The 140723-nt window shown below is 39.9% G+C and overlaps 2 protein-coding genes across 7 annotated transcripts; both read right to left on the reverse strand.

Moving 5' to 3' along the window:
* Nucleotides 1-21721: 21721 nt before the first annotated feature.
* LOC131197121 (retinol dehydrogenase 8-like) lies at nt 21722-32266 on the reverse strand. 2 transcript variants are annotated; one of them, XM_058180772.1, is made up of 6 exons: nt 31986-32266; nt 28695-28856; nt 27335-27514; nt 25817-25910; nt 23125-23308; nt 21722-22601 (listed from the first exon to the last, which is right to left on the reverse strand). In XM_058180772.1, exons 1-6 carry the CDS (start codon nt 32080-32082, stop codon nt 22362-22364), a joined length of 957 nt encoding a protein of 318 aa, XP_058036755.1. In that variant the 5' UTR covers nt 32083-32266; the 3' UTR covers nt 21722-22361. The 2 variants fall into 2 exon arrangements, with proteins under 2 accessions (XP_058036755.1, XP_058036756.1); XM_058180773.1 differs by lacking the exon at nt 27335-27514.
* Nucleotides 32267-32888: 622 nt separating this feature from the next.
* On the reverse strand, nt 32889-101720 carry GRB7 (growth factor receptor bound protein 7). 5 transcript variants are annotated; one of them, XM_058182950.1, is made up of 15 exons: nt 101636-101720; nt 67289-67466; nt 65287-65428; nt 50908-51064; nt 50099-50220; nt 49307-49387; nt 44462-44599; nt 43567-43677; nt 42194-42292; nt 41613-41693; nt 38488-38604; nt 37138-37198; nt 35810-35897; nt 34900-34993; nt 32889-34142 (listed from the first exon to the last, which is right to left on the reverse strand). In XM_058182950.1, exons 2-15 carry the CDS (start codon nt 67456-67458, stop codon nt 33996-33998), a joined length of 1608 nt encoding a protein of 535 aa, XP_058038933.1. In that variant the 5' UTR covers nt 67459-67466; nt 101636-101720; the 3' UTR covers nt 32889-33995. The 5 variants fall into 5 exon arrangements, 4 of the variants coding, with proteins under 4 accessions (XP_058038933.1, XP_058038931.1, XP_058038932.1 ...); XM_058182948.1 differs by lacking the exon at nt 101636-101720 and adding an exon at nt 89598-89709; XM_058182949.1 differs by lacking the exon at nt 101636-101720 and adding an exon at nt 73659-73714.
* Nucleotides 101721-140723: the final 39003 nt, after the last annotated feature.

Below are 140723 nucleotides of genomic sequence, written 5' to 3' on the forward strand. Positions count from 1 at the left end.
TCCTCACCCCTACACATTTACTTATTTGACTTTTACCTTGTCCTTGCTTTTTTTGTAAACTTGAGACAGCATACATATCTAATAGTCCTGCCTCCTATTTTTCCAACAACAACCCCAAGAGAAAGAAGGATTGGCCTAAAGCAGAGGTTTTCACAGACTCCTAGTTATTAGCCCAGCACTTTAGCACCAGACTAAACTGCTTCAGGTTCATCGTCTCCCATCCCAAATATTTTTAGGACCACAGCTTTCCCCCATGTCTTACATTTTTATTCATAGGTCAGCTGGCTTTAGCAGGCTGGAAGGTAAGTGGGCTCTGACATAGTACTTGATTGTCATCCAAGAACTTGGAATGCAAGGAAGATCTCTAATGGGATGAATTGGGCATCTGACATAGTAAAGTAGAAGCAGGACTGATAAAGGAGGACTGATGCAATGGATCCCAGAAGTAGGGTTGATGAATTGTTTTATGCCTTATCACTAGCTTAAATGTTACAAGTTGCACTTCATTTCTCCTAGCTTCCCCTGGTCCCTGTGCTGATGGATTTTCTGCTGAGATGTTAAGCCCAGGAGTAGGTAGGAAGAAAAAGGCTGCATGAGACCATTCATTGGAGGCTACAATGTGGATATAAATCAGAAGGTTATTATCTGTGAAACTGAAATGACTCATTTCAGTTTTTTTCCAACTCTGAAGTCCTCAGATTTCATTTGTCTTCGTGGTCAAGTTTGCCCTTTCTTCTTAAAACACATTCAAGCCTTCAGTTTCTGCGTCCAGAGCAGTAATACCTCCACACACATCCTGATCGGTAGTGGGCTCCACTTACTTTCGCTACCGGTTTGGAATCGAGAGCGCACATGCACACATACTTGCTTTGCTTGCGCGCGGTGCTTCTGCACATGCGCAGAGCATCCAGGCCGCTGCCTCTACTACTGGTTCACCCAAACGGGCCAAACCGGTAGAAACCCACCATTGATCTTGATACTTTTCCTTGGCTCCTCACTTCCTTTTTTCCCTATACTCAGCAGTGTTGAACCCGTTGTCCCAAAAGGGACTAGGTTGACCCCCTCCTCTCTGTGATAGTCCCTCCAATATTGGAAAACTGTGATCATGTCACCCCAAGTCCTTCTCTTTGTTAGACTAGACATTTATTGTATGGTATAGCTACCAGTCCCCTAATCATCCTTAATGTTCTTCTTTGCACTATTTTTAGAGTGTCAACATCTTTTTTTTGTATCATGGTGACCGAAACTGAATGCAGTATCCTAAGTGTCATCTTATCAGTGCATATAAATCACTGCTGACATTTCATGTGACTTTGATACTAGGTCCGTAGTGAATAAAGCCCCCCTGATTTATGATCTTATACAGGGGGCGGGCTGCGGACCTTATGGGCATTTCGGAGACTTGGTTGGGCATTGAAGGGGGGGTTCCCCTGGTGGAGATGTGCCCACCGGGTTTCCAGGCATTTCATCAGCCGAGGGCCCAAGGTAGGGGTGGAGGGGTGGCGGTGGTTATTAGAGAGAGTCTGGAGCCGATGGAGGCCACTGTTCCTCAGATAGCCGGTTGTGAATCCCTTTATGTGAAGTGGGGGCGTAGGATGCAGGTGGGCTTGTTGATCACGTACCGGCTCCTTGCTGCGTGGCAACAGCCCTGCCCGAGTTGCTGGAGTTGATATCCAGGATGGCAGTTGATACCCCTAGGCTTATGGTCATGGGAGATTTCAACTTGCCATCAGCCGGTGTGTCATCAATGGCGGCTCAGGAGTTCATGGCCTCCATGACGGCCATGGACCTGACCCAATTAATTGACGGCCCCACCCACATCGGGGGAAGCACACTGGATCTGATTTTTGTCTCTGGACAGTGGTTGAGTGATCTGGAAGTACAAGAATTAGTCATTGAACCTTTGTCATGGTCAGACCATTCTCTCCTTCGTCTGGACTTTCAGACCGCCACTCAACACCGCAGGGAGGCGGGACCAATACGCTGGTTCCGTCACAGGCGACTGATGGACCCGGAGAGGTTCCTGATGGAGCTTGGGCCGCTCCCTGGCGATCTGGCCCACAGCTCGGCCGAGGAGCTTGTTGCGGCCTGGGAACAGGCCGCGGTGGGCGCTTTCGACCGTGTCATGCCTTTGCGGCTTCTGACCCGGCGTAGGTCTCAACCAGCTCCTTGGTTTTCCGAGGAGCTGAGGGAGATGAAGCGCCAGAGAAGATGCCTAGAGAGCGCGTGGAGGTCCAGCCGTTCTGAAGCTGACCGAACACTAGTTAGGTCTTTTACTCAGACCTATCTAGTGGCATTGAGGGAGGCCAAGCGGGCCTATGTCTCTACCCTCATTGCGTCAGCAGAGAACCGCCCAGCCTCCCTGTTTAGGGTGACTCGCTCCCTCCTTCATCAGGAGGGTTGCGATGATCCCTTGCAGGGTTGTGCTGAGGATTTCAGCAGGTATCTGTTTGACAAATTCGCTCAGCTTCGGGATGGTTTGGACCAAAATTGGATAGTTTCGGGTGAGGTGACGGAGGCTAGTCTTGTTGTGACCATCTGGGAGGAGTTTGATCCTGTGGCTTCCGAGGACATGGACAGGTTGCTGGGGCGACTGAATGCCACCACATGTTTATTGGACCTGTGTCCCTCCTGGTTGGTGTTGGCCACCTGGGAGGTTACACGAGGCTGGCTCCAGGGGATTGTCAACGCTTCTTTGAGGGAGGGTGTTGTTCCTCAAGAAGCCCTCCCTGGACCCAGCTGTTTTGGGCAACTACTGTCCAGTCTCCAACCTTCACTTTGTGGCGAAGGTTGTTGAGAGTGTGGTGGCACACCAGTTACCCCAGTACCTGGATGAATCTGTCTATCTAGACCCGTTCCAGTCCAGCTTCCGACCCTGTTTATAAGTCCTAAGACTCCTTTACAAGGAGTGGCAGATGTGAAACAAAGGTTGTCCCTGGCAAATTTACATGCAAAGTGTTAGGTTCGGGCAATGAAGAGGCAGGAGACCAATGAGTGGCAACAGCTCTTTAGTTTATTGTGACCCAGCAAAACACAACCGGCAAAAATCCCTCTTTAAATACTCTTTTGGTTGAGGCTTCAACCAATCAGCAACGTGCAATTTTCCCGCCCAAAATTCCCTCTCAAAGTTCAAAATACATTACACTCCTTCCCTCCCAGAACGCTTTGTACCTCTATTTACATAATATTTACATGCTATCTCTCTACGTAGTCACGCAGGTAGACAGGGCGTCTCCTAATTCTTTCTGACCTGCGCAGTTCATTCTCTGGGAGAGAGTCGAGCTGGTCGGAGGGACTGTTTGTTCCTCCCAGCTCCTCCTCTAGGCTGTCCGGCCCTGGATTATTGGCTGAATCGTTCCTGTTGCCTTCAGGAGGAACCGGTTGGCGTCGCTGGATTTCATCGGAATCAGATAAGTCCTCCGCTCGCCTCGGGTTTGAGTCAGCTGCAGATTCAAACAATTGGTAGTCAGGGCCTGGTTGTTTGGTTTCTAATTTGTTTGGTATACATTTTCTTAACTGGTCTATGTGGCGTTTCCATATTCGGCCGTCCTCCATGTCTACTACGTATGATTTGGGTCCGATTATGCCCAGAATTTCCCCTTTTAACCATGTTGGGCCCTCGCTATAGTTGTGTGCCCATACTAGGTCACCCACTGTCATTTCCCTGGTTTTTCCTTGAATACCCTTGTACCCGTCTGGGGTATAAGTTGGGTTTAGTCGGTCTAGCGGGCACCTGAGTTTCCTGCCCATTAAAAGTTCTGCTGGGCTGCGGCCAGTTGTTACACAAGGGGTCCTATGTTGGACGGCCAGGAAAGTGTCTATTTTCGTTTGCCAGTCGCCTGGACTTATCCTAGATAGCGCTTCCTTGGTGCTCCGAACGAAACGTTCTGCAAGTCCGTTCGTCGCCGGGTGGAAGGGCGCCGAGAGGACATGTCTGATGCCCTCTCCCGCTAGATACCCCTCAAACTGATTTGCCGTGAATTGCGGGCCGTTGTCAGAAACTAGGGTGTCGGGCAGGCCGTGTGTTACGAATAGATGCCTTAGGACTGTAATTACTGCTTCGGCCGTTGTGCTTTTCATGAGGATTATTTCTAACCATTTTGAGTAGGCATCTACCACAATTAAAAAGGTCTGCCCATGGAACGGCCCCGCAAAATCTATGTGAATTCTGGACCAAGGCCCCTGGGGTTTCTCCCACTCTCTAACTGGGGCTGTAGGGGGTAGCGACCTCGACTCTTGGCAGGATTGGCATTTCCCTACCTTGTCGCTGATGTCCTTATCCATTAAGGGCCACCATACATAACCCCTCGCTAAACTCTTCATCCGCACAATCCCTGGGTGGCCCACATGCAACAGTTCCAACACATTTTCGTGTAATTTTTCTGGGATAACTACCCTATCCCCCCATAACAGACACCCCCCTTGAACAGACAGTTCTAATTGTTTTTTCGCAAAGTCTTTGAAACGCTCACCCGGCGCAGCGGGCCAACCCCTTTGCACCCAACTGATCACAGTCCGAATTGTAATGTCTCTATACGATGCCCTAGCCACCTGCTTGGATGTGACTGGGCCAATGTCCAAAGAGTCAATTAGTAAGACGGGTGTCCCCGGGGTGGGGTCCTCAATTGTCTCTGGTAGAGGGCATCTGCTCAGAGCATCCGCATGCCCTAAGTCTTTTCCTGGGCGGTAGAGCAATTTGTAGGAGTATGCTGCTAGGAAAATAGTCCATCGGGTCAGCCTGGGAGAAAGTGCCACGGGTGTTGGGCGGTCACCCGCTAAAAGCCCTAGAAGGGGTCTGTGGTCCATGACTATCTCGAAATCTCGTCCGAACAAGTATTCGTGAAATTTCTTAACCCCTGAGACTATGGCCAACGCTTCCCTATCTAACTGGCTGTAGTTCCTTTCCGCAGAGGACATAGTCCGGGAATAATACGCTATAGGGGCTTCTGTTCCATTCGGTAACCTATGGCTGAGCACCGCCCCCACCCCATATGGTGAAGCGTCGCAAACTAGTACTAGTGGCAACGTGCCATTGTACTGGATGAGGAGGCTATCGCTGGACAAAAGGTTTTTTACCCCCTCAAATGCCCTAGCCTCTTCTTTGCCCCAGGACCACACAGTTTTCTTTGCTAGCAACTTATGTAGCGGCTCGGCTACTGTTGCTTTATTCTTCAAGAATACCGCATAGAAATTAACAAGCCCCAAGAATGCCTGTAATTCTGTTTTATTTTTGGGGGCTGGGGCCTTTCTAATGGCCCGTACCTTGCTCTCCATGGGGTGGATCCCTTCCCTGTCTATTCTGTATCCTAGGAATTCTACAGATTTCACCCCAATATGGCATTTGTTGAGCTTAACCTTAAGCCCCGCAGACCTAAAAATGCCCAACACCTTCCTTAGTTTTACCCCGAGTTCCTCTAAGTTTTCATCTGATACCAATACATCGTCGAAGTATGGTACCACTCCTGGCAGGTCCTGTAATAATCGCTCCATTAGGTTCTGGAAGAGCCCTGGGGCCACGCTAACTCCGAACTGGAGTCGCGTACATTTGAAAGCCCCACGGTGCGTGACAATTGTCTGCGCCTCAGCTGTGCTGCTATCTACAGGTAGCTGCTGGTAGGCTTGGGCCAAATCGAGTTTGGCGAAGACCTGCCCTTGCCCTAATGAATGTAGCAAATGTTGCACCACTGGAACGGGGTATGCACTTTTCTGCAATGCTTTGTTAAGCGTTGCTTTGTAGTCAGCGCAAATTCGGACCGAACCGTCCGGTTTGACTGGGGTTACTATGGGTGTCTCCCATTTTGCATGGTCGACTGGGACTAATATTCCCTGGCTTACTAACTTGTCCAATTCTCGGTCAATTTTAGGCTTTAGGGCGAATGGGACCCTCCTAGCCTTTAACCGGATAGGGGCGACTTGGGGATCGAGGTTGAAGGAAATAGGGGTCCCCACGTACTTGCCCAGGCAATCCTTGAATACGTCCTCGAACTCCTTCAGTAGTTCGTCTCTGAGGATGACGTTGCTCCTGTGGACCCCGGTCACTCCCATGCCCAAAGCTCGGAACCAGTCCAACCCTAGCAAACTCGGTAGAGTTCCGTTTACTATGGTGATCGGCAGGGTCTTTGTGAATTGTCCATATTTGACTTGGACGGCTGTGGCTCCTCGAACAGGGATCTGATTCCCCTGGTAGTCCTGCACTCTCAGCTTCTGGGTTTGTAGCTGACGTTTAGCGATCGCTGGCAAGTCTCTCAGGATGGTGTCCCAGGACAATATTGTGATTGACGACCCAGTGTCTACTTCCATGGGGCACGGCACCCCTTCAACGTAGACTTGGGTAAATATTTTCTTCTCTAGTCATGTCGATGCGTGGCCCACTCTCACAGTGGTCTGGTTTAACTTCGCGCCCTTTTTAAATGGACCAATCCCGGGCCGCTTCGCTGCTCCCGCGCTCTGATTGGTCGGTTTGAATTTTTGGCGGGAAGGTTGGGGGGCTCGGCAGGCCCGAGCTATGTGTCCTTTTTTTTCACACCGCCGACAAACCGCGTCCTTGAATCTGCCATTTTGCCGTTGGTGTTGCCCCCCACAACTCACACATTCGTCCCGGTCACCTCTCTCCAGTCTCCCGGTGTGGAACACCTCTTCCTCTTCCTCACCTTCCGATTCGGCCTGGACTTCCTCACTGTGGACCGGTGTAGTCTTTGTCCCGGCACCCTGCGTGTTTGGCTTTTGCAAGGTCTCTGCCGCCTTGGTGGACATCTCATGAGCTCTGGCTTCGTCCAGGGCTATCGCTAGAGTCAGGTTGCTTTTAGACAGCAGCCGCCTTTGTAGTCTGATGTCTATGACCCCACAAATGAGCTGTTCGAGTAAGGAGTCCTCCAAATCTCTGTACTCACAGTGGTTTGCGGCTTTCCTCAATGCGGCCATGTACACACTTATTGATTCGCCTTCTCGCTGTACCCGTTGCCTCAATTCGAAATGTTGGACGAACTTTGAGGGTACCGGTGCGTAGTGCGCTCGAAGTGTTGTTTGTAGTGTCTGCCACGGTACCGATTGTACCGGCGTTGGCTCTGAGAGTGACTCCGCCGTATCGAAGACCTCTGGACCGCAGTGGCTCAGGAAGTATGCTTGCTTCCGATTGTCCGAGACTCCCTGTAGTTCGTTCGCTTCGAGGAAACATTCGAAGCGAGCCATGTACGACCCCCATTTCTCCTTGGCTGGGTCGAATGGCGCTGGCGGCGTGTAGCTGGACATCGCTACTTTCCGCCTTCGCAAACTGGCTGAGTTTTTGGAATTCCTGGTTCCTTCAGCTCTTTCTTTCGATCTCACTGCCTCAACATCCCACCCTCGTCGCCAATGTTAGGTTCGGGCAATGAAGAGGCAGAAGACCAATGAGTGGCAACAGCTCTTTAGTTTATTGTGACCCAGCAAAACACAACCGGCAAAAACCCCTCTTTAAATACTCTTTTGGTTGAGGCTTCAACCAATCAGCAATGTGCAATTTTCCCGCCCAAAATTCCCTCTCAAAGTTCAAAATACATTACACAAAGGATCTTTCAAATGTCAACATGCTGTTTATATGGGAAAACATTGCAGGGGATTGTTTCATCACAGGGGAAATTCTCCAACACTTTATTGTAACTACCAAGCACTGTCAAAGGCAGTATAGGTAGTCCTCAATTTACAACTTACAACCATTTAAAGCTACAATAGCACTGAAACTTGTGACTTGCAACTGATCCTCTTTATTTACAACAGATGCAACATTCTCACAGTCACGTGATCAAAATTCGGGTGCTTGGTATCCAGCATGAATTTACAATGGTTACATGTGATCGCCATTTGTGACCTTCCCAACTGACTTCTGACAAGCAAAGTCAATGTGGAAGCCAGATTCATTTAATGACTGCACGATTCACTTAACAGATGTAGTGATTTGCTTAACAATTGGGGGGGGGGGAGGAAAGGCTGGAAAAAATAAGCATGGTTTAACCATGGAAATTGTAATCTCAATAGAGGTCATATGTCAAGAACGATCTGTAAATAATCCTCTTTCTTTCCTTTTGGGGAAAGAGCTTCCTAAAAAAGATATAATTGCACAGAGGTCTTCCCCCCCCCCAAAAAAAAGCCTCCATCACTATTGTTATTCTGTAGCTATATCTCAAAAAGCATCAGTTTGACTTATGATCCCTCTGCCTTATAAGCCACAAGTCTTGTCCTGGCACCTGCTTTTACCAATCCAAGCAGTCACAGAAAGGAAGTGCAGTGCTTCTCAGTCATCTCTTTTTTTTTTTGTTTGTTGCTGAGACCTCATCATGACTAAAAATATTGTGTCATGGTCTAATAAATACCTCTCACTGGAGATATTTCTGTCTGGGACTGGGAACTGAAACTCCTATGGCAAGTCATGGGCTACCTACCTTAGGATCATGTGAGCTGTTCAACCTAATGCAAGCCTCTCTCCCTGCACACACTTCAGTTCACACTCAAAAGAGACGGCCACAATCGCCGCTACTACCTCCCCCGCAGTGAAACTACTACAGGAAAAGTTGGAACATAATGATTGCAAATAAGACTGAAAGCAGCAAGCAGTGAGGGAAGTAGAGTGAACGAACACAATGTACTAGGAGATTATATTTTCATATGTTCAACCTTCAATTACTACAGCAAAGACAGGGGCAGAGAGGCAAAGGCTAAGGTTTTTCAGCTGCTTCCATATTTGCTGAATTCATGCATTATATGAATGCTTAACTGTAGTTTGTTTAACTGTAGGTTTGTTTAACTGTAGTTGTAAAATGTCACAGTTAAGGTCGCCTAAAATGGAAGTAATTTGGTATTGTTTAAAAGCCATATGCTTGGAATCACACTTTGCACAAAGCTAAAATGAAGAAATCATTTCACAGTTTAGTATACAGGCCATAAAACCAAGTTATAAATCATAGTTTTCAAACTGTAACTGTTGGACTTACTTATGTAGTATCAAGGAAATCAGATTATTTTTTGGTGCAAATGGTTAGTCCTCTGATTCTAGAACAGTTCTAGAATTAATTCTCTAGATTCTTCAAAATGGAGTATATATACACAACACACACAACATTATGTGCTCCCAGAGAAACTCCCTGTTGTGTCTCTGACTATTACTCTGAAGATCCACCCAGAACAGTGATTCCTTAAGAAAATTTTAGGTGTACTGTACTCTATGTACTTTCTGTAAATGGAAACATAAACATCTGGAGATGTGGGAGCACCATCTTCATTCTTAAACAAGTCTCCACTAGGACAAAGTAATCTTATGGAAACAAATATTTGCACAGATAAACTTATTCAAAAATAGGATAGATCAACTCCTCTGTATGTGGAAAAGTTGAACTGTTGCTCCACCTAGCTCTGCCTTGAAGTTTAAGAGAAATACAGCTCTAGTTGATGATTTGGCTGGAAAGTGCTAAGTTCCAAATATATTACTCATTTAAGATACCGAAAGGGAGCAAAATCTGATAATCCAGTGACTGTAATGAAAAAAAAAATCCATGTATGACTCAGATCTTAACACATTCTGCCTGAACCATTTATAATCAGCAATAACAGGGACTGAACCTATGACTGTGAACATGCAAATATATTGGCGGTAGCAATTTTTTTCTGGTTGCAGGCCTCTCAGAAGTTTTGGGATGACAACTTGATCTTGGAATTTTAGTAGATGGATAGGAGATTTTGGTGAATGCAGCCAGTAGTGTTTACTGTTGCTTACTATTCCAATTTCTTTCTTTTTTATTTTATTTTTTTATTTTGTCACAACAGTATATATAAGCATAAGCATGAAATAACTATACAACATATAAGCGTATATATAATGAAAGGAAACAATAGGACAGGAACGATAGGCACTTTTGTGCTCTTATGCACGCTCCTTATAGTCCTCTTAGAAATGGGCTGAGGTCAATGGTATTTCCCCTATTTGCACTATCTTTAATTTGCACTTTGACTTCTTAGAAGTAGTACAGATATTCCTCAATTTATGACCACAACTGAGCTCAAACTTCCTGCTGTTAAGACATTTGTTAAATGAGTTTTTCCCCATTTTACAACCTTTTTTGCCAAATCTGTTATCTGTGAACAGTTGCTAAGTTAGTAACTAACTCAGTTAGTTAAATGAACCTGGCTTCCCTATTGACTTTCTTTGTCAGAAGGCCACAAAAGGGGATCACATGGCCCCAGGACACTGCTACTGTCATAAATGTGACTCAGTTGTCAAGCATCTGAATTTTGATCATGTAACTATGGCGATAATGCAATGAACATAAGTGTGAAAAATGATCGTAAGTCACTTTTTTCAGTGCCGTTGTAACTTTGAATGGTCACTAAACGAACGGTTGTAAGTGGAGGACTACCTGTACTAGAAATCCTAATGTATATATGCACCTACATCTACATATATATTGAAAAAGTTGGATAAAAAATTTATAGTAAAGGTGGGATACAAATAAATAAAATAAATAAAGTATACTACCTTACAAAAATATTTTAAATCAATATGCTAAGAAAATGTAATCACGAATGAAAAGTTACCAAGATAGGCCATTAGGTGTCGCCACTTACCCAAGTATTCAGTGTTGAAGACCTGGAATTTATTCCAGGTACAGACATCTTACTTAGCTCTCTCAATGCTGCCATCTAGTGGTCATCTGGTTTTTTTGCAGCCCAGTTATAATATCCCTAGTTTTATTAGATGTGTTTACCTTATCTCTCATCAGATTTAATTGAACATTAAATTTACATTACTTTCCCTTTTGTGTTGTAGTTGTGATGGAATGTCTTACAGTTAAATTAAGATTGTCCACTTTTTCCTGCATTAGCAACTTTTATACCCAGTAGATCATTGCCATTGGCTATAAATGGGCATCAAAGAAACTACGCAGCACATAATTTTCTTAATTTCTACACTTTAGGAAAAAGATGCACATTTTGCAATGAATTAGCAAGCTATTGTGGGACATGGAATAAGGGAGAATGCAGATAATTATGTAGAACTAATGCTATGAACTCAGTGACTTAAAGAAGGAAACTGCTATTCAGTTATATTAATCTTTAGGTTATTGGACTAGAATTCTCATTAACCCCAAACAACATAGTTGTCACATGGGAAAGGCATTCAATTAAGCATAGTTTTCATCTCTTCTTCATTATTTCTCATTGTTCATTATATCTCTTTACATTCTTTCTATCACTCTTGGAGAAAATGAAACCAGTAGCAACTGTCTTCTGTAACTTGAGTTTTCCAAGTGCTTAGAATAGCAGCTCCATTCTTAGCGATGCTGATTTGGTACATTGAAAGCTATAGTCCTAACATATCTGGAAGAATATGTAATAGAGTACATAGTAGAGAACATTAGAATATATTTTGTGGTGACTTGAGGTAGACCAAGAGATTGAACTATATAGTCCTTACTAACGAATAGTAAGTGACTATTCTTTTCCATGCTGTGCACATGTGACTGAAAACTTTTGGAAATGGTTAATAATCAGAATTTTTTAAAAAGTGTGAAAACCACCAAACTAAATTGAAGACAATATTATTTAAATTCTTGTGAGAAAGAGGGATTTGATAGAATGAAAAAATTGAACAATCAGCATGAGAAAAGCTTTCAAAAGAGTCAAAAACTTTAAATTTATCTGGGAAGTAGAGCAACTTATGCACATGGTTATAAAGTAGTCTCTTTTCCCAAAGCAAAGGTAGGCATTAGTGAAAATTCTGGATCCCTAAAAACTTTATCTTAATTGTCATAATATAAGCATAATTAAGTGAAAACTTAAAAATTATATTATCATCCAAAAATTAAAATCTATCCTTATACATCTCCCCATATCAACTCTGTTTTTTAAATAAAATAAATAAAATATCTTCAATTGGAAAAAATATTGACTACAATACAGTATGTTGATCATTACTGTTTTTAGATATTCTGAAAGCTTTTGTAGGAGCAGAAGGTAAATTTAAAAAACTGGATTGGGAAACAATTAGTTGATTTTATTATTAATCAGTTATATTTACTCACAAAAGCAGTAATTAAAATAAGTGGACTCAGCAAAAGTCCTTTTAAAATAAATAGGATTACTAAATTCTCTACCCTTCTTTGACCTCATTATTAAAGTATTGGCAAAGAGTATCAGGAAAAATATTCAACAGCTTAATAAATTGCTTGCATGTACACTTTCTTTGTTGCATATAACAAAGCTAGATGGTTGCTAGGATCCATTTAGAAAATAGTTAGGGAAAGGCCCATACCCTTTGAATGAAGGGTTTGAAAGATCTAAATTAGAGATTGGACTTTATAAAGTGAAGCCATTTGATGCAAGAAGAAGTCAAGGATTCTCTGGATACCCCTTTATCCCTATGAAAAAATAATAAAGATCATTGCAAAATCCTTACATTTGGTGCCAAGTGAGCATATTAAAAATACTATCTTCTTAATGTTTTGCCTACTTTTCAGGGGTGAAATCCAGCAGGTTCTGACAGGTTCTGGAGAACCAGTAGTGGACATTTTGAGTAGTTTGGAGAAGCCATAGCAGAAATTTTGAGTAGTTTGGAGAACCGGCAAATACCACCTCTGGCTGGCCCCAGAGTGGGGGGCGGGGAATGGAGACTTTGCAATATCCTTCCCCCTGGAGTGGGGAGGGAATGGGGATTTTGCAGTATCCTTCCCCTGCCATGCCCACCAAGCCACACTATGACCATCAAGCCACACCCACAGAACTGGTAGTAAAAAAATTGGATTTCACCACTGCTACTTTTGTTTTGTTTTTGTAAAGTCTCATACTTTGGGAGAATTTGTATTTTGACTTTCTGAATTTTAAAAAAACCTGAAAGTTTTTTTAAAAAATAGTATTTTCAATGACAAGTGATGAATGAGACCTGTGGATATTGATGCAAAAGGTTTGGCAACATGAAGAGAACCAGGGGGAGAAACTCCAAGGAGTGATCAGCAGAGGTAAAAGCAAACTATTTTCATAATGTTTTCAAAGATGAAGATAATCTTGGAGAGATAATATGATAGCTGAGTAAACCATAACAGCCAAAGCCTCAAGAAACTAGTAAAAGTATGGTTGGGCAAATCCCTACGGATCTCAAAAGGATTGTGACCAGCTGGTTGATGGAAAAAGGTATAGCTGAACTCCTTTAGATTCAAAAAGGCATCATGGGCCATTTAAACTACCCTTGATGCAGAAACTTAGCCAGAGGAAATAGAATTTTTCAATGTGTTATTAGCCAAGAATGCAGCAGGGTAGCATTGAGAAACAATAGACAAAAGTTACTGATCATTAGTTATATAGGCCTATGAAGATGATTTTTGAAAGAAGAATGCCATGGCAGAGCCTTGCACCTACAGTCTTTTGCAGTGTTGCATGAATGAGAAGACAGTGCTGTCAACAGTCCCTGGAAGCAGGAAGATACAAATGATCTGTCTTAAAGGTTAGCAGTCTTGGCTCAAAGCGTAAGCAGGACTACGGATAACAAAAGGCAAAATAGGCTTGTTGCAAAGCCTACTTCCATACTGTAGTGCATATGGGCACTGTCATATAGAGCACGGGTCTCTAACATTGGCAACTTTAAGACTTGTGGACTTCAACTCCCAGAGTTCCTCAGCTAGCAAAGCTGGCTGAGGAATTCTGGGAGTTGAAGTCCACAAGTCTTAAAGTTGCCAAGGTTGGAGACCCATGATATAGAGCAAACCATTCTAATTGAAAAGGAATTAGACCAGCCTGGTATCCACTATAAACTCAGTGGAATGAAGCCACATATAATGACAAGGGCATTTGAAATTGCAACTCAAATCTTTGCCAACTCAAGTGTGTGATGAATCGTGAACTCTTGTTTAAGAATTTCTACAATCGAGAGGAACCGGAAGTGTCGCGGCGAGACTGGCCAAATATTTATTTATTTATTTGTTTGTTTGTTTGTTTGTTTATTTATTTATTTATTTATTTATTTATTTATTTATTTATTTATTTATTTAGTCACAACATCCATATAAAAAGATTATATAGTACATAAACATATATATAAGTAAATATTAGGAGGTATAAACATATATATATATAAGAAGAAGAAAAAGAAAAACAATAGGACAGGAATGGTAGGCACGTTTGTGCTCTTATGCACGCCCCTCATGGTCCTCTTAGGAATGGGGTGAGGTCAATATTAGAAAGTTTTTGGTTAAAGCTTTTGGGATTATGGGAAGAGACCACAGAGTCAGGTAAAGTGTTCCAAGCACTGATGATTCTGTTACAGAAGTCATATTTGTCAAAGACCTTGGAGTTTTTATATCTAACGATCTAAGTGCCAAAGCCCACTGCAACTATATAGCAAAAAAGGCTCTAAGAGTTGTTAACTTAATTCTATGTAGCTTCTTTTCCAAAAACACCACGCTACTGACCAGAGCATATAAAACATTTGCTAGGCCAATTCTTGATTACTGCTTGCCTGGAACCCATACCATATATCTGATATCAATACAGTTGAGCATGTCTAAAGGTATTTTATGAGACGAGTTCTCCACTCCTCCGTATCCAATAAAATACCTTATTCCACCAGACTTGATATCCTGGGTCTAGAAAACTTGGAATTTCGTCGCCTTCGATAGGACCTGGGTTTAGCTCATAGAATCATCCACTGTAATATCCTTCCTGCCAATGATTACTTCAGTTTCAACTACAATAACACAAGAGCTACCAACAGATTCAAACTTAATGTCAACCACTCCAGTTTAGATTGCAGAAAACACGATTTCTGTAACAGAATTATCTATGCTTGGAATGCATTACCTGACTCTGTGGTCTCTTCTCATAACCCCAAAAACTTTATTTAAAATCTATCCACTGTTGACCTCACCCCTAAGAGGACTTTAAGGGACGTGCATAAGAGCACAAACATGCCTACGGTTCCTGTCCTATTGTTTCTTCCCCTATATATATATATATATATATGCTTATACTACCTTGTTTTCTCCTCATATATATGTTTATATATTATATAATCTTTTGTGTTATGCTTGTGTATATTGTTATGACAAAATTAAATAAATAAAATAAATATTTTCTGCAATCTAGATTAAAGCGGTTAACATTAAGTTTAAATCTATTAGTTGTCCTTGTATTATTGCAATTAAAGCTGAAGTAGTCTTTAACAGGAAGGACATTACAATAGGTGATTCTATGAGTTAAACTTAGGTCTTGTCGAAGACGACGGAGTTCCAAGTTTTCTAAGTCTAGGATTTCAAGTCTGGTGGGATAAGGTATTTTGTTGTTTTCAGAGGAATGGAGAACTCTTCTTGTAAAATATTTCTGGACATGTTCAATTGTATTGATGTCAGAAATGTGGTGAGGGTTCCAGACAGGTGAGCTGTATTCTAGAATTGGTCTAGCAAATGTTTTATATGCTCTGGTTAGTAGTGTGGTGTTTTTGGAAAAGAAGCTGCACAGGATTAGGTTTACAACTCTTAGAGCCTTTTTTGCTATGTAGTTGCAGTGGGCTTTGGCACTTAGATCATTTATTTATTTATTTATTTTATTTATTTTTTGCATTTGTATACCGCCCTATCTCCCTAAGGACTCATTTGATATGAAAACTCCAAGGTCTTTAACAGGGTGGGGGTCATCTGTAAGGTAATGTCCATCAAGTATGTACTTAGTGTTTGGATTCTTTTTTCCAATATGTAAAACAGAGCATTTGCTGGTTGAGATTTGAAGTTGCCAAGTTTTAGATCAAGCGGTTAGATGATCAAGGTTTTTTTGAATGGTAGATGTATTGTCTGTGGTGATAAATAGTTTGACATCGTCACCAAAGAGAACACAATTACTTGAGATATGGTCACAAAGATCATTAATGTATAGTATGAAGAGTGTTGGTCCAAGAACGCTGCCTTGAGCAACGCCACTCTTGACAGGAACAGGATTTGATAGAGCATTGCCAATTTTGACCACTTGTTGTCTGTGAGACAGAAAAGCAGATATCCATTTGTGAAGGGGTCCTGAATTGCCGTAGGATTTTAGTTTTAGGAGAAGTTTATCGTGTACTACTGAGTCAAAAGCTTTGGAGAAGTCTATGTAGATTGCATCTATTGTTTTGCCTTGATCAAGATTTGTAGTCCATATGTTTTTACAGTGGAGAAGTTGAAGGTTGCATGATAATTTTTCCCTGAAACCAAATTGTTTATTAGAGAGTAGGTTGTTTGTTTCTAAGTGTGAGATAATGGATTGGTTGATGATTGATTCCATGACTTTGCAGGTGACGCAGCACAGAGAGATTGGTCTGTAATTTTCGACTAAGCTGGGGTCTCCTTTTTTGAAGATTGGGATTACTGTGGCTAGTGACCAAAGTTTGGGAAGGGAACTGGTAGTGAAAGCTTTATCAAAGATTATGCACGTAGTCCATCGGGTCCAATAGATAGCAATGGTTTCAAGTTATGAAGAGCTTTTCCAACATTATCTTCTGAGAAATCTATATGTGTTAAGTCATCATACTCGTTGCTGGTATGTTTTGGGAATGTCAGATATGTGTCATTGCTGTTGACAAAAACTGAGCCAAAGAAAATGTTGAAGAGGTTTGCTTTAACTGTTTCGTCATTGCATTCTTTGCTGTTAGAATCTTTTAGTGGTGGGATGGATCTTGAGTCTTTAAGGTTATTGTTAACAAAATTATAAAAGGCACGATTGGAATTTGTGCGCAGAAGGTCCTCTTCTTGTTTGGTGTGGTAATTTGTGCATTCAGTTTTTATTTGGTTGCATATATTTCTGTAGCGGTTTTTGAAATTTGCTACATAGCCTTTTTTGTTTCTTTTCCAGAGGGATTTTTTTTTTATTGAAGCTTTTTTATTGATATGGGTAGTTTGCTTTTCCTGATCATGGTGGTCATTTGTGGAACGTATAGTTTAATGACTCTATTGATTTCAAGTAGGAAAGTAGTATAGTGGTCTTCAGCAGTTATACAGATTGTGAACAGATTTTGCCAGTCCAGAAATGAGAGATCGTTGTTTATAAGGTCATAGTTGGCTTTTTTGAAGTTGTAGTTAGGAATACTATTGTTATGACGATTTAAGTAAGGACGTATATTGAGACGAAAGTCAATCATGCAGTGGTCACTGTTGGAAAAAGGTTCTTTAATTTGTAGTCCATAAATTGAATTTGAGTTGTTGCAGAAGATGAGGTCAAGGCAGTTGTTGAGTCTTGTATTGTTAGTTACAAGTTGTTCAAGACCTAGGTTTGTAACAGCGTTGTATAGTGTAGTATGGATTGGATCAGTTGTACATTCATTAGTTATCCAGTTAATGAGAGGTAGATTTAGGTCACCCAGGAAGATGAGAGGATATGGGCAAGCGGTAGCCCATTTTTGCGAAGCTCCAATGAGCTTCGGAAAAATCCAGCCAGACAAACCACTGCTGGAGGGGTCTTCGGGCCAGAACTGTCTTGGAGGGATGGTGAAGAAAAAGAGGCACCTCAGAAGACCAAGAGGAACAGGCAAGTTCCTCGAAGGTTTGGAGGCAGCTCTTTGATCCAGCCGTGGAGTTGGTGGCCATTAAAACGACCGCTGTAAGCCGGGGCAACTGGACTAAGCTTTGTGCAAGAGTGATGTTTGTATGGAATATTGTTATGGGATGAGTGATTGGCCAACTCATAGATAAAAAGATTTTTTTAAAAAAAGAGGTCCCAGCATGAAATAAGTGGTTAATTGGCACTTGGGAATTTTAATTGGAGGGGAAAGAACAAAGAAGTTAAAAGACTAAAGCCCAAAACAGAAAATTTTCTACCTGAACTTAAAATTGGATTTGGAGAAATTAGAAAAAGAAAATTGAGAGAAAGCACTTTTTAATAACAAAAGGGAAAGCAATTGAAGAGAAAATACTTTCTAAGTGGATTTAAAAGTGATACTTTGTTGCCTGGTGATTTGTTGATTGGAGAGAGACATCTGCTGGTGGAAAGAAAGCACTACAACGAATGCTTTAAACATTGAAGAAACAGTAAGAATTTTGGCTACCATGGGAAATTTTAAGGAGTACTTGTTTAAATAGCCGAAGTCCGACTTTGAAAAGAAGTGAAAAAGAATAAAGCTTTAAAGTGGAATGGTCTAGATAAATATTTGAACTGGATATTACTTGGAAATTTTAAAAAAAGAGACACTACATGGATTTAAAACTTAACTATAAATAAATTAAATAAAAAAAATTGAATTGACACTATGGAACATGGGGAATATGAGGAACTAATGGAAATGTTTAAAAAGGTGCACGAAGCATTTAAGGGTGATAAAGAAGTGGAAGTCTGGTTAGAACACAAAAAGAAAAGAAAAGAAAAAGAGAATACAAATGAGAAACAAGAACATAATGTTGAAGGGAAAATAACTGAAGATAAAAAGATAGATAATTACACAGGGATTGACAGTGAAAAAAAAGTGGAACAGGGGGAATATCACCCAAAAAAGAAGGGAAGGGAAGAGAGGAGAGGAGAAGGAAATGGGAAAAGACTGAGGGGGAGAATTAAGAGGGTAACAATTTTAAAAATTAGAGAAAGGATTCAGAGGAAAAATTACAATAAATATAAAAAGAAAAAGAAGAAAATAAGAGAATGGGAGAAAGGGAGAAAAATATTAAGAAGTGGAATTTTGGAGAGACCAAATGAAAATGGTTAAAAGGGGAAGAATAATGGAGAGAAGGAAGGGAAATAAAGCATTTATTAGTTGATTTACGGGAATTGTGTTAATAGTAGAAATTGTATGTAAGAAGCAAACAAGAAGTATATTGTTTATTGTAAAATGGATCAGCCGATATTATATGAAATGTAGATTGGTTTAAATATGAAAACAATTAAAATTAAGATATAAAATTGAAATATTAGTAAATGATGTACCGTATATACTCGAATATAAGCCGATCCGAGTATAAGCCGAGGTCCCCAATTTTACCCCAAAAACTGGGGTAAACTGGGGACTCGAGTATAAGCCGAGGGTGGGAAATGAGGCACCTACCGGTTGGGGAAACCCTCCCTCCCTCAGCTGAGAAGGCTGGCGGCTCCCCCGCCCCGCCCTCTCACTGCACCGGCAGGGCTTCCGTCCGGTAAAATGTGAAAAAAAGAAAGAAAAAAAACTCGAGTATAAGCCGTATATACTCGAGTATAAGCCGAGGGGCTTTAAAAAAAAAAAAAACTCGAGTATAAGCCGTATAGACCCGAGTATAAGCCGAGGGGAAGTTTTTCAGCACAAAAAACGTGCTGAAAAACTCGGCTTATACTCGAGTATATACGGTATATAAGAAGTAAAAAAGAAGTATATTGTTTATTGTAAAATGAATTAGCAGATGTAATATGAAATGAAGATTGGTTTAAATGCGAAAATAATTGAAATTAAAATACAAAATTGAAATGCTAGTAAATGAGGAAAATAATTAATTGATGTATGACTAAGAATCAGGAACTAAGGAAAATAAGAGATGGAAGGTTTATTTAGTTGAAAGGTTTCAATGTAAAAATGGAATAAGCTGAAATACATTGTTAATAATTAAAAACTGTGATGGGGATTTTGAAAAATATAGTTAATAAATGGAGAAAAAAATTGGAGTTGCCTGGATACCAGTGTGGAAAATATTGAATTGAAAATGAATACAACAATGGAGAGAGAATGGAAGGAGGAGTAGAGGAAAGAAGGAGGAGAGAAGAGAGGAAGGAGAGGGCGGAATAGAAGAAAGGAAAAGGGAGAGGAAGAAAGGGAGGGGAAATAAGAATAGGAGAGAAGGTTAAACGGGGAGGAAGGAAGGAGGAGGGGGAAGTAGAGAAGGAATAGGAGAGGGGGAAAGAAGAAAGTAGAAAAGGATAGAAGAAGGGAGGGAAGGGAAAGAGAGGAGAAGGAGAAGAATAATTGTTGTAAAACAAGGGAGATGAAATGGTAGAAAGGCAACCCTGAACACGCTTAAATTTATTAGGATGAAGAATGAATTAATATGGAAGTTAAAAGAAAATATATATGATTAACAATGGATAACTAATTGAAATAATGTTAATAAATTAGGATTTGAGGCGGATGGTGATGCTGTTTATATAATAAGTATAGAAGTATTAAGCTAAGATAAAAAAGTGGGGGAAAAGAATATTTTGCCAAAAATTGAATTTGGATATAATAAGTTGTATAAGATATGATATGGCCAATACTCTGTTCATAAAATATGTATGTGTGTGGGAAAGAAAAAGTCAATAAAACTTGATTTAAAAAAAAGAATTTCTACAATCTTTGTCTGGAAATCCAGGATATCTAAAATGGTCATTTTTGGCCAGGGTGTGAATCATCCCTAAGTAACTTCCTTATTCTGCTAAAACAGTGAGACCTGGCGATGTCATTCAGTGGTGTTAGAGGGCAACCAATGCAGAGGTGGTATTCAACAGGTTCTGACTAGTTCTGGAGAACAGGTAGTGGAAATTTTGAGTAGTTGGGAGAACTGGTAAATACCATCTCTGGCTGGCCCCGCCCCCATCTATTCTCTGCCTCCCAAGTCCCAGCTGATCAGGAGGAAATGGGGTTTTTGCAATAACCTTCCCCTGGAGTGGGGTGGGAATGGAGATTTTACAGTATCCTTCCCCTGCCACGCCCACCACGCCATGCCCACCAAGCCACGTCCACAGAACCGTCAGTAAAAAAATTGAATCCCACCACTGAACCAATGGTTTCTTGTGCCGAATTGATCACTCTCTGTAGTGGCTTCCTGCCCTCAGCTGTTAAGATAGCACACCATCCTGTTATACAGTATATGAGGACACTTTCTATTGTAGACCAATAGAAAGAAGTCATCAGCCGTTTTTCCACCTGATTTTTCTGCAGGATTATAAGGAAATGAAGTCTCTGTTGAGCCTTACTAACCACCAGGAAGGTGTTGTTTTTCCAGGTGAGATCTTGATTAATGAGCAACTCCCAAGAATTTAAAAGAGGAAAGCCTCTCTACACGGGCCCCCTTGATATACAGTGGGGCAGGTTCCCCTCTGTGCTTCGGAAATCCAGCATCATCTCCATTGTCTTGCTGGTATTAGGTGTAGGTTGTTTTTTGAACACCATGTAGAAACTGTTCCTGTCCTATTGTTTTCTTTCATTATATCCAATTAGTATAGTTATTGCATTCTTATGCTTATATGCTTATATATTATATAGTTACTTTCATGCTTATGCTTATATATACTGTTGTGACAAAATAAATAAATATATAAATATAAAAATATGTATAAATAAACCTTCTAGATTTCTTCCATGTATGCTGATTTGTCCCCTCAAAGGGTCAGTAGTGGTATTACACTCCATTAATGTTACATTATATACATTGTGACTGTGCTAGATTCAGTTCAATTGAATCAAGTCATAGGCTTACCTAGCATATCAAAATAAAAGAAAAGTATAATAAAATGCCACAAAGCATTGAAAGGATAAGAAACAGAATTAATTGAAAGAGTAAAATACAATAAAATGAGATAATGTTCTAATACTCTGTACTATATAAACAATACTCAATTCCAAATAAATTTGCCGTTAGAAGAGTATGAATTCTTCAGGCTAGAAATATAATTGATTGTGCTGTCTGGTGTGCAAATGAATTGGTACATATTATCAGCTTTAGTGGTAATGTCTAATTAATTAGTGCTTTGGTCAGAGGTTTTTAAAGAAACCAACAAAATTACTTGAAGTCTTTAATAGTGAATTCTGAGATCGTTTTACAATATAACATGGATTGATTCAATTTTTATGGTTATCCATTCAGTTGACTATTGCAATATATTGGAAAAGTAAAATACTTTTTTATTTTATCAATAGTGTTTTAAAATGTAGAATGTATTTCTGTAAAATTACTAATTTAGCAAAACTGCAAAATTATTTTAAAAGCAGGAAAATTTAATCAAATTCATTTACCATTTGCAAGTTATATTAATAATTGTTCTAATATATCATTCTTGTCAGAAATATTGAAAATGGATGCTTTCCCCCCCTTCTCCTTAAGATTGTTTATGTGTATGATATCGTTATGTGAAGTTTGGCAAATTCCCAGTTGTGAAATTTTTTTTCCAGCTATGCTTCTTGTGTTTGTAAATTGCTTTCCTGTTGGGGGGCTCTTATTGATGCTTCTTTGCTTTATCTTTTTGCTCTGTTCTTTTTTGTTTTGCAAATAATTATATATACATTGCAATTAATAATGCCACAGTGCACATAAAAAAAGAATTGGAAGTTAAAAGAGTTTAACAGGCATAAAGTATAAGTTCAATAGTCTAAAGCTAATACATTAAGCAATTGCTTGAAGAGTTTCCTAATTGTCTTGCTGATTGTGCGGTCTGGGGTACCATCACAAAGGACTTTATCTGAAGCCCAGCAATCGGACACCTTGTTTCACTTTGCGTGCTTGCCAGCGGAGGAGCTGGATGGCCCTTAGGCTAATGCGCAAAAGGTTGCCGTATCTGAAGACCAATTTATAGAAGGAGTCAGTCATCAGGGCCCCAGTAGGATCAGCTTGCTTGAGAGCCACCATGGGAGTATACATGGCATTAGTCTGGTAACGGAAGGGCGGCCTGGCCATACAAATGACCTTTAGGACATGCTGCCAAGTGAATCAGAGGACATTCGTATGAGTATTATTTCAAAAGTCAACTTTAGGAAACAAAAAGATGATTTCTTTCAACAAAAGCAAATGAGGCTCTATGATGTAAATAAACAAGGGTCCCAAGGTGACAAAGAAGAGCATACGAAGTTTTTCAATATTGTACGAGTGCGTAAAAAATTACATGTATACAACCTCCTTTCACACACATTCCTAAGACATCTATAAGGGGCGTGCATAAGAGCACAAACGTGCCTACCGTTCCTGTCCTATTGTTTCCTTTCATTACATCCAATTAATATAGTTATCACATACTTATGCTTATATATATGCTTATATATTATATAGTTATTTTCATGCTTATGCTTATATATACTATTGTGACAAATAAATAAAATAAATAAATATTGTAAATGGACGGTAGGCAGGACACAGGGAATGGAGCTAGTGTGGTGAGATCAAGGGGCATCTTTGAACCTTTTGGTTCTACAGTATCAAACCCCAAATGAGAAGAAATTATCACCTCAGCTACATCTTCAGGTGTTTGACTCAGGCTGGAGAAGATAGCTTTGGAATTTTTCAGGTAGATCTGAGAAAATATCTCAGCAGTTTCGGAATCTGTCTGGGAATAATCGGCTTTCTCTGCATCTTCATAGATTTTCATCTCAAACTCAGTCACCACTGGACCAGGCTCTATCAAGCTGACGCTACAAATAAAGCATGAAAAATCATAACAGAAATGGATTTTTAGAAGGTACTACTACCAGCAGTCCTATTCTGGAGGACATTGGCTACAAAATTTCTGTTTCCTCAGTTTTTAATTTTTGTGAACTAGTCATGTTCATTGGTACTTTCACCAGTTATCTTAAAAATCATTGAATGAGCTGCATAAATCTATTCAATAATACAGATCTTGCATTTATACAGATTGGAATTCATACTAGACACTGGAACCAATCAGGTAAACTTCCCAGGAAAAGAGTGAAAGTTGTTTGCATTGATTTATTAAGAAAATGTTGAGTTATCTTCTTCAAGACTCAAGAAATGCTGAATTTATAACTCACAAAATTCCAGTGTATTCTTTTATTATCTCAATAATTTGGAGGACACCAGGACAAGGAAAATCTGTTTTAGATTAGTAATGTCCCTATGGAATAGCTTTTAATCAAAATGTGTACTGATGCTATAGCCGTTTTTTTCTATTTAACGACACTCTGAATTTTCATAGCTGAAGGATTGGGCAAATACAATGATAACTGATCTGGAGGGGAACAGATTCCAAAAGCTGATACAGATTCCAAAAGCTTGATTTATGACCACAATTGAGTCCAAAATTTCTGTTGCTAAGAGAGGCAGTTGTTAAGTGAGTTTAGCTCCAGATTGTGATGTTTTTTGCCACAGCTGTTAAATAAATCACTGCAGTTGTTAAGTTAGTAACACGATCGTTAAGTGAATCTGGTTTCCACGTTGACTTAGCTTGTCAGAAATTTGCAAAAGGTGATCACATGACCCAACACACTGCAACCGTCATATATACATGCCAGTTGCCAAGTGTTCAAGTTTTGATCAGGTGGCCATAGGGATGCTGCAATGGTCATGTGAAAAATGGTCATAAATCACTTTTGCATTGCCATTGTAACTTCAAATGGTCACTAAACAAACTCTTGTAAGTCAAGGACTATCTGTATAGAGCAGTGATGGCTAACCTTTTTGCCATCGTGTGCCAAAAGTGGAAGTCACGCGCGTGTGTACCCACACCCATAATTCTAGGTGCCACCAGTAATATAAACATCCTGGTCCCTTGCTCAGATGTACCCAAATAGCTCCACATTATGTTGGAAGGGTAAAAAGATATATGGAACATATTATCATTTATAGTGGACATGTCCAACAGTGAACAAAATCAAAAAGTGGCTGGAAGAAATAACTGATCAACATATAGACTGGAGACCAGAGACCTTCCTGCTGGGAATACTCAACACAAAATATAGTAAAGTAATAGGGTACCTAATTCTACATATAATAACAGTTGCCAGAATAGCATAGGCACAGAAGTGGAAAAACGAGAATATACCAATGAAGGAGGAAGTGATAATGAAAATCTTGGACTGTGCTGAGATGGACAAATTAACGAAGGAGTTAAAAGAAAAAGAAGAGTCGGAATATGATATAGTATGGAATAAATTGTATAATTGGCTAGAGACTAGAAATAGTAAATGATGAAAAAGGTGAAAAGCTTATATATACATGTATATAAAATGGCAATGTATGAAAGAAAATGGATAGTTAGAAGGATAGATAGGATAGAAACAAGGGAGAATGGGACAAAAAAAAGTATAATTAAATGAAAAGAGAGGGGGAATAAGGTTGTAAATATGAGAAGAATAAGGAAACGAAGCTGATGTAAAGAAGATATATATGTTTTATGTCAATGTATGTTATGTATTGGTTTTTTTTGTTTTTGTTTTTTGTTAAAAAATAAAAAAATTAAAAAAATTAAAATAAAATAAAAAACACATCCTGGTCTTGCCGGAAGTTGGCAAACAGTCCATTTCCAACCTCTGGGGGGCCTCCAGGGCAGTGGAGAAGGCCATTTTCGCCTAGAGAGGCTATGGAGCCTGGGGAGAGCAAAAAACAGGCCTTCCGGTCCCATTGGAAATTGGCAAACAGGCTGTTTCCAGCCTCCAGAGGGCCTTGGGGTGGGGAAGGCCTTTTTCGCCCTTCCCAGACTCCTAGAAAGTCTCTGGAGCCTGGGGAGAGCAAAAAATGGATCTTCTAGTCCCACTGGAAGTTGGCAAATGGGCTGTTTCTGGCCTCCGGAGGAATCCGGGGAAGTGGGAAAGACCATTTTTGCCCTTCCTAGGCTCCTAGAGAGGATGTGTAGCCTGGGGAGAGCAAAAAACTGCCCTTCCCCACCCCTCAGGCCCTCTTGAGGCAGAAACAGACTGTTTCCCTACCTCCGGGTGGCCCAGAAGGCCCAAAAATCAGCTGGCCGGCGCATGCTTGCACGCCAGAGCTGAGCTTGCATGCCACCGATATGGCTCTTCGTGCCCCATGTGGCACATATGCCATAGGTTCGCCATCACAGTGCTAGACTATTCCAATGAATACAGCTGCTTTTCCTGAATTTTTCTTTGTAATCCATTCATTAAAACCATACAGAAATAAGCAAATCTGAGGGGAGTTTATTAGCATCACTACTACTACCCACTCACAATATATTAAATCTGAGTGCTTGGATAATAAGGCTTTCGCAGAAGCCTTCAATGGCAAATTTGGATGCAGCATAGATGTCGTTGAAAATGATGCCTAGAAGACAAAACACAATAGATTATGACTAAGTCAAATATCTCTGTATTTTGCTAATCAGAAATGGCCAGCAGGAATTTAACTTGGGATGGTAAGGTCCAGTTGACTGTTTTCCCCTTTCCAATGCAATCTATAAAGGCCCAAATAGTTTCAATTGTTGTATAGTTCTCCTTTGAACTGCTGCTTTACTTTATGCTACTGATGTGATCAAACTCAAGACAAGCCTGAATCATGTTGGGCAAGTTTTCCTCACATTTTAAAAAAAGGAATTTTGGGTGTGTGTTTGTGTATTGTTGAAGGGGTTTTGCAAGTGAAAATTGAGGTGAATGGTTTCCCACAGCTTTTCTTTTCCCATTTTCTTTCCCCAAAGTTTAGAAAAATGCATTAAATAAGTAGAAACCATTGAGCCACCTCGCCTCTGAAGATGCCAACCCACAGTTGCCAGAAAAATATAAAGAAATTTGTTGTCTAAACTCTGAAGCTCAACACTTCCCACAAATAACTAGTTGTGAAAGCCTACACTAGCTAGAAACATTGCTTCTATCCTTCCAGTGATGTTACTTCAGGTCCTTCAATGGGAAGATATTTTCCCTTAACCCAGGGAAAATAACCAAGTTCCTGGGATAATAGATTATCATGGCTGTCAACAGGACAAGATAATGGCTAGGTTCCTATAACATGCTGAACCAGATATTATCAAACTCTAATCTGATGTATTGTGAGAATCCAACCAGTCCCTGGTATTGGCATTGGTTTTATTTTTATTGTTAATTTTAGAACCATGGATGCCTGAAACTGAGTTTTATGCATTTGAGGAACCAAAGGAACATTTCGAGAGACTAAACATAGAGCTGAAAATAAAATGTGCCTATTGCTTTTACAACAAAGGTTTTTGGTCACTCCAATTTGGATATATTTATTACTTTTCAGATAGGTTAAACATTGCTACTTGCTGTATTGTTTATTTACCATGATATACCAATTAAAATATCTGCAAGATTTGTCCCAAACTAGCATTATGGAAATAACACAAGTGGATCTATGCAGACAGATTATATGTACAGAGTATTTATTTTGTAAATAAATACTTGGTATTTATAAAGCTTAGTGCATGAATGATCCATGATATCTCTACCTCATTCATGATTTTAAATGTTCATGAAATTTGGTAGATAATTTGGAACTTATTTTATTCAACCACATTATTTTGAAATCATGTATCCTCCAGATATCTTAAGAGGAAATTTCCCACAGTTTATTTGCTCATGCTACATGGAAATTTGTTGTGGTATAATATACCTGAAGAGTATCATGTTGGGCAAGAAAGATTGTCCTAAACCATATGCATCTAAATGAAATGCCTTATCTGCTGCTTCTGAATTGACTACTGTATGGATACTGAAGATAAATTAAAGTCAGCTTACCTTGCAAACCCAGGACACTACTGATGACCACAATATGCCCACTCCTCCTTTTCTTCATGTCTGGCAATACCTCTTTAATCATTCTTACTACACCAAAGAAGTTGGTTTCCATTATAGCCTTCATCTCTTCAATTGATTGACACTCAATAGGACCAATGGAGCCCAGCCCAGCATTGTTGACTATAAGAAGTAGTTAAGAATTTTGTCTGTTTTACCCACTCACCACACAATAAGATAAAGCATGAAATGGAAAAGTCAACTGAAAATGACATTATTGAACTTTGAAAATTTGCCACTTGGATCAGTGGTGGGTTTCAAAAATTTTTACTACCGGTTCTGTGGGTGTGGCTTGATGGGCATTGCATGGCTTGATGGGTTTGGCCTGGTGGGCATGGCAGTGGAAGAATACTGCAAAATCCCCATTCCCTCCCCACTCCAGGGGAAGGATACTGCAAAATCCCCATTTCCTCCCAATCATCTGGGACTCAGGAGGCAGAGATGGGGGCAGGGCCAGTCAGAGATAGTATTTACCAGTTCTCCCAACTACTCAAAATTTCCACTACCAGTTTTCCAGAACTGGTCAGAACCTGCTGAAACCCACCATTGACTTTCCATAATATTTGTCAATGGCATTATTGTCTCAGTTCAAGTAATGTGATGTATAACTCTTGCCTTGTATTTCCTTTGCCTTTTTAACATAAATTTGGCCTATAGGATGTGTTAGTAGATAAAGGTCTATTCCAAATGACCATTAAATGTAACTGAAATATTCCATTAGCCATTTTTAAAAGACAGGATATTTCCCAAGACCCCACTCCCTACTAGTCTTGATTATGTTACTTAGTCTGATACATCTGCAAGAAAACCACCAAACCCAAACAGTAACAAGGACCCCAGGTTCAATCCTGAGCTACAGATGTTCTCTTCTATCAAGATATGTCATCATGATGTAGTAATTATGGAAGAATAACTTAAGTTTATGATTAACTGTGGCAGTTTTAAAGGACCATTTTCCAGGTTCTCCTGAAAAATATCTTATTGTATGAATGACTTAAGATTTCTCTGCTTCATTCATTATCTTAGTGATTAACACTCAGGGGCTAGCATCTGCCAATTCATATTTTCTAGTTGAGGCTGCTGCAGGAATGCCTCTTCTCTAGTCACAAGCACTTGCTTTCCATGGCCATTTTGGTCTGGGCCATAAGAGAAACTGGATACTTGGCTTTCATGGAGGTATCTGAGTGAGACCCATGCAGACACACACGCACATGTACACAAAATCACACACACACAGGGGTTCATGAAGTTTGTTTTATGACCCCCAGAAGGCTGATAAAGCTGCAACTCTCTGAGTACTCACTGAGGATATCAATATGTCTCTGAGGAATGCTGTTAATGCAGTTGTGGATGGATTTTTCATCACAGACATCCAGCTGTTTGATCTCTAGAGTCTGGTTGAGTGCTGGCCCTATGGCTGCTTCCAGCTTTTCTTTCTTGGTAATGTTCCTCATTGTGGCAATCACTAGAAGACAGGTGATGCTTGGTCATATATTCTTTTCAGCTTGGCTGGCCAACTTTGGGACTGGATTCCTTTCTATTTTATTTCAAATGGCCAAATGCTTACAATTTTCTTAAAGTATGTACCCAATAATAAATAAGATTGTCAATTGTACAAATATATGCATTTTAGGTAAACATCAAGTTACATAATTAGTAATTAGTACATTAGTAATTTACCAACTAGTCTTGTGATGTTGCTTTTCATGAGTTCTTCTCCAAAATTTTCTCAACCTGGTATCTCCAGATTTGCTTTAAAATACATATTTACTGTACTTCATATTTATGTACTGTAATGTATTTCCAGATTATTCAGCAATAATTCCCTGGTACCAGAGCTTTTGGAAGCACAAATGTGTTCTTGAGGCATGTGCTCACAAAGCTGAAGCAGACTCTCATCACACACTGAATCTATTTTCATTGAAAGAAAGGTCTACAGCAAAGTTGGCAGTTTGCTAAACATTGGAAGTTACAGCATGCAACATAGTCTATTATGTCTTTGAAAATGCTGGTACGGGACTCACCCTTTGCAATATGATTGTTAGCCTTGGGTGTAAATCCACTAACATTTGGCATGGGCAAGAAGGGAAGAAAAGTCTTTCCATGATCAGAATCAGGATGGTACAGGACCACATGACCAGCTAATATATATATATATAACAATCTCAAGGTTCTTCAACTATAACTTTTCTTAATGTAATAGTATCCAGATGTTTCCCCACAAGGTGATGGCTGATAAATCAGGAGACTGTGAGTTCTAATCTCGCTTTAGGCATGAAAGTCACATGGGTGACTTTGAGGCATTTACTCTGTCAGTCTAACCCACTTCACTAAGTTGTTGTTGTGGAGAAAATAGGAGGAGAAAGGAGTATTGTTTATGATTGCAACCCTGAATTATTTATAAGGGGATAAAAGTAAGATAAAACTCTAATAAATAAATAAAAGCCTGCCTTGCAGAATACCAATATTTATTTGTAAAAACCAGTTGTTGGTTGCTTTTTATCAATGCTACTAAAGGCCCAAAGACTTAGATGTTTTATTCTCACCAGTTGATGACCCTAAATACAGGCAAGTATTCTACTCCCAAAATATCAAAGTATTATTTTATGACCCAAGATATCAATGTTTTGAAGATCATGCAGTGGACATCTGTATTTAGAGCTGGAACAGCAAAAGAAAACAGTAGCATAAATCAACAGCTTTTGATCAAACAGGAATTCTGAGGCCAGATAAATTGCAGCAAATAAATTCTCAAACTTGCACACCAGAGATCCATAGGTCTCAATTTTGCCATAAACAATTTTGATCCTCAAGAGGACAAATCTACAAACTGTAGTTCTTGTATATCCCAAAAACATTTGTATGCTGGCAACTTATGCAAACAATTAAATGGAACTGCAGAATGTTCATGCAGAGTCTCAAGATGAAGAAATTATTCCTTATACCAACATTTGTTAAGTTAAAACTAACAGAAGAGAGAATTCAAAATTTACAAGAGATAGATAAGCAAAGTTTCCATGAGATCATAACTTCTAAAATTGGTGTTATGTGATATTAGAATTCTCATTATTCTATTTGTTAAACACCAGTAATATAAACATATTTTAAAAATGTAATCATTTCTGGCAATAAAATATAAAGGCCAAATAAGAAAAAGGATCTAACTATGGCTAAATCTCATCCTAATATTAATATTTTCACAATTTTGTCCTTTAATACTGTTATCTGAAATGGTGCTTCAATGCAATTTATGGCTTGTTAGTGAATACACATACAATTACTAGGAAGGAAGTCTGAACTCTGAAAATCTTCAACATTTACCACAAATCAGCATTTCCAATACAACAGAGCATGCCTGTCCTAAACAAATATATAACAGTTTATAAAGATGGACCAGGCAACTGAAACGAGGTTGCTTTTCAGTACTTTGCACTTTTAAACATATTCTTATAAAATTTAAGTCCCCATTTAGCAGTTTATTGTGTAATTCATCAAAACCTATTTGATAAAGAAATTGTATTTGCTCCCACTGCTAAATAAATACTCTTAAAATCATTTATATATGTTCAGATTTTAATCTGGTTACTGAAGTTATTCCTGTATTAATTACATTTATATCCTGCTTTTATTTTTACAATTCAAGGTAGGTAGTATTCTCTATTATACTAATATACTAATGTGTATTATACTCACAGAACTCCTGACCACTAAACATATTTATCATAACTAAGCTGGTATCAGTAACTGTATGTAAGATTTTGTGCAAATACTTTTGTTATATCTGTAACTGGCCTGCTTAACCACGTTTTGTGAACAGTAACTAATTTATCATCTGTATAATTATTATATATAACAAGGATAGCCAATATGTGGAGATAATAGACAATGTTGGAATAAAGAGAGCTTGTTTTAAGCTTGCTTGCAAAATGATTGTCGAAAAAGCTGTAACCAGTCACATAACACTCATATTTTGAAAGGTAAATGAAACTCTCAGCTACGATATTCAACATTTTGTTTTCTAAGAATGCTTTAAGTATTTTAAGGATGTGGGAGGCATTGCTGGAAATAGTTTACTTTGGCTGATATTTCCTTTGTGTTTATTTCCTTTGTGTTGCTTTATAATATACCAGATTTTTATTTAACTGCAGAATAATTGATGGAAAGATAGATAGATAGATAGATAGATAGATAGATAGATAGATAGATAGACAGACAGACAGACAGACAGACAGACAGACAGACAGACAGACAGACAGACAGACAGACAGACAGACAGACAGAATTATAATAAGGTGGGAGCTTGGAAGTTAGCATGGAACATGTGAGCAGAATATAGAATGATAATGGTGTGTATTATACCTGTTAAAAGCAGGAGTGTTAAAGCAGAAAATAATTGAAAAAGTCAACTGATTATATCATTTTGTTCTTTGTGAATGCCTTGGAGTAAGTAAAGTAACATTGGAGAATACTTACCTACATATATACATACATACATTAAAAAATTACTTATGAACTTAATGAACTTAGTTATCCATGGTTTGTATATACACTATTTACACATACACACACACACTTCACAATTTTGAAAACTCACCTTTGAACCTCTTCTGCTTATCTTTTGCTAGTTTAGCAGCCAAAGCCAGCCCAATGCCAGATGAACAACCTGTTATCAGTACAATTTTAGGAGACATAGTGTCCTATGTGAAGGAGAGAAATGCAGACTCCCCAAAAAGGGACTTTTAAAAATATTTTGAAAAGACTTGAACTTCCTAAAAACTTTGTACCCTTACATCTTCTCCAAAGGGTTCAAAGGGCTTTAAAAAGGCCAGCTTAAGACCTAATTGGCTAAAATGTAAACTCTTAATCTCTTGAATTTTGTTAAACTCCAAATGGATTTGCATACAAATCCCATCTAATCAGTTCCAGGATCAGCCACTCGTGATACATAAACAAAACCATGAGACTTGGCAAAGTATTTGGAAAAAACGAAAATGGCATTTCCCAATAACCTTTGTAAGGCACATTACCCAGCTTGGTTTGTTTGTAGACAAAATATTAAAAAATCATCATAAACTAATCTGGAATGTAGTGATCTTTTTTTCCTGATACAATAATTTTTAAAGTGATATTTACTGGATGATTTTGCAAATGTTATTTAGCTCTCCTCTCTCCAAGGCATCTGGAAAGTTCCTGGGCAGTCAAATTTTAAAAAATGGCAATGAAGGAAGTCTATTGACTTCTCTTATCATTCCTGCTGCAGACACTGTTTAGGATAGGAAAACATGTGGATGAATTACATTTATATTTAATTATATATTAGAAATCTGGTGGGTTATATATGGAGATTTTTTTTAACATTCTCTAAGGTATCATTGATATCTTTTTAACATTCTATAAGGTATCATGTCAAAGGTTGCAATTAGCTTGTTTGTTTCACAACTTGATTTGAGTAGAAAACCAGCCTGAGGTTTCATAAAAATAAGATTTATTACCAGCATTTACATATACAAACAACAAAACATCACAGTACATACTGGCCTCAAAAAGTAGCAGAAATAAGAGTGTCACAGCCTTCTTGCATCATCCCTTCTCGCTCCCACAATATTTTAAGCCCTTAACACAAGGAGGAAAAAAAACAATTCTTCAAACCTCAGTTTCTCATTTGTCACATTAGTTAAACTTAACCAAAAATGTTTCAATCTTTGCTCTGTTATAGGACTCACAATTAGAAGAATTCATGGGTTTTGTAATTCTCAAGAGCCCAAGGAGATTATTCTTACTAGGCAGACCACTATTCTCAGATCTGACAGAGTCACAAGAAATTTCAGAGCAGTCTTTGGGCTTAATGTGAGTCTTCCTGCTGTGGATTCTTTCAGGACAGTCCCAAAGACTCTTATTGGATCTTCATAACATTGTAGCCCATCCCTTGAACAGGTTGCATTTACTTTCATAAACTGTGATGCTACTAGGTACCAGGGAAGAGATTGAACAATAAAAGAACTAATTTTCTAACAAAGGTGACAGCACCCATAAAATCTTGGGTAGAACTAGACAATAGTTCTTAAGAGAGTTAATAAGACAAAAATTATTTGCAATACGAATCAATTCTTACATCTATTTTTTCTAGTCAGTTAGGATTTTGAAACAATGCGTAAGTCTGGCATATAACATCCAGACTATTGGAAATTGGCAATCACATTAGAAAGATTAAATGATCAATGCAGCAAAATTTCTGTAACATGGTGACAAAGCAAACTCTGTATTAAAACATACATATAGAAGGGCACTCGAGAGGTAAAAAAAATGTCATATGAAAAAAAGGCACCAGCCAACAATGTTCTGACTGTTTCCAAACTAAACTACTATACTGTGACCTGAAATCCTTCTTTGATTCTGAAAAAAAAAATAAAAAATCTGAAGGCTTACTGATGGGTAGCCTCACGGGAAGGTTAAATACTGTTCTTTTCTTGGTTGGCTGAAGGTAAGGTGATAGAGAGGTTGAAAGTCTGAAGTAGATCTGATGAACGCATTTCAAAAGGACCTACATATAAGCCTTAGCCAATGGTAATTCAGGGCCCAGGAATGGCCAATAGGTGACAGTCTATCATAAGGCAACACATGTGCAATAGTGCTTCAGCTTGCAAGGCAGGATGCCACGGTTGATTTGGTGAAATTCCACTAGCTGAATCAAGTCAGCAAAACGTGTCTGACCATCATCCATGGAATAGTAGAGGCGTCCTTCTTCTTCACACTGAAAGGCATAAAGAATTAGAAAACATTGGCATAGAAATAGAGGCAAAAGAGAACAGAAGAAGTGGAAGGTGATATCAGGCTACATCTCAAGAATTAATCTCAGGCAGAAGTGGTCCACCCCATCCCAGCCCATTTTTTGCTCTCCGGCAACAGTGCTTCCACAAGTTGATCTGAGTGTAGTACAACACCTTTTTTTTCCTAGAAAGGAAACAACAGAGGAATTGCAGATCTCTCAAGAATTCCTTATGCATGACTGTTTAGCTCTGCTAATGTGATGAAACAGATGAACTGCAGAGAATTTTTTCCTGCTTTGTCGCTTTCATATTTTCCAACAATGAACTGGAATTTAATTTTGTCATATATTTATGTTCTGTTTGGTCAGATTCTATCTATATTTGGTTTCCCTAAATTTAGATGACCTTGAGCTAGCTAGCAGTTGGGAGTTGTATGCTCTATCGATTCCTTATACATCCATAAATGCAGATTAAAGTAGATTATGTTTTTAACTGTTTTTTTCTAAGATGCCATAAATATGGCTAAAAGAGGCTAGGAGTGATACTATTAAATAAAAGTCATCTTTTGTGGAAGGTAAAGTACAACGGAAGAATACATGCAGTACATTTAAACATAATCCCTAGCACACTGAAACAATAGTAATATAGGTAAAAAACAAAGTAAAATTCCTGCTTTGTATTTGGACACCAAACTAGGCTGGATGGATGAAAGCAGCTCAGCCAGTTTCATGGTTTACTTACCGGAAGTATCAGATAGTGTTTCACTTTTTGTGTATGACTAAGGGACAAGACAAACCCTTTGGGATTCCGCTGGCTTTCACGCACCAGGAATAACCTGCAGTTAATAAGACCCCAAACAAGGGTTAGTTTTCACCACCTAGTAACCATAGCCACTCCCCATACACTGTTCCAATTTATGCTATTGCAATACTTGCAAATTAAACTTCTTTGAATAATTTGTCTTTTCTCATACTAGTCTCTTCCAGATGTATTCAGATTGCAGATCTGAGAATTGCAAATGTTCTAACCCAGCTAAAGAACCATATTGTAGAAAGCAGCTAGAATTTATCTGCAGAGTTGGGAGATGCAACTCTGTCCGAGTACTTGGACAGATGATGATTCCTTCTCCTTGGAAGTCAAAGCTTAACAAAACTTCTGGTGGCTATGAAGGTGAAGAACAGTGACTGCTAAATTTCCTTGCCTGTCTCTCCCAGATCAAGAAATACATTTTTCTACTCTCTTACAGTGGTGGGTTTCAAAAATTATTACTATTGGTTCTGTGGGTGTGGCTTGGTGGGCATGGCTTGGTGTCGTGACAGGGGAAGGATACTGTAAAATTTCCATTCCCATCCCAATCCAGGGGGAGGATACTGTAAAATCTCCATTCCCTTCCCAATCCAGGGGATTGGGAGGCAGTGAATAGATGGGGGCAGGGCCAGTCAGAATTTTTACTACCGGTTCTCCAAACTACTCAAAATTTCTGCTACCGGAACTGGTCAGAACCTGCTGAAACCCACCTCTGCTCTCTTACAATGTTTTTATGGCATGATTTCAGGTATCCCTCTCCATCCTGGCCAATTTCTACAGCTTTACATCCAAATATAGCCGTATAATTAATATTACGAACTGGAATGCTACTCAGGCAACATACCCATCCACAAGTCCTTGTTGAATTATAAGGCGCTGGGAATCTTCTCTAGAAATGTGACCATGGAACCAGGGTTGAGTTTTGTGGATGGCTAGAAGGAAGGAAGGAAGGAAGGAAGGAAGGAAGGAAGGAAGGAAGGAAGGAAGGAAGGAAGGAGAAAAAAAGGAAAAAGAAAGAAGAAAGGAAAGGAAGGAAGGAAGGAAGGAAAGAAAGAGAGAGAGAGAGAGAGAGAGAGAGAGAGAGAGAGACAAAGGTGGGTTTTTTAGAAACAAAGCATTAAAAAATATTCACAAATAACTTCAAGTGTAAACATTAACTTCTACAATGAAAAATATTAAAGATCATGATTGAAGGATCCGTTTTTTACCCTGTGAATGTTGAACTGCTGAGAATAAATTGGAGCTGACAACAGGGAAGAATAATTAATCAATAATCTGTCAGGAATTAATATAATCAGTATGAAATCCAATTAAATTAAATGGAAGTTCAATAGAATAGAATAGAATAGATTTTTTTATTGATCAAGTGTGATTGGACACACAAGGAATTTGTCTTCGTGCATATGCTCCCAGTGTACATAATTAATTGGAAATCCTATCATTTCTATCTCCCTTCATTTCCATTCTTCGTTATAGCATCATGTTATCTACAGTGCTGTCAACCAACATCTCACAACTTTCCATCTTTATCTGCAAGTAAATAGATTGTAAAAACTATCCATCATGCTTATATATGGGACTATTATGATACTGCAGATTTCCCTAAAGAAGAAGTTGTACCAAATAATGTTGGATAGTATTTCTAAGACACCTTTCCATTTTATCATAAATTGCTGAAAGGAAGATATTAATATCATAACTGTAAATGTTCTATGATAATTTGGAATTGTATGCTGTTTTAGTTATTTTGCTACTAGCGACAAGTAGGAAAGGACAATTTGTGCATCCTCAGAAGCATTTTATTGTTGCCCTGTCTTATTATTTTCTGTAGGCCAGTACAATAATCAAATACTGAAACAGTTCAACTATGCTTCAGTCAAAAAAATCAGATAAACACAGCTGTAATTCAGTCTTGTCCTACATACTGTGTTTCAAGACAGTGGATTGGAGTTCTATTAAAAAAAAGTCATGCTGATTGTATTGTGGGTTTAGATGAACACTATAGACTTTGTCTCCATTATAGTAAATGCCATAAGAAAGAGCATTATTTTCCCCTGATGACTAGGCTTCATTCATCTCTTAATTTGCTACCAACATCGCCAAATAGGTGTTTGGCTAATGTTGCAGCTATGAAACTTGGCTACATATCACGTCCTTGGGACAGGCACTCACCAGCACTGAATGGACAGCTCTGGAATGCAGTGGGCAGACTATATCGCTGAGATGTCTTCTTCTGCAGCATAGAAAGAAGAACACCAGAAGTTGTTCAAGCGTTATAACTTTGCCATCACATCAGACAACAACATCAGTAATTGTCCTGGCTAATTGCCATACACTTTTTGATCAATTCCAGTGAGCAACTATATAAACATTTTACAAAAATTGCTGTCCTAAATTTACTACATACTGTAGAGTGGAAGCTTCTTCAGAAAAAATGTTGAGATTGGACTATAAACTTCCCTGGAGAAGGGTTGGTTTCATCATATTCATCTGACAAAGCCTGCTCAGTTTCACAGAAGCCAGTTAGTATGGTAAATGAGTTAATTTTGTGTTGCCTTAAATTATTTCAGATTTACTTGTCTAATAATGTTCTTGTATCACCAAAAGAATAAATGTGTTCAGGAATATCAATGTTGGACATTTTTTGCTTGGCATAAAGAGAAAAGGAAATAAGGAGGGAAATAATGGGATGCTAGAGGTGTTTGTAACCGGAGGTTAGCTGAGTTTTGCTGTTGTCCATGTGAGTTGTTTTGTTGTTGTTGTTTTTTTGTGTAAGTGGGGCCATTGTTTTAATTAGGGTTCTGTCAATGGTTTTTTGCTTTTCATGCTTGTACACCACTCAGACTCATTCTATGTGAGATGAGCAGCTGTATAACTCATATAAAAACGAACAAACAGGAATTTAAACAAATAATGAACATTACTATGTGTTTGGTTCAGGTTATTTGCTAATAGGAATGGGAGCCTGATGGTGTTTAAAATCTTTATTAATACAAGAATTACTGTTTAATTACTAGATCAGGCTCCAAGAGACTCCAACATCAGGCTTTTAGGCTTCAACTCTGCACATCCTTGCCATTTGCCCTAAACTCTTAATTTCTTTGCTAGCAGTCAGCCAAGACTGGCCTCACAAATGGTTGTTGCTTCCTTTTACTTAGGATGACTGTAGCTCTTATGGGACATTTCGTTTCCTAAAGACACGTTGAGTTTATTCACACACAGTTACACATACAGTACACTCACAGTTTGGCTACAATGAAATGCATTGTAGAAACTGTGTTATTTTCTTAACATGTTGAATAAAGTCTTAAAGACTTTAGTAAGTCTTAATACATTTTAACTTTGAGGGCATGTTATAATATCAGAGTAACTGGGTTTTGCTATTCCAAGTTTATGATTAAATATATTATGTGTGAACCCTGTTAATCTGTTGCCACCATAAATTAACCCAGCTCTCTTTCTGTAACATTTCTATATTAATGTCCCTGAAATTTCTAAGTAAGAAATAAATAGTAGACTTACCCTCCATGCCCGAGCTTCCTCCAGAGCTACAGTCAGTGCCTCATTGGGGTTTTCAATCACTCGCCCTGTACAACCCGAAAAGTCCATGGCCACGAGGGTATTGTCAGACACGCTCCGCTAGTGGATTTTTAAAACAAAATTTAGCAATTTATCTCCTCAGTAGTACATAATCAGTTCCTACTGACAGCATGGTAAGGTGAGAGTAATTTAGTAGCTTTAAAGAAGTATTTACAAAAATCTTTTTTAAAAAAGAGGGAGATACTTAGCATAGCAATTAGCAAGTTTTTGTACCACATATCAAAATTCTAAGGTTTATGTCAAGTTTTGATACTGCATACCAGTTTCTAAATTCTAAGCTTCATTTAAATATACATTTAAGCTTCTTTTCTTTAAAAAAAAACCTTTGAGGAATAAAATAAATGACTGCACACACAAAAAAGAATATGAGGAAATACATAGTAGATAGAACTTAAATTGTAGACAAATTTTACAATTGGCATAAAATTTAAAATTGTTTCATTATTTCAATGATTAAATAATTTATCTAAAATTACATCATCTTCAGAAATAAAATTTAAAAAGTATTTACACCATCTAAGAAGGACATAAGTAAATACTATCCTTTTTGCATTTTCAGGTTATCAAAAGGAAATCATTTCTTGAACATGTTATGAATCTTTTGACACTGATAACAAATTTGATGTTTTTCACACTTGGAAACAAACTAGGGTTGCAATAGTGCTGAATATCTGTAGCTCAGGTGAAGGTTCGTCCTCTGAGCTTGTGGAATGGTTTCTGAACATTTCGTTACCAGGCTAGGTAACATCTTCAGCCGAGTTTAGGAATCCCAGTGGTGGGATTCAAATAATTTAACAAACGGTTCTCTGCCCCAATGACTGGCTAGTTAGGCAATGGCGAATGTCATGTGACTGGGTGGGCATGGCCAACTCGACATCACTCATTACATCCAGCCCTGCCTCCCAGCCACTTACCTCAAAGGCCTCAACAAGATACAGAGAATGAACCTTCACCCTCACAAACTAGAGTATTTATACAAGTTTTCTTCTGGCTACAATTTAGGAGGGAATTTAAAAATTCTTTACTCAGGTATTTTTATTTCTTCTATCTTTTAATAACTATGTAAATGAATTGTCTCCTAGACTGTTGAAAACTACCTGGAGCTATAAAGGAATGAATAATAGATACTTCTCTAAAAATATAAAATAGAATAGGACAAAAATGGTGATAGACAAGAAAATGAATAGTATGTACATCAAAAATCAAAATCACAATCTCTGAAAGAAAACATTTTGAACTCCAAACTAAACTTCTTATTTTCAGTGTACTTGTCTTCCTCCCTCCAAGACGGAGTGGCTGTGGATGCCGGCACCCCGGTACAGTCAGCTGCAGATGCGGCTGTCTGTTGGGGGCGAGTCATTGGCCCCAATGGAAAGGGTGCGCAACTTGGGCGTGCTCCTGGATGGACGGTTGTCCTTTGAAGACCATTTGACGACCGTCTCCAGGAGAGCTTTTTATCAGGTTCGCCTGATCCGCCAGTTGCGTCCCTTCCTGGACCGGGATGCCCTATGCACGGTCACTCATGCTCTCGTTACTTCTCGCTTGGACTATTGCAATGCTCTCTACATGGGGCTCCCCTTGAAGAGCACCCGGAGACTCCAGTTAGTCCAGAATGCGGCTGCGCGGGTTATTGAGGGAGCAGTTCGAAGCTCCCATGTAACACCTATCCTGTGCAGACTGCACTGGCTACCTGTTGTCTTCCGGGTGCGCTTCAAGGTATTGGTTACTACCTTTAAAACGCTCCATGGCTTAGGACCGGGATACTTACGGGACCGTCTACTGCCGTCCTCTATCTCAACGTCCTCAACGACCAGTGCGTTCTCACAGAGAGGGACTCCTCAGGGTGCCGTCAGCCTAACAATGTCGACTGACGGCCCCCAGGGGGAGGGCCTTCTCTGTGAGGGCTCCTACCCTGTGGAACGAACTTCCCCCTGGACTTCGACAACTATCTGACCTTAGGACCTTTCGCCGCGAACTTAAAACCTATTTATTCCGCCTTGCTGGACTGGTTTGATTTTTAAAATTTTTTATTTGATTTTATGGGTTTTAAATTTCTGTCAATTTTATAGGGCGTTATTATATTTTAAATTTGGCCATTTGAATAAGTTTTTTAAGGGTTGTTTTTTAGTATTGTATGTATTGTTTCTTTTGTATTTTATTTTGGCTGTTCACCGCCCTGAGTCCTTCGGGAGAAGGGCGGTATACAAATTAAATTATTATTATTATTATTATTATTATTATTATTATTATTATTATTATTATTATTATTATTATTATTATTATTCCAACAGCGTCTCATAGGTAAACTTTCTCAGCACAAAATAAGTATAAAATATAAAGCAGTAATTATAAAAATTCCACTGTGTAAATTTAATTTTGCAACTTGTCTGGAAATTCTCTCAATTTTGTCCTTTTTTACTCTTGAAATGGATGTTATCCATTTATAGACCAGTATTTATATGTTCATGCTTTTAAAAAAAACAAAGCTAACATATTGATCAGTGCTGAATTGCATAGGAAACTGAGCAGAAGAAATATGATTGAGATCTGGTGAAGTACAACTATTCCTCATTTAATGACTATCTTGATTATCAACCATAATACAATGAAATTTATTACACTATTTATTATGACAGTAGTAAGAAACTCGTTTTCAATCCAATGTGTGACTAAATTTCATGTGCTGACAACAATCACACACAGGAGTAATAATAATACTGGCATAGAGACAACTTTATCTGGATGAGAGGAAAACAACCAGTAATCTTTGCAGAGTGCTTCTTATCTTCATCACTTTTTTCGATAGGGACCATTTTGCTTACCAACTTGGTCACTAGAACTCAGTCGCTGAACAGAAAGTGGGTGTGTGAAATTAATACATCTGCAGAAAATTTTCCCATTTAAAATTAACTACAGAAAGGGTTTCATCCACTCAGGAAATGTATGCTTATATGATGAAGGTATTTCTAAAATGCCTACACCCCCATAAGCGATCAAAATGTTCACCCAAATAATAAAAACAAGTGATTTGTTATCAGACTACTTACCAGGGGCACAGCGCCAAACCAAGCTGGTTCCTTTTGGCGTGACTGACATTGCTGGTAGTTTCTGTAGAGCTGTACGCCATACTGAGGAAAGATTAAAAATTGTTAATATATAAAGAGCAACTCCAGCCCATGTAACAGTCTTCTACTACCATAGTAAACCATCTTTTCTCTAGAATTCATAGTACTGAGACCAGGCAAATTATTAAAAGCTACCGAATGCAATTGCAGATCAGCAATATAGCAATACAGCAGACAAGATTTTGTTTATTGTTGTTTTATCTGCTGTACACCGCCCTGAGTCTTCGGAGAAGGGCGGTATAAAAATGTAATAAATAAATAAATAAATAAATAAGATTTGAAGGATACTAGGGTCGGAGCTGAAAACCCCATGTCAAGCTAAATGTTACTGAAATGCAACCTTTTGATAAAGGAAAAATTAAATTTCCAAGGTGAGATTGCAGTAAGGAGGAAGAGAGCTTTCTTTTTCCTTCCCATTTAGAGGAAGATGGTTTCCTGGAAGTTTCTATTTATATTGAGAGAAATTTTCTATTATTTCCAGTGCCAAACCAAATTGCTCCCACCTTAAAGAGACGAAAGGCAGCCATCCAGCATGTGCGACTTTGTTCATCTTCACAGCAAAAGAGCTTCAGTCCTTTGAGTCCACTGCGTGCTTTATGTGGCTTTAAGAGAAAGGAAAAACTGATAAGAATGTACACAACATGATAACTCTGGTAAGACCTTCCTCTTCCACATTTGCAAAAATTCTACATAAGTTTGGTCTAGTTTCAATTATCATTAAGCCTCCTGTTTTAGGGGTACCTTGACTCGGGAACCATTGTCCTAAATCAAGATTCTTCCCTTTGGAAGAAACATATTTAAGAAAATTAAGTAATGTGTCAAAAGCAGGCTCTTTTATGCCCAAAATGCATATCCATAGGGTGTTTTGCTCTTGCTTTACTTTTTGTTTATTTTCATCAGCCTTTAAAGAATGATAGTTCTATTCTTTTTATATTGGACTTGTCAAGAAAATTAAGTTATTCCCAGTTGAAACTTCAAAGTGGATGCTTATTACAACTCTTCCTGATTTTGGGCCCAGGATTTTTTCCCCCTATAATACGGAACCATGTTTAGGTAAGTGGCTTATGGAGAAACATTTCGAGTGACAGCCAACTATTAGGATGGCAATCTTTTTTAATACATTCAGAAGAGAAGTGTGCCTTCAATTTAAATTTGAAAAAGTATCACCAGCTTTCAAATATTGATCAGCATTCTAAATTCTATTTATAGAGGTTCAAGTTCTGGTTTATTATAGTAGTTGAGAAATGTTTTATACAAACATAACATACATACATAAAATTATAAAATACAAAGAAATTAAAAACCAATTAAAAAGATAAAATAAATATGCAAACTGTGTAGAAAGAATTTAAAAGCAAATCTTAAGATACTAAAAACAGAATGAAACATTAAAAGAAAATTATTATTATTATTACCCTGTTTCCCCCCAAATAAGACATCCCCTGATAATAAGCCCAATCAGGCTTTTGAGCGCATGGCAATAAGCCCAAGCGCTTATTTCAGGGTTCAAAAAAATATAAGACAGGGTCTTATTTTCGGGAAAACATGGTAGATTTTTTCATGCCCCACTCAGCTCAATAACATATTAATAATATCATATTAATAAAATATAGTTATTTGACTTTTGAGAGTTAAATTAAGAATTCTCAAAATATTAAGAAAAAGTTTATAAACCACAACTTCCAAGAGAATCAAAAGTTAAAGTTAGGGTCATACATTGAATTACTTATTGAAGAACAATATTCATTGTGCCTTTTACCTGATCCATAATTCTATGGATATTTTAAATGAACCTGATCATTTAAAATTAAAGTTAAAGAGAGATTAAAGGGATTAAAGGTGGAATGAACCCAAGATTAATTCTCACTTGTCTTACCTTGATACAAAAGCCATACTCGGTGGGTGTGTTATACTGTTTTTTGCCTTGGGTTATATAATAGATGACTGATTCATTTATGTCAACACAGTATTGTAGATGCCGGGGGTCCTAGCATAAGGGAGGCAAGAAAACATACTGTATGTATATGTACATATTTATACATATAGAAATGAATTTAGCATCTGATGCAAAAGTCAGTATCCTACTAAATTAAAATATTTTTTTCTTTGGCCAGAAAAAACTAGCTTTCATAATTACTAAAAATAATAAAAAAAATTATGGATCAGGAGGACTATGTTTAATTGTTTTGTGTAGTCCCCATTCCAGTACTTTAAATAAAAGAAGAAAATGTGCACATGTCCATAACACATTCATGTTTTTAATTTCTGAACAGACACAGCATAGCAGTCAAGAAACATTCACGTCACCAGTTCCTTAAATTCACTAGTAGATTTTAGAAATGTGGGAATAATAATTTTGAATACTTCAAACAGGGCAATAAGGATTACTGAGAAACTGAAGACAAAATGTATCATTATCAAAGAGGAAAGTTAATATGTATCTTATATTACTTGGGCTTAAACATATTTTACATTCAGTGAATTCCAGAAATCCATAACGTTTGAAAAGCATACTCTAGATTTTACTTCCATTAGTCTCTGATTTTTATGGCAGTTTCTGCTTGGGCATACCAAGTCCCAGATCACCAGGTTCTGCTATCAAGCTTCACACAAACACCATTCTTCTAATGTTGCTAATACCTAATACCGATTGCTCTTTCCCTTTCTGGAAAAACTGTTGCAATACACACTCAGAAATGTTGTCCATAGCAAAAAATAAACCCAACAAACCCAAGGGATTCCTCTGTTACATCTTGCACTCACAAACTTACTTTTGACATGCCTTTTGTTGAGTAATAGAGCCCAGAACGCCGGAGAGAAAAGTAAAATCTTTTCCAAGTTTTGCGCCCAACTTCCTTCAGATGCAGAAACCCTTGGATTTCAGGGCAGCTTCCTGAATTTAGAACATTCTGGGGGAGAAAAAATGGAATTAAAGATTCAGGCTGCATTACAAATTTACTGGTAGTTTTCCTTGATAATGGCTCTAATTGCTTCTTTTTGAGTAGTGGGGAATTATGGGAGGAGGGAAAATTATGGCAGAAGTTCTGTGTTGCATGATTTAGATTTGTAGCATGCAGCCCTGGGAATATGAAATGTTTTTAAAATACTTGTTGACATCCTGCTGTTTGCTGAGCTTAGTTTTCTTCTTGAAAATGTTTCATAACCAAACTAGATAATATCATTGGTACTTTGACACATGGGAGTCTGGTTTGTTTTACCCTGTTTCCCCCAAAATAAGACATCCCCTGATAATAAGTCCAATCAGGCTTTTGAGCACATGGCAATAAGGTCAAGCCCTTATTTCAGGGTTCAGGGTCTTATTTTTGGGAAAATATGGTATTTTTTCCATAAAACTCCTTAAAGATGTTTTCGTTGTCAAAAAAACTACAGTGGTAACTTGGTACTCATTGCTAATTCATTGTGGGCAGAGCACCAAGTACTAAAAATGATGAGTACCAAGCAAACCATATGAGACTTACCATGATCCTTTATTTCAATAGGAAGGAGTAACAAGTTATAAGGTAGCCAACGCAAGCAATTTCTACCTTGCACGTCAAATACCTGAAGAAAAATGAGCCCAAGGGCAAGATTTTCTCTTCAAAATGCACTGAGTACCAAATTCAGTGAGTTTTGAAGCAGTTGAATACCAAGATACGACTGTTATTTCATCAGGGATAGAGCAAAAAAAAAAAAAAAAGTATTATATATTTTGAAAATCTAGGTGTACACAACATGCATCCTCATGTGATCTCTGTTACTCATTCTGTGCCCCCCCCGAACACCCCAAGTCATGTAATCATCACAACTTGCTAGCAAAAATGCGGGTTTGGGACAATATGGTTGGTTAGATCTACTCTGCCTCATTTAAAAACGAAACACAGAACTATCGTACCTGAACTATGAAAATTCAGATAACTACTTTATAGCAGCAAGTCATTTGCTACTATCTAGTGGTCATATGGATTTTTGTGGACCACATATAGTAGCCCTAGGTTTTTCCAGGGTTTGGTAATGGATGCAGAGGGAAAATTAGAGGGCAAAATGTATATCTGAAGCCTCTTTTCATCTTTTAAATTCTCTCCGAACTCCCAGAAATCACTACCATACCCCAGAGGCCATTTAATTTTTAAATAAGTACCTTCCAGAAACAAAAACCTGAATATCCAACTATAAAAAGTTGACATAGTTTAAGTTCAAGTGGTATTTTAAAAAATGGAAAATATAAGAAGCAATAATATATTTAACACATTAATTAAGTGTAACATTAAGTATTACAGAGTAATTTCTGGAAAATTATTGTCCTTTATGAATTTGTCTACTGTTTTTAAAGCCACCCAAAATTAAGACAATGGATTTTTTAAATCTAATTGCATGCTGCGTGGAGAAATACATTCATTTCTCTGGCTGGAATTGGTTGCCAATAAATAAATAATTTTTCCAAGAAAAGATTTGAACAATTCATTCATATTGTTCTTTTACAGATACAGTACATTCCATTTGTTACCTTTCATGATGGGTAAATAACTAAGGGAATATAACTTATATTGCAAATTTCTGTCTGTTTTCTGCCCAATATAAAGTGTCAGTAACTAGTTTCTGTATCAAAGCATCCAAGATCTGTTTTCTCCTTTTGAATGAAAGAAGAACTGAAAAACCTCTGAATGAGTAAAGAAGGAATGACCCAAGTTCCCTTTTTGCGTATCCCAGATTGCAAACATTTTTTTTCTTGTAAATGTGTGACAAACTGTCAAAACAGACACTTGGTAGCATGATTTTTGAAGAGGGGGAAATGTTGCCGAAATGTCAAATGTCAAAATCTCTGTTTTACATAACCAAAGCCCCCAGAACAAAAACAGTCAACCAAAGGCCAGTACATCTCTCCTCAGTGATATTACCAAATCGCAATCATACCTCCTGTGGTCTATATTTTAGCAGAGACAAATATAGATAATATTTGTCACATTTCCTCTTGAGAGTGAATATTTGTCTGAATATTTTATCCTCAGTGTTGGGAATTTTGTTGCGATTCTATCTATAGAATACCTTTTTTTTTTTTTTTTTTTTTTTCCTTTTTTTTTTTCCAAAAAGTTTTTATTGGTCAAAAAAGGTTTATACAAATACATATCAGGTATGGTAAATTTTCATTTTTCTTATACAAGATAAGAATTTTACTCAAAATTTTAAACACATACAACAGCCATATGGCAAGCAGGTGATACGAAGTAGCTAAGTTTATCAATCTTACATACGCAATAAAGAAGGGTCAAGAATAATCAAAATATCATACAAAGGAGAATAAGGAAAACCAACACAATACCAAATATCATTGTCACTTCCTAGTTTTGGATCTCAGAACTCTGGGTTCAGCCTGACCCAACTCCAGGGCCGCAACAGCGGCAGCCGCCTCCTCCCATGGTCTATAACCTCCCTTCTTCAACTCCTGGGTCATCTAATTCCAGGAGGGCTTTGTGTTCCTCCACGTAGGCCGCAGCCTCCATAATTGTACTAATTTTTTCGTAATGCCCTCCCGGAAAATCATCAATCCCTCTGGCATCAGCCATCTGAAGCCTACTCCTTCTGGTACAATTTGCTTGACAAAAGTAATATTTCTTTCTCATTTCACGTACCTGTCTGGGAATCTGCCTCAGAATGGCTATCTCCTGCCCCTATAAGTCAGTGCCCCACTCCTATGTTTTCTAAGAATTTCATCTCTCGTCTCTCTTCTCACAAATTTGACATGAACCTCTCTAGGAACTGCATGCGTGCGTGCATATTTTGAATTAACTCTATAAGCTCGATCCACATCCCAATTCATAAAATCAACACCTCTCCCAAGAAATTCTCCCAACAGTTAGTCACAACATCTCTCAAGTCTTCTTGGTCCACTTCTTCCAGATTTTGAAACCTAAGGAAATAAGACATTTTATCCATCTGTAGTCCAAGCACAGCATTGCCTGTCGTCTCCTCTCTTTTCTGCACTGCCCGCATCTCTCCTCAGACCTTCCACTTTCTGCTTGTTTTCTGCTGAGACTTGTTGAGTGTCCTTTAAATCCTTTTGGATAGTCACAATTTCTGCTCTTATTTCATCCAGTTTCTTGTCCATATTAGATAACTTTTCCAAAATTCTCTCCATTTCTCCAGCAGTTGGTCTCTGACCTTTTGCCATTTAAAAAAAATTTTTTAAAATCCTCAGGCAAGCACAGTATCCTTGTAATTTCCTCCGGATCCACCAGGGGGCACTCACAGGAGCAACGAGTCCAGAGTACAGTTAGTCAACCAGGAAGCCGAAGGGAAGTGATGTCATCAAGATTCTCATAGTGAAGGCGGAAGCTGGACGCCACCATTGTTCCCCAGAGGGAGGGGGGGCCTCAAACCCTCCCTCCTAAATTTCTCCATCACCTCTTCTCTCCAGAGCTCCACAAAACCGGTAATCTTGTTATTTTAAGTTCTCCTCTCTCCAAAGTGATTCGTGCTCCTTCCAGTCGCAGGGGAGAGAAACCCCCCCGCACTCCGGAGCAGTCCACTCACATTTGCCGATATCTCCTTCCCTTCTCCCTTCCTCAATTCTTCTCCGTTCCCTGTTCGCCACCAGGCTGCTGCAATTATAAATCCAAAGCCCCGGTGTCACCGGGCACAGCGGCCCAGGCGACGACCAAAGTAATGGCCGCGGCCTGAGGCCTCCGAACCCCTCCGAGCCTAGGACGCGCCAGCATCGGTCCCCCCAGTCCTGTATGTCGGCTGGGAGACCCCTGGCGAGCCGTCCGTGCGGCAGGTGTCCTTTTCGGAACACCTGGCCCCTAAGGGCCTCGGAGGCGGCCGGATTCGGACACTGGAGGCAGGAGAGGCACCTCCAGATGTCCGTTGCCGCCGGATACCGGAAGTCGTCTCCATAGAATACCTTTTTAATATTGTTTTAATCTCATTACTGATCTATATAATCTTACTACTAGATCTATAAGCTATTCAGAATCATTTATGACTAATAAATATATTTAAGCCTAATAAATATAAATATGTGCATGCACAAACAGGAGCTTCTGAAGATAAACACACACAAACACATTTATATGCCTTTTTATATACATGTATGCAGTGGTGAAATCTTCCATGGGTTGCCACTGGTTTGCTGCTCATGCATGTGAAGTGCGCGCCAAATGCGCTGTGAATGCACGAACATGTGCAGTGCATGCCAAATTAATGCTGCTCGTGCATGCGCAGTGCATGCCAAATGCACACTGCACATGCATGCATGCGCAATGCATGCCAAACGCATACTGTGCATGTGTGCATGCGCAGTGCGCACCAAATGTACATTTTGCATGGAAAAAGGAGCCTTTTGAAGGTAAGTAGAACAGTGAGGTGGGAACAGCTGCGCTGTGCTATTTAGATTCATTAGAAAGCTGGATTTCCTGCTTTCTAGCGAATATAAATCATGTGGCACATGCGCGGCATGATCATCGGAAATACCAGTTTGGATGAACTGGTAGTTTTTATTACTACCTGTTCGCCCAAATCAGTGCGAACCAGTAGCATTTCACCCCTGTATGTATGTATAAGTGTCACCCCCCAGCATAAAAAGATTACTTGTTTCTTAGGTAAAGGAAAAAGATAATTACCTGTATGAGTTCTAAGTGGGACATGCCTTTATTAGCTGCATCCTGACATCTGGAAACCATAACTTCAGGAAATATTGATTGCTATAAGGAAGAAAGGAAGGCAGAATAATGTCATGCATTTGGACTGTCATATACTGTATCACAATGCTCTTAAACATACTGTTTTAATACCAAAAGGAAAAAGTGGTATGAGTGCTATAACATGGATTTATTTTTAGATTTTAAAAAAAGTTTTCTGTGCTTATACTTGTAGTGGAAACCCCTACTAAAATTGTAAAAGTTTGGCTTTCGATTTTCCACAAATGATACTTTATGTTTAACTCTTTTTGGATATTTTTGGGTCAGCATTAATTCCTGTTGACTACCTGGACTAGTCCGTGCATTTTTTTTTTGCCATTTTTTTCAGAAGTGATTTGTTTGTATTTTAATAGCATGGAAGCTCACTTTGGGGAAGGAGGTAAATAAATTTGCTGGAATATAGTGCACATGTTGCTTGTATTATTATCACTTCTTTGCTTTAGTGAAAGAGTTTTCAGTTTCTGTACTGATCTATTTTCTCAAACTAATAGTGTTACAAGGCAAGCAGTTATTACAGCAGGGTTACTGGCGAGCCACACTGTGGGAATCATTATTTTTGGGATTAACATTAGAGATGTAAAATACAGACTTTTTACTAAACAATAGCCTCAGGGAATACTATTTCATTTCTGAAATTTGGAATTGTTTAAAAATGAAAAAAACTACAGGAATAAAATGGTGTTTGTTGCTACTTTTAAGGTTGTTCCAACTTACTGGTGAGCTCCTGAACAGCTCATATTTAGCATAATTCTTCCGGAAGACAAACCGACTGTCACCTCCCACAGGCCATGTGGCCTGAACCTCTACCACAGACTCATGGTCTTCTAAGATCCGCTCTGGAGAAAACAATGGGAGAAAGAAACATACTACATTAACATCATATCTACATTCAGAGGGTCATTCAAAATGCTAGATGCATATAGACAAGCAACTGGAAAAATCTGTTAGCCATCATGTTCAATTACCTGATCCCACTTTGTAACCTAGTTTTCCCCAGTCTCTGAACATTTTAGATTTCAGGTAGGGGAATCACATAGGAGTTTTGATTTCCTTTAATAATCAAATAATAGAAAATAGATAGTTTTTACTCCTTTATATTCTAATTGTTTATGTCCTAGAAATTATTTTATATGGTGAAGCATCCTTTTACATGGGACCAACACAGGGGTGGGTTTCACTTACCTTTGCTACCAGTTCGCTCACTCGCGCGCCACTTCTGCACATGCACAGACTGTATTTGATGACGCCCGAGCAGGTGGGCGGAGCTCCCGCCATTGCTGCTACCAGTTCGCCCAAACCAGGGCAAACCGGTGGTAACCACCACTGGACAAACCTATGTGAGAACTAGGCTTCCCAAGTCTTGAGCAGACTTGCTTTTCATTGCAAAAAGTTTCATTTTTATTTTATTATTTTCATTTAAAACGTTTCTGGACATATGTGACAGAATGTGTGTTCATGGATATGAATGAATGTACATGCACACGTATACTCGCAGTCTGGACTTTCTTTCTTTTCCTCCTCACCTAGAGATAAGTGATGATAGACCTCGACCAAAGACCAGCAGTCATCATGTAAAGAATGGGTTTTCTGCACCAGCATCTCACATACATGACGGGCCGTGGTCCCTGCTGTGACTTCCAAAGAACAGCAAGTTCGATCTTCACTGTAAACTTTTACTACCTGTAAGAACAGAAAAGGAGCAGAAAATAAGCTCAAACACTTACTAGGACTGGTCTGCTCAATTCTGTGAGCAAAGATATAAGAACAACTTTTAAGAATTCTTACACAAATACACATACAATTCATTACTCAAATTTCCTGGTTTTTCTTCTCCAAGTTTTTTTTTTAAAAAAACTTCTAAACAATAACCATATATAATAATTTATACTTCATTCTTTGTAAATGGTACTGCAGCAAAAATATTATACCCACAAAGAAGGACTCTGAAATATATGTATAGAAGGTTAGAGAAGAGGATTTGCAAAAATGGCTAAATTGACTTGCTTGGTTAGGAAAAAGATAACAAATACATTTGACAGTGACTGGAAATCCTTCCTGGACTTTTTTCTGAAAATGGAAAGAAGGAACTTGTAATGTATGGGTTTCACAATTAGAAAGAATAGGATATGGAAAGAAGGGAGCCATGATATAGCTATAGAGAGAAAGAATAAAATATAAATGCATGTATAATTGCTGTAAAGAAAATTGGAAGTCACTTGTTTATCTTTTTTCTTTTTATTTCTTTTCTGTATTTTCTCTTTTATTTTTTACTTATTCACTTATCACTTTACTTTCCCTTTAAATTCGTAATGTTTTTATCCTGTTAAAAAAATCCTTCATTAAAGTTAATATAGCTTGTACTTCATTCTTAGGTTCAGTTTTTTCCTGCTTGACATAATTTCTGCAGTCAACTACAGATGGAAAAACCCAGCTAACTGATGGTTCCCAAATTAATATGCAAACTGACACAATTTATTCACAAAGAAATTATCTGAATTTTACAATGTAGCTTTCAACAACAACAAAATGTGCATATAGAAATCTATCATGGGGGAAAACACATACTAATAAAGAATACAGTGAGATACATGTGCCTTGTTACATGGACATCTTATTAAAAGAATCATAAAATTGTAGATTTCAACAGAAATGAATATGTTTTTCAAAAATATGAAAGTTGAAGGAATCAAAAGAGACACATTCATTTGTCTTTAGCTATGATGGCAATTTCAACATGATTGTCCATTGAAAAGTGATGACTATCAAGTTCAGTGAATAGTGAATATACAATAAACTATTGCACCAAGGAAAGTCCCGGATCCAGAGCCCTCAGCAATGTAGAAGATTCTATCAGCTTGCTGAGAAAAGAGAGGGATAAATTCTTCAACACATGAAAGTTGGGGAGAATTTTTTTTTTTTGTTTATTCATATTCCATGTATTTTAAATGTCCATATTGTTTCAGCAATCTCATTTATCATTAGCTATTACAACCTGATTTACAGGTGAATCAAAATGGACTGTTGGAGGCTTACATACTACCATTTATCATGCATGAAGGCAACAGCCAAGCAAAATAGGAAAGGATGTTGCTTTCCTATCTCCCTCATTCCTCCTACATGATGGAAACAAGATGGCTACTGGCTGGTTACTGGTTGGCTACTGTTGGAAATAAGATGTTTAAGACATGTCAAATGACCAGCACTGATTTTATGTTTTTATGAATGAGTCAGTTCTGAAACATCTCTGCAGTTATTCCACAAGAGGGAGTAAATCTATTATTTAAGTAACAGAATTCAGTTAAATATATTTTGCTTAAAGATAATTGAGGATATATTATTCAGTTTATTAAATAAGATTATCCAGAACAATTTCTCATAATTATTGATACTCCTGTATTCTAATTCCTGATGACAAAGGTGAAATGTATTATAAATATACTGAGATTTTCTCTTTATTGTTATTTTAAATAAACACGATATTCAAGAGAAATATCTTAACTTATTTAAGCTCTTAAAAAAAGGGATTGGATGGGATGTGTTTTAAACATTCTTCCACAGTGAAATTCAAATTCCCAGGCTATTTAAGATGGAAAAAATAACAAAACTTTTTCTGAATCGTGTAAACACTCAGTGCATATTTTTAAATATATTTTATGTCCATTTAATTATATTGTTTTCATTTCAACTCTTCTATATTTGTGTTTTTGTATAAAGGCTGTTAATAAAGGAGTTAAGCCCTCTAAAGAACTGGATTCTAGTTCATCTAATAAAAATCCATGTTTGAGATGCCAGTAATTGAATTATCAGACTATCATTATTATTTTCTTAGTCTCATTCCCCCCCCCCCGGAAACATATGGAGAAAGAAAAAGAGAGGGAGGGAGGGAGGAGAGAAAGGGGGTGGGGAGAGAGAGAGAGAGAGATTGATTGATTAAACCACCATTAATTGGTGGTTTTGATCAGAAAAATCCTAAGAGCAGTGTTTTAATGTATTCCTTACTCCTCCTTCCACGGTCCAGGTGTGAGAACGTCCCTGTTGCCATCATTGCATGCCATTCCATGCAATCACAATGTCCCACAATCTCATGTTTGCTACTTGTGACTTCCTGCCAACTTCTCCATTAACTTTGCTTGTTGGCAGTGGTGGATTGCTACCGGTTCGCCCCAGATCAGGTGAAGTGACAGTGGTGGCAGTAGGAGGCTCCGCTCACCCACCCGGATGTCTCTTCAAATGCACAGAAGCATTGCACGTAAGCACGCCCATGCTCACGAGCAAATTGGTAGCGAAATTGAAACCCACTACTGCTTGTTGGAAACCAATAGTGAAAGTCGCAATTGGCGATCACACATGACTACTGCAATGTCATAATTGTGAGCCAATTGTCCAGTCCCTGAATCATGATAATATGGCCAGAGCAGGAATACTACGATAGCCACAACTATTGGGAATCAATCATAAGTCCCCTCATTCAGCACCATCGTAATTTCAAATGGTTGCTAAATGAGTAGTAATTCAATGAGACTAGCTGTATACTCTAAATTTTGTAGCTACATGGTAGCTAATTGTATACAGATCATTTTGTTAATAGCCTTGGATGCAAATTATATTTGGCTGATTTAAAGGAGTGTAGCGAGGCGTGATAGCTCAGCAATTAAAGATGCTGAGCTTTTCAGCTGGAAAACTGACAGCCTGAGTTCGATACTCAAGTGCCACTCAACCGGATAAGCTCCCATTCCTGCCCACCTAGCAGTTCGAAAGCATGCAAATGCAAGTAGATTAATAGGTACCACTTCGGCGGGAAGATAATATTTATTTATTTATTTATTATTTTATTTATTAATTTAATTTATATACCGCCCTTCTCCTGAAGGACTCAGGGCAGTTCACAGCCAAATAAAAACAGATTACACAGAAAATTAAAAACATTTTAAAAATCTAATTCAATTAAAAATTTAAAAAATTTAAACAAAAAAGTTTTTAAACAAAAATTTAAAACTATAATAAAACCATAATAAAACCCATGTTAAAATTACGTTAAGCCAGCCCTGCGCAATAAAACAAAAAGGTCTTTAGTTCACGTCGGAAGGTCCGGAGGTCAGGGAGTTGACGTATCCCCAGAGGCAGCTCATTCCAGAGGGCAGGCACCCCCAGAGAAGGCCCTCCCCTAGGGGGGTCACCAGGTGACATGATTTGACTGACGGCACCCTGAGGAGACCCTCCCTATGGGAGCGCACAGGTCGATGGGAGGCAACTTGTGGCAGCAGGCAGTCCCGTAAATAACCCGGTCCTATGCCATGGAGCGCTCTAAAGGTGGTAACCAACACCTTGAATTGCATCCGGAAGACCACCGGAAGCCAGTGCAGCTTGCGCAGGAGAGGTGTTACATGGGAGCCTCGAGTTGCTCCCTCTATTACCCGCGCAGCCGCATTCTGGACCAGCTGGAGCCTCCGTGTGCTCTTCAAGGGGAGCCCCATGTAGAGAGCGTTACAATAGTCCAGGCGGGAAGTGACGAGAGCATGAGTGACCGTGCATAGGGAATCCCGGTCTAGGAAGGGATGCAACTGGCGTATCAGGTGAACCTGATAAAAAGCTCCCCTGGCGACGGCTGTCATATGTTCTTCTAAGGACAGCCGTGCATCCAGGAGTATGCCTAAGTTGCGGACCCTCTCCATAGGGGCCTATGACTCGCCCCCAACAGTCAGCAATGGAGTTAGCTGGCTGTACTGGGATGCCAGCATCCACAGCCACTCAGTCTTGGAAGGGTTGAGTCGAAGCCTGTTCTTCCCCATCCAGACCCGCATGGCCTCCAGACACCGGGACATCTCTTCAACGACCTCATTCGGATGGTTGGGGTGGAAATGTACAGCTGAGTATCATCAGCGTACAGATGACATTGCACCCCAAAACCACGAATTATCTCAGCCAGGGCTTCATGTAGATGTTGAACAGAAGAGGTGAGAGAACTGACCCCTGTGGAACCCCACAAATGAGGTGCCTCGCGGCTGATCTCTGCCCTCCCACCAACACCATCTGCGACCGGTCAGAAAGATAGGAGGAGAACCACCGAAAAAAGGTGCCCCCACTCCTAAACCCTCCAGCCGTTGCAGCAAGATACCATGGTTGATGGTATCAAAAGCCGCTGAGAGATCTAATAGGACCAGGGCAGAGGAATAACCCCTGTCCCGAGCCCTCCAGAGATCATCTACCAATGCGACCAATGCCGTCTCCGTGCTGTACCCAGGCTGGAAGCTGGACTGGAACGGGTCAAGATAGACAGTTTCATCCAGGTACTGGGGCAGCTGTCACGCCACCACACTCTCAACAACCTTTGCCACAAAACGAAGGTTGGAGACGGGACGATAGTTTGATAAACAGCTGGATCCAGGGAGGGCTTCTTGAGGAGGGGCCTCACCACCGCCTCTTTTAAGGCGGTAGGGAAGACACCCTCCATCAAAGAAGCGTTGACAATTCCCTGAAGCCAGCCTCGTGTAACCTCCAGTACCAGCCAGGAGGGACACGGGTCCAATAAACATGTGGTCGCATTCAGTCTAAACAGTATCCTGTCCATGTCCTCGGGAGCCACAGTGTCGAACTCTTCCCAGATAATATCCTCAAGATCTACCCTCGTCATCCTGTCTGAATCTACCCAGTCTGAGTCCAGACCATCCCAGATCAGAGCAATTTTATTGTGCAGATATTGTCTGAAATCCTCAGCACGCCCTTGCAAGGGGTCTTCCCGAGCTCCCTGATGAAGGAGGGAGCGAGTCACCCTAAACAGGGCGGCTGGGCGGTTATCTGCTGATGCAATAAGAGCGGAAAAATACTCACGTTTTGCCGTTCTCATCGCCACTAGGTAGGTCTGAATTTAAGACCTTACTAGTGTTCAATCAGATTCAGAATGGCTGGCCCTCCATCCACTCTCTAGATGTCTTTTTCGGCGCTTCATCTCTCTCAGCTCCTCAGAATACCAAGGAGCCAGTCGAGATCGGCGCCGGGTCAGAGGCCACAAAGGCACGATGCAGTCCAAAGCCCCTGCAGCTGCCCTTTCCCAGGCAGTGACTAGTTCTTCAGCCGAGCCATGAGCTAGATCCTCAGGAAATGGCCCAAGCTCTGTCAGAAACCTCTCCGGGTCCATCAGGCGCCTGGGACGGAACCAACGAGTTGGCCCTGTCTCCCTGTGGTGTGGGATGGCGGTTCGAAAGTCGAGTTGAAGGAGCGAATGATCAGACCATGACAGAGGTTTGATAACTAAATCCCCTAATTCTAAATCATTCAACCACTGTCCAGAGACAAAAATCAGATCCAGAGTGTTTCCCCCGATGTGAGTGGGACCATTAACTAACTGGGTCAGTCCAAGGCCGTCATGGAAGCCATGAACTCCCGAGCCGCCGTTGATGCTTCACCGACTGACGGAAGGTTGAAATCCTCCATAACCATAAGTCTGGGGGCATCAACCGCCATCCCGACTATCACATCCAGCAGCTTGGGGCAGGGCTGCTGTGATGCCACAAGGAGCCAGGTATGCCGCAAGGAGCCAGGTACGTAATCAGCAAGCCCACCTGCATCCCCTGACCCCCCCCTGACCCCACTTCACAAAGAGAGACTCACAACTGGCTATCTGTGGTACAGTGACCTCCCTTGGATCCAGACCTTCGTTAATAATAACCGCCACTGCCCCCACCCCCCCAATGCACCAGAAAGGTGCATTCTGTGCACCTTTGGTGTATAGCCATGCTGGCCATATGACCACAGAAAATGTCTTTGGGCAACCCTGGTCCCTCGGCCAAGAAATGGAGATAAACACTGCATCCTAGATTCGGACATCTGGACAGGAAAACCTTTACCTTTTACATGACTGTAACTGTTAAGGATTGCTGTCAGCACATTTAAAGCTCTTGAAACAAGCATTCTACTATTATATTAAAAGATCATTCTTACCTGTTACCTATTACCTAAAGCCTGAAAATATCAATAAATATTACAAGCTTTTTGAAATTAAGTGTATCTCCTTTATGTCCCTTATTTATAGAAAGACAAACATCCTGCATCATTATTCCTATATTTTCCCCCTTTGTTTTTATATTTAAGTATTATATTATTATTTCACACAAACATAAAACCTATCATACTGTGTTTTTGCAAAGTGTTCTGGGCATCTGTCAGTGGAAATCTCATATTTAATTTTTAATGCTGCTTTTCCTATTATGATTTCTGTTGATGTTACTGTTGATAACACTATGCAATGTGCGAAACAGTATTTATACACTAGCGAGTTGATAGCTTTTATAAAAAATTCCCATTATCATCCAGGTTTTAGGGCAAACAAATTTAGAATTTGCTAACTGAGGGCTGTACCAAAGGGATAGCTATAGTCCTTTGGTGAGTCGCTTTTGCACAGGTTCCCAAAGGTATGCCACCAAACAGCAACACAGCACATTCCTTGCAGGTATTTAAGATGAAAGGCATCCTTCTTGCAAAGACTTGGCAGCTACAAAAAGTAATTTAAATTCCATGAGAAATATTAGATTTTAATAGCTACACTACATAAGTAGTAGGTTCTATGCCTTAGTTTATTACATTAGCTAAAGGTATGCCTTTAATTGCACTGAAATCTAGAAAATTATTGTTTAAATTAGCATTGATGGCTGGAGGTTAATAGGCAACCAATGTCCACTGATCCATGCAAAAGCAGGCTAAGAAACATTTAGAATACAACAAACAAATAAGAAATAAAGTGGTTTTTGCCACCAGCGCTAAGCACTAATCTTTGGAAAGGAGAGATTATGCACTTACAGAATGTATTTATTTATGATGGCTATAACATACAAGCTATAAAAATGAGTAACATCACTGGATGGCAGCAAGGATTTAGAGTTTTCTGTGTGAATTGGCTGCTATCTAGTGGGCATCAGCTTTTTGAAGCCCAGATATAGTACACCTAACTTATTTTTCAATAATAATTTTCAAATTATTGCTTTAGGGTATTACAACTTTAATAACACCTTGATCAACAGAAGCCATTGAGTGAAGAGCAGTTTTGTTTTTGTTTTTATAGTTTGCAGTTAAAAAAATCATCGTGAGTTAAGGGGGGGTGAGGGTGTAACGTGTAAGTTCCAGAAGGCTACTGAACTTAGCTCCCATGGCTTCTACAAAATTGAAGTTGCTAAAAGTTATACTTCAGAAATATTTGGAGAATCACAAATATTTGGAGTTTTCCCATTGCTGCACTGAAGACTGCAAATGAAACTTCCCTTAATACAAGTATAGGGCTTAGACGAGAAGGTGCTTAGTTTATAAAAATGTATGGTCACTGGTCACTTTCAGAGATGAATAATAATGCATGGCGGTTTTATCACATCTTGTCTGTCCCTTAGTACTTGGAAATAAAAAATGTAGAGAGTGAAATCAATGTGTTTCTGAATTGTGAAAAAAAATCTTCAGTGTTGCTTTCTAAATTCAGTCTGTGGTTTCTTATCACAGACAACTTGGCCACTACTTTCCATGCTCTTCTATATTCCATAGTAAGTTATTGTACTACAATACATGATATATGGAGCTTCTTGTGAATATTTAATATGTCCTTTTAAAGATTGGGGTGGGGGAAATGAAATCAGTTCCTACAAATGAAGCAGAGTTAAAGTATCATTTAAAATTTGAAATTGTCAGCTGTTTCAGTACTTTTCACTGAAAGCAATAAATCTAATCAGTTACAATATAATTTAAAGAACTCTTTGAGGATACCAGTCTGAGAAAGGGTGGTCTATTTATCAGAATGACTATGTAAAATTGAAAGAAAGACTATCCTCTCTCCATGAAAAAAAAAAAGCGGTTCTGCGCATGCGCAAGATGGCGGCACCCTGAGGGTTGGCGGCACCCTGAGGATTGGCGTCGGCGGTTTTCACGGCTCTGTCGAGATGGCAGCGCCCCGGGTCGCCTGCTTAGCCGCCCATGCCCCCGATCTGCTGTTCTATCTTTCGGGCAGCCGTGGGAGAGGTTTTCGGAGCTCTTAAGCCCCACGGTTGCCGGGAACGGATCTGGGAAGGTGAGCGGCGGATGGCGGCGACCATGTTTGTGGCGCCGGCGGGGGTGGTGAGCCGGCCTGTTTTTACTCCGGTCGTGCTGTTTTGGGCCCTTTCCCCCGGCTGCGAATTCGAACTGCAGCGGGGGGGGGGGGAGTGGTGAATTGGAGCAGCAGCAGTTCTGGCGTTTTGGATAGCTTTTGCCACTTTTCCACCTTCTGCTTCTGCTTCGGTTGTTTCCATCATGGGGCTTTGGCCATGAAGGTTTCTTCGATTTACTCTTCTGCGGCCTTTATTCATCCTGGCAGCCTACTGCAGCCTACTGTGGCCTGCTACAATCTGCTACAGCCTGTTACGGCCTCTACTCCTTTTTAGGCGTTCCTGTTTCCTCCGGTCCTTCGGCCCCTCGGGGGAGGCCTGGCCTTTCTGGGAGGCCTCCTAGAGGGTTTTGGAGAGACTTGGAGAGACCTGGTCTCTGGATCGTTCTGGACCCGGACATTTCAGGGGGTTGGCGGTGGAGATGGAGCGACCCCTGGCTGGCATGGCTGGACGAATTTGGAGCTGGTTGTCGGAGGACTGCCTGAGGCCGGCGGAGAGTAAGACAATTGGAGGTACCCTGGTCTGTTCCTGGCCTGTTCTTTTTCCTGACACTATGATATCATCGACAGTTTCCTGGCCTTCTGTGATTCTTATGGCCATTTTTACCCTTTGTGGATTATCAGGAACTGAGGGGAGACTTGTCTGGGAGACAGCAATTCACATCGTTGATGGAAACGAAACACCAACCCCACCCTTTCTCTCATCTTGAGGACTTGGCTTTGGACTCTCTCATACTATTTTATCCTGGACTTAAGAGCTCATATTCATTGGACCAAATTAAGACCTTGGTCCGGATATTGTCCAGGAGATACCATCATGACTGTCCATTTTGTATTATTATATGCCCATCCTTAAATGAGAATTAATTTTATATTATCATTTTAGCCAATTTCGAGATGGAGCCATCGTTTCACCGATTTTTATTATGCGGTATTCCTCAATTGAACTCTTGCGCCTGCGAGGTGCCCCCGCCTCGCAGGAATGGCCCCCTACATTATCGAGGTCCGGCCTCAATGACGGGTCTTGGGACCCACAGAGGTGGCATGTGCGTAAAAAGAACCTGTGGGGATTTTTAGATAGGGAATTTTTAAGGGGAGGGAGGGTAAGGGCGGGTGCTGGGGGTAGCCCGCCGAGGGAGGGGCCAGTCACTGCGCGTGCTCTCAGCGGGGCTTTAATAGGTCCGAAGGTTCTGGGGGAGGGTGATGTTCCTGATGATGAGGGTGGTTCCATCTGTTTGGTTAGTGGGAGAGGCAGATATGGCGGAAGTGAGGGGCCATATCGATTTTTGGGGGCGTGCTCGCTGTTTAAAAGCGATCCAACACCTCGGCCCCTCAGACTTTTCCTGTTCCCCTGGCGGCCAGGATCCTCAGAGCTTGGGCCTCCGGTTGATGCTATGCAATGCACGGTCCGTGGTTAATAAAGCCCCCCTGCTTTGCGATCTTATGCAGGAGGGATCCGCGGACCTCATGGGCATTATGGAGACCAGGTTGGGCACAGAAGGGGGAACTCCCCTTGTCGAAATGTGCCCGCCGGGTTTCCGGGCATTCCATCAACCGAGGGCCCAAGGTAGGGGTGGAGGGGTGGCGGTTGTGATTAAGGAAAGTCTGGAACCGAGGGAGACCACTGTACCTCAGATAGCCGGTTGTGAATCCCTCTTTGTGAAATGGGGTCATAGGGTGCAGGTGGGCTTGTTGATCACGTACCTGGCTCCTTGCTACGTGACTACAGCCCTGCCCGAGCTGCTGGAGGTGCTTGCCGGGGTGGTGGTGGAGACCCCCAGACTTATAGTCATGGGGGACTTTAACTTACCATCAACCGGCTTGTCATCAACAGCGGCTCAGGAGTTCACGACCTCCATGACGGCCCTGGACCTGACACAATTAGTTGATGGCCCTACTCACATTGGGGGAGGCACACTGGATCTGATTTTTATCTCTGGACAGTGGTTAAATGATCTGGATTTAGGAGATTTAATTACCGAGCCATTGTCATGGTCAGATCATTTTCTCCTTCGTCTAGACTTTCGGACCGCCGCTCAACACCGCAGGGAGACGGGACCAATACGCTGGTTCCGTCCCAGGCGCCTGATGGACCCGGAGAGGTTCCTGATGGAGCTTGGGCCACTTCCTGAGGATCTGGCCCACGGCACGGCTGAGGAATTAGTTGTGGCCTGGGAATGGGCCGCGACTGGCACTTTAGACCGTGTCGCGCCTTTGCGGCCTCTGACCCGGCGCAGATCTCAACCAGCCCCTAGGTTCTCTGAAGGGCTGAGGGAGATGAAACGCCGGAGAAGACGCCTAGAGAGTACCTGGAGATCCAGCCATTCCGAGGCTGACCGGACACTAGTTAGGTCCTATACTAGGACCTACCTAGTGGCACTGAGGGAAGCGAAGCATTCTTACGTTTCCTCCCTCATTGCGTCGGCAGATAACCGCCCGGCGGCCCTGTTTCGGGTGACCTGCTCCCTCCTTCATCAGGAGGTGCGGGATGACCCCTTACAGGGCCAGGCTGAAGAGTTTAGTGGTTATCTATACGATAAAATCGTTCAGCTTCGGGACGGATTGGATCAACAGTGGGTAGATCCAGATGAGGGGCGGGAGACACGTCTTGTTGAGATTATTTGGGATGGATTTGACCCTGTGACTCCCGAAGACATGGACAGGTTGTTGGGGCGGTTGAATGCCACCACATGTTTATTGGACCCGTGCCCCTCCTGGTTGGTGCTGGCCACTCAGGAGGTGACACGAGGCTGGCTCCAGGGGATTATAAATGCTTCTTTGATGGAGGGTGTTTTCCCCGCCGCCTTGAAAGAGGCGGTGGTGAGGCCCCTCCTCAAGAAGCCCTCCCTGGACCCGGCTATTTTAGGAAACTATTGTCCTGTCTCCAACCTTCGCTTTGTAGCGAAGGTTGTTGAGAGTGTGGTGGCATGTCAATTACCCCAATATCTGGATGAATCTGTCTATCTAGACCCGTTCCAGTCCGGCTTCCGACCCGGGTACAGTACAGAGACGGCTTTGGTTGCGTTGATGGATGATCTCTGGAGGGCCAGGGATAGGGGTTGTTCCTCTGCCCTGGTCCTATTAGATCTCTCAGCGGCTTTTGATACCATCGACCATGGTATCCTGCTGCACCGGTTAGGGAGTTTGGGAGAGGGAGGCACCGTTTATCGGTGGTTCTCCTCCTATCTCTCTGACCGGTCGCAGACAGTGTTGACAGGAGGGCAGAGATCGACCGCGAGGCCCCTCACATGTGGGGTGCCGCAGGGATCGATTCTCTCGCCTCTCCTGTTCAACATCTATATGAAGCTGCTGGGTGAGATCATCAATGGCTTTGGGGTGAGGTACCAACTGTACGCTGACGATACGCAGCTGTACTTTTCCACCCCAGGCCATCCCAACGAAGCCATCGAAGTGCTGTCCCGGTGTCTGGAAGCTGTACGGGTCTGGATGGGGAGAAACAGGCTCAAACTCAATCCCTCCAAGACGGAGTGGCTGTGGATACCGGCACCCCGGTACAGTCAGCTGCAACCGCGGCTGACTGTTGGGGGCGAATCATTGGCCCCAGTGGAAAGGGTGTGCAACTTGGGCATCCTCCTGGATGGATGGTTGTCTTTCGAAGATCATTTGACGACCGTCGCCAGGAGAGCTTTCTACCAGGTTCGCCTGGTTCACCAGTTGCGCCCCTTCCTCGACCGGGATGCCTTATGCACGGTCACTCATGCTCTGGTTACCTCTCGTTTGGACTACTGTAATGCTCTCTACATGGGGCTCCCCTTGAAGAGTACCCGGAGGCTCCAGTTGGTTCAGAACGCAGCTGCGTGGGTGATAGTGGGAGCCACACGTTTAAAATGGAAATGGCATTCTTGATTGACTGGGAATCTTATAATGGAGATAAAATCAATTTTAAATTTTAAGCAATACTTCTTTGGAGTACTTCTAGAAAGTCCTACAAAGATGATAGTGACATTCTCACAGTAAATATGGTGCCTCACAATCAGGAGGTTGTGAATTCGATCCTAGGTAGAAGCCAGATGTAGGGTCTCCTGCTTGGGCAGGGGGTTGGACTAGATGACCTGCAAGGTCCCTTCCAAAACTGTTACTCTGTTAAAAAAGGACATAGGCTTGCTGCTTTTTCTTAATACAGTTCTGATGTCTCTTACAATTCACCATAGTATTGATATTTATTGTGATATAAATGTGGATTATTTTAAAGACATATATTATTACAATATATATTAGCAATCATAACCAGAGAGCAAGAAAAAGATGCTTTTAAAAATGTCTTTGATGTGGGCACAGGCAGGCTAGCATACCAGCTGATAGTAGATTATCATCTGATTTGTTAGCCTGCCTCTGCCTCACATCAAAGTCCTTTTTAAAAGCATATCTTTAGATAAGAAACCAAAGAAACATCAAGTGGACTCCAATACTTACAAAGCAGCTGGAAGCCTTCCATCCCATAATTAAAGACTCCCAGCCGATGCTCCCAGGCTAGTTAAACAAAACCTGAGAATCCTGGCAACAATTTCTAAGGGAACCAGCTTTACCATATCTTGTCCTATGAACTCAGAGTCCAAAGCTGTAATTTTCCCTTGACTATTCTTCTGTCCATATTTTATGGAAGGGGAAAAACAATGGATAACCCTGAACGTTATGGATTCAACTGTCAGCTCTTGAGAACAGAGCAGACCCTGCAATTTAGGGTCAGATTATGTTGTAATGATATTCTAAAAACTAATCTTTTTGATCGATGTTTCATGGAGAACAAAGGAATAATTGGCTAATTTTTTGCAATATGGCTGGCTGAAACATGGTTAGCTAATTTGCAACTCACTGTGTTAGGATGGAACTTAACAAAGAATTTCAGGGAACCTTTAGAATTAACAAGAAAACAGAATTACAGTATTTTTAAGGATATTGAAAATTGAAACAAACACAGAAAAATAAGGAAATATTACAAGAGATCTCCAGGTTTCAAACTCAAATTGATATGCTAAAGGATTTATTTAATTAAAAATGGTTGATAAGAAATAGTGCCTGGATTCATATGTTGCATGAAACAAAATAAAAAGAATTCACACATTTGCACAATGTGTGAATCTAGCCAATTATAATACCTTGTCAGATTATTTAGTTATAAATCATTCTTACTGTGGGCCAGCAGGCAATTTTCTCTTAATTTTTATACATGACTGCCCTTTTTTTTTTTTTTTGTGTAATCCTGCCAAAATCTACCTTGGTACACTTTTTATCATCTCTGAATTGCAAGACTCAAAAACAACCTCCCTGAAACTGGTTCCTTTCATTAAAGACCGTATCACTTGGAACCTGTGGAATTGAAATAAATCATTTGTACCAGCTACATTGAGAGAAGCTACTCTAAACTTGGCAATGGCTACTCTAAACTTATGGGTGGCTATAATGAGAGGGAACGATTCTCTAGGCCTATCTTCAGAGGCATCTTTACTATGCTTCTGTTTCATTCCAGCTTTGCAATATATATATATATATATGAACCTGTAAAGTTCTTCTCGGTTTCTCTTAGGAGTTCAATCCCTAAAGATGTCCATATCTACGTGAAATTTTCTTAAATGCTCATGGTCTTCTTCTGAAATATTTTCTTGGTTTACAGTTTAGTCTTTATCCTGGGATTATCTAGGAACCTTAGCTTTTCCCAGATTAGTCAAGTCAAATAGGTACTGCCACCTAGGTGGACCAGCAAGGAGAAACTGGTATAGCCCTGGGCCATCTTCCTCTTCCCCCAAATGCAAATAGATACACTTACATGAGAGCCACCTTCATGCTGTGATCCTGGCCCCAGTGTGGAGCTGGTGAGGATAGGTGAGTTTGAGGGGCTACAGAGCTCCGGAAAAGGGTTTGGGATAGAAGGCAAAGATAAGGTATGAGTCTTTTCCTCCTTCATTTTTCTAAAGGAAAAGAATGGACAGATTGTTATTAATGGGTTAGCTACGAATAGGGCATCTGGGTTAGTTAATAGTGCCATTATTGTTATTACTATTACTATTATTATTATTAGAGTAGGCTTTTTTTCTAACTAAGTTTGTATTCTGTCAGAGCTAATCTGTTAATCATGTTATTTATATGCATAGCATGGCTATTATTGAAACACAAATGTTTGCACATCTACCAAAGTATCTCAGGCATCGTAAGAGGCAAGATGTAGGTATACATATTTACTTAAGTAGTTACCAGAAAGACAAAGTGCCCTGCATGACATGGCCCCATAATACAAAATCAACTGTTTCTCATAGAGAAACATGGTGGATACATTTGAGGGTGCTGTACAGTACTGGAGGTTTTGAAGAAGAGATTGGACAATCATTTTTCTGAAACTGTCTAGGGTTTTCTGCTTGAGCAGACTTCGGAGGACTATAAGACCTCTAAGGTCCTTTTCAAGTCTCCAGAACCAAATGTAGATGAGACACTCTTTATCTTCTGGAAATCTCTATTTTTTTTCCTGATACCCTCTATTTTTTTATCCCACAAGCAGCAAGCTGCAGAGAAGAGTCAGATAATTCCTACCAGAAGTCTGAACTCCTCTTGCATATAATTAAGTATTTCAGATCAATATATCACATTCAACACTTATTACCCAGACTTTAGATCACTCTGTACTTGTTTCACAAAGAGCTCATTCAACAGTCAGTAGACTCGGCAAACTTGCTATATCCATTTTTGTGTGTCACTAGTATTGTGAGCAGACAAGAAAGCAAATATTTAATTCTTTTGGCTTTTTCTTCCCCAATTCTTCTGTGTTACTTCAGACTTGTAATCTGTATGCACGGCCATTACTGAGGATGAAAGTTTGCACATCTACCAAAGCATCTTAAGATAAGGTGTGCAGATTTATCTGAGCAGTTACCAAGGAATTCAAAATGCTCTACATGGCATGGCAAATGGTCTAGCACTGCAGTTCAAAATTAACTGATTCTCAGTTTCAGAATTAAAATGAAATCACGTAACTGTAGATCAAGAATGTACAAGAAAGTATGTCCTAATGAATAGCTGAATGGTTGATTCCAACCATGTTTTTGTTTTGACCCAAACTATGTGGCCCGTTGTCAGTTTAATACTAAAAGGGAAAGGAATAAGCAGTGCAAAGGGTTTGCCACATTTGTTATATAATATAACTTTGGTGGAGTAGACGAGACATGTGTTTCTGATGAATCCCCAGTGCTGCTGTGCAAAAGGTCATTGGCATGCAGACTCAACAGATTATCCCAAAGTTAGTGTGACTCTCACAGAAAAAAAGTTATCTATCGTGTCAGACAAAAGATTTGCATGCTACCTATCAATTTTGGTTCTAATATTTCATTTTGACCATAAAGTGACAAGTTTAATAAACCGTAGATAAAACTAATAATCTATTTCACTTGTTCTACAACTAAAACAGAAGAAGCTATCAGCATATGAGCCGTATCTCATTTTTTTCCCCTATTTCTAGATGAGATACAAACATAAGTTGCGAAATAATTAATTCAAAATATAGAAAGCAGATTTCAAGATTCTTCCCATAATTTTTCCTATTCAATTATGTGGAAAACACACGGCAGAGTCATTGCATCATTCATTAATAAGCTTGTTGTATCTTATACTCTGCTCATATTCAGAAATAATTTTTATGAATAGTTATTTCTGGCACTGATATTGATTCCAGAGCAAGCTGAAAGGTCAGGCTAAATTTTGTCACCACTGATTTCGATCTCTGCAAAAAAAAAAAAAAAAGCCTTTTCTGTATCACAATGATTTGCTCCATTGTAACATACCTATTTGCTTCGATGAATAGAGGTTGAGAACGCTTGACCACGTCAGTGTGGGTCAGAAAGTTGCTCTGCTCATCATTGCAAAGGGCTCCAGTACAATCAGATGGCAGGTCACCCTCATAAGAGTTGCCCAACATCCTGTTAAGGGTTTTTCTGGGAGCTCCACGATCCATGTCATTATCTGTAACAAATAATAATTTGACAAACTCTTCCAAAATAAGATGACGCTAATATCCAGATAGAACAGGATTCTGTGAGGTAAATGCAATTGTTTTTAAAGCAATTCTTCAAAACATTATCACATTTCATTTTCTTTCTTTCTTTCTTTCTAACATTAAAAGTTGCTATTTTGAGGAAGTGACAGGATCATGTAGTTAAATATGTTCACACTAAAGTTGTGTAACAGTTCATATTCAAAGGGCAAAAAGATTTGCATGGTTAGTGAAATGGTTAATGGTGATGGTTAATGAAACAAGTAACCACATTTCCCCCCAATATTATTACAATTATCCCATTCTAGCTTAAATTAGACCAAGGGTGTCAAACTCAAGGCTCGGGGTCTGGATCCGGCCCATGGGGTGCTTAGATATGGCCCGCAGGGCCACCCTGGAAACAGCAAAGGACTGGCCTGCGGTGCTTCTGCCAGTGAAAATGGAGCTAGGGAGGTCCGCACGCAACCCTCCCAGGCTCCATTTTCGCTGGCAGAAGGTTGCAGGAGGCTGTTGCAGTCAAAAACGGAGCTCACAAGGGCCACATGTGGCTCTCCTGAGCTCCATTTTTGCTAGCAGAGGGTTGCAGGAGGCCGTTGCAGCTGAAAACGGAGCTTGCGAGGGCCACATGCAGCACTCCTGAAGTCTGTTTTCACTGGCAGAGGTTTGCAGGAAGCCATCAAAGCTGAAAATGGAGCTTGGGAGCCCATTTTCGCTGGCAGAGCTCTTGGGGCACCACTGGTGCCCCCAACACGAGTGACATCGAGTTGGCCACACACACCCTGGCCCCCCACGGTCAAACACAACCCTGAAGCATCGCTCAATGAAATTGAGTTTGACATCCCTGAATTAGACAGTAAAACTCAGCTCAAAAATTGCTTATTTGTAAAACATATAAATCACTTTCAAGTTCTCAAAGCGACATACACGATTAAAAACATTGTTTGTGCTGCTGGGAAAATGCATTGTTACTGTCTTTGGTAAAGTTCCAAGGAAAATTATCTTCCCTGAGCTAATTTTGGTAGCACTGCAGGAGCATAATAAATGGAGTCATAACCCAGCAATCTCACCAAGGCAATTAGTCAGTGATCTGGTTCAGGGGTCTCCAACAAAGCTTTCCTCAGCAAAGCTGGCTGAGGAACTCTGGGAGTTGAAGTCCACAAGTCTTAAAGGGACCAAGGTTGGAGACCCCTGATCTGATTGACAAGGGAAAATAGCATACAGGTAACCAAATGAACCCAATGTCAACTCTCAAAACATCCCTCGCCTGCTCTCAAGTTGCCATTGCTTTAAATGACAGTATTAGGGCCTCAGTCGGAGACTGATCTCATTCTCTCCTCTAACTTCACAGAACAATATCAGCTCTAGAATATCTAGATATGTGTATTGTCAATGGGTTCCCTTAAACTCAAATATTATAACAATGAGGTAAATCATACAGAAGGCACACAGATAATGGTGCAGTTGATTCAAGTCCCAAAGGAGAATAGAAGCCTCAATTCATTCTTGTGAATAATGAATAATAAGATGGCAGTATGCAAAACAAATTTGCATTAAAACAAACAAGATTTGTTTTAACCATGGTTTCTTGAATAATGAAACATATGGTTATATTAAGTTATAAACTCATCACATTGTGCCAAAACTAAGCAACCCACATTACAGCATAATACAACATGTGACACATAGTCATTTAATTTCTCAGTTTTATTTAACTTCAGTTCTTTCAATTCCTGAACATTTGTTTTCGCAGTATCCAGAATGTAGTGTTTTATATGAGTTGCAGGATAGCCTATGTGGTTATTCCCACTACTTGGGTTTTGTTTTTGTTTTGTTTTTTGTATGCAACTATCCCAATGTATACTATGTTGAAAAACAGCAATATTTTTATTTATTTTGATTTGATTTAACCCAATCTTATTTATATGAAACTTAAAGTGACTGATGTACATAATATGTCTTCTTGCTATTTTCCCCACAAGAACAACCCTGTGAGATGGGTTGGCTTGAGAGTGAGTCGCCCAAGGTCACCCAGCCGGTTTACATGCTTAAGGCAGGGCTAGTAGTCTCCGTTTCCTAGTTTCTAGGCCAACAGCTTAACACTACACCAAACTGGCATTTTTACACAAATCCTCAAATATAATCTGATTTATATCAGTTTTTCCAAATATAAGCTGTTGCTGCCATCTGGTTCTGGCTTTTTTGCTTGTACTTCATTGAAAAATATAATATCTAGTATATGCATTAATATAAACTTAATGATTATTGTAATATGGGAGAGTGGTATGAGGATCACATATGCAACAATGCAAAGACAGAAGATTCAGTACGAGTGTAACAATCAGGCTTAGGTAACCTCTCTCTCCTCCTAAAATAAACTCTGCCCAGTCCATTCAAGCAAATTATAATGCCAGTGCTGCTGTATGAATACCAAGATCCAAATTATAGGCATATTTCTGAAAAGAAAATAGATACATTGAAAGAACCAAATTATGAAATTATATAATAGCCTCACCCAACCTGATTCCTTTCCAGATGTATGATCTTCAATACCCAAATTCTCCAGCTATCATGGTTACTGTTGTCAATAATGAGAAGGCTGGGACTGGAGACAAAAAAATTACCCCATAATATACAAGATTCTTTCCCAGAATTTAATTTTTAGAAGATGTTTCCAGCCCCTTTGATATTCAGGAAAATTGCAAAAATATAGTTTTCTATCAAATTTCTCAGGTGATATTTATCATAGTTTTTGTAGGTACTTTATCAAATCTGCTGTGCTTTTCTCACAAAGAAAAGGCTTTAAAACCATTAAATCTAATGGTTTTAGATCTACTAGGAAGATGTATGACTGAATTCATTAGGATGTATGCCTGGGTGTCAAAAGAAATCAGTGACACTCAGTCATATGAGGTCAATATGGCTATAAATCTAAGTGGATCCAAGCACTACTAACCTTAGAACCTTGTGCCAGTTTGCATAAGGTTTCATGTGAGATAAACATATTTCAATGTCAGACTCTTTGCAAGTATTTCCTCCACAGATAGGTCAATGGGAAAATGACTAGTTCATTGTCACATTTCTATTTATCATTTTTGATTCAGATGTACATATGTTTTTACTACTTAGCAGAATTTTTTAAAAATCTAGCTCCCCTAATGTTCATTTCCTCATTTACCCATGACTTCATTATCAGAATCAGGTAAAGGTGACTCAGGAGTTCTTCTTTGGGTCGAAGAAGCAATGACGACAGAGTTCAAAAAGCAATTCAGGTGGCATGGAAGTTATCAGAAAGTCTAATTTCACACGCCCTTTGTTATATAGTGCCAACCACTTTTGTGCCTCATGGTGAAACTATGTTTGTTGCTCTGATGTTCTCAATGAGAGTGACAAAGTGGCTGGTATATTTTGATAATATACTCCACAAAAGTCTTTGTTGTAAATTACCAGTTAGGCTTCAAGATGATACAAGAAAATTTGGCCAGCCATATAGAATCTTGCTTAACCTGAATCACTCTTGCCATTCACAAAGAGCAGCAGAGAATTGTGGGGACATTGAAATCTTGTCCCTTCATGGGAAACCCTCCTAAGAATTGATATTTTGTCAGTCTCTAAGACTTTTACGTTTGCCCTCTCAGCGGAAAAATTACAAATAGCAGCCTGTTTGTATTCAAGTCCTGCCTTAGTCATGAAAACTAGTGGAGTGACCTTGGGTCCCTACTCTCTCTCAGCATAACCTACCTTACAAGATTGTTGTTATGGAGAAAAGAGGAGGAAAGCGGATTAGATGTGTTCACCGCAAGTTGTTTTTTTAAAAATTAAAAAGGAGAGATATAATGAATGAATGAATGAACAAATAAATAAATAAGTTCTTGACCAGTACGTTTGCAGACTCCCAAATTACCAAGAGCTTCATTGGTACAAAAACTCCACAAAAACTTTATGCAACAATTCCGTACAGATACATCTGCCCTCAAAAATCAATGTAAATTATTTTTGAGCTTTCGAAAGGCATTCTTAAAACTATCCCCCTTACTAAAAATTCCTGATACAGATTGCATGGGCACACTTTTTTGTCACCAGAGTATAAATGTTGGTTATTTATAAGCCTGTCTGACAAAAAGAAGTGTGAAAGGGACAAAGATAAAATCTGTAGATTTCTTCAGTCTCCCAAATGGAGCCTAAACAATCAGAGGCTCTCTGATTAAGGAAAGGGCCCTGCCTCCTCCAAAACAAAACAATAGCACATCCTGGACTATACCATTTCAAATTCCATGGGTGTGAGAGATCATGTGACCAAGCAGCTCTAAATTCAACAACAGAAATAAACATGTTGATGAAAATCTGGAGGAGGAGCCTACAAAGCATTTAATCATATTATGTCTTCTCCTCGCCCCCTAGTCTCTACTTTGAAGTGGCACAGGCATATTAGCAAACTAGGTCAGCTATGCAACCATGAACAAATAAATATGAATAATGATCTAAAGGTAACTCACTGGTTAAATTGGCCCCACTGCATAAATTAAAGTTAAGCACATTTTCGTTTTGGATAGTACAAGTACTGGAATTCAACTCTCAGCTCCAAGCAGTTCAGTTTGTACTTAAGAAAATGTCCTGAAAACAGGATCGAGTTCACAGATTAGGACTTTATAGTTTCCCATTCTGCGGGAATAATATATCCTAAATGGCATGTTCTTAGTTGATTTCTATGCACAATGAAGAGAATTCCTGAGAAAAATTGTGGCATATGAATTCTTCTCTAAATGTGAAGGATGTAAAAGCTGCAAGAAGTACATCATTTGTCTGAAAAGAAGATGTGGGTGAGAACAGATTACCATATGCCCTAGTTTAACTGGGATTGTCTCAATTAAACATGCATTGGTTTAAAAAAACTTTCCAGGAAGTAGGGCTATAGAACAGCAAAGGGAGAGAACAAAATTTGTCGCTCCCTTCCCCCCTTGCCTTCACAAGGAAAGAAAAAGAGTTTCAATAATTCAATGTGTGCTCTGGATTAGCTGAATAAACTCCCTCCCTCCTTTGTTTTTGCAAATTATGCAGGCAAATGAAGAAGCATCGAAAGAATGCTAAACTCTTGCCCTGATTTTACCGCTTAAAAATATAGTAAGTCTGTGGGATTGCAAAATTGGGGGCAGGCGATCAACGTTTAAACCATTTGTATGCCCTCTCTTCATATTGTGTCATTGCTGGATTCACACATCATGTTAGGATAGGCTAGAATGGCATTGGATCATTTGTAATTCATTGTGTTGTGGGAAGCCAGCCTTAGTATGAGGACTAAATGCAACTTGATAAATCATAATAGGGATTTTTTGGTTAGGTATAACATGTTACATGAACACAGCAACGGTTTTTGTTAAATTGGAATTAGGTTTCAGTGTTCTTGTTAAGCACAGCTTCTGTGTTCATATTTGTATTCTGCCACACATTAAAGGTTTAGCTGATTAAAAAGTGCAAACTTACATATCACCAAAAACATAAACAAACATAATTATCAGTATATTTGTGTAAATGGGTATGGGTGCATGTTGTAAGAAAACAGCAATGTATAATAGCTGAAATTAATTGAATAGGTTTTGATCTTCCTAGACTTAACAGCAAAGGCTAGGCCTGAGTAGGAAATGTTAAAGGACTTTCAAAAAGGGGTTCGAAGATGCTATATAACCATGGTTGCACATAACCATGAAGGCACCCCAAGAATTCCTTCTATCATGCTTTGTAAAACTGGTACAGGAAGTATCCTTACAGATGGTACTTTAAGAACATAATGAAACATAGAAGAAAATATTCTAGTAGGTGGGATTAAACTAGTTAAAATTTTGTAAATTATATTCTGCACCCTTGCATTGTAGCTGTGTGGATATCAGAGCACTGGAGTCACAATGACAGGAGAAGAGAAATTACTTTTAGCTTGCAGGCAAGCCTGCCCTAATTCAGGTCCTGAGTAGTAGACAACCAACATTTTTCTCCAAACTCTCTGGCATTTGTTTTCTACCAAAAGGTAGCTATTATTATCATCACTAATTTTTTTTCCTTACAGGCGCCAATATTGCCTCATATTCAATTCCAGCGGGACCAGACCAGTCACTAGGTATGAATCATCAACTCACGATGCCGGTTTGACCCTGCTTATCAAAATTGCATACCTGCATCTTTATAAGAGAAGTCATCCATCGTCAGCCGTGATGAATACTGCAAAAACATGCATCTAAAAATCTTGCTTTGTTTACTACTGATCTAACACTGACCAATTACACTCCCTGTCATTTTTTTTTTGTGGGGGAAGGGCTGGGGAGTTAGGGAAGGATGTAGAAACCAGGTCTACCTTATTATCCGATCTGTTTCCCTTCCATCAAAAGAAACCAGTGAGTCAGAATGTGAGATGGTGATTCAGTTCTCATACCGCACCCTTTGTACCGGCTCAAGCATGTCTCAGCCTTCACATACCTGCACTCTGTCTTCCAGACTCCTTTTTTCCCTGGAGACTTGTGGGGGCTCAGGGGAAAATAAGCCACTCTATCTCTGGACTCAACAGTAGATGTCTGATCAGTCACAATGGGTGTTACTTATTCTAACCTACTTGTTACGATTAGAAAAACATCTACCTCACCTTATAAACCACAAATGCAACCACTGAAAAAACTAGTATTCTCAGCACTTGTTTATGTAGATTCTGATAGTTCTCTTCACATGACATTACAACTTCGTGTTAGTTCAACTTGTACTAACTACAGGCACATCTCATGAAGGATTTTTTTTTTTCAAAAAGACGGAAAATACTCCTTCTTAAGATTGTTTTTTTTTCTTCCTTTACTTCTTCTAACCTATCATCTAGGATTTCCTGGTGGTTTGTCATCCAACTACTCACTATGTCTGACTTGCTTAGATTTTTTTTTCAGCTCATCCAACTTACAGTATATGCTGTAAGAACGCAGCTATGCCAATAGTAGTATTAGCTGCAATCAGGGCTATGAGTTGTACATAGAACAGTGTTGGATTTGAGGATCTTTACATTTCTTCCTGCCAATTTGTATGATTTTGCTTCATTTCTATCACTGGACAATCTCCAGTCATTATTTTTAGTTTTTTATCTTTTTAATATGATTTCCTCAATTGAAATTCTTGTCCCTCTTCAAAGATGCTGTATTTAGGAAAAGTATAGGCATCAAATAGACACATTTTTTTGTTAATATAGAAAATTATTATAACTACTTACTACTTTAGTAGCAATTTATAATCTCGATAAAGCTCTAGAATCCAAAATGAAATACTGAACAAGTTTTTATTTATAACTGAATAAATAACTTTCTAACTGAAAAGAAAGAAACTGGAAACTGGAAACACAAAATCTTGGCACTAAACTCAGTCATGTTTCTCTGTGCATTTTCTTGAACTTCAAAATAATTTCCAAGGAGATGATGCTACCCACTTTGCAAAATCTGGGAATTACACAAATATTTTGTATCTAACACATATTATACAGAAGAAACAAAAGTTATTTTTAAAAGACATAAATGAAATGGGAATAAAATACAAACAGTACATCCACATCATCAAGTTTTTCATTGCAAAGGCAGTCATGATTTACAAAGGGTTTACCATCATAAACAGCAGAAGTGCCAGCTTGGTGCTGGAGGAAAATGAATTACCGCATTGGCTAGCAGTCTGAAACAGGGAACATATTGGGGAAAAATTTATGTGACTTGCAGAGAATTTACAACTTTAGTATTGGCGCTCAGTCCTTGCAATGGAGAAGAAAGAAAACATAATTTGATTCTGTTCTGTATTATTCTTGACTGATTGTGTGGCTGATTATCACTGAAAAAAATCTTTTAGCTAACAATGGTGGAGGTACAAAAATATCTATAAACGATAATTTATTATTATAAGCAGCAAACAGAAGCAACATTCAAGCAACAGAGATGAAGGAACATAGTACTATAAAGAAAATGATTGTTCTGAACCAAGCTATGTAAAAAGATTTTTAAATAGGATTTAAGATGTTATCTTCACAACCCTAGAGCCAGTTTGATCTAGTGATTCAGACAGCAAGCTAGAAACCAGGAGAGTGAATTCTAGTCCCATATCTTAGGCATGAAAGCTGGCTGGGTGACTTCAGGCCAGTCACTTTCTCCCAGCCCAACTCACCTCACAGGGTTGTTGTTGTTGGGAAAATAGGAGGAGAAAAGAGTATTATGTCTGTCCACCGCCTTGAGTTTATTAAATAATAAACATGGAATATAAATAAAATAAACCCCAATGCTGCTATCTTCTACCCAACAAACATCTGATCCATGATTGTTAAAAATCTGTACTGTATCTGAAGATTGGAGATACACACACTGAGTCAGATCGATCTTAACTATTCCAAGGGCTATGCCCAATGGTGGGTTTCAAATTTTTTTACTACTGGTTCTGTGGGTGTGGCTTGGTGGGTGTGGCATGGCTTGGTGAGCGTGGTAGGGGAAGGATACTATAAAATCTCCATTCCCACCCCACTCCAGGGGAAAGTTACTGCAAAATCCCCATTTCCTCCTGATCAGCTGGGACTTGGGGGGCAGAGAATAGATGGAATGGGGCCAGTCAGAATTTTTACTACCGGTTCTCTGAACTACTCAAAATTTCCACTACCGGTCCTCCAGAACTGGTCAGAACCTGCTGAACTCAGTCCTCCACTACCAGTCCTCCAGAACTGGTCAGAACCTGGTCATAACCTATGGCTATGCCAAATCAAACTTCCAAATTTCACAACTTATAAAGGCACCCAATTTGATTCTTGTCTAAATCTGTGAACAGCCAGACTTGTGAACTATAGCTACAATTAATTCCTATTAAAAAGCCAGCGCAGCTTCCGAAACTTCACTGAGATTGCTAATATTGTATTATCTAAGTCTCATTGAGACCACTTTAAGAATGAAACAATTAGTCATAGTAAATTTGAATAAATTATAGACATATATATAAACACACAAATAAAGAAAACAAAATAAGTTCTATGTGTAACTTAATTGTATGCCTAACACCAAATATGCTTTTCTAGCAGTAAGCGGCAGTGTCCCATCCTGCAATTCAAGAAGTTGCCGGATGTTAGTTTTCCCTCCAGCAATCTTTTCTCTCTGTCTGACTCATCCTAAAATATTTAGACACAGAGAGGGATTCCCAGTATGAAATTAGAAAGTAAAATAAGTAAACAAATAGAAGAATAAGAGAAATAAAATAGTAAGAGATACCAGAGGGGGAAAATAGAGACATGGGAACCCCATTTAAAGTTTGAGGTTATTTGAAAGAATTGATGGTAGCAGCAGCACATAAGCTGGTTAGAGAAATAAAGACCAAATCATAAGAAAATGAACCCCTTCCTTCCCCCCCTTTCCTCTGCTCACCACACACACTGTCAACACACCTCAAGGTCCCTATGCCTCCTCATTTCCAGTTAAACCAGTTTAGCATCATGATCTCCCACGCAAGGATGCTTGAATAACCCTTCCCTGGTAACAACTAACTGGGTCGGCATCTGGGACACTTGTAAGGAAGGACAGCTCATTTTGGTTAGCAGGAAGAAAGAGCTGTAAAAATTGGATAGCGATGGGGGAAGGGAGAGATAGGACAGCTGTTGGCAAACAGAGGAGGAAATTGTTATATAGGCTTGCCTGCTACAATGTGTACACACAGAAATGAATGAATGAATCAGAGGATGACAAAAAATATCCCATAATTCCATATTATAAGTTTCTATTTCTAATTATATTAACTTCTCTTACCATTTTTTGATACCTTCTAACATAAACAGGGCACAACAGCTTGTTTAAGCAACCCTGTAACAGGAAAATTCACCTGCTCTGGTATTTCTCCCGCTCTGGTCAACTAATCTGGCTAATTCATATTTTTCAGTCTTTTCTTACCATAGTTCAGAAAAAATTGCAGAACTGTAGCATTAAAACAATTCTCCATAGTTCAAAATATTGCCCAAAATAGAGGTCTGTGGGCAAATCAAGAAAAAGTTAAATAATTGTTTTCTAAAAGAAGCTGTGTTCTTGGCATTCAGCAATCCCTCACTACTGAAAAACTCAAAGATGCTTTTCATTGGAGAGAGCTTTCTTATCTTAGTAAAAATTGGGCAAGGCTTATTTATTGTGCTAATTTCTAGTACTAGTTTTGTAATTCACCTAGGAACATAGTGATAAACTTAGCTTAGCCTTATATTTCGTTTCTCACCTGCCAAATAGCTCTGGGATCCTTGAAAACCCTCTCCCACTTTGTTCTCTTTGAACTGAAATTTGGAAGCATGTTATCACCAAACAGGAGATTACACAGAATAGTCATTGCCAGATCCCCAAGAGATTAGTACCATTACCATAACAGGTAACCATTCTGGACTCCAAGAGCGTCATGTAGAAGATTCTAGATTCTAAAAGTTGCCTGTCAAATCCTGATATAAAACTGCAATTCATGTAACAGTAGAGGGAATTTATTAAACACATGAATAGACATTAACTACGTTTGTTGTGTCTGCGCCCCCCAAGCCGAGTCGAGGGGACAGAACAACGTTTCATGATTTGAATATACATCGTACCTTAAGATATACCCAAAAATATTAATTTTTATCTTTACCACCTTGTAGTATATGGCCTTCAATATGCCACTTAAAGGCCAAGGACAGCCTTAGTTCAAGAAAAGTTGAGCACCTGATATAACAGAATGTTTCCACAATTATTTAAATCAATAAATTAACCATCACTACCCTCCTAAAAGGAATGAAAATACTCTTCAGTCACCTTGTGCTAAGGCATAAGGATACCAGCAATGGGAGATCTAAAAAATTTATTTATTTTTGCTAAACAAAAATATGAGAGGCATTTGGTTCAATGGAAAAAACGGGTGCTCTTCATAAAAAGGCCCGGATTCATTTCAAGGGTTTTAAAATAAAAATCTCAGACTCCAAAGTGAAAAAAGATATTTTCCTGAACTGTTGTCACTATAATAGGTAAGGGAGATGCATAAAGCATTTTCTTAGACCATATAAGCTTAGCTGAATGGACATATTTTTTTCTGTTAACAGAGAATACTTTTGCTTTCCATGTCTCTTAGCATTCCAAGGTTAATATCTCTACTTTCTATATGATACTCTCTACATGATAAAATACAACTTCTGTAAGCTTAAGGCAACACTGGGTTTTACATAAAACATCAAGGATTTCAGTTGCCAGTTGTGTTTGGCGAGTACTATATACATTGGAGAAAGTTAGGGGCCTTAAGAGATGAAATGCTGCCTTAATGAGGAACTAGTGCTTAGTACCACTCTAAGCCACCCATTCTGCAGGGTGTTGAAAAAAAAGGCTGGTAGACTATATATGATTCATCATCCACTTTTGTTTTTGGTAGCATTTTATTTCAAAGTCTTGCAGCCATCTAGCCTGGTCTCACTTTCAATTTCATCTTTGCATAGCCGTTTAGCTTTTTATCCATCAGCAGATATTTACCAACTGATTAATACCAGATTGTCCTTGCTTTACTATCACAATTGGGACCAGGAACTCCGTCAATGAACAATACAGTTGTTAAGTAAGACATCATATGAATGCCATGGACTAACAACTGTACATCCATGGCGATCATTAAGTGAGACATGATGTGACCATGCCTTGCAATTTTATTGCCAAATTCTCTATTGAATCAACTTGTCAGAAGCCAGATGCAAAGCAAATAATGATCATGTGACCGCAAAACATTACAATGGTCATAAAGGTAACTTTTTCAGCACCATTATAACCTCATGTGGCTACTAAACAAGGCTGTCATTAAGCAAGGACTACCTGTACTATTTTTCAGCTCTATACAATAAATGCTACAGGCTCTGGGAAATAGTAAAGTATGAAGAAAGTACAAGCAGCATGAAAATCAGAACAAAATCTTGCTAAATTCTGTCTTCCTTAAAGCTTGCTCTCGTCACTTCTTTCACGTACTGCAGTTTGTGCCTTGAGCCTGGGAAATGATACCTGTTTGGAACACATGCTCTCCCATTCAATTTGATTTAGACTCTCAGGTAAAGGAGAGAAGAACTCTATAAACTGAACTTGGGCTGTCAGGGACAGCCCAAGTTCAGACAGAACAGGCTTTTAAGCATTCAGTCCCTTTCTGCAGTGGAAGCAAACCAGCCAGAGGAATGGGACACACACATTTTATTTGACTTTTGTCTTTGGCTCTGTGCCTTTCAGGAGGCCTTTTTCACGGCTGATCAAGTTTCCCAACAGTCTCAAGGTCATACCATATTTAACCGTGTGTGTGTGTGTGTGTGTGTGTGCGCGCGCGCATGCATGTAAGGAGAGAGGCTGGAATATAGCCACTCCACCTCCACCACCATATTCCACAATTGTTCCAGTTTAACTAGTGGGAAATGTATTAGTTACTAAATTACTATTTTGTTAAATCACTCATCTGATGCTTTCTTTCTTTTTTTTATATAAACACATTTTGGAGGGATGCCTTGTAACACTTTGTTAGTTGCAACTTATTGGAATGGCCAATCTGCTGTTCCATTCTCAGAGGTCTTTGGTCAGGTTGCACACGCTGCATAACAGAAATGTGAAAATGTTCTCCAACAGCCCTTGAGCAATTTTAAAAACTGCTTTGGAAAAGCACGGGAGGGATAGCACTTAATTCTTTCTCCATTCCAAATTATAATATTCTTCCTTCATCCATGTCCTGCTTTTTGAAAGACATCAGTACAACCACTAGGGTGAAAGCACTTTATCCTTTGATGTATCTAGTAATCCCTTAAAATTCCCACACCTCCAGATATTTGCCCAACTTTAAGATAATCCACTTCAGGATTAAAATCATTTAGGCCATGCATCTTTGCACGTAGTTATTTGATTAATTTGGCCCAGGTAGGTCACTGTGAGCCATAGAAATGTTACAGCAGAGTATTTTTTGCTGCAATTTTCCCACACTGACTCCATACCTTAGTTTACAAAGAGAAGTTCAAGTGTTAACACATAACCCCTGCTGAGAAGAAGCAAAGATAAGACCCTGCAGGGAGTTGGCAGGTTAAGATGGGCACAGATCCAAGCAAGGCACAATACTCAAACCTTCTTTCAGGCTGTGGTAAGTTGCCCCATTAGTACCCCTGTTGGCAGCATGAGCTGGGGCAACAGCTATTTTTAAAAACAGATCTAAAACTAGAGAAAGACTGCAAGTCAGAAAAAGCTGATGCAGCTAGAGCAGAAAGCAAGGCACCGAAAGGGATTATTTAACCCTTCAGTCCCAAAGTGCAAAAGCAATAAAAGGTACAATCATTATTCTTTTATGTGTAATTTATTACACCATAAAAGTGTAATAATCAATGACTTAGACGAGAGGATTCATCAATGACTTGGACGAGGGGATAGATGGGGAACTCATCAAATTTGCAGATGACACCAAGCTGGCAGGAATAGCCAACACTCCAGAAGATAGGCTCAAGTTACAGAAAGATCTTGACAGACTTGAACATTGGGTGCTAACTAACAAAATGAAATTCAACAGTGAAAAAAGTAAGGTTCTACATTTAGGCAAAAAAACCAAAATGCATAGGTACTGGATATGTGGTACCTTGTTCAATAGTAGTAACTGTGAGAGGGATCTTGGAGTCCTAGTGGACAACCATTTAGATATGAGCCAGTAGTGTGCAGCAGCTGCCAAAAAAGCCAACACAGTTCTGGGCTGCATAAACAGAGGGATAGAATCAAGATCACGTGAAGTATTAATACCACTTTATAATGCCTTCGTAAGGCCACACTTGGAATATTGCATTCAATTTTGGTCACCATGATGTAAAAAAGATGTTGAGACTCTAGAAAGAGTGCAGAGAAGAGCAACAAAGATGATTAGGGGACTAGAGGCTAAAACATATGAAGAACAGTTGCAGGTATGTTTAGTTTAATGAAAAGAAGGACCACAGGAGAGATGATAGCAGTGTTCCAATATCTCAGGGGTTGCCACAAAGAAGAGGCAGTCAAACTATTCTCCAAAGCACCTGAAGGTAGAACAAGAAGCAATGGGTGGAAACTAATCAAGGAGAGATGCAACTTAGAACTAAGGAGAAATTTCCTGACAGTTAGAACAATTAATCAGTGGAACAACTTGCCTGCAGAAGTTATGGATGCTCCCACACTGGAAATTTTTAAGAAAATGTTGGATAACCATTTGTCTGAAATGGTGTAGGGTTTCCTGCCTGGGCAGGGGGTTGGACTAGAAGACCTCCAAGGTCCCTTCCAACTCTGTTGTTGTTGTTGTTGTTGTTGTTGTTGTTGTTGTTGTTGTTGTTGTTGTTGTTATTATTATTATTATTATTATTATTATTATTATTATTATTATTATTATTATTATTATTATACATCTTCTGGCTGCCTCTGTATGAATAACCAGACAGGCTTTTGGAAAGGGAAGCACATGGTGCTCAATAATATCACACAAGAACATAAAATAGTCTCAGCTTCTCTCACATCATAAATCCAATGGATGGTTTTAGGCAATTCCCATTTTTAAAATTGACCCACACATCATAGAAAGACTATGAGAATAAACAGAAAAATATTCACTATGTACAAAAGCTCATAGTTTTTGAAGAAAAGGCAGTATATGTTATTGCACATAAAATATATACATTTATTATACAGAATCTCCTTAGGATCAAATTTTTGTAGAGTGAGTCTGTATTGATCTAAAGTGTGTATACATTTGGATTGTAGGCATTTCACTTTAATTAAATGCACCCTTCTGCTCACTTAGGAACATATATTGAGAATACTGGAAACATTCACGCCATCTAATTCAGGGATCACTATCATAGTGACTGTCAGCCCCAGGATATCCATCGATGTCCAGAAATAGTGCCCACAACATTATAAAACTAAATAATGAAAAATGAAACAAATTCAAAATCGCATGATATCATCCGCATCTGACTTTTTTTTTTTTACAATCTTACACAAAATCTCATAAGATTTTAGATGGTGGGACAATACCTAATTCATTGTAGACTGACATAACACTAAACATACATTTAAGGATATGATTGAATCCACATTATTCTTGGATATAATTAAACACATCATATTATAGTTTAATGAAATGTATGAATGTCACAGAACATCTAGATCACAAAGAGATATTTATAAAAATAAATAGCTATGACTGTTTATGTAATCTATGAACTGGACATTATGTAAAACAAAATCATATCCAGGGAATACTTATCAAAACTGAACTAAACTAGCCTGAGTAAACTAGACCCAATCAAAGTCACCTCAACCAAAAATTCACTAAATAATATTTAGCAAGCCTTTCTTCTGTTCTCTCTCCACTATTTCCTAATAACTCACACTATACTTTAGAACTGACTAGCAATTTTGCATCAAATCCTTACCATTTACTGATCTCAAATGCTTTCAGAAAATGTTGAACACTCAAAATCTTCTATTCCCCAGACTGAAGAGTGAATCTTATGAAAGTGACATTCTAGCAAACCCTGTAAAGTTTTCAGTTTTAAAAATTGCTTTAAAACCTTTTCTCCTACATGGATTGAAGAAAACATGTGTCCCAGTGGTGAAATCCAAATTTTTTTACTACTGGTTCTGTAAGTGTGGCTTGGTGGGCATGGCTTGGTGGGCACGGCAGGGGAAGGATACTGCAAAATCTCCATTCCCATCCCACTCTGGGGCCAGCCAAAGGTGGTATTTGCCGGTTCTCCGAACTGCTCAAAATTTCCGCTACCGGTTCTCCTGAATCAGTCAGAACCTGCTGGATTTCACCCCTGATGTGTCCCAAGAAAGCATTACTAGGGATTCATGCTGGTTGCTACTTATAACTCTGAGTGGTTGCTGAGTCAAGAAAGATTTTAAAGCAATAGTAGAATACCTACTTTGTGCAAAGAAAAAGGCTCCCATATATTAACTGTTGCTAATTAAAATTAGCGATTTTGGGGCAACTTTACACTTACATAGGCAATTTGTCTGTTAAGGAGAGAAGCAGACTGTCCAGAATTGGAAATTTTGAATAGGAAATTCATGCATGAAACTCACAACTGAACTCACACTGCTTTTGTTATCTTTATTTACTTCCTTGTTTTCTTTCTACAACATAGGGCATTTCTCACACTAAATGCTATGAGGAAGAAATGGGAAAATATGTACTGGCCTTTTGGCATGAGCCCAAAGGCAAGTGAGCAAATATTAATATCATTCTGGAACAAGGCTAAATGATCAACAGGTTGTAGCTTAGATCTTACATCAGATCTGCAGCAGGCAGGTTGGTTAGAATTCTGGGAGTTATTGTCCAATATATTTGGAACAAGTAGGCGCGTGGTTGGAAAAGAGTTCTTGTTCATGAAATTTATATTATATATATATATTTTTAAAAAAATCTAATTAACATTAGGACATTTTAGTCTTCAGATGCTGAGTGGCCAAATGCAATATGTCTGATTACTGCGGAATATGAACAGTGATAAAAATAATAATAAAACAGAATCCAAGGCAATTTGCACACTCAATAGGGTAAACATAGCATTCTCGAATCCAATATTAATGAAAGGTTGCTAGGCTATTCCAGTATTATAACTAGAAGACTCTGTGTGTTAGTGTGTGTGTGTGTGAATGTGTGTGTGTGTGTGTATTTTCAGCACATATCGATATCTATGGGGAGGAGATAGATAGATAGATAGATAGATAGATAGATAGATAGATAGATAGATAGATAGATAGATGTAGGTCTTTGGTTATTAGGGTTTTCTCCCGCGTAAAATTGGAAGTGTCTTAGTGACGTTTCGACGAAGTCTCATTTGTCATCTTCAGGCTTCAGCTTCGTGATTCTGGGAGCAATGTGTGATTGCAGCTGTTTCTTCCTTTTTAACTGCTAGTGGGGGTTTGAACTGATTGGGTAGGAGCTTGGCTGTGCTCTGATTGGATGGGGTTTTTTGTGCTCTGATTGGCTGGGGGTGTGTCCTGTTTGGGTGGGGGCTTGGTTGTGCTCAGATTAGTCTGATTTGAGCTGGTGAGCTGCATTGCTGTTGTTTGGCTTTGTGTTTGTGGTCGTGCTACATCTTCATAGTGGGTGTCAGTCTGTATGGATTGGAGGGGTTTGAAATGGCTAATGTTGCAGCTGCAGTCTGGCTTCTGGTCGTGCTTCATGATCAGTGTGGGTTTGGGTCTGCTTTCTGGGTGGATGTGTGGGGGTGACATCCTGTGTGGACCTCGTGAGTTTAGGTCTGGTGTCATTCCTCATGTTAGGAACTTGTTTGTCAATAAGGGCGGGTTTCCAAATGGCTGGTAGGCGGGAGGTATCATCTCGTTTGTTCATGCTGTGTGGCGTTTTTCTATCTCGATGGCTTCTCTGATTATTCTGTTGTTAAAGTGTTCAGTTTTGGCGATAGTACTGGTCTTTTTAAGGTCAATATCGTGTCCTGTGGCTTTAAGCTGTTGGACCAGGGAAGAAGTTGGTTCCTCTTTTTTGACTGAGTTCTTGTGTTCTTCAATGCGTGCACTTATTCTTCTGTTGGTTTGTCCAATGTATGTGGTGGGGCAGGCGGTGCATGGGATTTCATATACTCATTGATTTTCTAACTCAATTTTGTCTTTGGGGTTTCTTAGGATGGTGGATATTTTTTGGTTTGTGCAGAATGCTGTCTTGATGTTATGTTTGTGGAGGATCTTGCTGATTCTGTCTGTGGTGCCTTTTATATATGAGAGGAGGACTGTGCCGTTTTCTTGTTCTCTGTCTTGGGTTTTAGTGGGGGGTTCTTTTTGGATTAGTTTGGTAATCTTATTTCTATGGAATCCATTGGATGTTAGTACGTTAGTGAGAGTGTGTAGTTCGGTTTTAGGTGTTGTTCATCAGCCATTTTGTTCTAGAGATGAGTGTCTTGGCTACGGAGTTGATCTGTGCTGGGTGGTGGTGTGAGAGTGTGTGCAGATAGCGGTTTGTGTGTGTTTTCTTCTGGTAGATGTTGTGTCCTAGGGAGCCATTGGGTTTCTTGTAGACTAAGACATCTAGGAAGGGAAGTTGGTTGTTAACTTCTGTTTCCATGGTGAACTGTATTTTGGGGTGTAGGCTATTGAGGTGTGTGAGGAAGTTGTCAAGTTTTTCTTTCCTGTGTGGCAAGCTCCCACCCAATCAGTTCAAAACCCCACTAGCAGTTAAAAAGGAAGAAACAGCTGCAATCACACATTGCTCCCAGAAGCACGAAGCTGAAGCCTGAAGATGACGAATGAGACTTCGTCGAAACGTCGCCAAGACACTTCCAATTTTTATGTAGGTCTTGGCATTTTCGGGCCTTTTCCCATGTAAGGTTGAGAGTATCTTGGCGATGTTTTGACGAGGTCTCACTCATCATCTTCACCAGCCTGAAGATGATGAGTGAGACACCAGCCTGAAGATATATATATATGTAGGTCTTGGCATTTTCGGGTGTTTTCCCGTGTAAGGTTGAGACCCGAATATGTGAAGACCTACATACCTATACCCGTGAAAACCTACAAACACACACACACACACACATGCAAGTCGTGGCGTATTCAGGTCTTTTCCCATGCAAGGTTGACAGTATCTTGGCGACCTGCTTACAGCAACAAAGCCAGCACTCCACACCTCCCCACCAGTATTTATAGAGAGACAGCAGCTCCGACCACGCTTTGCTTGCAGAAGCACAAAGCTGTAAGCACCAGCCTGAAGATGACGAGTAGGACCTCATCGAAACATCGCCAAGTTACTCTCAACCTTACACGGGAAAAGACCTGAATACGCCAAGACTTGTATATCTATACCCGTGAAAATCTACAAAAACATGTGTGTGTGTGTGTGTGTGTGTGTGTGTGTGTGTGTGTGTGTGTGTGTGTAAGTCTTGGCATATTCAGGTCTTTTCCCATGTAAGATTGAGAATATCTTGGTGACATTTCAACAAGGTCTCACTCATCATCTTCAGGCTGGTGCTTTTGGCTTCGTGCTTGTGCGAGCAAAGCGTGGTTGGAGCTGCCGTCTCTCTATAAATACTGGTGGGGAGGTGGGGAATGTTGCTGTAAGTGGGTTGGTTGGCTGTGTGGTTGCATCTTGATTGGTAGATGGAGTGGGTGTTTGCAGATTAGTCAGCTGTTTCATAGCATCCTGTATGGGTATGGTCCTAGTTGTGTGCCCATTGGTCTTTTGTGTTGTAACGACCTGGTTAATGGGCTGTGTGGAAACATCCTGAGTTCTGGAATGTGACCTCCTGTAGTGGTAATGGGCTTCCTGGAAATGTCCTGAGTTCTGGGAATGTGACCTCCTGAGTCTTGTGCTGTAACATCCTGGGTGGTAGGTTGTGTTGTAATGTCCTGAGCTTTGGTGTTGAAGCCTCTGGAGTTCTGTGATGTGATGTCCTGAGCAGATGGCTGTGATGCAGGATATATATATATATATATATATATATATATTTCTGAGGTTTTCGCGGGTGTTTGTATGTAGGTCTTTGGTTATTTGGGTTTTCTCCCGCGTAAAATTGGAAGTGTCTTGGCGACGTTTGGCGACGCTTGACACCCCCAGCCAATCAGAGCATTAAAAAAACCCCATCCAATCAGAGCACAGCCAAGCTCCCACCCAATCAGTTCAAACCCCCACTAGCAGTTAAAAAGGAAGAAACAGCTGCGATCACACATTGCTCCCAGAAGCACGAAGCTGAAGCCTGAAGATGACGAATGAGACTTCGTCGAAACATCGCCAAGACACTTCCAATTTTACGCGGGAGAAAACCCGAATAACCAAAGACCTACACACACACACACACACACACACACACACACACACATATACGTACATACATACATGCATACATACACATACATACATACAGGCGTGAAATCTAAAAATTTTCCCTACTGGTTCTGTGGGCGTGGCTTAAATTGTGGGCGTGGTTTGGTGGTCAGATGAGTGGGTGGATGTGGCCAATAACAATAAATAATAAAAATAATAAAGTATACAAAACAATAAATGGTACCAAAAACCATGTTTCACACTTTACACACACACAGCACACCACAACTGACACACACACAATGTAAAAGCAGCTGCACTTTACCCAAAATGGCCCTTGCAACAAGCAGGAACCTCACACAGCCACAAAAAGCTCAAAAACCAACTTTCACACTTTACACACACACACCACAACTGACACACACACACACACACACACACACAAAATGCCATACAGATTTGTGAGATTTTGTGTGTTTGTGTAGTTAGAGTGAAACACTACAGAAACACACCAAATCTCAGAAAGCTGCACAAATATTTTATTTTATTATTTTATTTTATTTATATTTTTTAGATCAGGGGTCTCTAACCTTAGTAACTTTAAGGTTTGTGGACTTCAATTCCCAGAGTTCCTCAGCCAGCAAAGCAGCTATTTCCTAGTTGCTCACTGAGGAAATAGATTAGCTAGCAACTGATTCTGTCTCCCTGCAGAAACTGCTCCTCTCGGGCTGGGAAAGCCATGCGTTAGATCAGTAATTAGGTAAGTGCCTTAGAATCTCTTAAAAGGTTTTCTTTTTTTCTTAAAAAACATGTTTTTTAAGGTTCTGCTGATGAGGAACTCAGGTGAGATCGCCAGAGGAACCTTTTAAAACTTTTTTTTAAAGAGTTTAAAGGCTCTGCCGATCTCAGCTGAGCAGCGGGATCCTCAAAGGCTTTTTTTACTTTTAAAGGCATGTTTCCGGCTGAAGAAAAACTGCTTTTAAAAGTAAAAAAAACCCTCTGCTGATGGTGCGTCTCAGCAGAGGCAGGGGGATGGGGCCAGGGATTTTTGCCACCGGTTCTCCAAACCAGCAGCCGCCATCGCTACCGGATCGGGCAAGCCAGTCCAAACCAGGAGCATTTCATCCCTCTGTGTGTGTGTGTGTGTGTGTGCGCCATTTAGCTCCTCATTTCCCACTATGTAAAAAAATCCATGTAAGCAAAAAAATATGCTGTGAAAGTTACATCGGTTTTGGTGTATTCCAATTTCAATCCAGAAAATGATGCTGAGCCTATTCTTTTTTGTCCTCAACATCTGCTACTCCTAAATCCACTAGTTATACAATCTCCAACCTTATAGGCAACAATCTAATCCATGCCCTTGTTCAATGAGAACAGTTTCAAATAAAAAAAGAAAAAGGACTCTACTGAACATATGGAATCTTCCTGTCCATCAGTATTCACATTTCCCAATTCTTGAGAGTCAGAGACACATTTTCTTGAAATCTTTAATTTGCACAGCTTTCCCCATATCTTTATGCTGAAAATTAACATATTTTTTCATTATAAATTTTACTCAGGGTTGACTATGTGTATTTTGAAGGATTTAAATCATTTTTATGTCAAATGTTTTGTTTTCATGTTATAAAGGTAAAGGTAAAGGTTCCCCTCGCACATATGTGCCAGTCACTCCCGACTCTAGGGGGTGGTGCTCATCTCTGTTTCAAAGCCGAAGAGCCAGCGCTGTCCAAAGACGTCTCCGTGGTCATGTGACCAGCATGAATAAACGCCAAAGGCACACAGAACGCTGTTACCTTCCCACCAAAGGTAGTCCCTATTTTTCTACTTGCATTTTTTACGTGCTTTCGAACTGCTAGGTTACCAGAAGCTGGGACAAGTAACATAAAGTAAGTAACATGTTATAGGCTTGAATAAAAGAGAGGTGAAAGAAAACAACGATTGTGTTCTGCCTGAAAGTAAGTATGTAGAGAAGTTTGCTGAAAGTCACTTTCCCTCAACTCAGATAATTATCTGAAGGACTCTACTATCTCATTTTAGATTTGCACTGAACTGAGTGACTGGGTATATTATTACAGTAACTCTAATCCCTTCTTTTTTCTTATTGTGTTGTTCAAACCCAGTCATAGTGACACAGTAACCCTTATGGCCTATGGCTACATTATAAGAACCAATGTTACTGTTTGACCCAATAATTAGCTGAAACCACAACACGCAAATAACAAAAGATGCCAAATATTTGTGCTGAAGAAGAGCAGCTTCTTCCATCTTATGTTTGTGCAGAATTCCTAAACAAAGGCAGTTTTGAAATATCTGCTGGATAGAATTACCGGACAGAAGAAATTCAACTTTTGAAATCTGTTCTCCAGATCTTTCAGCTGAACTCCAGACCAGATATGGAGTCATCTGTAATGTAGATTAGTGCAGAAGAAGAAAGCAGAGGAAGTCTTAAATATATTGTCCTGCTTCATCCTTTCTCTTCTAAAAAAGAGGAAGACGAGAAGAGAAAGGATGAAGCAAGGCAATGTACTTAAGGCTTATTCTGCTTATTCCTTCTACAATATATCAGTCTTACATTGTAGATGACTCATATAACCTCAGATCAAGACTTGGAAAAACCATTAACTGTGCTTAGTCATAGATCAATATTTATGTAATTAAAATAGGACTGAAGTACCAAACACGACATAAGGAGTTAAATGCCATAAACAAGATTTAAATTTGAAATATTCCTATTTCATAGTCTACCTTTTTAATCACAAGTTCTGTAGACTTGGCATAGCATTGATAACGCCAAAATAAATCAGTTCAAATAATTTATATGACAGAGCATAAGTGTTATATTCTGCATAGTTCTGCAAGGTAACAACGCAATACTATGAAAGTCTACTCAGAAGTTCCTAGTAGGATACTTATGCATTCTCCCTTTTCATTTCCAGTACTTCTTGTTTCTACCTATGGTTGATTTTAATGAAAGATTCAAAAACAACTAGCAAAGATAAGGAATTTATTTTAGGACATTTAGAGGGAATAATTCTAAATCCAATATAATGCCATCAAAGTGTTCCAAAGGCAGTTTGGTTTTCAAGAATATACTGATAACACAGCAACCGTAAACCAAGATTTTGATCAAGATACAAAAGAATCAAGACTAGTAATCTCAGTGCATAGACCTACCCTGATGATCTTAGTGATCAGCTAGATTTTTAATGGTGGAAAAGCCAAAATGGTATGACTCTAAAAGTGAATAGCTGAATAACAATGGCAATCATTTATTTATTTATTTGGTTGACCACTATAAAAATCGATTCCCATCACAGAAAAATCTCTTGGAAAAGGAGGAGAAGATGACCAAAATGGGAAACATTTTGATAGCTCAACTCTAGAAAAACTCAACTCTAGAAAAACACTCGTGGAATTTGCCAGAACTATCTTTATCTTCTTGTACTTGGGATGCATAAGCCAACCTACTAAATTATTCATTCTACATCAAATAGAAAAGCTTGGCAAGATATGCATTTCTGCAGAACTATGCATTTGCAAGCTAATATATATTACTCTGACAAAAATATTGATATATGATCTGTGCTAAAATTAATTTAATTATGGTTCCTGTTTGTGGGATACTGGGAAACATTATGAGGATGGTAGAGTTTATAAAGCTTTTTTCAGCACACTTAACTGTAATTCCCACAAAGAATTTTCCTACCACTTCATATTTGCCAGCAAAGCACATTGGTTCCTGCCAACAAACTGTATAAAAAAGCTGCACGCAAGTCATTAGCCACTGACGTCTAAGAGTAAGTAATTTCATGAGGATCCTGATGATTGGATCTGAACTTGGCAGCAAAGCTGAGCCCAGCACATTAGTTGCCCTTTCACCTATCCCAAAAGAAAATTATATCACAAGAGGCTTAAAACCAGCCCACAGAGGGCAGGAAATAGAGAGAGTAAAGACGATCAAAGTTCTAGTGATTAGATAGAGGGTGCAATCACAGCATAATCATCATGTAGGGTAAAACATGCTGGAGAGAAAGAAAGAAAAAAACTGCTGGCTTCAGCACCTTTTTTTTCTGTTTCTTAGATATGACTTTCATTTCCTCAGTAGATGCCGTCCTACATACATCTAATGTAGTTTCATCCAACATTCATGTTTCATTACTTGGTTCTTGTCTATTTACAGCTTTTTTTATTTTAAGCCTTGTTCTTTTGAAGTATACAGTACTCTAAGCAAAAAGTCCTCCAGTCTTTTTGCTTAGGGTACTATACCAAAGTTGGGCAATCCCTGGTCTATATTTGATTGGTATAATCATCAAATAAGTCATGCAATAAATATTGGACAGCAAATTATCACTTCTCAGTAATTTTCGTTTATTTATTTTTTTAAAAATCAGCATTACTGTAAATGTACTAAACAACAGCAGATTTAATTACATCAATTTTTTTACTGAAAACAAACTATCTCTCAAAAAAAAGAAGGGACTCAGTTCCCATGATTGACATTACCATCCCCCTTGGCCAATAAACTTTAGCTTCTTAACACATGGTTCCCCTTTCCGGCTCTATATCATGAAATGTGTTATGTTCCCCAAGCTGGCAGGCAGCCTCCAGCTTTATTGGATAGTAATAGCTCCCATCAGGTGGGACGCGGTGGCTTAGGGGCTAGGACGTTGAGCTTGTTGATCAAAAGGTTGGCAGCTCAGTGGTTTGAATTCCCAGTGCTGCCGTGTAATGGGGTGAGCTCCTGTTACTTGTCCCAGCTTTTGCCAACCTAGCAGTTTCGAAAGCATGTAAAAATGCAAGTAGAAAAAATAGGGACCACCTTTGGTGGGAAGGTAACAGCGTTCCATGCTCTTTTGGCGTTGAGTCATGCTGGCCACATGACCACAGAGACGTCTTCGGACAGCACTGGCTCTTCGGCTTTGAAACGGAGTTGAGCACCGTTGGCAACGACTAGCACATATGTGCGAGGGGAACCTTTACCTTTACCTAGCTCCCATCAGGTATGGTTGATATGACCAATGGTCAGGCATATAGTGCAGAATAGCTATTCCCCATGAATCTAAGAAAGAGAGCAAGATTCATTCTTTCTTCCCATTCTGCCTCCTCTTTTGGTAAGTTAACAACTTAGAAGATTGACTTTTGATAGTTTTACTATTTTTGGAGACAGTATTATTTTTGCTTTACATGAGTGTTGGGCTGCTATTTTATCTCATATGCTAGCAGGTAACCTATAGGAGAGACATTGGACTTTATTTTGTAGAAGGTATTATTCATACCTGTGTGGAAATCAACCACTGATATATAAAATTCCTTTACTTCCATGCTGTAACTCAACACAATACTTAAATTCAATGGGGACAATTTATACATTACGAAACATTCAGTAATAGAGTGATTCCCCCTCCCTCCAAATCAAATGATCTCTGAATCAAATTTCCCCAAAATTCTGTTTTACCAGACTTCTGAGAGATAATTCTTTTCATAAAGGTTTTTTTTTTTCCTGGAGAGACTGAAAAATTTCACATACAGTTTCATCTCATTTTGATCATTATATTTTCAAAGAGGTATTCTATTTTTTTTCCAGCTGATTTTATTTTCAAAGGGACTTCCATAAACTAATCCTATCAACACAAAGCTACCTGTCATCTAAATAACATTACATCTTTAAAAAAACCTTTTTTCTTAGTATATAGCACTGTGCTTCCTAAACAAACCTGTGAATATGTTGAGCTACAAGATTCTACTGGTCCAAGGTTTCCCACATTTTAGAAGAAAAAATGTTCACATTCTTTTGTCTAAACCCACGAAGAACAAATGTATATTCAGAACACAGTAATTAAAAAGGCCACTAACATACAAGAATATATATCTGATGCTGTGGATCAGACATATTATATCCGTATCCACAGGAACATTCCAGATGTGGAATGTGTTAAAAAGCCTGCAGGAGGTAGCTATTTAAAATTTTAGCTTGAAAAATTAAGTTGATAATTGATTCTAATGATTAATCATTCATTTATTATGTTACATTTTCAGGTCACCTGCCTCAAGGTCTAAAGACATTAGTCCACATCTTTTATAATATTCAAGCATAAGTAAAACTAAAAATTATTTGGAACAATCATATGCAGTGCCAGTACATTTTGAAGTGAAATAAAAAGTAGGGATTGCAAGCTATCATAGATAGCCAATTTGTTTCTGCTACAGTTCAATGTGTTTGTAATTATCAATAATATAGGAACTCATTATGACTTGGATCCAAACTACCCAAGGGAATAATCTTGTTAAGAGGGAATCTAGCAGTCTTGTTCAATCCATGATGTCTCCCTTCTTGAGAGATCGAAGAGAGATGCTCCCAAACCAGGTCTCAATAGCAGCTACTTCCCTGTGGAATAAGCTGCCCTTGAAATCCATATCACTCTATCCTTCCATCTTTTTTCAGGCCAAAATGATCTGACACTTTAATGTAGTATTTAGACATTAAAACACATGGCATGGGCTGTTTTTAACCCTCATTTCTACTATTAGGTCTCTTTATATTATTGCTATATTGCTTTAAAATGATTGTTATTTTATTTTAATTTGGATTAGAGATATAGCCCCTATGTATCTGACATGGCAGAGAAATTAATGGCTTGGGCGGGGCATGGAAGATAGAAAAATCAAGATTTAAAATTTTTTCATGGATTGTGTAACTAGATTATAAACTAACTAAAAGGACAAGGATCTGGTTTGCTGATAAGGCTGCTTGTGTTACTTCCCTAGCATAATAAGCAGCCTCATTTCCAAAGTGTTAATTTTGAATACCAAAATTTAGAGGACCAATCTGATATTTCAAAATTATAAAAGTTTTTGATGGTGTAAAAAGTATAGAGGATAATAATAAAATTGCATTTATTTATTAAATAATATAAATGTAGAAAACAGTTCAGAACCTTGGTAAAACACTTACAGTGAAAATAGAAAGCCCAGTAGCTGATGGTTCCTCATTCCTGTCTTAAAAAATGGGCAAATACACTTTGAAGTCTGAAAGGGCAACATTGTCCTTCCACAGCCTTTAATATCCACTTGCATATTTTTAAATCATATTATACATGTTAACCAACTCAGAAGTCTAATAAGTCTCTCAGTTACCATTTTAGCAGTAGCCACATTTATGTGTAATTCTGTTTTTGAACTTTCCTTTTGCCATTTGCAATTTTCCTCCTTCCATGACACTCCAGACAAGTGATGCTTTATGGATATTTTTTTTAAAAAACTTAAGGTGCCACTAGATTATTGTTGCCGAAAAATTGATATCTTTTAGAATATATTTAGTAGGCTATCCTACTATAACCTACTATCAGCAGAGATTTATGCCTAAGAGAAAACAATGTTTCTGTTTCCAGCATTCTCACTTTCACTTCTTCATCTATGCAAGTTGTCCTTCCTTGTTGACTGCCTTGTTTAGTGACCAAATTTGAATGTATTAAAAAAAATGTTACTAAGCCTTGCATTTATAACTATTGGAGGGTCCCATGATCACCATTCGAATGCTTTGCAATTGGCCTGCTTTTACAGCCATCACATCTTCTCAGTGATAATCATGTGATAGTCATTTCTATGCTTCCCAGCTAGCTTGCAACAAGCAAAGTTAATGGAGAACATGGATGTAAAATCAAAGCCATGGTCACGTCACACAGCAAACTCAATTATCTGAATTAAAAAACAAGGCTTCTACTTAGTGAGAGGATACAAAAAGTTCTAGCCTTTTTACAGATATTTTGATCGAGCTAGCAGAGAGAAAAATTGAGACAAAGAAACAGAGACAGAATGAGTGACATTAGAGGGAAAACTGAATTTTAAGATCTGATTCAAAATTCATAGAATGTCTAGAGCAAAATAATTAATGTCCAATGTGACAATGACAGAAAACCCTTCAATACCAATTTAAAGCATTGAAACAGTGTTGTATATAAGTAAGCAAAAAGACATCAAGACTCAGAATTCTATAGCAGAATCCATTTTTTGATATAAATATTGTTGATCTAAAAGAACACTGTCTCTCTACATGCATTTATAAATAATTTTAAAGCAGTATTACTCACTCAGCTGAAGAGGTTGTTAAAAAATGCTTTTAAAAGCCTCTGATGATCAGGCAACTCAGCTGGGATCGCCAGAGGAGCCTTTTAAAAGCTTTTAAAGCAGGGGTCTCCAACCTTGGCAACTTTAAGATTTGTGGACTTCAACTCCCAGAATTCCTGAGCCAGCAAAGGAATTCTGGGAGTTGAAGTCCACAAGTCTTAAAGTTGCCAAGGTTGGAGACCCCTGTTTTAAAGGGTTCTGATGATCTCAGCTGAGTTGCCTGATCACCAGAACCCTTTAAAAGCATTTTTTACAGCCTCTTCAGCTGAAGCAGTTGTTAAAAAAATGCTTTTAAACGGTTCTGACGATCCCAGCTGAGCCGTGTGATCATCAGAGGCTTTTTTAAAAAAAATTTAAAGCATTTTTTTGCGGCCAAAGAAAAAATGCTTTTAAAAGTAAAAAAAAAAACCCTCTGATGATCGCACAGCTCAGCTGGGGATGAGGGGGGCAGGAATTTTTGCTACTGGTTCTCCAAACCACCCGCCGTCCGATCTGAACCAGGAGCATTTTACTCCTGCTACATACAGTATAGATACGGAAAGCCAGACTGTTATTACTTTAAACCAGTATTGTCTGCAAAGTAGATTTACATTCCAGAGTAGGCCACTAATTTTCAACCCCAGCCATTTTAAGATGGATGGAGTTCTACTCCCAGAATTTTCCTCCAGCTGCTTGGATTAAAAACACTGTAGTAAAAAGAATAAAGTAAACAAAATTCATTATATTGACTAATGTAAGACAGAATTTTAAATGGAATTGTGAACAAAAGATGAACATGTAATAGTTAAAATATATAAACTTTTAGTGAAATTTGAAACAAGAACAGGTTAAAGAGTGTATGATAAAATAGGCTGAAACTTTGCTTATAATATACAAATGGAACAATAGGAAAATGTGATTGAAATGATTGAAATTTACATTATGTACAAATATAATCTTAAAGATAATTTTTATAAATTATTATGTTGATACATGATATCAAAAATATATCTAGAATGTATAAGGTACTTGAAGTTTATCTTGGAAATATGAATAAGAAATGCTTTGTAGATTTGTCAAAAAGCTAGAACATTTTGAGTGCAAACACATATAGAGATTCAGAGGATTTTAAAGATTAACATCAATTGAAACTAAAACATTTCCTCCTGGTACCGAGGGATAAACAATTAGAAAAGAATCATGGAACACTGTTTTTATATAAAAGTGCAGCAAGATTATTGTATGCCTAAAGATGGAATGATTTGGCAATACCTACAATGAAGAAATAGTTCGTGAAGTTGACAAAATATGCTGAAGTGACTAAATTGACATATTTGATTAGAGAAAAGGCAATATCTACATTCGTTAATGACTGGAAACTCCATATGGAGTTTTTGCATAAGTAAAAATGAACTTACGATTTGATGATTAGATAGGATAGATTATAGAAAGAAGAGAGTTATGTTGCAACCATAGAATAAGAAGAAAATTTTATAATTGCACTTATAACTGCTGTAAAAAAGATCAGAAGCCATTTCTTTACATTTTCTTTTGTTTTTCTTTTTGCACTTTTTCTTTTCTTTTCTTCTATTCTATTTTGGTTTATATTAGTTCTTATTATTAACATTTCCAATAAATTTAATGTATTTGTATGACTGTGTGTGAGAGAGAAAAAAATGAGAGTGTGTGACAGTATGTGTGAGAGTGAGGGGGAAGGTGTGTGTCTGTATGTGTCAGTGAGTGTTTGTGTGAAACACGGGAATAGAGCTTTTACCAGTGTATGGGATTTTCCGACAGAATAAATAGAATGCTGGGAGCTTCATTCCCAAAAGCAATTGTGAGACATAACAAAAACTGTATTTGATTCAATTTAGAATTAATTAAATGTACTTGTATTTAACATGATCACTCGCCTTTCTATTTTCCCTTCTACCACATTAGCAATTAAGTTTGACCATTGCTGTTTCTAAAATGTTTTAAACAATGGGGGGAAATTAACATATATTATACAGTAGGTCTAATCCTAATAATATTTTTACAGGGTGGCATATGCTGTTCTTTTTAACTCCAGTGAAGAATCCAGATATTCTTCCAAGTTAAGGAGCCAGTTAATATGTTTAAAGTTTAACCCTGCTCTATCATGGCTCCAGAAATGAGAGACAGCCTACAAGGCCATGGCAGAGGTCGTCTACTCAGGAAAGTTTCACAAAGAAGGGATCCCTTTGTCAGGCAGCCCTCAAACACTACAAGTCACTCGCTCTGTGCTCTGTCTTCACTAATTAAACTTGATGGCAAGAGTTGGGTTCTACCTGGATTTGTATTAACAGAACATTCTGTTTCTCTCCAAGGCCAACAAGTCATGTCCTTCTAACATTGGCCAACGGCCAACTGGCAGCCCCTAGATTGGAGCTGGCAGCACCACCATTGAGTCAAAGATTATACTAGAAGTCCCCTGAGCCGCTTAATTCTCTTCCCACTGGGAAAAAAAACCCAGGACTCAGATGAAGTCAAGAAAGCAAATGATTGCAGAAGGACATCGTTTTCAATGGTTTTCATTTGCATAGTTGGATAGACATTTGGGAGAAAATGTGGGTAACTAGTATTGAATTTACATTGTGTCCTCATTTAAGAGAACTTTTTAATAAAATGATGTGTTGGTATATGACAACAGAGAACGTACAAAAGTTGTGCAAATGTATTTCAAACCAGTTTTGGAAATGTGAAAAGCATGAAGGAACTTTTTATCATGCATAGTGGATTTGTAAGAAAGCTGAGAAATGTTGGATACAAATCCACACAATGATGTAAAGGATTTTAAAGATTAATATTGCAAAGAAATTGAAATTGGTTATACTTGGACTTATGGACAATGAATTAGAAAAGACTCATGTTATATTGATTTTGTCTATGGTAACCGCAACATTATTGTATTCACAATGATGTAAAAATAATTAAATTCCCAAAGTAGGTGAATGGATTGAGAAAATGTCAGAAATGGCAAAACTGACCTGTTTAGAGAAAACAAAACCAAAAAAAATTCTGAAAGATTATACACTTTTTTGCTGAAAGAAATAAATGGATGGTTTATGGATTTGAATGCCTACCTATCTACTTATCTACCTATCTAGAGGGCTAGCCTAAACCACTGAATGCCTACAACATAAGACAAGATGACTTTTCTCTACTTATACTGTAGTCTTAGGAACAAATATCTAGTAGGATGGGGGGGGGATTTTATTTTAATATTGCTAACAAGACAGCTTTTTCTTCCTGAAGTTGCTGGATAACTTAGGGAAACATGGCACACAGTCAGTATGGACTTATCTATGCCAGGACCGAGGGAGAGACCCAGACTTATATCCACCTTCAGACACTGAGTGATTTTAGGCAACTCTTTATCATTTTCTCTTAGTCTAACCTGCTGCATAAGAATACAGTCGCCCAAAAAATGGAGATGAGAGTGTTAGTTACCCCACCCTGAATTCCTGGAGGAAAGGCAGGATGTAAATATAATTCTTGAAATAAAAATGTTCCAATCTATTTAATGGTGAACCAGATGATTCCAGTGGAGACTCTTCCACTAGGAAGTCCCATATCAACTGTGCTTGGACTTTTATTTCTGGGCTTTAGTATCTTATTTCTTCAGTGCCATCTCAGAGTATAATTGGTTTTGTAACTTATGTAGCATATTCAATGCATGCAACTATAAACTTTGAATAATGTTTCTTAATTGTTATTTACTTTTATGTGAGGCATACTGCCTAAATGTCTAGAAAAACTGTAAACAAAGTGGAGTTTGCCAGAGATTACAAACTTGCTGATGAAACCGTGAAGCCTTATCCCAAAGGATGAAGCATTATATACAAACAAAATATCAAAAACTATTTTTTAAAAAAGTTTTCTTATCTTTTTCCCATTGAGCTAGCATGTGTATCTCTGGCTGGGCAACAGAGTGCTAAAAACATCAATTAGGTAACAAACTGCCCCCATTCTTGTTTTTCTCTTGTCTGCTATTCAAAAAAGGACAAAAATAAAAAACAAAATAGAGACCCCACACCCACTGTATGGAAACCTTCAGAGTGGCTACACTGGCAAACAGGAGCCTAAAAGCAGTTGTTGCCAAAGAATGACTATATCCACCATTCTATAGTTTTGGAAGAAATGCTGTACCATAGGTCTATTTTAATATTTTTTTTTTTAGTTTTTCAGGACCTACAGCAGAAACAGTTAATTTCTGAAGTTAATCACAGCATGTGAAGACCACTAGAAGTCCCACAGCGGCATTAGGAAAAAACAAAGGTAGCATCAGTCAAGAAGCAGTGTTATTCCTGTTTGTAGAAGGGCTCTAATCAACCAGTGGAAAATTAGTAAGAGAGCCACATGTTTTTGAGCTTAACACCTGCCTCTTTTCATTTTCTATTTAATAGTTAGATAACTGAATATTTTAAAAGTGAGTGTAACAATTTAGAGCAAGTGGGCATGTTGAAAAAGTGCCAAGAAGGACAATCTGGCTCCTTCCAATTTTTCCTTAGATAGTGATGGTCCATGATTCTTATATGAGTGGATATAGAATAAGGGCACACAATGTTGTACTCCCATCAGAACCCACATATTTTTTAAATAAAATAAAAAAGGGCAAAAAGGGCAAAAAAAAAAAAGGAGGTATGATTTGTAGCACTAAAAGGCTGTAGCATCCTAGATTACCCAGATTATTGTGAAGAACCTGGCAACAAACTGAAGACAGATACACCTTATTATGTCAACATAGAAACCTGAAGTCACACTGAAAGTGCAGTGGTTTGCACTTGAATGGTAAGGAATTACTCCACTGTTTAACAATACTTTTTTTCTTTTGTAAAATCCTCGATCTGCAGAAATACAAATATTGATTTGGAATTGCATTACAGGTAATTCCATTTTATGACTCAGAGCATAATAAGCAATCCACACTATCTTTTCAGATTCTGTTAATTCTGTTAATATATCCAAACACTATATGTTTTCAGTGTAACAGGCACACACATTCATGGTTAAAGCTATACTATTTGACTATTTTTGAATTTCAGTTACAAGGAACAATAGAAGTATAGAACGATGTTTCCTGGAATTCTATATTTGGACAAGAGCCTCTTTTGGGGAGTGAACTAAAGGATTCTGACTCTGCAATCTAACAATACTGTATAAAAAAGGCTCTATATCTTCAAATCAGGCATTCATCTACCCAACCTTCCTTAAAGTAAGCTTAGATTTTGGGAAGTTGTCGTCCTTACATCTAAAGCAGTGTTTCTCAGCTTCTTAGCCCAGGATTTGTGGAACTGGAAATCCACACATCCTCAAGTTGCCAAGATTGAGAAATAAAAAGCTAAAGGGCTGGAACAAGAATGGGGATAGGAATTTATTAATTTACAATTTGTAGGGTCCCCTTCTAAACATGATTCAGGGTATCTTACAATTGTCTTTTAAATTCACCAAAAAGTTAAAAGCTATAGAGTTTTTTATAGCAATTAGTACTCAGGTTAACATGATTGTTCATGCATATTTATTGATTGAGTGTGCTCTATCAATATTTAAAAGGCTTTGTCGGTAGGCTCAGATATAACAATTCTGGAAATTATGCTCATGTAATGTGCCATTATGATCCACATATTTTCCTATCTCTTGTCCTAGTACAATTTTCCAAACTAAACTAACAGTATGCTGAAACTGAGATTATTGAATAGTAATCAGTTTCCCTGTCATTTTCCTTTGTCCCACTCCTCCTGTTTTCATCTTTGTTCCAGAAATATGAACAGGAAAGGAAGACTGCAATCTTAAAAGGAAAAAAATAGTAGGAAGAGTAAGATTTTTTTGAGGAGATAGGAAGTTACAAAAGTAGGTTTAAAACTCTATGCGGGTTTATGTATATATTTATAAAAACAACTTTTTAAAAGAAAAATCCAGAGAAAAAGAAGGAAAATCAGATATGAAAGGAATGTGAGAAAACAAAAGAAAAAATAAAACAAATTCAGGTACAAAAGCTTTCAAAATCTTACATTACAGATATTAGGTTTGAACCACAATGCTATCTGCACATACTCAAAACTGGGGCAAGATTGTGGATTTTATCCTCAGTGAATAATACGGTCAGGCTGCATGTCTTTCAGTTCACTGGTAACCTCCCCCCCCCCTTATCCTCAATCTGCCCTTTCCTAAATCCAGATCTAAGAAGGAAAAACAGAAGCAAAAGGAGTTAGAAAAGAGAGGGAGAGATAAACAAGCTTACCTGACTCTGGTGACTTGTGGTTCCACTGTTGCTCCACTCTCAGAACTGGGGAATCCTGTTTAGTTTGAATCCTTTATCTACCTGCCTCCAAAGTTGCCACGCCTCTTTCTCTTGACATCACAGCCGCCAAAATACACATACAAGCAGACTAGAAATAACCACAGGTAATAGAGCAGGTGCACCATAATTTCAAGCTCCTTTCTTCTTGGCAGCATTTTAGAGAGTTTTATAGTTAACTTGCTTAACTTTCCCTCCTCTGGGACATTCCTTTTCCTCTTCTCTATTCTACTTTGTTTTTCAGCCCGTTCTTGGGGTTATTCATACCATTTCAGACTTTCCTAACTAACAGGGAAAGGTCACTGAGTGTTATTGTAATAAGTCTGATAAAGCCAGACTTGACACTTTCAGAAAAGTAAACTGTGGGATGGGGAAAGTTGGGAGGGGCAAGTAGTAGAAGATGAAGAATGAAAGATCTTATTTTTGGTTAATGTGCACACTGGCACCTGGCATTTATAATTTTGCCCAGAGTTAAATTTTATTAGAATACTGAGCTCGAGCTGATTTCAATCTATATAACAAACCCCCAAGTCCTCCTTCATATAGGATGATTAGATATTCAGAAAACAATCCTAAATGAAGGAAATTTTAGTAAAAAAAAAAAGTTAAAACACAGCATTGCTAGTTAATTAAGTTTTACAAAAGAAGCATTCGACATTAGACCAACATAACTCAAACATCTTTAATGAAAAGTAAGGCAACAATCTTTTTTTATTAAGGTTTTGTCTTTCAGTAGTTTTCAAGCTTTTTAGCAGCTTTTTCTTCATTCTGCTATCGATGGCATATATGTTTGATAGAGAATGCAATGTGGCAGAGAAATGAGGATAGAAAAATATTTCAACCCATTTTTTCCCATCATTTTCATTCCTGAATTAAGAATACATAGCAGCAACAGATGGAGTTACATATTAGCCTTAATGATAATTTCCATATTACCTAGGATGAGGAAGCATTTTGTCAACAACTGGAGGAAAACAATTTCCTCCCTGCTCTAGAACAAGGCACAAAGTTTATTGTGGTTTGTAAATTATCTTTAGGATAAATGTGATGAGAAATACAAATGATCTTTTGAATATTTTCCAGAGAATAATGAATTTCTCCAAGGTGCAATTTGAAAAATAGCATCATAGGTAGTCTTCGACTTAAAACCATTCATTTAGCCACCATTTAAAATTAGAACTACAGTGAAAAAAAGTCACAACCTGTCCTTGTACTTAACAACAACCACAGCTTTCACACGGTCATGGGATCAAAAATTGAATGCTTGATAAATAGAAATTCTGGTCCCAGTTATGGTTTTAAGTTAAGGACTATCTGTATAAAATATTCTCTATTTAGTATTATGGTTCATGTAGCTCTAGTTTACTAAGGTATATCTTAGACTTCCCCAATTTGCTATTCTTGGAATACATTAGATTACAGTTCCCCAAATTTCCAGCCAGCTAGAAGAAAATTTTTGCATTTTGAAATCATATTACTGGACACACTGAGGAATTTGCAGATTTTATGGATGACAAAATCACTCGACTGCATTCCCAATTAGATGCCGGTGTGGTTGCTTATTTGGTGGAAGCCCTGAGGCAGGTTCTCACCCTGTTATCTGGGAATAGTTTGACCCAGTTGCTCCCGAGGAAGTGGATAGGATCCTAGGGAATATGTGAATAAGCACCTATGTTTTAGACCCATGTCCCTCTTGGCTTGTGAAAGCTTCCCAGGAGGTGACAGGTGGGTGGATTTTGGTGATTAATGCTTCCCTACAGAAGGGGGGGCAGTGCCCCAGCACTTTAAGAAGGTTGTGGCCCACCCATTTCTTAAGAAGCCATCGCTGGACTCCACCCAGTTGGATAATTTCCGACCTGTCTCCAATCTTTCCTTTTTGGAGAAGGTTGTTGAGAAGGTTGTCAAGCAGCAGCTGCAGAGGTTTCTGGATGAAACAGATTATCTCGACCCCTACCAATCAGGATTCAGGCCTGGGTTTGGTACAGAAATGGCATTGGTCGCACTTTTGGATGATCTCTGGCAGGAGCGGGATGGGTTACTGCATCCATCCTTACTCTACTTGTTCTCTCGGCAACTTTTGATACCATCGGCCATGGTATTCTCCTGGGGTGGCTTCGGGGGATGGAAGTAGAAGGTCTTGTGCTATCCTAGTTCATTTCCTTCCTCTGTAGCAGCTCTCAGTCAGTGTTGATAGGAGAGGAGAGATCCAGCCCTTTACGGGGTTCCACAAGGCTCAGTACTTTCTCCGCTCCTGTTCAACATTTATATGAAGCTGCTGGGTGAGATCATCCGTCACCATGGACTGATGTATCAACACTATGCTTATGATACTCAGCTGAATGTCTTGGCCCATGGTGAGTTAAGTGATGCTGTGTCCTCCCTTTCTCAGTGCCTGGAGGTTGTTAGGGGTTGGATGGGGAGAAACGGGTTGAAACTAAACCCTTGTAAGACCGAGTGGCTCTGGGTTTGGGGTTCGTTGGCCCAAGAATTGCCACCTTTGGTATTGGATGGAGTGGCACTACCCCAAACAGACCCTGTGCATAACCTAGGGGATTTCCTGGACTCACGACTCCTGCTCAAAGAGCGGTTGGCGATCGTGGCCAGAAGGCCTTTGCACAATGTGAGTTGTGCGACAGTTATGCCCTCTCCTGGATCAGCAGTCCCTACTCACAGTCACTCATGCTCTAGTCCAGGGGTAGTCAATCTTTTTATACCTACCGCCCACTTTTGTATCTGTTAGTAATGGAACCACCAGTGGGTGGTTCCACAGTAATGCACTGTGTATCATCGTCTGTGCATGCTTCTCACGCATCGTGGATTGGGTTTGGATCGTGGATCATGCATCGTGGATTGGGTGCCGGCTACCAGCTCTGCTTGTCTGTTACAGCTGGGTGATGTGGGGGGAGATGCGCGAGCTATTCTGGGATGAGGCTCTTTTGTTTGCAGTTGCACTATAACACTTACATAACGTGAACTAAACCTATGCACAGGCGATACAAATAGTATATTTTCAGAAATGTAAATTGTCACGGGGAATTTTATGAAAACCCAACGAAAATGTTTTTAAATAATGCTATGATTTTTTTTTTAAAAGTCAATTAAATTTAAAAAAAGGAAAGTATTTCAGTATCGGACAAAACCACTATCGCCCACCATGAAAGCTGAACGCCCACTAGTGGGCAGTAGGGACCAGGTTGACTACCACTGCCCTAGTCACTTCCCGTCTTGACTATTGCAATGTGCTCTACTTGGGGCTGCCTTGAAGAGCATCCAGAAACTCCAGTTGGTGCAAAATGTAGCGGCCCTCATGGTTTTGTGCAGACCTCGGGGTACATATGTATCACCTCTCCTCCAAGAGCAGCATTGATTGCCAATTTGCTTCCAGGTGCAATTCAAGGTGCTGGTTGTCACCTTTAAAGCCCTTCATAGCTTGGGACCAGGATATCTGAGGGACCATCTCTTGGCAGTCACGTATACCTGACACATCAGAACAGGGAGACAGGGAATGATACAGGTCCTATCCCTGAGGGAGATACACCTGGTGGGACCCAGAAGAAGGGCCTTCTCCATGTGGCTCCCTTTCTCTGGAACATCATTCCCCCAGAGATTAGAATGGCCCCCACTCTAATACTTTTCTGGAAGGCGCTGAAGACCTGGTTCTGCCAGCGAGCCTGGGGAACCCAGAGTGGGATCAAGCCCATTAAATCGTGTGAATTGCTGTCGCTGGGATGGGGTGGATGGGAGGTGGGGTTGTTATATTGTACTATATTAATTTATTTGATTCTTTTTGTTAATTTTTATTGTTTTAAATGTGGTTTTATAATCTGTATATCACCTTGAGTTGCTATGGGAGAATAGGTGGCAATATAAATTCAATAAATAAAAAAAAAATCTGTCACCTTTTTAGTTGAAAGAAAAATAGAGCTATCCAGTTGTTTGTTTGTTCTGTCTTAGGTTGTTGCCTGAAAGACCTTTGTTTCTCAACCTCAGCTCTGGGTGAACTTCAACTCCTGGTTGAGGAGTTGAAGTCCATCCATCTTAAAATTGCTGAGATTGAGAAACACACTAAAAACTGTACTCATAGAGAAATTCTATCTATTACTAAGCAGGAAATGATTCTGTGGAGTTATCTTGACCCTTCTCTTGAATCTATTACAATAATATTCTTCAATAATCAGACAAAATGTCCTAAATAGCAGCTCTACATGACCATTTGCACAAAGAAACAGAGTAACAGATTGATTATAGGTGGGCAAAAAAGCAGTAGTAGAGGAGCAACTTCCTGCCAGTTTTTCCATTGAATTTCCTTGTGGAAAGCTGATAGGGAACATCAGAAATCTTCCATTTATTTATTTATTTATTTATTTATTTTGTCACAACAATATACATAAGCATCACACAAAATTATTATATAGTATATAAATATATATATGAGGTAATATAAGGAAGTATAAGCATATATATATATAAGAAAAACAATAGGACAGGAACGGTAGGCACATTTGTGCTCTTATGCATGCCCCTTATAGTCCTCTTAGGAATGGGGTGAGGTCAATAGTAGACAGTTTTTGGTTAAAGCTTTTGGGATTATGAGAAGAGATCACAGAGTCAGATAGTGTGTTCCAAGCACTGATAATTCTGTTACAGAAGTCTTATTTTCTGCAATCTAGATTGAAGCGGTTAACATTAAGTTTAAATCTATTGGTTGCTCTTGTATTATTGCAATTGAAGCTGAAGTAGTCTTTAACAGGAAGGACATTATAATAGATGATTCTATGAGTTAAACTTAGGTCTTGTCGAAGGCAATGGAGTTCTAAGTTTTCTAAACCTGGGATTTCAAATCTGGTGGGATAAGATATTTTGTTGTTTTCAGAGGAGTGGAGAACTCTTCTTGTAAAATATTTCTGGACACGTTCGATTGTATTGATATCAGAAATGTGGTATGGGTTCCAGACAGGCGAGCTGTACTCAAGAATTGGTCTAGCAAATGTTTTATATGCCCTTCCTTCCTTCCTTCCATCCATCCATCCATCCATCCATCCATCCATCCATCCATCCATCCATCCTATAAATCCTATCCTTCTATCCTAGTATGATTTATGTTAATTCCTTATTTAGTATCCTATGACTATCACTAAGTGTTGTATGTTATGATTTATGATGAATTTATTTTAGGATTATTATGATCATGATTTATTACTTGTTGCTTGAGAGTTTATGCACTGGAGACAAATTCCTTGTGTGTCCACTCACACTTGGCTGATAAAGAATCCTATTCTATTCTGTTCTGTTCTGTTCTATTTCTACTCTACTCTGCTTACAGGGAGAAAGTCAGTGTGGAAGCCGACAGGTAGTTGTAAGTCCAAGGGCAGCAGGTAAGTAAGCCTGATGCAAAGTGGGTGAGGAAGTGAGTGGTGTAGATAAGGAATAGTACATGGGGATGCATGAGTGCCACATGGGTTGGGAAAGGTGTGTGGGATATGCATCAGAAATACTGTACAGGTGGAGAAAGGTGTGTGAATAGGCCACATAGGTAAGGAAGGGTGACCTGAGATGTGCTGTACAGGCTGGGTAAAGTATGCAGGAGAGGGCAAGTCAGGGAGAGTACATGAGGTTTTGTGAGAAGTGCCATGTAAGTCAAGTAGTGTGCATGGGGATAGTGCGTGGCAGAAATCCAGAAGAATGGAATGAGATTGCAACGGTGTGTCAGGAGTGACACAGCAATTCAAGATGATGTATAGACAGTTGTGTGGATTGGGAAGAGTGCTTGGGAATGCTTGGGACTGTGCAAGAGGTACTGTGCAGGTCAGGCAACATGAATCAAGAACGGTCTGTGAGTGCTCAAGAGGTGTTTCATGTGTTGAAGAAGGTATATAGGAGGGGGCGTGGGTTAGGGAGGTGCATGGGGTGCATAAGGGGTACTGTGCCTCTCAGGAAAGGAAGCAGCACAGATTGGGAAGAGTGTATGGTGGCGCACCAGAAATGCCACTCAGGTTGGAGAAGATGTGTGCGGGGATATAAAAGAAATGCTGAGTGGATAAGGAAAGTCACATGGGGAAAACATATCAGAGGAGGCCCATGGAAGTGCAGCACATGTTGGGAGAGCATCCCCAGAATTTGGATGCTTGGCAAGTGGCTCATAGTTATGGCAATTGTAGTGTCCCAGGGTCATATGATCCTCTTTTGCAAACAAAGTCAATGGAGAAACCGGATTCACTTAACGATGTTACTAACTTAACAACTGCAGTCATAAAATGGGGCAAAACTCACTTAACTATCTTATTTAGCAATAGAAATTTTGGACTCAGTTGTAGTCATAATTCAAAGACTACCCATACCATGGAATGTTGAAAATGAGTATCATGTGATTACAACAGCAAATAAACAGCACAGCTGCAGCCAGTAGCATTGAAGCAGCCCCAACTTTTCCAATTTTCATTCCTTCTGGAGTCATAGGTCCTGGATTTTTGGACACATTCTGTAAATTAGCTCACTTTAAGTGCCTTGATTTAAAAATTAGTGCCCTGTGATGCACAATTTCACCCCATTAAAAGTCATGATATTGAGACTTTTAATACTTTATAGATTATGGAATTCTGTACCACAAACTGAATTGATGATCATTAATTTACATGACTTTTAAACAGTTTTGCAACAGAGATTATTTTGAGACTATTTTACCTTGGAATCATTTTGATTTAATATTCATGATGTGGCAAATAAGGTTTTGGAATAGAAATAAGAGTTAATGTTGTCTGATGTGAAATTACAGTCCAAAAATTTAGACTATATCAAAGTATGAATAACTTTAGATTTATCTGCATTGGCAAGATTCTAGGTACCTGACCTAAAACTCTGGAATACAAGTCTACACTTTCGGTATGTGAATTTCTGACATTATGGGAAATTGTATAAATATTAATGCATTTGTTTAGGATTTAATTTGTAGTTTAAGAATTGTATATAATTATCTTAATAATGTTTTTTCTTTAGCTTTTTTGGTTTTGCTTGATTACCATTTACTATTTTAGATATTATTATTTTCTTTTCTTATAGAATAAGAAGTAATAAAAAATAGAAGACTATGTTTAAAATGAAACATCAATTAATAAGCTTATTAATGACTAATCATGGAAAATATAAACTATATCCAAACAATAAGTTTCTGAATGCATTCACAATAACAAGAGACAGTAACAAGAGAATTCTAAAAATTCAATAAGAAATTTGAATTTATTGAGAATGTTAATGCTGCGAATCTCTCATCTTATGCTTAAGTTATATGGAAGTGTAAACAAGACTGTATCATAGAATCCTCAGAAACCTCTTGAGATCTGGCTAAACATTTCAGAGGAAACACGCCAGGGGTGAAATCCAGCAGGTTCTGACAGGTTCTGGAGAACTGGTAGTGGAAATTTTGAGCAGTTCGGAGAACCAGTAAATACGACCTCTGGCTGGCCCCAGAGTGGGGTGGGAATGGAGATTTTGCAATATCCTTCCCTTGGAGTGGGGTGGGAATGGAAATTTTGCAGTATCCTTCCCCTGCTACGCCCACCAAGCCATGCCTACAGAACCGGTAGTAAAAAAATTTGGATTTCACCACTGAAACATGTTCCTTGCTATACAGTAACAATTATAAACTTCTTACAGTGCAAAAACTTTGTCCACACATCGATCACTGTTGAATACATGTTTTCCAGAAAGGAAATCTTTCTCTTTATTACTGCACTCTTGTCAAATCACTGTACAGTGTATGGTCCAACATTACAGCCCCTCCTTACATCACCCAAACTCATAACCTCTCAGTTCATAAAAGGGAATGGCACATTTTTCAGAATCAGGGCACTCTTTCTCAATTTTGAAGAATAGCTGGGCATCTCTATCAATAATCTCAAATGTCATGAGGTTTCAACAAAATCTTATAAAGGAATATTGAGATTTTGTGACATTTCATGAGTTTGATATACCGTATATACTCGAGTATAAGCCGAGTTTTTCAGCACGTTTTTTGTGCTGAAAAACGTCCCCTCGGCTTATACTCGGGTCTATACGGCTTATACTCGAGTTTTTTTTTTTTTAAGCCCCTCGGCTTATACTCGAGTATATACGGCTTATACTCGAGTTTTTTTTCTTTTTTCACATTTTGCGGACGGTAGCGGGAAGCCCTGCCGGTGCAGTGAGAGGGCGGGGCGGGGGAGCCGCCAGCCTTCTCAGCTGAGGGAGGGAGGGTTTCCCCAACCGGTAGGTGCCTCATTTCCCACTCTCGGCTTATACTCGAGTCCCCAGTTTACCCCAGTTTTTGGGGTAAAATTGGGGACCTCGGCTTATACTCGGATCGGCTTATATTCGAGTATATACGGTATTTGCTTTCTTTAAAAAACCATTAAAATTTAGGAAATAATAAGTACTGTTAAGCTTAATTACGCTATTATTCACAAACGCTCAATTAGTGTTATTTTCCTTACACTGCTGAAATTCATGAAATAAAAAAGGACTCTGTTGAATATTTTTGAAATTATTATTAGAAAACTATTCATTTATTACAGCATCCAGGCCATCTTTGGTCTTGGATGGGATGCCTCAGATAGACTGGGAGAGTAATCTGGGGTTTCTCCTGGACTCATGATCCCTGCTTCAAGGACCAGATGGCAGTAATGGCCAGGAGGGCCTTCGTGCAACTGTGGGTTGTGTGCCAATTACACCCTTCCTTGGACCAATCCCCGATCACACTCACACCCTAGTCACCACCCATCTTGACTACTGTAACGCGCACTACATGGGGCTGCCCTTGATAAGTATCCAGAAGAGCCAACTGGTTCAAAATGCAGCTGCCTGCGTGATTTTGTGCTTATGTGTTACCTCTCCTGAAGGAGCTACATTGGCTGCCAATTCACTTCTGGGTACAATTCAAAGTTGTGGTTGTCACTTTTAAAGCCCTACATGGCTTGGGATCTGATTATATGAAGGCCCGTCTCTTCCCATTTATATCCATACGAACCACCAAAGCGGGGAAGTAGGGAATGTTGTGGGTCTCCCCTCCTAAGAAACTACATCTGGTGGGACCCATAAGAAGGGCTTTTTCTGTGGGGAGTCCCTTCCTTTAGAACTGGTCCTCACTTTGACACTCTTTTGAAAGGCCTGGTTTAGCCAATGGGCCTGCGGAACCCAGAGTGGGCTAGAATCCATCAAGTGGCTTGCTTGCTTGCTTGTTGTTGGTAGTGGTGGGGAGGTAATTTTTTTTACTCTGTGTATTTTGGTTTTTCATTTTTTGTAAGCTTCTTAGAATCACCGAAAGTGAGTAGGCAATGATATAAATTATCTAAATAAATAAATTACATAAATCGAAACAAATTACAAGCTGTTGAAATGACAAGTTCTTAGAATTTTGCAGTGTATTTCTTACATATGTCCGTGTGTGTGTGTGTGTGTGTGTGTGTGTGTTTCCATATATACACAAACACTCACCTATGCATACACATACAAATATCTGTTAGAGAATTAAAAATAGCAAATAGTGAAAATATACCTGTACTAAAGATGATTTCTTACAAAATTATACAAATTGCAGACAAAAAAATTATAAAAAATGCATATGAATCTTAATACAATATTTAAAATATATTATCGAATGAATATGGAAATAGATGTACTTAAGCTTAAAAATGGTAGAAATTCAGAGAGAATAACCTTCTCATTTAAAGATGGGATTACAGTATTTCTATTCCCAATATTCTTGTATCTAATCTTTAAAGCCAATTTTATGCACATTCTGAAAATAAAAATTAGTAACATTAATGAGCTGTACATGTGATGTACACACGTGGCAAGCGATTTCTAGTCCTTGTATTCCTTCCTCCTCCTCTTAATCTCAATCTTGGTTTTCTTCCCCAAAGGAATATTGGAAAGAAATTCTGTCAAGGAAGTCAGGTCCTGATTTGTCTGCTGTCTCTCCTTTCCCAGCAGGGTAACTGAAAAATCAAAAAAAGAGGGCCAAAATTGATATGAAAGAAGTCAGTAAAGCAAAGGTCAGGTTTCAAAGTTGGCCAACAATCAGGTTTAAGATTGTGCAGAAAATCATTTTGGGGAAAAAAAATCTCTCTATTCCAGGGGTGTCAAACTCGCAGCATCACAGCAGCGTTACATGACATATCGGAACTTTTTCCCCCTTTGCTAAACTGGACAGGGGCGGGGCTGGCACATAACACATCTGGCCCATGCGAGTTTGACACCCCTGCTCTACTCCTATCCCTATCTTGGAAGGTTACTGATTGTTCCATTCTTAGGTTCTGCTTCTTCCTTTTTCAGTCAAAGGATGCAGAACAGAGCAGCCTATGCTATTCTTCCTAACATACAAATACAAACACGAAGGGACAAGTAACCTTTGCTTATCAATATTCATTCAAAGTTATTAATATTCACAGCCTCATGATTGCAATTAGGGAACTGAGCAGCTGGTGCACAAATGGCTGCAGCGTCCTGAGGTCATGAGATCATCATTTGTGACCTCCACTGCCAGCTTCTGACAAGCGAGGTCAGTGGGGAAACTGGCAGGAAATTGCAATTCAGAATCAGAGTATATGACATCGCACTTAACATTAATTGCAGTCATTCACTTAATGATATAGCTAAAATTAATAAACTGCCATCATAAATTGGACATGGTCACATAATTTTTCCCTTTATCACTGCATCACTTAGTAATGGAGTTGCTAGCCCTAATTATGGTTAGTAAGCGCAGACAGCAGAAAACAACATAGAGAGAAATGCAATATTTATATATTAAACCAATTTACATAGCCACTGATCTCACAAACTATTAAATTATGTTGTTTCAATATATAGAAGAAAATTTATATGCCTTTGATGTCCATTGCTTGTAAAGGGGCTGGAAACAATTCCTGAAGCAATGTTCTTCTTGCTTTCCCTACCTCATTACTATTTTTTCCAATGCAAGGGAATGTTGGAGGGGGAAAAAACTACACTAAAGGGTCAATACGTTTCTCAGCAAGATAATTTTCAAAATTGAACAGGTCCAAATTTAATATGGTAGGAGAAGAAAGAAAAAAAATCAAGATAAAATGAACATTATCTGGCCCAAGCCAGTACAGGAATTTTTTTCCCTTAAAGTCCTCTATTGCAAGGGTCCCCAACCCCCTGGCCCCCAGCAACTGGTCCGTGCAAACTTCAGGATACAGGCAGCATGCAAAACCACACCCCCTCCAGACCACAGAAAAACCTGTCTCCACAGAATTGGCCCCTGTTGCCCAAAAGGTTGGAGACGGCTGCTCTAATGTGTTCCTAAGGAAGAAGCAGTAAGCCATTGGTGATTTGGAATGTTGGCAACTATTGTATTCCATTCTAAGTTCTCTTAGAGCTCTGTCCTCCCAGTCATGTGACTCAGAGGGGAGGGGGTGTAGTCAGTGGTGGGATTCTACCGGTTCTAGACGGTTCGGCCGAACCGTTTGTTAAATTGCTGGTTCGCCCCGCCTCTTGCCCCTCCCCTCCCCACCATTACTTACCGGTGTCTGTCGGCGGCCGCGTGGCGCTTGGATCAGGTGGGCTACGAGGCTACCCGACCGAAGCAGGCCTCCAGGCAAGCGTCTCTCTAGCCAGCGATTAAAGCGCCTCGCTGGCCACGTGGCCAGCGAGGTGCTTTAATCGCTGGCTAGACAGACGCTTGTATGGTGGCCTCGCAGCCCACCCGATCCAAGTGCCACGCGGCCGCCAACAGACACCGGTAAGTAATGGTGGGGAGGGGCATCTTCATCCCAGCTTTTTCATTCAATTTCCCCCCCACAATTTAGCAGCCACTTCCATCACCCTGACAAGCAGGGAACTGCTGCAGCTTCTACACTCCGCTAGGCTGTGAGCCCTCAGCACGGTAAACCCCACCCACTCCTCTCTCCCCATAGCTTTCGGCGCCACCGGGCGCATGAGCAGCCGCTCGTGCTCCCTCCTTCCCGCCGCCGCCAATTCTCCACTCCCTTCACCTGTCAAGATGCGTTCGGCTTCATCTCCTTACATGGTGGACCCGGCCTCGGCGTGACGGAGGTGAGCTGACTCGGTCATGGCCCAGCCCAGGGAGACCCCGGCTTCGGGAAGGGAAGGGAAGGCCGGTGGTGGTGATGGGGGCGGGGGCGGGAAGAGGAGGGGGAGCCGGCGCTGGCCTGAGGCGCGGCGTGCTAATTCTGCCTCGACCTGGGTGCAAAAGGGGGGCGTGGGAAGCGGAGAGCAATGCAGGCCGCAGAGGGAGCGAGGGAAGGAAAGGAGGGAGCGAGGGAAGGAAGGAGGGAGGGGTGGTGGGCATAGAAGGAGCGAAGCCCCTCGCACTCCTCCACCAGCGCTTCTTCCCTTCCCCGCGCCCATCCTGAACCAAGCCCTCCCTTTTCTTCTACCCTTCGTGCCCCTCTCCTCAGCCCCCCTCCTTTCTAAGCCCCCCTTTCACTATTTCCCACTCCCTCCTACCCAGCCCCTCGTCTTCCTGCCTTCCCCCCCCTTTTCCTGTTCTCCTCCCACCCCTTCTCCTTGGCCCAGCGGCGTCGCCAGCTCCTTAGGCAGCATCCCTTTTTGCAACAACTTCTGGCTTCAGCCACCCATCACTCACTGCGGTCTCTTGTCTCCGTCCCCATCGTATCCCCCCACATCTCTTCTCCTGCATTTCTTTCCTTCCGTTCTTCCCAAACAGCTGGTGCTTCTGCTCCCTCCAGCAACATGAGTTTTCTTTCTTCTCCCTTCTTCTTCTTAATCCCCAAACTATTTGATTCCTTGCTTATATTTCTCTCCCGCTAACACACACCCTCTTTAGCTTTCTCCAGCTTGGAATTGTAACTGGATGCAAGTAGTTTTTGGAGGGCTCAGAATGTGGCGTGAACCCAGCCGATTTATTGTTCAGAAACTGAGTTAACTTAGAGGCCAGGTTATAAATTCAGCCACAACAATTGTGGAAGAACTGAGATGACTCTCTGGGCAGGTGTAATTGACAATTACTGTGATGCATTTTAAATAAAAAATCGTACATAACTGCTTGATTGGGAAACAGTGTCATTTTATGAGACTCCACAACAGGATTCATATACAGGAAGTTCTCAGGCAAGAAATGTTAGAATACCAGGGCAGGGCCAGCCTACCCTACCCCATTTGGAGAAAGAGTAATGGAGAAAAAAAGGGGGGCAAAAAATGATGAAGGAGAGAAAGAGAGATGAAGGATAGAAGGGGGAGAAAGATGAAGGAGAGAAAGGGGGGGAGAAAGAGGGAGAGAAAGAGGGAGGGAGAATGGATTTGTTCTGGTAATTGGTTTAACAAGCATGGCACTGAAAAAGTGACTTATGACCGTTTTTCACACTTACGAACATTGCAGCAAACTGTCATTAGGACAAAGTAGCTATGTTACATGACCACCTGACCACGCCCACCTGGTCACATGAAGCACCACAGTTGTGACATGAGTGACATGGCTATTAAAAATGCTGCAACAGTCATAAATGATGACCGGTCATAAGTGTGAGGACTGGTTAAAAGTGTGAGAACCTGTCAGAAATCACTTTTTTCAGTCCTCTGGGTAGTCCCTATGTGCATAGGGACTACCGAGAGGGCTGAAAAAAGTGATTTCTGATAGGTTCTGACACCTTTGAACAGACCTCACATTTATGACCATCTTCTCATTTATGCCTGTTGCAGCATTCTTAACCGTGTCACTCATTTCACAACTGCTTCTCTTCACTATGGTAACAAGATAGGGTGCAAAACGTAAAATGGGAGGACAGTCGTAAGTGCGAGGACTGGTCAAAGTGCAAGGACAGGTCAAAATAACTTTTCAGCCCTCTGAGTAGTCCCTATGTGCATAGGGACTACCGAGAGGGCTGAAAAAAGTGATTTCTGATAGGTTCTGACACCTTTGAACAGACCTCACATTTATGACCATCTTCTCATTTATGCCTGTTGCAGCATTCTTAACCGTGTCACTCATTTCACAACTGCTTCTCTTCACTATGGTAACAAGATAGGGTGCAAAACGTAAAATGGGAGGACAGTCGTAAGTGCGAGGACTGGTCAAAAGTGCAAGGACAGGTCAAAAATAACTTTTTCAGCCCTCTGAGTAGTCCCTTGCACATAAGGACAACCCTGAGGGCTGAAAAAAGTGATTTCTGACAAGTTCTCGCACTTTTGACCAGTCCTCACACTTATGACCGGTCATCATTTATGCCTGTTTGCAGCATTTTGTGCATAGGGACTACTCAGAGGGCTGAAAAAGTTATTTTTGACCTGTCCTCACACTTTTCACACCTACGACTGTTCTCACATTTTACATTTTGCGCCGTAATTGTGGTGAAGAGAAGCAGTTGTGAAATGAGTGACATGGTTGCTAAAAATGTTGCAATGGGCATTAATGTGAGGATGGTCATAAGTGCGAGGACCGGTCAAAAGTGCGAGGACTGGTCAAAATGACTTTTTTTAGCCCTCTGAGTAGTTTCTATGCCCATAGCCACACCCACCCAGTCCCATGACCAGCCAGCCACGCCCACCCGGTCACATGACCAGCCAGCCACGCCCACCCGGTCACATGACAGCTAGCCACACCCCAAAATAAGCCACGCCCACAGAACCTGATTTTTAAAAAAATTGAATCCCACCACTGGGTGTAGTGCACACAACCTCCCCAATGCACACAAAGACACAAACCTATGGTTGCTACTGGTAGAGGGACTGGAAACCATTTCAGAAATTATGTTCTCTATGCATTCTCTACATTTTTTAAACCAGATGTGATCAAAAGATGTATCAGTCATACCTACAATGGAAGACTGGAACGTGAAGATGACAGAACTGGTAGAAGTGGCAAAACTGACCTGCTTAATCAGGATAAAACAATAAGTACTTTTATAAATTGCTGAAAATGGATAAAAATGATTTGATGATTTTATGGATTTGTTGACTGTAAAGAATTAAACGTGGGAAGAAGTGAACTATGTGAAATAACCTTGGAGAAGAGTGAGAATAAGTTTATTTCTAACTACTCTAAAGAAGACCATAAGTAGTTTCTTTAAATATTTATTCTTTCCCTTTTCTTATTTACTGCACTTTATCTTTTCTCTATTTCTCAACTTTGCTTTCTATATTTTTCATTTTTATCTGTTTTTTTAAAATCTAATAAAATTACATTAAAAAATATTAGATTTAATGTCTAAATTGTAATAAAGTAAACTATCTGACAATATCACATGCCATAAAATGCAATATGTCAAAACCTCAGTTATTTCTTTTTGATCTTCAAAAAGGTCAACATTCATTTGACCTATCATTTGAGAAAAAAAATATTTTCAGAAGTGTTCTTTCCCCTACTTATCTTATTTCCTAGAGCATCAGTATTTGATCCTTTTCAGGTTTCAATATGTTTCATACTGAGTTCAGTGAACTTTACACACCGAGATAACTTTTGGTGAGAAGTAGCCTGAACTCTATCTTTGGCTTGCAGCCCTGATTACATGGTCAAACGCGGAGCAAGGGGAAGATAGCAGCCACACCCAAAAGAAAAAAGCTTTTTGGTAACCTGTTGAAGTAAAATCACTGCATTTCTTCCTTGAACAGATTATATATCCTCTTTGATATATATAAAGCATATAGGATTATCTATGAAAACTTTCCACAACCAGCTGCCCTCCCGATGGAACATCTGGAATTTTAACGCAGACTGCTCAAATGAAGGGATAACTCTAGGTAATCTAATAAAGAATATTTGTAGTTCAGGATTCACATGAAGGATCCTTGGTGCTCTCTGAGATTGCTTGGGGTTTTTTTTGCAGATGTTTCATTACCCAAACTAGGTAACATCATTAATGCTAGTGAAATGTTTGCAAGAAAACAAGTAAGGTCAGAGAGCATCAAGGGCCTCTGGGTAGTCTCAAAGGTGATTGTTCAAAAGGCAATAGAACTGTTGTTGTTTTTCCTTGAGGAAGAATATGCTTTGCTTCTCATCCAGAAAGCTTCATCAGTTCTGGCAGGATGGTGGGGGCTATGGAGGGATTAGTTCTGACAAGATGGGGGAGGTTGTAATGGTTATGAGTCTATCAGAACTAATCCCTCCATAGCCCTCACCATCCTGCCAGATTCGATGAAGCTTCTTGGATGAGAAACAAAATGTCTTCTTCTTCCTCAAGGAAAAAAAAACCAGTCCAGTTGCCTTTTGAAAAAATATCTTTGAGACAACTATGACCTGGATGACTGAGAATCTACACGGACATATGTGTAACCTCGGTAGGGAAACAGCACGATCTGGAAGACTGAACTATGCTTCTAGATCAATATTTCCCAAATTTGGCAATTTTCAAGTGTGTGGATCATGTAAACATCATGTAAACACAGGTTATGATTTTTCAGCTGTAGTTTATGAGAGAATAACTTTTCTCTCATGTATTTTAATTTCATAAGCATTTTGTAGGAAGCAGAAAAATCATTCACAACACCAGCAGCCAAATGAGGAATCAAGGCATCTTTCCCTCCTGACCAATAATTGTAGAAGTCATATATCCTAACCTTTCAAAAAAGGGCTAGTCTGCTCTTTTCAGATCTATATTCCATTGGAAGGCCAGGAGCACACGCTGAAGAAACACTTAACTTGACAAAGATGAAGAGAAAGAACATAGCTGTTGTGCTATAGGACAATATTTCATTTGGTGTCTAGATAAATTAAGTGGAAATTGTGACAATAGTGAAGAATGTCCTAAGCAATACTCTGCATTGTTTTCATCATGGTTATCCTGTGTTAGTATTTTAAGCAATCACAACAAAGGAGCTCTCTCTCTCTCTCTCTCTTTCTCTCTCTCTCTCTCTCTCTCTCTGTCCATCCATCACTTATCTGCCTAAATATTTTATATTTCCTTAGTGAATGGAAACAGTTCTGATTACATTTATGGATATTGACTTCTGACTTCAGCCTTTTTTTTTAAATTTAGCTTCAATGCAGATAAAAATGATAACAGCAGTAATTCAACAACAGGTCTTCTGAGAAACAGGAAGTTCACCCTGCTTTTGGGTTGTACCATATCAGACTAACCTGACTGAATGGTCCTATACAAAAACAAAAATTAAGTACCAGGAAAACTAAGGTGGAGACCCTATTAAATTGAATGGTACAATCTGGACACAGACCAATTACTTCATTAAGAATAAGAATGCAGCCTCAGGCAAATCTGACAAGTAAAGTCCTTCTTCTACTGTAACTCTCAAGGCAGCTTAAGGAATATTCTTCCATGTACTTTAATTTGACAGCATAGGCTTAAATAGTTGCCCAAACTGGAGCCAAGGAGGATTATTTTTTCTGCTGAATCCAAATAAGCTTTTGCTTTCTTTGTGCTCCTTTCCCGGAGGCTTTGGCATCTTGGCATGTTACTCACGAAAAAATGAAGATACTGAGCCTACAGGAACACCTTTTTAAATATATAATAATATATAAAATCTACCAACTTGAACTTGTAACTAAAGATGAATGATATGATTTAGATCTATGCAAGTATTCAATCTGCATATGTGAAGCTTTAATGATTGGTGGAGTATCCCACGTTCATTACCACTCCAATAATTGTCACCTATCAGTGGGAAAACTTCCATCATTGCCATCCTTAAAGCTGGAGTGGATATCTTTTCAGACATCTGTCAAAACTCATTCTGATTTCCTGCAAGTGGATTCTTTAACATTCTAATAGCACAATACTTAAAAACCTCTATCCTGGAAGAGCAATGAACCAGTGTTTAGAAGCCTAAGAAACAATTGATTGGCCACAGGGGTTGGCCCACCCAATCAAGTGGGAAACAGTTCTTCACTGCTCTAAGAAATGCCCTTGCCCACATGGTAAACCAGTGGTAAAAATGGTATTTTGAAAATAGAAGCTCTTTTGCTACAAAATGGAAGAATTCAGAAGAGAATTGGGTTAGATAAAAAAGAGTAATATCAAGTTACCCTTTGATTACTAATAAAGTCACTATCAAGTTCCTTTGATTAACAGTTACCATCTATTGGGACCAGTGCTTGCCCTCTGGATCTAGATGGGCCCCATACTTCTCTACCAAAAAGCTGTGGAGACCTGGCTCTTTGCTCAGGCCTTTGGCAAGGGAGAGTGAGATACCCACTACATCCTGCCTGTTAAATTTTATCTTTTTTTAAATATTTCACTGATTTTTATTTATTTATTATAATGTTATTATAATTTATTATAATTATTGTATTTTTTCATTTGATTATTGTAGCCACCCAGAATCATTGAGAGTTGGACGGCATATAGGTTTAAATCATACATGTGTTTATGCTTGTACCTGCCCCTTTTCCCACTTGTTTATTATAGCTGCTCTGATGCCATGCAGGTAGTCCTTGAGTTACAACAACAATTGGAACCAGATTTTATTAAGTGATGTGGTCATAAAGCAAAGCACGACAGGGACAAGCAATCAGAACTGCTCATGGATAGGCCCACAGGTTAGATCTCAAGATGTTTTCTCCCCTAAACTGACCTTAAAATGGAATGTCTCCCTATTTCCCACTCACAGGGCCTTTTAGCAGTGGTTCCACCACTTTGCACCACTTACCAATGGCAATCCCTGCAGTTCCGGTTGCCATTGTTAAATAAGGTTGTGGGTTATTCAGTGAATATATCCTCACAACTTTCTGCCAGTTTCCAACAACTAGTCAATAGGGAGCCAGCAGGAAGTTGCAGGCAGGTAAGTGGCTTCTGCCAATTGGAAGAAGAAGCAAAGATGTGTGAATAGTGGGGGAAGGCACAGGACGAGTATAGTGGGGCTTGGGATGACTGCTGCCAGGTGAAGAAGGGTGCACAGGGGTTTATCAATGGCCAGGAATGGTGTGCAAGTGGCCAGGGAGAGGCAATGAGAGCATAGCAAGCCTCAGGGAGAGTGTGCAGACGTGTGAGACTTACCCAAACAACTTTTGATCTTCCCTGCCAACCTCCCTCTTGGCTTTGCTTGGGGAAGCTGCTGGGAAAAGTCACAAGTCATGATCATGCGGGATGCTATTACAATGTAAGTGCAAAGCAGTTGCCAAACGCCCAAATCATGAACATATGATCACAGAGGTGCTGTGACAGCCAGAATTTAGAGGATCAATCACCACTTGTTCAGCACCATCGTAACCATTGCTGAACAAAGTAGTCATTAACCAAGAACTATCTGTACTGGAAATTTAAACAGAGATATCTAAATTTAACTTAACAACATTGCTGCATTCCTGTAATTCTGAAAAACAAATTTCAAAAGGTAATTGTGTATTGGGGAAAGGGAGAGGCCTCCATGTAAGTGTTGTGAATAGCCAAAATGCAGTATCTCTCCCATTCTAACTCTGAATTAGTATCTGATTCTTAATCATTATTCACAGGGATCATTCTTCCTATCATTTATACCAAAGGCAGATTTCTTACCTATCTCTCTTTTCTGGATTTAGAAGATTTGAATTCTTGGGGAAGCAAAAGTAGAAGTCTGGAGACACAGAGCAAAAAGTTGCTATGCCTTAGCTAGGTTATATGCCATTTTCTCAATAATTCTGATGAAGGGTTAAAAGCAACCCCAGAGATCTGGAGAAATGCAGTAGAGAACTTTGCTTTGAGATTCATGGAATCTCTAAGGAATAGGTAACTATTCTAGTTAGACTTTTGCTTTATTATGTTTCTCTATATTAAAAACTTCCCCCCTCCTTTTCCTCGGCATATGGAGTACATTCTGTGCAATTCCAAAGTTATACAGTAAATCTGATTTAAAGATTTACTTTTCTCTGTCTTAATTTGTTGAAACTGATATATAACTTGAAACCTGCCTCTCTCCAAAGATTACTGATATAATAAACCAGCACCACCTTGTGATTTGCCTAGAGCAGTGCATAAGTTATTGTAAACCAGACTTCATAAATCATTAATCATATTTTCAATTTAAAATGATTTTGTGTATCTCTTGCGAGATTGATTTATATCAACCACACAACCTAAAAAAGGGGTGGGAGGAGGACCTGCTTCTATACTACAAGGCCAGGAGAATCCAATGTAGAAATTATTTATTTTTTCTTTTTTTTTTACAAGTTTACCTGTTTTTTAACCTTAACCTTTTATATTTTACCTTATGTTTCATGGAAGGGCGATTTTGACTGTGAAAGTCCCATCTCTTTCACAGACCAGACTTAGTGGGAAGATGTCAGATGAAACACTTCTTGAAAACTAAGTATCGGAAGGTGTTACAACCAAACAGTTACCCCAAGTAAAAGACTGGTAGGAAGTTGACTTCTTGGGTAAGAAAACTGAAACCTCAAGCTTTTCAGCCTATGGGCTCAACTATGATGCTATGATGTTTTATAAGCTTTAAGGAAATTGAATGCATTCTTCAGCTCAAACAGCTTTGAAATGTAACTTTTTGTTCAACTGTTACGATGTAAAAAGATATGGAGATTCTAGATCTTTCTAGAGTGCAGAGAAAAGCAATTTAGATGATTAGGGGACTGGAGGCTAAAACATATGAAGAACGGTTGCAGGAACTGGATATGTCTAGTTTAATGAAAAGACGGACTGGGGTGACATGATAGCAATGTTCCAATATCTCAGGGGCTGCCACAAAGAAGGAGTCAAGCTATTCTCCAAAGCACCTGATGGCAGGACAAGAACCAATGGGTGAAAACTAACCAAGGAGAGAAGCAACTTAGAACTAAAGAGGAATTTCCTGACAGTTAGAATAATTAATCAGTGGAACAACTTGCCTGCAGAAGTTGTGAATGCTCCAACACTGGAAGTTTTTAAGAAGATGTTGGCTAACCATTTGTCTGAAGTGGTGTAGGGTTTCCTGCCTAAGCAGCGGGTTGGACTAGAAGACCTCCAAAATCCCTTCCAACTCTGTTGTTATCTGGGTTTTTGTTGTTGTAGTTGTTGTTAAGTGGCTTAGAAGGAGAAGACAGCCTCATCTTCAATATTAATAATATTATTAATTTAACATGGAACTAATATTAATTTAACATGGAACTTACTAACTCAGTAAGCTCAAACTGCCCAAGGAGCTGCTGATCCAATTCTACAGAGGAATTATTGAGTCTGTCATTTGCACCTCTATAACTGTCTGGTTCGGTTCTGCAACCCAACAAGAAAAACACAGACTTCAGAGGATAATTAGAACTGCAGAAAAAATAATTGCTACCAACTTGCCTTCCATTGAGGACCTGTATACTGCACGAATCAAGAAGAGGGCCGTGAAAATATTTGCAGATCCCTCGCATCCTGGACATAAACTATTTCAACTCCTACCCTCAAAACGACGCTATAGAGCACTGCACACCAGAACAACTAGACACAAGGACAGTTTTTTCCCGAAGGCCATCACTCTGCTAAACAAATAATTCCCTCAACACTGTCAGACTATTTACTGAATCTGCACTACTATTAATCGTTTCATAGCTCCCATCACCAATCTCTTTCCACTTATGACTGTATGACTATAACTTGTTGCTGGCAATCCTTATGATTTATATTGATATATTGATCATCAATTGTGTTGTAAATGTTGTACCTTGATGAACGTATCTTTTCTTTTATGTACACTGAGAGCATATGCACCAAGACAAATTCCTTGTGTGTCCAATCACACTTGGCCAATAAAATTCTATTCTATTCTATTCTATTCTATTCTATTCTATTCTATTCTATTCTATTCTATTCTATTTGTCTCTAATCACTTTCACAGAGGGCATTTTCTAGTGCTGAATAAAATGCATGAGGGAGAGGAAACTCTCGAGGAGTCTTAATTGAAATAAAATATAAAATGTTATCTATAGACATGTTATCATGTCACCCCTAGTCCTTCTTTTCATTAAACTAGACATACCCAGTTCCTGCAGCCATTCTTCATATGTTTTAGACTCTACTCCCCTAATCATCTTTGTTGTTCTTCTCTGCACTCTAGAAAGATCTAGAGTCTCCATATCTTTTTTTACATTGTAACAGTTGAACAAAAAGTTACATTTCAAAGCTGTTTGAACGGAAGAATGCATTCAATTTCCTTAAAGCTTACAAAACGTCATAGCATCAAAGTTGAGCCTACAGGCTGAAAAGCTTGAGGTTTCAGTCTTACTTACCCAAGAAGTCCACTGTTATACATTTCCAGGCCGTCTGCATATAGAGAGGGAAAAGGGGCCAACAGCTCTCCACACGCAACTATAAACACATATCTTTTTTTAAAAAAAGATACATTTAACACCCTTTCAAAAGAGTAGCAATACTTTATAAGGAATATATGTGATGCTAAGATGGTAGTTTGGAAAGCTGCAGAAGTTGGGCATCCTGCTCTCCAGCAACCCAAGCTTCCCAAAATGACCATGAAAGGAGGGTCATTAGAGGGAAGGAGAAATGGCTGCAGAATCTGAAATTAAGATTAATTAATTAAGCTGAGTGAATACCTATATCAGGTACATCATCACCAAAGAAGTACTGCAGATTGTTTGTACAAGTAACATCTGTGTCAGAAAAAGAAAGAAAAACACCCACTCTGTAAAACTGGAATTGCTAAATATGAATAAAGCTACCTCTGCAACATACTGCTCTGGAACCTCAATTTTTCTGCTCTTATCTAAACCATCTAAACAATAAAATCTAAACCATAAATAACTATATAGTTCTTATATAAATATCTTGAGGATAATGTTCATCCCCTGGGGGGGGGGGTGGCTGTTGTCATTACTGATTTATGATTAAATATGATCATTTTGAGAGCTAGTTTGATGTAATAGTCAAGACGTCAGGCTAGAAACTGGGATATTGTGAGTTCTAATTCTGCATTAGGCAAAAAAACCATTGGATGACCTTAGGCCAATCATTCTCTTTCAACCCTAGAAGGGGGCAATGGCAAATTACTTCTGAAAGCTTGCCAAGAAAACTGCAGGGATTAGTCCAAACAGACTCCAGAAGTCAAAAACTGACTCAAAAGCGCCCCCACCCCACAAAATGGTCATGCATCCCCACAAATGCTTTATCTCAAGTATAATTCATCTCATTGTAAAGCAGTCATGAGATGAATTATATCCAAGAATCATAGTACATTTATGTTGACATTATACATTATGTTGTTTATGAAGTTCTCCCATCTATTTACAGGTTGAGAAAGAAAAACAATATTTACAGGTTGAGAAAGAAAAAACAATGGTACATGATTGCTTCTTGCTATTAAGAACATAAAGAAGTATGAATGCAATCAGGAGCTTTTTTTTCCAACGGTTCATCTAACCCATGCTTGTATTGTAAGTTTAAGGGCTAAAGTCGCATATTCATTTCTCCTGCTAATATTTCCAAATTAAGGATTATTACACCGTCAAAGAAAAGGGAAAATAAATTTATACAAATATGGATTTAAAAGTATGTAGAATATATAGTGAAAAAGGTGAAAAAATACCTAGTACAGGTGACTTATGCCTTGAATAACCAGCTTAGTCCTAACCTCAATTAAATTATTAGATGTCTTTGTGGGGTCAGTCATATATTTATCATTTAAGAGAGTGATGCTATCATAGAGAATGAAAACCTCTGCCCTGATTATTTCCCAACCTCTTCTTAATCCTTCTAGTCAGGTTTAATCCCATCTAGTCAATTTCACGATGCTTATAGAAAACTTGTTTTCTCTTGTCTTGCAAGTAAGTGTTATCTCCTCAAGCAATGTCACACACAGCTAGAACTAAATCAGCACTGCAGTTTTGAAATCCATTGTATTTGGCAACCCATGGAAACCATGATAGGAAGTTTTTTAAATTGGCATCCAAATGAGATAAATACTCAGATGGTTTTTGAAATGAAACATTAAAGTGCTGTATCCAGATTTTTAATCCAATACTAGAATTTTGTATTGGAGAGAAACTAATAGTGAAAATGAGGAGTGAGGAGAAAAATAATAAATGGGAGAGAAAAAACATTTAAGAGAGTTTTCAACAAAGCTTGTAGCTTATATTTGTGCTGCATTCAGGCAGAATTTAAGAAGTTCTTAATTAAGCAGAATTGGCTAAATGTGTGTCAAAGAAAGTGAAACAATATCACGTGTCAGACACAAAGGTGGTGGACTATACATTAAGTTGCAGTTCAAAGATTCATTGCTTAAAGCTATACATAAGAATCTAGTCAACACATCTTCAGTACTAAATTGGTGCCAAATAAGGATCAACAGAATTCAAGAAGGGTTGGACATAGATCATTGGTAGCAACGTAATGATTCTAAGCACATCATATGTTTAACTATGGTCTCCAGCTCTGCCTGCTCTTCTCCTATCCACCCTGGTAAATTCATTAAATCTAGAATCTGAAATGATTCAAAGCACATATAAATTAAAGAAAATAAAATATATTTTTAAAAAACCCAAGATTTTACATAAACTGACTAGGCTCTTTATCCATAGAAATAACCTCTGTATATAATATACAAATAACCTTTGGATGGATGAAGACTATTGCTTGACATAGTGTAAGCCACCCTAAGTCTTCGGAGAAGGGCGGGATATAAATGCAAATTTAAAAAAAAAACCTTCTACTTTCTAAGGTTGCAGATATAAACTCCTATTATGGACCATTGGTGCTCTGTGAGCTGGGTTGTTTTCTTGCAGATGTTTCATTGCCAAACTACTATAGGCAACATCATCAGTGCCAGTTGATGATGAAGTTACCAATTTTGGTAATGAAATGTCTACAAGAAAACCATCAAATTCAGAGAGCACCAAGGATCACACAGTTCAGCCCTGAGCTACAAATATTCTCTTCTATTGAAACTCTTACTAGCTTCCTAATTTGAGATTAAGAGATTAATATTAAATTGAATAGTCATTATTCATTACTATTATATATCTCAAATATCATTCCCTTTATTTTTGCAAAAAAAAATCTTTACTTCTCTGGAAAGAAGGGAATTTATATTTTTGCAATTCTCTTTTGAGAATACAGGCCAGATTCTATTCAAGCAGAACGAAAATTGACTATACTATTTAACTACCAATTTCTTTTAGGTCACAGCATCTCTCCTCTTAGAATGCTATCCTTAAAAATACAAATATTGCAAATCCCCATTAAATTGCTTACAGTATAACTATTTTTCTCAGGTTCAAAAATCTTAAAAATCTACCAATCATATTTTACCTTGTTAACATTCTCGTGGACTAATCTGACTAATCTCACAATATTGTATTTTGGAGAGCTGAACATTTAATTCTCACTGTGGTTTATTAAAAACCACAATAAAGCTTTCTTTAACTGTTGCACTTTTGCCAAACCTGTGGGCAGTCCATATCCCCACTCACAATAAACTTTACTTTGCCCTCCACAAATATGTACCAGATTGTTTCTAGGATCTCTAGAGATCTCATAGGGATTTTTAGAAAATAAGAATCATGAAAGGAATCCAGTGTTTTCCTTGAAAATGTACCCACCTGACTAGACATAAACTTAAATATTACACAGGTATGGTATTAAGTATCAGGAGAGGGAGAGAGGTAAAATGAACAGTAAGTGGCAATCCCATTGGTTTGCTTCTTAATAACGCATGTTTTATGACTGCCCATGCTTTTTACTGTTTCCATTTTGTAAAGAGACAAGCATTTCATAGCAGTTATTTTATGAGACTGACCACAACATGCTTCCAAAATTCCCAAAGTGCCCATTGGTCCACAAAAGACTGTCTAGCCCTGATCTAAGTCCTCAGCTATGTACCAAATCTGAGAAATGTTGTATTACATAATTACATCTCACTTTAAAGGAACAGGACATTGGGATATTGGCTTTGAGCCTGAAAAAAGAATTGCAAGTATCTCTTACTTTTTACTGGCCTTTGGGCATCAAAGCAATTTGATCCCTTGTAGATCCATCCCATAAACTGGAGTCCTGAAGCCACTTGTTCCATATTCTCCTGAAGAAGGAAAAAACTGGCACAATGAACTGTTTAGAGTAAGTGCAAAATCTTTAGAGGCCAATCTTCTCAAAATAAAATTGATAGATCCATATTTCAACAATTTAAAAATATTTTTTCAAAGAATAGAAAATAAACAATCATGTTTTTACACCGACATTTGTTTTATTTTATTTTTTATTTATTTATTTTATTTTTATTTATTTTTTATTTATTATTCATACTTTTATACCGCCCTATCTCCCTAGGGACTCAGGGTGGTTTACAGCCATATAAAAAACATAAATATATACAGAGTAAAACATTAATTTAAAAAACTTATTATATAGGCCGAATATTTAAAATAGAGATATAAATAATAAAACCCCATTTAAAACCAGATTTAAAATTTAAACATTTAAAAATTTAAAATTCTAGTCCAGTCCTGCGCAGATAAATAGATGTGTCTTAAGCTCGCGGCGGAAGGCTCGAAGGTCAGGAAGTTGGCGAAGTCCTGTGGGAAGCTCGTTCCAGAGGGTGGGAGCCCCCACAGAAAAGGCCCTTCCCCTGGGTGTCCCAAGTCGGCATTGCCTGGCCGACGGCACCCTGAGGAGTCCCTCTCTGTGAGAGCGCACGGGTCGGTGAGAGGCATTTGGTGGCAGCAGACGGTCCCGTAAGTAGCCCGGCCCTATGCCATGGAGCGCTTTGAAGATCATTACCAAAACCTTGAAGCGCACCCAGAAGGCCAAAGGCAGCCAGTGCAGTCTGCGCAGGAGAGGTGTTACATGGAGCCATGAGGGGCTCCCTCTATCACCCGCGCAGCCGCATTCTGAACTACCTGGAGTCTCCGGGTGCTCCTCAAGGGGAGCCCCATGTAGAGAGCATTTCAGTAATCCAGACGAGATGTCACGAGAGCATGAGTGACCGTGCATAGGGCATCCCGGTCTAGAAAGGGGCGCAACTGGCGAACCAGGCGAACCTGGTAAAAAGCTCTCCTGGAGACGGCCATCAAATGGTCTTCGAAAGACAGCCGTCCATCCAGAAGGACGCCCAAGTTGCGCACCCTCTCCATTGGGGCCAATGACTCGCCCCCAACAGTCAGCTGACTGTACCGGGATGCCGGCATCCACAGCCACTCCGTCTTGGAGGGATTGAGCTTGAGCCTGTTTTTCCCCATCCAGACCCGTACGGCTTCCAGACACTGGGACAACACCTCGATAGCTTCGTTGGGGTGGTCCGGTGTGGAAAAGTACAGCTGAGTGTCGTCAGCGTACAGCTGGTACCTCACACCAAAACCACTGATGATCTCACCCAGCGGCTTCATATAGATGTTGAACAAGAGGGGCGAGAGAATTGACCCCTGAGGCACCCCACAAGTGAGGTGTCTCGGGGCTGACCTCTGCCCCCCCCGTCAACACCGTCTGCGACCGATTGGAGAGATAGGAGGAGAACCACCGATAAACGGTGCCTCCCACTCCCAATCCCTCCAACCGGTGCAGCAGGATACCATGGTCGATGGTATCAAAAGCCGCTGAGAGGTCTAATAGGACCAAGGCAGAGGAACAACCCCTATCCCTGGCCCTCCAGAGATCATCCACCAACGCGACCAAAGCTGTCTCAGTGCTGTAACCGGGCCGAAAACCGGACTGGAACGGATCTAGATAGACGGTTTCCTCCAGGTACTGGGGTAGCTGACATGCCACCACACTCTCTACAACCTTCGCCGCAAAGCGAAGGTTGGAGACCGGACGATAATTACCTAAAACAGCTGGGTCCAGGGAAGGCTTCTTGAGGAGAGGCCTCACCACCGCCTCTTTCAAGGCGGCCGGAAAGACCCCCTCCAACAAAGAAGCATTCGTAATCCCCTGGAGCCAGCCTCGTGTCACCTCCTGTGTGGCCAGCACCAACCAGGAGGGACACGGGTCCAGTAAACATGTGGTGGCGTTCAACCTACCCAGCAACCTGTCCATGTCCTCGGGAGCCACAGGGTCAAACTCATCCCAAATAGTCTCAACAAGACAGCTCTCTGACATCCCACCTGGATCTACCCAATTTTGGTCCAGGCCGTCCCGAAGCTGAACGATTTTGTCATATAGATAACCACTAAACTCCTCAGCACGTCCCTGCAACGGGTCATCTCGCTCCCCCTGTTGAAGGAGAGAGCGAGTTACCCGAAACAGGGCGGCCGGGCGGTTATCTGCCGACGCAATGAGGGAGGAGACGTAGCAACGTCTCGCTTCCCTCATTGCCACTAGGTAGGTTCTAGTATAGGACCTAACTAGTGTCCGATCAGCCTCCGAACGACTGGACCTCCAGGAACTCTCTAGGCGTCTTCTCCGGCATTTCATCCCCCTCAGCTCCTCGGAGAACCAGGGAGCTGGTTGAGACCTACGCTGGGTCAGAGGCCGCAAAGGCACGACACGGTTCAAGGCCCCCGCCGCGGCCTGATCCCAAGCCGCAACAAGTTCCTCGGCCGTGCCGTGAGCCGTAAGATATCTATAGATGGAATATTAGTCCAATGAATGAAAACATATACAGACAGAACAATTCCCAAATCAGACATCCCCCTCTGAAGAACCCTGAAGAAAGACAATTCTTTCTTTGCAATTTCTGCTCAGAAAATTTAGGCTCAGAAAATTTCTTTCTTTTGCCATATTCATATTGGAAAGAGATAAATTTCACTTCATTCAGGCATGTGAAATATGGCAAGAATTCTAGGATCTCTGAGTAATCACTGATTTCAAAATCTATTAATCAGAACTCTATTGCCATCCCTGAAGCTAAGGGCCAAATAAAATACCAGAGAAAAAAAGGAGATGGGTGGGCCTAATCCCAGAACACAATTATAAATATGCTATAGTATTGAGAAAATAAGATGTTTCAGATGTAGCTAAAGGTTTCTGAACATTTTCTGAAATGAAATAAATACATTCTGGTAATTTATATAATAGAGAAGACCCCAACTGGTTTAGAAGTGGCAAGTGGTACAGCCAGAGGTGAGCAGAGCCAGGTAACAGAAACAATTAGTAGCTTTGGGTAGGAGAGGGCATCCAAAAAGCAGTTGTAAATGTGGGTAGGCCTCAGTGATTTGCTCATGGGAGCACTGCAAAGGTCGGAACTTTGAGTACCAGTGATAAGTCCCTTAAGGGGCCTACCCACATTTACAACTGCCTTTTGGATAAAAATACATTGATAGCTTTCCTTTAAAAAAAAATTATTCCCTCCTCAAATATTTATCAACAATTTATTTATTTATTTATTTTATTTATTTTATTATAAATTAACTTATGTATTTAATATTTATCCCTTGGTGATGATAAACCTAAGCACAGATGTCATAAGTTTACCACAGCCAAACCAGAAGTCCTGCATCAGAGGTGGGAATACTGAATTAGTCTCAGTAACCTCAGCCTCAGCGAACACAGTCATTGAGCTGTCTTTTGGTTGTATGGGATGCTGCCTTTATCTGCTAATGCTAGATCTGTTAAGAGTTGGGTTTTTTTTGCTGACCTAAAGTATACTACTACAAACCGGACAGAAATGAAAAATGAAAAATAGGTAAATTCTGTCTGTTGCAATTTTGTAATATTTTCATTTTGCAATTCTCATACCTGTTACAGACACAAAAATGGCAACGAGCCTGATTTTCCTGGTACAGATGCAGATCTGATGTTATATTAGCCAGCTTCAAAAATGCACAGGTCAGGGGGCTTTAATACAGGAATGGGTGATTTTTGCTGTATCCAGAGGCTACATTTAACATTTTTTTGGAAATACCAAGGGACACTATAAATAGGAAGATAAAACCAAGTGAATGAGACTGTATTATGTCAGTAAAAGATGTATTTGAAGGGGTAGTTATACTGATATTATTTAAAATCTAAGCTTATTTTATGGCCTTTAAAGTTTTCCTCTCAAAATAGGAAAACTGTTCTGTCGCCATACTATAGGACAGTGATGGGTAACTTTTTTGCCGTCACGTGTCAAAAGCAGAGGGGAGTGCCCACACTCATAATTCAATGTGCTCCATCCCCCAGCGAATTCACGTGTAACCCCCCCTGCACTCCCCCCCACTTTTGGCACATGATGGCACGGTGGGCCCAGCAGGCCCGTTTTTTGCCTTCCCCAGGCTCCAGAGCCTTTCTTGGAGCCTGGGGAGGGTGAAAACCACTTTCCCCATGCCCCAGGAGGCCCTCCGGAGGCTGGAAACAGCCCATTTCCTGACTTCCAGTGTGCCCGGAAGGCCTAAAAATTAGTTGCCCAGCACATGAATGCGTGCTGGAGCTGAGCTAGGGCAATCCTCACGTGCCCACAGATATGGCTTCGTGTGCCACAGGTGGCCCGCGTGCCATAGGTTCGCCACCACGGCTATAGGAATTGGAAGTCACTGAATAGAGCTTTGGATTCACATGTAGTCCATATTAACTTTAACTTTTTTTCATGAAAACCAGAATGGAAAAAAATGCTAAAACTTGTGCACATGACTGCAGAAGACTGCAAATAGCTATAAATGTGAACCAGATGCCAAGTGCCCAAAATAAAATCATGAAACTGTGTGTGCCTGTGTATGCGCGCACACGTGCATGCATGTCTGAGGGCTTGCAGTTTTTGAAACTTGAAAAATGGGTCATGAATAGCTCTGGAGAGGTACATCGTAACTTTGGATAGTTGTTAAGTGATCAGTCATAAAGCGAAGACTATCTATAGTCCAACCTGCATTACAGTCACTAAATACTTCTACCACGTTTCTCCAAAAATAAGACCTTGTCTTATAGTTTTTTGAACCCTGAAATAAGGGCTTGGCCTTATTGCCATGCACTCAAAAGCCTGACTGGGCTTATTATCAAGGGATGTCTTATTTTGGGGGAAACAGGGTATATGCAGGTGTTTGTTTGTCTGCTTTCAAAAATGCTCCTGAATAGGAGCATAAATATTAGGGCAGTATAATCTTTTTTGCCAGTGCATCTCCAAGTCTCAGGAAGAGATCTTCTTTTGCTTTGATATGAAGCTGAGTATAAGATTTTTTTCAGTGTTAAAATAGAAACCAATGCCCAGAGAAGATGATACCTGGAATGGGGAGTATCAATGTTAATAATCAGAGACAACATTTTATTGCTACCACCACACAGAAAGCCAGAGTCAATACAGATCAATAGATAAAACATGATATCTGGATGGGAAGGCATAAACTTCCAGGTTCAGTTCTGTAGTGTATACACTAAGACAATATAACCCTAGCCCCCAGAGATTACCTTGTAGTGGGAAGCAAAACTTCAGCTTTTGCAGACACATACAGAAGACCACTCCCATAGCTCTTCTCAGTTGCAAATATGGGTTTCTTACATGCTGCAGATCCAAAAACCAAGAATCTCCACATTGCTTTTTTACTGCCTGTAGACACTGGCTGGATTGAAAAGACTATTCCTGCTTTTTACCTTATTCAGTGACTCAGCCTACTGTGGTGTAACAAAGCTACTTCCATACCTCCCCCTCTCCTTTTCCTAGTCTGCTTATGTCTCATATGCGGCACATTCAGCTAAGACAGAACTAGATGTTTGAAATAGTGACAATTAGAGGATCCATCTATTATAAACATTGACACTCATCTTCTCCCTCACATGCATCCTCCAAATCTGTTCCTTGTTACACAAACTTGATCTAAAGGACCATCAAAAAGAGATTAATGGTTGCAGTGGAAACTGTCTGAATCTCTTTATGGAGCTGCAGAAGTCATCTGGATATACTGAATGATTCAAATGTCACATGGTGTCAAGTTATTTTTGGCGTTCTGGAAAGAAAGGCATGTCAGATCAAGTCTAGCTTATAACAGATCAAATGGGGCAGGGGTGGGGGACCAGAGAAGGAAGAAAGGATTTCCATGCAAATAAGAGTTTAAGCTATTCAAAAGTTATCAAACCAAAAGTAAAGAAATGCTTTGACTTCTCTGGTAAAACCTAGATTATCTGAAGCCATATAACTCCAAGGGTGAGCTGTTCCAATTAATAACATTTTAGTGCGAAACGTGGCATGTAAACTTTTAACAAGGAAAATGTTATCTCTGGGAGATGCTCTTTAGTTCTTGCAAAAAGTACAGCTCAATGTTCTTCTTTCTAAGGGAAAGGGAAAGATGTTCACACATCCACAGGGAAAGATAGCATTCTGCTGGAACCAAAATGTATTAGGTTCCCTATCCTCAATTCTAAAATATGTTCCATGGAACAGCTGATCAGTAGATGACCTCCTGTCGCTGCCACGAAGTATCCTAACTGCTCTTGCAGCTGATTGAGGCTGCAAAAGCTCGACTGCAATGGCCTAAGGCTGCAATGGCCTAAGGAAGGCACTCAGCAGCCCGAAGGCAGTGGCAGGTGAGGCGGCATGGGTGTACCGGTGGCCTCTGACGAAGGGACCCTGGCAGGCCAGCTATTGTAGACCTTGGCCGACTCACCCCATGCCAGGCAGGAGCAGCCCAGCAGGGCAGCCCAGAGCATTTCTACCAGGAGGGCAAAGAGCTCCCCTGAGGCCAGCAGCAGTCGAGTAGTGAGCATGTCAAAAGCAAAAAGCAGGACTCGGTTCTTTCCTGAAATGTGCTTGCAGCAGCTGCTGGACATGGAGTGGATGGCCCCATGTCTCTGACTGCTGCTAGTGCTGTCCCGCCATGTTTTGGAAGGGAGATAAAAATGAATCCTGTAGTCTCTCACTGTCGACATGCAAACCCCAGCATGGGCAATAGCAGCTGCACCTTCTCCCTTCCAAAACATGCCAGGATGTATCTGAATACCCTTACACTAGTGGCAGCGAATGCTTCCCAAAAGGGGGGGCAACAAACGGGAAGGGTGCCTGGACTTGCAGCATTTTGTTTTGATTCGGGCACTGCTGCTGACTTGGTAGGAGCTCTTTCTTGTGTTCAGGTAACCTCCTTTTCTTGGGGTTCCCTGCACACAAGCACATCCATGGTTTTGGTATAAATCATCCCCAAGGAAAGGAGGATCTGCAGGAAAATGGGAGGGGGGATTTTCCGATCCTCCATGGAGCTGCAACAGAGCTGGCGAGTCAAATGATGAGCAAGGCTGCGGCGACAGCAGTGAGACATGTCAGGACAATGCCGGCCAGCCACTCATCAGCAGGCCACTCTCCTAGTCGAGTCCGTCCGTGAGCAGCACTGGCAGGCAACGAGATGTGCGGCTGGCGTGAAGAACAGGGAGGTGATGGTGGCAATGGGACATCCGTCCACAGAGGCATAGCTGGGCCAACAGCATGGTGCAGAGTCCTGGGGAGCATGGCTGGAAGCATGTACACGGCCGCAGGAGTGAACAGCTGACGAGTGGCTGTGTTGCGCTGGCAACAGAAGTCCCATCACCACCATCGCCTCCCTGTTCTTCATGCCAGCCGCGCACCTCGTTGCCTGCCGGTGCTGCTTGCAGCCAGACCTGGCCAGGAGAGTGGCCTGCTGACGAGCAGCTGTCCAGGCTGATGTGTCCTGCCACCACAGCCTCGCTCATCATTAGACTTACCAGCTCCATGCCCCCCCCAAACAATAAAATCTTGCACAATAAACCAAGGAAGCAAAATCATTCAAGAGCCAAGAAAGAGAATGCCTGAAATGGTAACATTACAGTTTTCCAGAAGGTATTATTAGATAAAAGTATTAGATAGTATTTGCACACCTATGCAAATCTATGCAAATTTTCCTTGACATAAGAAACAGTTGTTTTGAGCATTATATATCAGATACAATGCCCATTTCTTGATTACCACCTCATATTTGAAGGTAAAAAGTGTGCAGCTTTCACAGTGGTAAGTAGATCTTAAGATTTTAAGAAAAATGTTTTCCATAATATGTTATTTACATCTTGAATTGCTCTTTTTAAAAAAATCAAAATGTTAGAGGATTGTGCAACACTTTTTTCTTTTGTCATTTTATGGTCTCCTAGTCAAATTGAGAAAAATAAAACAGTCCTATATTATAAACAATCTGGTAGCTTCCTGATGTTTTAAATTACAGGTTCCCAAAGCTGCTGCCACTCAAGATTTGTGAAGTTGGCCCCAAAATCTGGAATGAATACGATTGTACTATATTATCATCCAGATAGAAAGGGAAGCAGATGTACAGGATAGTAGTAGTAGTAGTAGTAATAGTAGTAGTAATAGTAGTAGTAGTAGTAGTAATAGTAATAATAATAATAATAACAACAACAACAACAACAACAACAACAATAATAATATCAGAGTTGGAAGGGACTGTAGGAAGTTAGCACCCACCCCCCTCCAAGAAGAATGAAATATTTTAGAAAATATTTAAAAAGGCAGAATATATTTCCCTGGATGAGAAATGGAGAAACATGTTTTAAAGACAAAGCAGCTTCCTGACTCCCCCCACCTTTGTCAATGGGTCAGAGGTAGAAACTCATTCTCCCCACCTTTGTCAATGGGCCATTAAAGCCTCAGCCATGCTCACTCATTTCCCCCCACCTTTGTCAATAGGCCAGAGGCAGAAACTCATTCTCCCCACCTTTGTCAATGGGACAATCATCTGCAACATAATAGGACCCATCTAGCAACTGAAACTCACCACAGAGTCACCACAGACTCCTGGAAAGATTACATCAGCCAGCAAGGCTAGCTAAGACCCCCACCCCCTGGGAGTCTGACAACCAATCAGGATACTCTTCCTGTGCCCCAGAAAGTTCAAAGCTCAGAGAAAGCATAAAGCCAGGGAGCGCACAGGATTTCACCCCTTTTCTGTTCAGGAACTCAAGCCATGTGATCTTGACCACCGTTAAACCATCTTTCCAAGTAGCCTCCATGTTTCCAGTATCTTTGTCCCCACTTGGAATTGAATCCAGGTGGATATTTCTTCCAACAGGACCTTGGCGGTCTTCTAGTCCAACCCCCTGCTCCCTGTTTCTCTTTGGCCTTTTACATTTTCTTTTCTGAGAAAATGTTGGTGTTGTTTATCTCTATGTGTCTGTTGATGGTCAATTTGTCTAAATGCCAGGCTTCAGGAATTCTCTGAGACTTTGGGACTTGGCTTGAGCTAGGATACTCACATTTATAGTTGAAACTATGGTTGAATCTGTCCATTTGTTATGAAATTAAGGAGTTTTCATTATGTCTTCTGACTGCTGCTTGATGTTCATGAATGTACTGTTAAAATAAGAAGGAAGCAAGAATATTAAAATACCTCCTCACCAGTAATCAACACTCATAGGAGCAGAGATTAACACCAAGATTAACACTAGACCAACAATCAAGGAACTATCAATGCAGACAAACTAACAGTAAGCAGTTAATCAAGAACCTACAAAAACATTCCCACCAACACCAATAGGCAAGACATATAATATATAAACTAAGAGCAATTCCCCATTCCTTTCTAGCACTGATGATGTTACCTAGTTTGGTAATGAAACATTAGCAAGAAAACTGTTAAGTTTGGGTATTGACGAGGCAGGAGACCAGGTTAGTGACAACAGCTCTTTAATATAGTGTGACCCAGCAAAACTCTGGAGAAAAACCTCTCCTTATATACACTTCAGCCTGAGGCTGCATCCAATCAGAACCGAGATATTTCCCGCCTAAAACTCCCGCCAAAACTTACAGTAATACATTACACTCCTTCCCTCCCAGAAGGCACTTTGCCAATATTTGCATATTACTTCTCTACGTAGTCCTGCAGGTACGTGGGGCGTCTCCTGACTCTCCCGGACCTGCGCAGTTCACTTTCTGGAGTTGAGTCGAGCTTGCCGGAGGGACTTTTCGTTCCTCTGAGCTCCTCCTCCCGGCCATCCGGCCCTGGATTATTCGCCGGCTCGGACCTGCTGTCCTCTAGAGGGACCGGAGGGTGTCGCTGGACCTCGCCTGACTCAGATAAGTCTCTGTTTGGTCTTTGCTTACGCTTTCTGTTTGTTCTTGGCGCCAGTCAGCTGTGGGGTTAATTAAATCATAGTCAGGGCTGTTCTCGCCTAATTCTGCCTTATCGCTCAATCTGTTTCTTAATTGATCTATGTGGCGCCCAGATTCTGCCATCGTCTAGTTCCACTAGATAAGATTTGGGGCCCGCTTTGTCTATGACTATCCCCTCTTCCAGTTAGGGCCGTCGCTGTAATTATGTGCCCACACGAGTCTCCTATGTTTAACTCTCGGATTCTATCTGGTTTTGTTTTGAACCCGTCCTGCACGTAGTTCGGTGTAGCCGGTCTAGCGGGCACCGTAGCTTCCGCCCATTAATAGCTCGGCTGGGCTGCGGCCGTGGCCACACAGGGGTCCTGTGTTGACGGTTAGGAATGCGCCGATTTGTGCCTGCCAATCGCCGGGCCGCTTCGTGATAGCGCTTCTTCGCACTCGAACAAAGCGTTCAGCAAGGCCGCTCGACGCAGGGTGGAACGGCGCTGAGAGGGCATGTCGGATGCCCTCTTCAGCCAGGTACCCTTCAAATAATGCTGCGGTGAACTGTGGGCGTTATCGGACACGAGGGTGTCCGGTAGCCCGTGCGTGGCGAAAAGGTGTTTTAGTGCTGAGATGACAGCTCCAGCGGTTGTGGATTTCATTAGGATGATCTCCAGCCATTTGGAGAATGCATCCACCACAATTAGAAATGTTTGGCCGTGGAAGGGCCGGCAAAATCAATGTGTATGCGGGACCAAGGGCCTTGGGGTTTCTCCCACTCCAAAACTGGGGCCGTGGGTGGTAGTGGTCTGATTCCTGACATACTTGGCATCGCCAACCCTGTCACTGATTTCCTGTCCATTAGGGGCCACCAGACATAGCTCCTAGCCAAACCCTTCATCCTCACAATTCCTGGGTGACCCTCATGCAGGAGTTCCAGGACTTTTTCTCAGCTTCTCTGGAACTACCACCCTATCCCCCAGAGCAGGCACCCCTTGCACAGACAATTCCCTTTTTCTTTACAATTCCTTGAAGCGTTCGCCCGGCGCAGCGGCCATCCCTTGAACCCAACTGATTACAGTCCTTAAAACAACGTCCGGTAGGAGGCCGAGCCACTTCCTGCGATGTGACTGGCCCCGAGTCCAAAGAGTCAATTAGTAGAACGGGTGTGCCCGGGGTGGGGTCCTCGATTTCCCCTGGCAATGGGCATCTGCTCAATGCGTCCGCATGCCCCAGCTCCTTTCCAGGCCGATGCTGCAGCTTGTAGGAGTATGCGGTCAAAAAAATAGTCCATCTGGTCAGTCTAGGTGAGAGTGCTACTGGCGTTGGGCGGTCGCCAGCCAGTAACCCCAATAGCGGTCTGTGATCAGTAACAATTTCAAATCACGCCCAAAACGTATTCGTGAAATTTTTCACCCTGACACTATTAGAGCCTCCCTATCTAGCTGGCTGTAATTCCTTTCAGCCGGGACATCGTTCGTGAATAGAACGCTATAGGGGCTTCAGTGCCGTTTGGGAGTCTGTGGCTAAGTACAGCTCCTACTCCATAGGGGACGATCACAAACCAATACTAATGGCAGTCTGTTGTTGTATTGTATTAACAGGCTATCGCTTGATAGCAAACTTTTTACTGCCTCAAATGCCCTATTCTCTGACTTCCCCCACGACCAAACAGTGTTTTTTCCAAGCAATTTATGCAGCGGTTCAGCAACGGTTGCCTTGTCTTTTAAAAACACGGCGTAAAAGTTTACCAGACCCAGGAAAGCCTGGAGTTCTGTCTTGTTTTTGGGTGCTGGGGCTCTCTTTATCGCCTTGACTTTGCTCTCAGTGGGGTGAATCCCTTTTTTGTCTATTCTATAGCCCAAAAATTCAACAGATTCGACCCCTATCTGACACTTGCTTGCTTTGACTTTTAATCCTGCCGACCTAAAAATGGCCAAAACTTTCCTTAATCGCTTCCCCAGTTCTCTTAAATCTTCCCCTGATACCAACACATCATCGAAATAGGGTACGACTCCCGGTAACCCTTGTAGAGCCGCTCCATCAAATTTTGGAATAGCCGGGCCACACTCACCCGAACTGTAACGGGTGCACTTAAAGGCACCCGGTGCGTTACAATGGTCTGGGCCTCAGCTGTGCTAGCATCTACGGGTAGCTGTTGGTACGCTTGTGCCAAGTCTAATTTGGCGAAAACTTGTCCGTGCCTAGTGAGTGCAATAAGTGTTGCACTACTGGAACTGGGTAGGCGCTCTTTGCAATGCTTTGTTCAAGGTAGCCTTGTAATCAGCGCAAATTCTTATGGACCCGTCTGGTTTTATAGGGTGACGATTGGCGTCTCCCATTTGGCATGGTCAACTGGCACTAGTATCCCTGGCTGACTAATTTATCTAACTCTTTGTCGATTTTAGGTTTGAGTGCAAAGGAACCCTCCTTGCCTTTAACCTAATGGGAGCTATTTGGGGTCTAAATTGAAGGAGATAGGGGTCCCTTGTACTTGCCTAAACGGTCCTCGAATCGTCTGCGAATTCCTCCAGTAGGGCGTTTTGCAGGTTGCATCCGCTCCGTGGACGCCAGTCACCCCATTCCCAACGCCCGGAACCAGTCTAGCCCCAGCAAGCTTGGCAAGGTTCCCTCGACTAACGTGATGGGCAGGGTCTTTTCGTATGTCCCGTACTTGACCTCGGCGGTCGTTGTCCTCGAACAGGGATGCGGTTGCCCTGGTAATCCTGCACCCGGGCCGTTGTTTCTGTAGCTTGCGCTGCGATGTCGGCAAGGCTTTCACAAAAGTGTCCCAGGACATGATTGTGATAGCTGATCCTGTGTCTACTTCCAGTCGGCACGGTACGCCTTCAATTGTCGGGTTTGTGAAGATCTTTTCTTGATGCGGGTAGCTGCGTGGTCTATGGTAACAGTCATTCGGTTTAACTTCGCGCTCTTCCTTTCCTGGCCAATCGCGGGTCGCCTCGCCGATCTCGCGCTCTGATTGGCTGGTTTTGAAATTCGGCGGGAATGTGGGGTTTGCCTCTCTGTCTCAGAGCCGCTCTGATTGGCCGATTTGAATTTTCGCGGAAGGTTGGGGTGCTCGGCAGACTTGAGCCAGGTGCCCTTCCTTTCACACCGCCGGCAAATGGCGTCCCTGAACTTACATCTTTGGCGCTGATGTCGCCCGCAACTTCCGCATTCCTCCGGGTCTTCCTTGTCGATTTTCCGGTGTAGTGGACTTCTTCCTCCTCTTCGCTGGTTGACTCACGATAGGTTCCTCCGT

This window comes from Ahaetulla prasina, chromosome 4 (genome assembly GCF_028640845.1).
Source record: "Ahaetulla prasina isolate Xishuangbanna chromosome 4, ASM2864084v1, whole genome shotgun sequence".
NCBI classification, from domain to species: Eukaryota; Metazoa; Chordata; class Lepidosauria; order Squamata; family Colubridae; genus Ahaetulla; species Ahaetulla prasina.

Bases quoted from the DNA above. Each gene is read 5' to 3' on its own strand.
- LOC131197121 (XM_058180772.1), bottom strand. From the start codon at position 32,082: ATGTCTCCTAAAATTGTACTGATAACAGGTTGTTCATCTGGCATTGGG. The intron at 27,515-28,694 runs GTGAGTACTCAG...TACTTCTTATAG, and splicing joins GAGACATATTGATATCCTCA to TCAACAATGCTGGGCTGGGC. The intron at 23,309-25,816 runs GTGAGTGGGTAG...CTTTATTTGTAG, and splicing joins GCACTCAGATTTAATATATT to CGTCAGCTTGATAGAGCCTG.
- GRB7 (XM_058182948.1), bottom strand. From the start codon at position 89,673: ATGACTCCATATCTGGTCTGGAGTTCAGCTGAAAGATCTGGAGAACAG. The intron at 49,388-50,098 runs GTAAGTTGGAAC...TCTTCCTTATAG, and splicing joins AGCTGTTCAGGAGCTCACCA to CAATCAATATTTCCTGAAGT. The intron at 35,898-37,137 runs GTGAGTGCCTGT...CCTTCCTTCTAG, and splicing joins GAGCTGTCCATTCAGTGCTG to CCATCCACAAAACTCAACCC.